Below are 144,179 nucleotides of genomic sequence, written 5' to 3'. Positions count from 1 at the left end.
GCCATATGCCATATGATTGTTAATTAAATCTTATTAATACTGCAAAACAATCCCATTTTTATTAGGTGACATGTTCACATGGAATATAAACCAGCCTGAAGGCTTCTTACTATTCAAATCTGGAATAATTTAAGCATAAAATAACCAATGATAGTAATGGATTTTAACTGCAGAATGAAAGAACCCAAGAGTACTTACCAATAAAAGTTAATAAAGGAGAGAAATGATTTTTTGTTTTATTGTTTTTTAAAATATATTTTATTGATTATGCCATTACAGTTGTCCCATTTTCCCCCCTTCATTTTCCTCCACCCTGCACACCCCCTCTCACCCACATTCCCTTCTTTAGTTCATGTCCATGTGTCATAAGTTCTTTAGCTTCTACATTTCCCACACTTGCCCCCTGCCCCCATGTGTTTTCTCCCCACCGTCTATGCTACTTATTCTCTGTACCTTCTCCCCACCCCTCCTCCTCCCATTCCCCTGTTGCTAATCCTCCATGGGATCTCCATTTCTGTGTCTTTACTCCTGCTCTAGCTGTTCACTTAGTTTGCTTTTGTTTTAGGTGTGGTTGTTAAGAACTGTGAGTTTGCTGTCCTTTTACTGTTCATATTTTTTATCTTCTTTTTATTAGATAAATCCTTTTAACATTTCATATAATAAGGGCTTGGTGATGATAAATTCCTTTAACTTTACCTTATCTGAGAAGCACTTTATCTGGCCTTCCATTCTAAATGAAAACTTCACTGGATAGAGCAATCTTGGATGTAGGTCTTTGGATTTCATGACTTGGAATACTTCTTTCCAGCCCTTTCTTCCCTGTAAGGTCTCTTTTGAGAAATCAGCTAGCTGACAGTCTGATGGGAACTCCTTTGTAGGTGACAGTCCCCTTATCTCTTGTTGCTTCTAGGATTCTCTGCTTCATTTTAATCTTGGCTAATGCAATTATGATGTACCTTGGTGTGTTCCTCCTTGGGTCCACCTTCTTTGGGACTCTCTGAGCTTCCTGGATTTCCTGGAAGTCTATTGCCTTTGCCAAATTGGGGAAGTTCTCCTTTATTATTTGTTCAAATAAGTTTTCCACTTGTTGCTCTTCCTCTTCCCCTTCTGGTACCCCTATAATTCAGATGTTGGAATGTTTAAAGATGTCTTGGAGGTTTCTAAGCCTCTCCTCATTTTTTTGAATTCTTATTTATTCATTCTTTTCTGTTTGGTTGTTTCTTTCTCCCTTCTGGTCCACTCCATTGATTTGAATCCCAGTTTCCTTTCCATCACTGTTGGTTCCCTGTGCATTTTCCTTCATTTCACCCAGTCTAGCCTTCATTTTTTCATCTAATTTGTGACCAAAATCAACCAGTTCTGTGAGCATCTTGATCACCAGTGCTTTGAACTGTGCATATGATAGGTTGGCTATCGCTTGGTTGCTTAGAAGTGTTGGCTCTGGGGCTTTGATCTGTTCTGTTTGAGCCATAATGTTTTGGTCTGGTTGCACATGTTAGGTATGAGGGGCAGAGCCTTAGATGTTCACTAGGGCAGGGCAACCCAGTTGCTAGGTTTTGATGCTGTATGTGGGGGCAGGGTCAAAGAGGGAGCAGTGGCACTTGTTCTGCTCTCTCTCGTATCTTGGTCCCCTCTGCTGCTTCCCAGAAGCAAATTGGGCCCTTATGGTGCTGGTTCCTGGGTGGATGGGCTTGTGTACATTCAAGGACCCTGTGGGTCTCTCCAACGAAGTCTCCTGTGAGGCTGGGAGTCTCTCCCAGCACCTCAACCCCCAGAAGTTTTTCCAGTTGGTACTTTTAGGCTTTATTTCCCATTGCTGGGGCCCTGGGTTGTGCGGACTGTCTCACTGCCCTTTTTTTGGCCTGATTTATCTGTGCAGGAATGTGTGTTCTGGGTCAGCCAACTGCCTTGTGCGCCTCATTTCCTCCTCACACCCGGTTCTGCTAACCACCGCCTCTCTCTGCTGGGACCCCTCTCCACCAGCGGCCCGACTCCACACCTCTTACTGGTGTGGATGAATGGTTCCTTGTTGTTGGACTTTGGTACAGTTCAATTTTCTGTCTGTTCTGGTTGTGTTTTTGTTTCCAAATCTTTGTTGTCCTTAAATTTGGTTGTGCAAGAAGGTACAGTATTTCCACCTATGCCTCCATCATGGCTGGAGAGAAAGTTTATTCTTAAAATAGAATTCCAACAAATAAAAATGATAGAAATTATAGAATTAGAAAAAAATATCTGTCATGAAATAAAAAGAAAGACTGAGGAATTATCCCAGACTGGAGGAGACTAATAGAGATTGACAACTAAATGCAATAGGAATCCTGGACCAAAGTAAGAACAGTAGGATATTTAACAAAATTTGGAACAACACTTTTTCTTTTGTTATAAAGGGCATTAGTGGAACAACTGGCACAATTTGAACATCTAGAACCTTACTGTATAACAAAACTTTCATGCAATGATAGGAATGGTCTATATATCTATGTTCTCCAATATAATAGCCACTGGACTGCTGAGTGCTTGAAATGTAACTAGTGTGACTGAGAAACTGAATTTCTAACTTATTTAATTTTAATTTAAATAGCCACATTTAGATTTGGCTAATCGCTATCATATTAGATAGGAGAGGTTTATAGATTAGACAACAGCACTATGTCAATGTTAATTTTCCAATTTTGAAAGTTGTATTAAGATTGTGAGACTCCTTATTTTTTAGGAAACACATAGTGAAGTTTTTAAAGGTTCTGGGGCATTTGCGTTTAACTTAAAGACTTTTAAAAGTTTCAGAAAAAAGAAAAGAGAGAGAATGGTGAAGCAAATATGGTGAAGTATTAATATTTGCAGCATCTGGGTGAAGGGCATATAGAACTATTTTTGCAACTCTTTTAAGTCTAATATTATTTCAAATTAAAAATTAAAAACAAGAAAGAATAAAAAGATACATAATGTTGTTTTCACTAGAATTTGTAAATATAAATTAATCAAGTTTCTACTCATTTCCATATTTTTCACTTAGTTTTTGAAGTGTGAGCATTCAACTATTAATTTGATTTTCATAACAAAACTTCTCCATCACTATAAACAAACATTCACTTTTTGACCAAAACTGTATATGTTAGGTTAGTCTAAACTTTTATAGTAAGCAGAGAAAAAAAGATAATAGAGCCCACATTTCAGCCTGACTACTAAATATTAAAAGCAGCAAAGGTTTATAAGTTAAGGTCATTCAGGAGAATACAAATAACATTTTAGGTCTCTCTGAAGATGTGGGACATATACAGTCATTCCCACAGAATAAAATGGAAAGCTCTATATATAGAGAGATTTAGTGGGTCCATCTCTTGGGAAAATAATTTTAAAATGCCTATATATTCCAGCTATATGTGAACAAGCAAATGTCAATAATAAATAATGCAAAAGTTGCTAGGTAGAAAATCTGGACAATAAAGAAGAAAAACTGTCTAAATTAATTTCAAATCAGATTTCTTTTTTTCTATACACTTATTAATCCAGTATAATCAGGTTTCTACTATCACTTCACTGAATCCATTTTTAGCAAGATCATATATGTGCTTTTCAATAAATCCTTTTTTGTCCTTAATGTCTACATTTGGTAATATAAGGTCTGTGCAGAAAAAGTCCAGCCATTGCTAACATGAGAACAGTTTGTGTGACATTAATGTAACCTTGGCAGCCAAAAAGAATGGACTTCGATGTGCGTGTATACACAATGACAACTTCACTGTACTAGTCACTGGGGGCAGTTGAGTGAGCATGTGTACTGTGTGGCCATCACATTCAAAATGAGTGAGTAGAGCCATGAATCTGCATCAAATGTCGCATTAAGCTTGAACATTCCTCTGCAAACTATTCAGATGATTCAGAAGGCCACAGCTCTAGGCAACTGGTAATTGTCAGCTTCATCAAGACAACATGTCATATACAGATGTTTTCAGCAAAACTCAAATCACCCAGGTAACTCAGCCCTGCTACTGCTCAGATTTGGTGCTCTGCAACTTCTAGTTTTTTCCAAAACTAAAATCACCTTTGTAAAGGAAGTGATTTCAGACCACTGATGAGATTCAGGAAAATATGATGGGGCAACTGATGGCAATTGGGAGCACTGAGTGAGATCCCAAGGTGCCTACTTTGAATGGGACTGAGGCATCATTGTCCTATGTGTAATGCTCTTATATTTTACATGTTCTTCAGTAAATGTCTTTATTTTTCATATTACATGGCTGGATATCTTCTTGACAGACCTCATATAGACTACACTTTCTTGAAACATTCTTTTCACCTGGCTTTAATGATGTGTATTTCCTGATTTTCCTACCTCTCTTTATCCTGCCTTCATATCCTTTGCATGCTCCCCTTCCTTTGCTCATTCTTAATTGTTAATATTTCTTAAGATTCTGTCCTAGATGCACAGCATCTCTTTTCATTACATGCTCTATCCTTGGGTGACTTCATCCCATACTCCTGCCTTCAAAAACTATGTGTTGCTCATATGGGAGTAATAAAAAAAATCCTGTCCTAAACCATTCCTGAACTCCATATCCACAAATTGACTCCTGGGCATATTAGTTAGATGTGAAAAACTAAACATATCATCTCTGATTCCTATGTCTCCCCCAAAACTGCTCCTACTTTATTGCCTCCTAAAAAATGGCACTTCCATTTGCTCAAGATAGAAGCTGGGAATCACCTCTAATTTTTCTCTTCTCCATTAACTCTATTAAAAGGATCATCAAGTTTTGCTCTGGCTGGGAGGCTCAGATGCTTGGAGCATTGTTCTGTATACCAAAGGGCTGCAGGTTTATTCTGGGTCAGGGCACGTATATAGGTTGCAGAGTAGACCCCCAGTCGGGGCATGTGCAGGGTGGGGGCAGCTAATCAATATTTCTCACATCAATGTCTCTTTCTCTCTCAACCCCCCTCTTCCTTTCTAGGATCAATGAATTTATCTTTGGTTGAGGATTAAAAAATAAAAATATAGGATCATCAAGTTTTGTATATTCTATCATTTAGAGTAGAATCTCATTATTTGTAGTAGAGATGCTCTACTAAAAGCATAAAGTTACTTTTAAAGTTACTGATTTGGGTTCTTTCTCCTTTTTTAATGTGGGCATTTATAGCTCCCAGCAATTTCTTAAACTTAAGAAAATGAAAACTAAAGCAGCAGAAAACATACTGTTTCAGGTGGCCTGAGGTTAGTTGAGGGAAGGAATGGGCAAAGCAGAGAGGACTGAAATAAAGGACTATGCCTATTGAGTTTTTTAGAAAAGATTTTAGTTATTCATTTCCAGAGAGAGGGGAAGGGATGGAGAAAGAGAGGGAAAGAAACATCAAAGTGTAGCTGCACCTCGAGTGCCCTCTACTGGGGACCTGGCCTTCAACCTAGGGATGTGCCCTGACTGGGAATTGAACCAGCAACCCCTTGGTTGCTCAATCCACTGAGACACACCACTCAGGACTCTACTGAGATTTTTGGCTATGGTTATCTACACATGAGACAAACTAGAATCGGCTAAACTGAAAGCCTAAGATTGGAAAGAATTTTCTTAATAAGTCACATACCTTACTTACAAACGTGTCTATTTAACCACTAAAGTAAATGATGGGCTCCAAAACACCAGTAGATAGTAGCTCCCAAAGTTTTACATCTCACAAGAAAAGCATACCTTTAATGTGCCCTTTAAATGTGGCTGTAGACAAGAACCTCACAGACAGAAAATGCAGCGATCACAGAATATAATAGAAAAGAAGGTTCCTTCCAACAAAAAGAACTGGGGTGAAAGGAGAAGGAGCTAGGCAAGGTTTTTCTGTATAGGCAGATATTTCAGCAGTCTGTTAATTATCTATTGTAGTATTATACGTTATCACAAACTTAGTAGTTTAAAATAATGCACCTATATTATCGCACAGTTTCTGGAGACTCAGAGTCTCAGAGTGCTTAATGGATCCTCTGCAAACCTATAATCAAGGTGTTCGCTAGGGTTAGGTTTTCTTCTAAATGCAGCACTCAGTTCCTTCAGATTGTATGGCTAGGCATTATATAATATCTGACCTACTCTAGTCAAACATCACAGAAAAAACTGCACTTATACCCTGACCCCCACCCCTGAGCCTGAATGGAGAGCCTGGATCTCACTCTGACCAGGTTGTAACAAGACACCCTCAACTCTGCAGAGGTGATCAACAGGGAGCCAGAACTTCTATTTCCCTGGCTGATAATGAGCCCCACCCATGGGGTATCAATGGAGGCCTTATGGGGAGTGTGGACTTTCACACCTACCCCATCATCTGGGAATCAATGTAGGACAATTGGGAAATGGAGAACTTCCATCCCCACCCTGCAGTAATGAGGCAAAGTGCTCCTTCTCCTGTTGGGCAGGTGTCAGAGGAAGCCAGCTAAGCAACAGGTTTAACTAATATTTAGTCTTCTACTATAATTCTGAACAGAAAAATGTCCCGGTTTCAACTGAAAGTAACTCATCACACCAAGAACCAGAAATATCTCAGAAGAATTGACAGAAATTCTGCACTCTTTTTCAGTAAACAAAAGATGAAATGTGTTGCAATTCATTTTATGATGTTAGAAATACCACAACACCAAAACCAAAGACAGCACACACATAAAACAACTACAGACCAATATATCACTCATTAATACAAATGGAATCCTTAACAAAGTATTAGCAAATACAATTCAGCAATATACAAAAAGATTTATTCACTATAACCAATTGAAGTTTATTCCAGGGATGCAAGGCTAGATTAATATTTGAAAATCAATGTGTTACTACATATTAACGAGATAAAGAAAAAAATCACATGATCACATAAATAGATAAATAAAAAACATTTGACCTATTTCATGATTTTAAAACAACAGAAAAATAGGAATAAAGGGACTTCTTCAACTTGATAGAGTATCTACAAAAACCTACAGCGAGTGTTACAATTAATGGCAAAACTGAATGATTCTTCCCTAAATAGGGAACAAGGAAAGGATGTAAACCACTACTCTTTAACAGTACTGGAAGTTACAGACAGGGCAAAACAGTAGAAAAAGTAAGTAAAATGCATAGAGACTGAAAAGAAAAAAAACTGTCTCTATTTGAAGATGACATGACTGTCAATAAAAAAAATCCCAAGTAATTCACAAAAAAATCTAGAATTAAAAAGTGAGTTCAGCAAGGGTGAAGGATACATGATACTGTTATACCCAGCTAGGAAAATCACAGCTAGGGCATTACCCAACCCTAAATCTGCAGTTCCTGGAACAGGGTAATGAACAAACATCCGGGAACAATTGGGTTTAAAATTCTAGCCAAATAAGGTAACTAATCCCGGCCGCCAGAAAGTGCCAACCAGCAGCAGCACCCACCAATCAGGGACCCTCGCCATTTTTAAATAAGCCAATAGCTAACCGCCACCTCTGCTTCTGTATGCCTTTGCTTGCTTGCTAGAAAATATAAATACCCAGTAGTCTGTAAGCCAGGGGCGACTTCCATTTTGTAGCTCTGAGTAGCTACGTGACTCCAGTCACAGTTGGGGAAGTTCGCCCCTGCGCAGGAAAAATCTTTGGACATTAAAATTTTATCAATTCGGTTCCGGACTCCGAGAGTGTGTATTTACCCGCCGATCGTCTACAACAATACATTGTACAAAAAAAATCAGTTGTACATCTTTTTTTAAAAGTATAGTTTATTGATTATGTTATTACAGTTGTCCCATTTTTTTCTCCCCCTTGTCTTTCTTCTCTCGGTATCCCCATTTCCTCCAGCATTACCTCCTGCCATGGTCCATGTCCATGGGTTGTACATACAAGTTCTTTGGCTTCCCCACTTCCCATACTGTTCTTAACCTACCCATTGTGTATTTTGTACCTACCAATCAGGCTTATTTCCTGTATATTTTCCACCATTCTCCCTACCCTCTGATAACCCTCCATGTGATCTCCAGATCTCCATTTCTGTGATTCTGTTCCTGTTCTAGTTGTTTGCTTAGCTTTTTGTTTTTGCTTTTTAGATTCAGTTGTCAATAGTTGTGAGTTTGTTGTCATTTTACCCTTCAGAATTTTCATCTTCTTCTTTTTCTTAGATAAGTCCCTTTAACACTTCATATAATAAGGGCTTGATGATTATGAACTCCTTTAACTTGACCTTATCTGGGAAGCACTTTATATGCCCTTCCATTATAAATGATAGCTTTGCTGGATAGAGTAATCTTGGATTTAGGTCCTTGCCTTCCATGACTTTGAATACTTCTTTCCAGCCTCTTCTTGCCTGCAAGGTTTCTTTTGAGAAATTGGCTGATAGCCTTATGAGAACTCCTTTGTAGGTAACTCTCTTATCTTGCTGCTTTAAGATTCTTTCATTATCTTTAATCTTTGTCAATTTAATTACAATGTCTCTTGGTGTGTTACTCTTTGGGTCCAACTTTTTTGGGAGTCTCTGAACTTCCCGGACTTCCTGGAAGTCTATTTCCTTTGCCAGATTGAGGAAGTTCTCCTTCATTATATTTTCACATAAGTTTTCAATTTCTTGCTGTTCTTCTTCTCCTTCTGGCACCCCTATGATTCAGAGGTTGGAATGTTTACAGTTGTTCCAGAGGTTCCTAAGACTCTCCTCATTTTTTTGAATTCTTCTTTCTTCATTCTGTTCCAGTTGAATATTTACTTCTTCCTTTTGTTCCAAATTATTGACTTGAGTCCTGTTTCCTTCCCTTCACTGTTTTCCCTATATATTTTCCTTTTTTCACTTTGTATAGCCTTTACTTCTTCCTTTACTTTGTGGCTGTACTCAATCATTCTGTGAATATCCTGATTTCCAGTGTTTTGAACTCTGCATTTCATAGATTGGCTATCTCCCTGTTGCTTATTTTTCTGGAGTTTTGTTCTGTTCTTTCATCTGGGCCATATTTCTTTGTCTCAGTGCACATGTTATGTTGTAAGGGGCATGGCACTGGGTATTCACTATGGCAGGGTAACCCACTTTGCTGCATTTGGCACTGTCTGTGGTGGAGGGGTCAGAGAGGGAACAATGCCACTTGCTTGGTTCACACACCACTTTCTATCACTTCCCCCACTTTCCACATGTAAATTGCACCCCTTCAGGTGCTGCCATGGTGGTGATTCTGTTGTATGGGCTTGTGTATATCCTAGGACTCCATAGGTCCCTCCAATAAACTCTCCTGTGAAACTAGAAATTTCTCCTGCTGTCACAACCTCCACAGGTTTGTATAGTCAGAGGTTTTGATGCTTTATGTTCCTGGCACTGGAACCCTGGGTTGTGCGATCTGTCTCACTATCCAGTTGTTACTTCTGGTTTATCTACATGCAAAGGTAGGGCTTCCTAGTCCACCAGCCGCTGCCTTGCTGAGCATCCTCTCAGCCCCAGGTGACAGTCTCTGCCTCCCTACCAGTCTAGATGAATGTTTCCTCTTTGACTCCTTGACTGTCAGACTTCCATACAGTTCAATTATCTGGCAGTTCTAGTTTTTTCTTTTTTTTTTTGTTTTTAAATTGGTTGTTATCCTTCTTTTGGTTGCACAAGGAAGAAAAGCATATCTACCTACAGCTCCATCTTGGCTGGAAGCCCAATTGTACATCTACACATTGACAATGATCATGTGAACACCAAAGCAAAAAAATACAATGCCTCTTATAATATTCAAGAGAAACAAAGTACTTAGGTATAAATCTAATAAAACATATAGTACCTAGATGCTAAAACTATAAAATACTGATGAAGAAAATAAAAATCCTAAGTAAATGGAGAAATGCTATGTTCATGAATTAGAAAACTCAATATAGTAAAAACTTCAATACTCTATGCCTCACACACTGGCATATAAGTTTAATTCAATTTCTATCAAAAGTCCAGCAAGAAGTTTTGTAGATATAGGCAAGATTATTCTAAAATTCATATGATGGATATAAGAGCTAGAATAGCTAAAACAATTTTGAAAAAATAGAGAGAAATCAGTATGCTCAATTTAAAGACATTACATAGCTATAGTAATCAAGGCTTTATTATATTGGTGGAGGGAAACACATGTAGACCAGAGGAAAATGAAAGGGAATTAAGAAAAATACCACACAAATGTCTCCAACTAATTTTCTGGTAAGGTGCAAAAGCAATTCAACGGAGCAGAGATAGTTGTTTCAACAAATAGTGCTGGGCCAATTTAGCATTCATTACCTACCCACCCCACCCCACAGCCCCAAAGTTTCTAAGTTTCACACATACAAAAATTAACTAAAAACTCAATCATGAAGTTAAGTGTTAAACCATAAAGCTTTAGTTCGGTGGAAGGGAGCAGAGTTTACTTTGCTTTGGAAACAACCCAGATGTCCTTCAAGGAGTAGAGTTATATAAACTGTAGTATATCCATACTATGGAATACAAATAAGCAATAGTAAAAAAGGACAAACTGTCATACATGTAATAGCCTGGATGAACCTCCAGAGAAATATACTAAGTGAAAGAAAGCCAATCCCAGAAGTTTACATACTGTATGACTGCATTTAAATAACATACTTGAAATGACAAAATTACAGAAGTGGAGAACAGATTAGTTGTCATGGTTAAGGGACTGTGGTGGAAAGGAAGTATGTATTTGTGAAAGATTAACTTGAGGGATCTTTGTGGTGATGGTAATGTTCTGTACCTTGACTATTCTAACATCAATGTGCTAGCAGGTATGTTGTGCTATACAATTTTGCAATATGCTACCACTGAGGAAGTTGGGTAAAAGGTACATGGGATCTCTGTATTATTATTTCCTAGAATTACATGCAAATCTACAATTACCTTTAAAAAAATCTTCATTTTTAAAGAGTCTTAAAAATGCAAAGGAAAAAGAAACTACCAAATAATTTTGCCTGAGAAATCTCTGTACTGCATGAAATAGTAATTTCTTTGTTCAGCTGACATTCTTTGTGTTGAGTAATTAGTCTTGATGAAGACACACAAAAAACTATTTGAACAAAACTGTAATGCTGAATGTAGGATAGTTGATTACATTCAGTAAAATATATAAAATATTTCTGATACCAAGAAATATGACATTTTATATTGTTGCATGCAAAAAGAGGTGTATATCCTTTTTGTGATATTTTAGACAGCTTTCCTGAAGAACATTTTGTCTCTCAATAATCATCTTATTCATCTTCTGCATTACTAAATTTCTTCATGCAATCCCTCATGACATTGCTGATTCTAGTTAAGCTTATAAACATTCTCGTTTCTGTCAAGAGAAACTACATTGAAGTAACCACCTGTTCAGGTGGCAATACTAAAACTCTCTACAAAAATAGCTGAATACTTTTAGATTTTTTTAAAAAATGAAATGGATACAAATATTACTTGCTAACTGTGATCTTGACCAATTTTTAAAATAATTTTGAGTCTCAGTTTCTTCATATATAAAATGGGATACTTCCTATAACAAATGTCAAAATAAACTAAGAGTACATAAGTAATTTAATAAAAGTAAGTTCCAATAATAGTTGATAGTGCTGGGTTTAGGCATAAATAAAATAATGTCAAGTAGGTAGTAGCAATTACATCATTCTGAACTTTAAAATCTCTTGAATCATAGAAGGATTTTTTTTGAGGGAAGAGGAAGAGGATGTTGGAGTTGTCTCTGCAAAGAAGCACAAATGGAGTGAAATCATAAAGGAGTATTTGAAGATCTTTTCTAGTATACACTGCTTCATGATACCTGTGTTATGGGACACTCATGATGATGATGAAGAGCACCAACACAGTCACTGTGTGGTGAGATACCAAGAGTTAGAACTCACCATATTCCATGCATATTTTAACTGAGTCTGCAAGAGGACTGAATGATCTAACCATCATTTTGAGATGCATATAGTGGCTTCAAAAACAAGGCATTGTCAAAGTTTACTTTGCACATGATTTCCCCTCTGTATGATTTTCTTCAAAAAATTTTTAAATTTATTGATTTGAGATAGAGAGAGAGAGATGAAGGGGAAGAAGAGAGGGAGGGAGGGGGAGAGGAAAGACGAGGAAGAGAGAAAGAGAGAAATTTGTTGCTCTCCCATTCATGCATTCATTGGTTGCTTCTTATATGTACTCTGACAGGGGACTGAACCCTTGAACCCACAACCCTGGAACATCAGGAGGCTGCTCCAACCAACTGAACTAACCTGCCACAGCCTAATGTTGATACTCATACTCCATGTAAAAGCAAGAAAAATGGAAAGTTGTTAACAACAAGAGGCCTGAGGGTGAAAATTCCTGGGTTTAATTAAAACCAGTCTCCACCACTTCCCAATTATAAGGCCAGTCAATTTACTTCATATCATTAAGGCTGAATTTTCTCATCTAAAAAGGTGGACAAGAATATTATAACACGTATACAATTCTTTGCACAGTATCTTTCATATATTAAGAGTGCAATAAATGTTAGCTATTAATCATAACAATCTTAGCTGTTGCAATTACTCTTCAAGCTTAAGTATAAAAGTTGTAATTACTGAGTTGGCATCTTCTTTGACAAGGTGAGATGTAAGGTTTAAATAAAACATAACGAAACTGCAAAAAGATACTAGATTTGAAGTAACTTGGAGGGTGTTTTGTCTGAATATGGTCATTATGGTAAGAAAGTGTTATGTACTCTGTTCCATAAATATTTGATAAAAATCATAATTTACTATTTAGCTCATTGATGGCACTCTTCAAGTATAAAAATAAAGAGAATTATTATATTTAATAATCATCATAATATTCATGTTATTTTTAAATCTTAAAAAATTGTTTATCCTACCTAGAATACTAATCAATTCATACAAAATATAGGAATTTTATAAACATATGAATTTGTATTATAATAGTCAAATAATTTATCTTTAGAAAGCAAATTACAATAAATTACATTATGAAACACTTTTAAGATTAGAAATGAGATCTCTAAATATTAAAACATTTGGGCCTGCAAAAGAGAAATTAACTAAGAAATTCTATAATTGTAAGTAACAGCTGCACAGTCAATATTTAATCACTATATTGTGAGACAGTTCAGTAGTGGAAGACAGGATTAACATATTGCTTTAAAACATTCCATTACTTTCTGCATCTGTTTACTGATAATAAAAGACACAGCTGTTCTAAACGAAACACACTAACAGGTGTAAAGTGCCAATTTGGCATTTTACATAAAAGTTACTCTCTTCATTTCCTTTTGGAATACTCTAAAATTATACCCTTAGCACAGCTACCAATAACTTTAAAAACTTTTTATACTAATTTGGATTATTCTAGTCATTGAGAAAAAGATATGCTTCTTTCTCCAAGAATTCAAGATTATTTTTAAACAGTATACATCCTGAACTAATTATAATTACCCCAGATGTTTTCCATAAAAATGGTCACACATTTAAAGAGGGTTTCTTTAGCAACTGTTCTATATCAAATTTACTGCAAAGAGCATCAAAATTATGAAGTAACACTATATCAGATTCACTGTTTAAACTACAAATGATAATGAAGCTTGAGCTTATAATTTATTTTGACAAGTACTCCAGCTACTCATAGCCATATGTATTTAATCCAAGGCCATGCAGAAAGTCAGTATTCTAATAATGAATTCTCAATCAATCATCTAAAGCCTGTCAAAGTAATCAAAATTTGTGAATGCCATAAACAAACTTTATAGTTTTGTTTTTAAAATGTAACATACCACAATCAACTTAAAATGTTCTGAATAAAAAAGCTGACCCTATTCTAGTAATTTAATAAACTGGATAACTAATTTTTAAATTTTATACATTATAACAGTGACATGCTAAGGCAATTTACAAAATAATTGTCTTCTTCAAGGACACAAGAACAAATCTATTAAAAAAACTTCTAATATATTTGACTACAGAAAACCCAAAAACATCTATGTGGCAAAATATATTGCCAAGATATAGATCCCAAGGTAAATACCATAATAAAACAGTATGTTTTTTTTTTACTATATGGAACAAAGTTTCACTCTCTTCAATATAGTTCTTACAAATAGTAAGACAACTGACAACTGAATAGAAAGAAAATAGTAAAGGACAGAACATGGCATTCGCAAGAGAAACAGAATGACCAATGAACACATGATAATATTTTCACATTCACTAGTAATCAATGAAATGTACATGAATATAATACTGAGGTATTTCACTTGCCTGATGAACAAAGATAGCTTGTGTTTGCAAAGGCGTGCTAAAATCTCCACTGGCAATTATTGCTGACGTGAGAGTTAATTATCATCTTCTTTGGGGGTAAATATGGTGTGGTGACATATAAAACATCTATTTAAAAAACATATTCTTAGATCCTAATATTTCACATATTATAAGTTTATTCTAATCAAATAAACATATAGTCATATATTTTTGTAACAATGTTTATGGGCTACATTGTTTATAATGAGGAAAAATAACTAGAAGCAAATTTGTAAACTGCAACCATTAATACTGTTTAAGTAAGTCCTAGCAAATCTATATGATATATTATACTAGAATTAAAGTCATGATTCAAATCTGTATTTATTGGTCTGGCCAGGTAGCTCAGTTGGTTAGAGTGTCATCCCAATACTCCAAGTTTGTGGGTTTAAAGGATCAATGTGCAAAGTTCTGTTTGTAGCCACTTACCCTGGGCTCCAATAGAGGGAGGGAAGAGTGGACTAGAGATGCTTGAAGAGATCTCTAGGGGTAAGTGGCTCTAGGGAGAGAAATGAAGGAATAGCCAGTTGCCTGGACTGCCGTGTGGAGTCCTCTCCATACTGCAGAAGCCATCTTTCTCAGGCAGAGCATTCTTCTCCAAGTGGCATCAGCCTGAGGGGAAGCAACAGTCCTACACACAGGAATTACTATGCCCCACCCTGTGGTGCTTAAGCCTGGCTGCTGATTACAGTTTAAGGCTATATCATTGATTAGTTTAACAACTAAGGTAGAAAATACAAAGAAGTAGTCAAAATGGGAAGACAAAGAAACAGACACCAAATGAAAGAACAAGAGAATTAAGCGGAAGATTAGGTTACATGGAAGCAAGCAATTTATCAGACAGATAATGATTATAAAAATACAAAAAGCATGAAAAAAAACATAGAAACCATAAAAAAAACAGTCAGAAAAAAAGGCAATACTGAAATAAATAATACACTAGAAGGAATAAACAGTAGGTTAGATAAAGCAAAGGATCAAATCAGTGATTTGGAAGACAAAGTAGAAAAAAAAAGACCCAGACAGAACAGCAAAAAGAACAAAAAAATTAGAAAAATAAAGCACCAGAATAGAGAGGAAGTAAAAAAATTATTAATTATCATCTGAAACTACTGGAACTGATAAATGAATTCAGGAAAGTACCAGGATACAAAATTAGTATCCAGAAATCAGTTGCATTTTATATGCCAATAATGAACAGAAAGGGAGATTAAGAAAGCAATCCTATTCACAATTACTTCAATAAAAATACCTAGGAATAAACCTAACTAAGGATGTAAAAGACCTGTATTTGGAAAATTGTAAGACACTGAAGAAAGAAATTGAAGAAGATACAAGTAAGTGGAAGTATATATTGTGTTCATGGATAGGAAGAATCAACATAATTAAAATGTTCATACTACCCAAAGCAATCTATAGATTCAACAAAATTCCTATCAAAATTCCAATGACATATTTCACAGAACTAGAACAAGTACTTGAAACATTTATATGGAATCAGAAAAGGCCTCACATAGCAATAGCAATCCTGAGAAAGAAGAATAAAGTTGGAGGAATCACACTACCTAATATCAAACTATATCATAAAGCCATAGTAATCAAAACAGCATGGTACTGGCATAAAAACAGACACATAAATCAGTGGAACATAATAAAGAATCAGAAATAAACTCACACCTTCATAGTCAATTAAAATTGCTTGCTTTCAACAGAGGAAGCAAGCACAAACAATGGGCTAAAGATAGTTTACTCAATAAATGGTGTTGGGAAAATAGGACAGATATGTGCAGGAAAATACAACTAGACCACCTTCCTACACAACACACAAGAATAAATTCAAAATGAATCAAAGACTTAATGTTAGACCTGAAACCATGAAAATTGTAGAAGAAACAGGCAGCAGAACCTCAGAAATTGCTTGCAGCAATATTTTATTGGACATATCTCCCCAGGCACAGGAAACAAAGAAAAAATAAACAAATGAGACTACATCAAGCTAAAAACTTTTTGCACACCAAAGGTAATCACCAACAAAATAAAAAGAAAACACAGAATGGGAGAACATATTTGCCGATACATCTAATAAGGGGTTAATATCCAAAATTTATAAAGAACTTACAAAACTCAACACCAAAACACCAAAAACCCAATTTAAAAATGGGCACAGGGTGTGAATAGACACTTCTTCAAGGAGGACATACGAATAGCCAACAGAAATATGAAAGAATGCTCGACATCACTAATCATCAGAGAAATGAAAATTAAAGCCACAATGAGGTGCCACCTCACATCTGTCAGAATGGCTATCATCAATAAATCAACAAACAAGTGCTGGCAAAGATGTGGAGAAAGGGAAACCCTTTTGCAGGGTTTCTCATTGGTGGGAATGCAGACTGGGGCAGCCATTGTGGAAAGCAGTATGGAGATACTTCAGAAAATTAAATATGGATCTCCCTTTTGAACCAGTGATCCCACTTCTGGGACTATATTTGAAGGAATCCAAAATACTAAATCAAAAGAACATAAGCACCCCTATAGTCATTGGAGCGTTATTTACAATTGCCAAGATATGGAAGCAGCCCAGGTGTCCATCAGTAGATGAGTGAATAAAACAACTATGAGACCTTTACAAAGTGAAATACTACTCAGCCATAAAAAGAAGAAAATTTTACCGTTTGCCACAGTATGGATGGATCTGGAGAACATTATTATGCTAAGTGAAATAAGGTAGTCAGAGGCAAATACCATATGATATCACTCATATGTGAAATCTAATGAACAAACTGAACTAACAGAAAAATGAAGCCAGACTCATAGATGGAGAGCAGGGTGACAGCAAATGTGGGGTTTGTGAGGGGAATGGAGAGATTGAGCAAAACGGAAAAAATACTCATGGACTTAAACAACAGTGTAATGATTGCTGGGGGGAGAGGGCTATAAGAAGACTAAATAGTAATGAAAAAATATAATAAAGATTAAACAAATATTAAATAAAAAGTAAATACAATTAAATAAGTGAAATAAAAAAAGCTGAGTAGTGCAATGTATCTGCATCAAATTTTGCATTAGGCTTGGACATTCCCCCATGGAAACTACTTGGATGACTGAGAAGGCTTTCATGGACAATGCTATGGGCAACTGGTGATTGTCAGCTTCATGGGATAATGTGTCCACTTATGCATCACATATCATGCAGAGTTTTTTTTGCAAAACATCCTATCAGCCAGGTGACTCAACCCCTCTACAGCCCAGATTTGGTGCCCTGCAACTTCTGGCTTCTCCCCAAACTAAAATTACCTTTGGAAGGGAAGAGATTTCAGACTGTTGATGAGATTCAGGAAAATATGATGGGGTAGCAGATGGTGACTGGGAGAACTGTGTGATATCCCAAGCTGCCTACTTTGAAAGGGACTGGGGAGTCATTGTCCTATTTACAATGTTTCTTGTATCTTGTGTCTTCAAGAGTAAATGTCTCTATTTTTCATATTACATGGCTGGGTATCTGCTAGACAGACTTCATATATGTTTCTGTTGAAGTTTTAAGTATCCTAAGAATTTTATTAAAATGCAGATTCAAATTCAATAGGATTGGGGATGGGAAAGTGCTGAAATTCTGCATTTCTAGTAAGTTTCCAGGCTATGCTAAAATTGCTGGGCCATGGACCACACTTTAGATGTTTGGATCTAAAGAAAATATGGGACTTCCAGCAAAGATGGAGGCATGGGTAGATACACTTTGCCTCCTTGAACAACTATAAAAAGGACAACATATTTAAAAACAAAAATAATCAGAACTGCCAGAAAAATGAACTGTATGGAATGCTGACAACCAAGGAGTTAAAGAAGAAACATTCATCCAGACTTGCAGGAGGGGTGGAGATGGGCAGCTGGGTGGAAAGGACTTGCAACAAGGTGGTGGCTGGCAGAGCGGGCAGTCCCACATTTATGTGAGAATAAATCGGGAGGAACAACTGGGAAATGAGACAGACCATGTAACCAAGGGTTCCAGTGTGGGGAAGTAAAGTCTCAAAACCTCTGACCGAAAAAGCTGTGGGGGTTGAGGCAGCAGGAGAAACTCCCAGCCTCACAGGAGAGTTCATTGGAGAGACTCACAGGGTCCTAGAGAATGTACACAAAACCACCCACCTGGGAATCAGCACCAGAATGGCCCAATTTGCTTGTGGGTAGCAGAGAAAGTGACTGAAAGCCCACTGAGAGCTGAGCAAGCAGCATTGTTCCCTCTTGGATCCCCCACATACAGCACCACAATGCACTGATGTGGGTTGCCCTAATCTGGTGAACACTTAAGACTCCACCCCTTCCTATATAACAGGTGCACCAAGACAAAGAAACATGGCCCTAATAAAAGAACAGGTCAAAGCTCCAGAAAAAAAAATACAACTAAGTGATGAAGAAATAGCCAACCTACCAGACATACAGTTCAAAACACTGGTGATCAGGAGATGCTCATAGATGGTTGAGTATGGTCACAAAATAGAGGAAGAAGTGAAGGCTATGCAAAGTGGAATAAAGGAAAATGTACAGGGAACCAACAGTGAAGGGAAGGAAACTGGTACTCAAATCAATAGTTAGGACCAGAAGGAAGAAATAAATATTCAACCAGAACAGAATGAAGAAATAAGAATTCAAAAAATGAGGAGAGGCTTAGGAACCTCCAGGACTTTAAACATTACAACATCTGAATCATAGGGGTGCTAGATGAGAAGAGGACAGCAATACTGAAAACTTATTTGAAAACCTAAAGAAGGAGAACTTCCCCAATCTGGCAAAGGAAATAGACTTCTAGAGGTCCAGGAAGCTCGGAGAGTCCCAAAAAAGTTGGACCCATGGAAGCACACACCATGGTACATCATAATTAAGTTACTCAAGATGAAAGATAAGGAGAGAATCTTAAAAGCATCAAGAGCAAAGGAGATAGTTACCTACAAAGGAGTTCCCATAAGACTCTCAGCTGACTTCTCAAAAGAAGGGGCTGGAAAGAAGAATTCACAGTCGTGGAAGGCAAGGACCTACATCCAATATTGCTCTATCCAACAAAGCTATTATTTATAATGGAAGGGCAGATACAGTGCTTCCCAGATAAGGTCAAATTCAAGGAGTTCATCATCACCAAGCCCTTATTATATGAAATGTTAAAGGGACTTATCTAAGAAAAAGAAGATCAAAGCTATGAAGAGTAAATTGACAACAAATTCACAACTATCAACAACCAAACCTAAAAATCAAAAACAAAAACTAAGCAATTAGAACAGGAACAGAATTACAGAAATGAAGATCACATGGAGGGTTAACAGGGGAGAGGGAGGAGGAGAATAGAGGAAAAGGTACAGGGAATAAGAAGCATAATTGGTAGACATAAACTAGACAGGGGAGGTTAAGAACAGTACAGGAAATGGAGAAGCCAAAGAACTATAGGTACAACCCATGGACATAAACTAAGGCGGGGGGTGGGTGCTGGAGAATGGGGGAGTGCAGGGTAGGAGAGGACAAAGGGGAGAAAAGAAATTGGGACAACTGTAATAGCAAAATCAATAAAATATACTTAACAAAAAAAGTTAACTGTAAATTTATGCTATCAAGTTATTGTCATTATCTAATCATTAAGACAATTAACTGATCCTTAATATACTGTCATAATGAGTAATTTACCAAAATGATGTACAGTACATTTGTTATACTTAGGTGCATTCACAAACTAAGCATTTTTAAAATGCTTTGTTTTTAAACCACACAATTTTCTTAAGCAACAGCTGAAAAGAGATAAAAGACATGAACTCATATGTGTTAAGTATCACTGTGTCCTCCAGGGATGTCAAACTCATTTTCACCAGGGGCCACATCAGCCTTGCTGTTGCCTTCAAAGAGCTGAATGTAATTTTAGGACTGTATAAATGTAATTACTCCTTAACAGTTAAATGAGAGCTTGGTGCTGTTTCTGGGTACAAACAAAGTGTCAAATGGAATAAAGAAAGGTGCAGGGCCAGATTCGGGCCAGGCCCCTTGGGTTTGCCACCTGTGTTCGAGGTATTGTACTAGTTACTTTACATTTCCTCTCACTTAGTCTTTCCAAATCTGGCAAAGTAAATATTATTTACAAACAACATAGAGAAGTACATGAAATTTAAATAGTCTATGCTAACAGCTAATAATGGATGGAACTAGAATTCAATACTGAGTCTAGCTCCAGGGCCCACAATCTTACATTACTCTATTATTGATTGTGTTTTTAAAGACTTTATTTACTTATTATTAGAGAGAGGGGAAGGGAAGGAGAAACACAGATAGAGAACCACTAATGTGAGAAAAACTGATTGGTTGCCTCTTGCACGTGCCCCAGTGGGGGACCAAAGCTGCAACCCAGGCATATGCCCTGACCAGGTATCGAACCAGTGATCTGTCACTTTGTGGGATGATGCCCAACCCACCAAGCCGTACCCATCAGGGCAAATGTATAGCTTGATTCTTAAATATAGACAATATATTACTTAAATTTGAATAAAAGCTTTAAGGTTAGAAGACATTTGTATATTTCACTGATACATCCTTTTTTGGGAACTACTATCTTTACTTACACCTTCTGTTTCTTCCTCCTTTGAGAAAAAGAAAAATGTAATATAAGAATCAGTCTTAACATTTATATGAGTACATATTTTTCCCTAAAATATTTATCCCTAAATGATCAGAAATTCACTTACAGATTAAGTCAATGCAAACTGATTCCCTAAATCCTTTAAAATCCAAATATCCCAGTCATTCACATATAGTTTTCCCCCTTTTATAATAGAATGCGAGGACTTCGGCCAAGATGGAGGCGTAGGTGGATATCCGTGCCATCTCACACAACCAAGTTTAGAGACAACTAAATATTAGCAACAGAAAACACAGCCAGAACACAGAAAATTGAACTTTTCGGAAGTCTCTTAACAACAAATTCTTCAGTCTGACCTGTAAGGGGCGAAACCAGCAGCTGGTGGAGCGGGGTTGCACAGGAAAACTCGGTCGGAGGGACTCAGGTGCTTGGAATCCAGGCGCTGGGTTGGACCTAGTGAGCGACCCAGCGAGCGACCAAGCGAGCCACCTCGGGGAGGCAACGAGGACTACGGGTTGGCATTTGTGCGCGGATAGACAGGCGGGGGAGTGGGCGATTGGACCTGGGTGGGGCAGGTCCCCGTGGCAAGCGGCAGTGGAGGGCGCCGTCATTTCCCTGCTCTGACCCCACCTCCACCTACAGCGTCATAACCCAGCGACTCTGAGTGGCCTGGCCCAGGTGAAACACCTAAGGCTCTGCTCCTACCCAGCGGTGCAAAACAGCAGAGGGTGCCGCCATTTCCCCGCTCTGACCACGCCCCCACATACAGCATCACAACCCAGTGACCTGGGAGTCCAAGGATCCGCTCCTCACACTTAAAAGGCGAGAACAGACGAAAAATGGCTCAAGAAGAGCTCAAAGCCCCGGAACCTATAAATCTAAGCGATGAAAAAATAGCAAAACTCTCAGACGCACAGTTTAAAACACTGGTAATCAGGATCCTCACAGAACTGGTTGATTATAGCCACAAATTAGACAAATATATGAAGGCAAAACTAATTGAAATGAATGGAATTGCACAGGAAACCAATAGCAATGAAAAGGAAACTGGGACTCAAATCAATGGAGTAGACCAGAAGAAAGCAAATAATGGTCAAACAGAAAAGAGTCAAGAAGCAAGAATTCAAAGAAATGAGGAGAGTCTTAGAAACCTCCAGGACATCTTTAAATGCTCCAACATCCGAATTATAGGAGTACCAGAAGGGGGAAAGGAACAGCCACCAGTGGAAAACTTATTTGAACAAATAATAAAGGAGAATTTCCCCAAGCTGGCAAAGAAAATAGACTTCCAGGAAATCCAGGAAGCTCAGAGAGTACCAAAGAAGTTGGACCCAAGGAGGAACACACCAAGGCACATCATAATTACATTAGCCAAAATTAAAATGAAGGAGAGAATCCTAGAAGCAACAAGAGCTAAGGGGACAGTCACCTACAAAGGAGTCCCCATCAGACTGTCAGCGGATTTCTCAAAAGAGACCTTACAGGCAAGAAGGGGCTGGAAAGAGGTATTCCAAGTCATGAAATCCAAAGACCTACAACTAAGATTGCTCTATCCAGCAAAGCTTTCATTTAGAATGGAAGGGCAGATAAAGTGCTTCTCAGATAAGATCAAATTCAAGGAGTTCATCATCACCAAGCCCTTATTATATGAAATGTTAAAGGGACTTATCGAAGAAAAAGAAGTTAAAGAAACATGAACAGTGAAAGGACAACAAACTCACAGTTATTAACAACCACACCTAAAACAAAAGCAAACTAAAAGGATAGCTAGATCAGGAGTGGAAACAGAAATGAAGATCTCAAGGAGGGTTAGCAACAGGGGAGTGGGAGGAGGAGAAGGGGGGGAGAATGTACAGAAAATAAGTAGCATAGACAGTAGATAGAAAATAGATGGGGGGCAAGAATAGCATGGGAAATATAGATCTAAAGAACTTGAGAAACATGGTCATAAACTAAAGGGGGGGCAATGGGGATGGGGAGGTAGGGTGGAGGGGGATGAAGGGGGGAATAGAACAACTGTAACAGCATAATCAATAAAAAATTTAAAAAAATAGAATGCATACTTATATCGTTAACAATGATAAATCCCTTTCAATCTAATTCTTTTTGCTTTAACACTTAGCCAAGATTAATTAAATTAAGGGAAAAAGAGGTATAATTGGTGGCTGGGAAAGAGAAAATAAAGAACAGATTATCTGGATATATTTAGGCCCATGTGGAATGTGAGAGAAAGTACAAGGAATCCACAAAGTCTACACTCAGTATCTGGCCCCTGGGCTAGTATGGCTGAATAACTGGGAGCCAACTAGTCAACATCTCTTTCCCCACATGGCCTCTTCACCTAGCCATTTTGTACTTTCCTATAGAATGGCAGACTTTGGGTAAACTGACTTCTTATGAGGTAATTGACTTACCCAGAGAAACCGTTTCAAGATAGAAAAGCTGCAAAGCTTCTATGACTGCCTTGGAAGGCACACAGGATCTCTTCTGTTATAATCTAACAGTCAAAGTAATCATAAACTAGCCCAGATTCAAGAGAGTGAAGGAACAGACTCCATCTCTTAATGAAGAAATGTGTGTGTTTAAGAAGGTAACAATTGATGGTGGCCATTGTGGAGCCAGCTACCTCAATAACATTTGAGACTATATATAACAAATTTCTTTCAAAAAAATGAGAAAACCCATAATAAAACCTAAATCTTACTTCCCAAAGGAGAGGGAGAAGAGCCACAGTCAGACTCATATTCTGATTATTTAATTTTTTGAATATGTTCAGGTTAAAAATGTATCTGTATTATATCTCATTTAGCCAAAGTGTTATGTGTGCTCTTGTTAACCTAAGTGTTCTTCCTAAACCAGTAGCATAAGCATCACCTGAGAACTTGTTAGAAATGCAAAATATTGGACCCTATCCCAGACCTGTTGAATTAGACACAGATTTTTACCAGATGACCAGGAGATTCATATGCTTATTAAAGTCTGAGAAGGGCTGACTTAGGCCATATTCATATACCAGTGTACACAGAATAACCTCAAAGTTGTCATCTAAAGAAACCTAGAAAACATGAAGTGCTCTTCTTCCAAACTCGGGAGCACAGAAGAATTGCACATTTTATTTTGAGTTATCATTTTTAAAAAATATTTATTTATTTTATATTGTTCAAGTACAGTTATCTCCATTCCCCCCATTACTTACCCCTGCCCCACCCCTCCCCACCTCCCACCCTCGATCCTATCCACTTTTGGCTTTTATTCTGGTTTTAAGTGTGAAAATAGCTAAAACTTGATTGCTCCTATAAAATCTTTGACAAGTTGGAAAATGCATGTGTGGAGGAGAAATCTTGTTTTTATCTGGAATATTAAGGATCATCACTATGTATGCAGGAAAATGTAGGGTCTATAACAGATTTTTTAATCTCTAGAGGAGAAAAGACCAAAAACACTGTAAACGTCCAAATAGATAATAAGTACCTTAATTACATTTAGCTAATTACATGTGAAGACACACACAAATTTTTTTCTGTTATTATTAGTGAGTTACTAATACACAGATGTTCCTCAACTTTCAGTGGGGTTACATTCTGATAAACCCACCATAAGGTGAAAATAGGATTCTTAGATCAAAAATGCATTTAATATACCTAACCTACCGAATATGACAGCTTAGCCTTGTCTACCTTAAATGTGCAGAACATATTTTCCAAAAAATGGTGGCAACACAGTGCACTGTCAAGTACCGGCTGTGTACCCTCATGATCTTGCGGCTGAGTGGGGGCTGCGGATTGCTGATGCTGCCCAACATCATGACAGAGTATCATACAGCACATCACATATCACTAGCTCAGGAAAAGATCAACATTTGAAATTTCGATGCACAGTTTCTCCTGAATTTGTATTGCTTTTGCACCATCATAAACTGGAAAAAATGTAAGTCGAACCATCAAAAGTTGGGGAGCTCCTGCATGTTTGGGCGGAATAGCATCATTGTTTTGCAAGTTAATTTTTTGTAATTTATCAGTCTTTAGATAAGATGAAGGCAAATTTAAAAATAAAACTGTCCTTTAAAATAAAATAATAGTAAGTTAGCTTTAGAAAACATACCATTTTCTTCCAAAAATATGTTCAATCCATTCATAATTTCTTGCCTGTTTCTTCTTGTCATTCATTTCTATGATCTAAATCACAGAACATAATTAAAATGCCTATGAGAAAGTTCTTAAAGTAAGTTCAACATTGAAGGTAATTCTAAATCTTTCAACCATTAGCTTGTCTTGTTAAGCATCTAAACCTAAATGCTACCTGGAAAACTATATTTGAATATGTAAGTGCTTTATAAATAAATATACAGGGTCTGGCACAAATAATGCCCTTTTTAATTACAAAATCTTTTATTACAAAATTATAAGCATGTAATCCTGTAACAATATTACACTCAAGCACACTATATGACATTTTAGGCAAAATGTTCAAATTAAAACTGTAAAGCATTGTACCCACATTATTACCCTACCAACCACACTCACAGAGGCCTTTACTTCTGTTGTACCCTATATTTAAGGAACAACTAGAAACTGTAGGTTGGTTTCCAAATGGCCCCAGATACAAGTTTAGGTTAAAATTTAAACACCAAATTTAATCATCTTTTTGAAAGATACTGATTTTTCTAGTCTGTAAGGAACACAGGACTGGCTGAAATCAAAGGAAAGGCAAATGACCCTCCATTCTTCCAGTAATCCATTACTACCATGAAATAGCAAAATGGGGAGAGATATTATTTCCACTTTAATTCTTTTATGGTGTTATCCCAGAGACTTAAAAGTGAAAACTCACACAAGGCTATGAGGACCTCAATATCAGTAGGCTTTGTTACCACAGAGCCTTTCTCTCTGGATCACTCATGTCTGAATTCTCAAGTAGACTACTTACTTGGCTAAAGCATTCTGAACTTGTTGTGTCCTTTCTTGCTTAAAAATTTTAATGGCTTCTATGTTCCTTAGGAGAATATTTCCCAAATCCTTAGAGGTTTATGAGAACCTTTATGATCAAGGTACTGCCTATCATTCTAACCCAATCTTCATTTACTCAAAATCCAGTGATGCACTGATAGAATTCCTTGCACTCACCAATGAACTGCCACATGCTGTCTTCTCTACCTGCAAGACCCTTCCTTTCTTTCTAGTTTCTTCCCTAGGTTTCTCCAAGGTGAAAGTGGGTACCCCTGTTTCCACAGTATATACCATATATCTACATAATACTTGTTACACTGGAAGTTTCTCTCCTCTAGAGGACAAGGGATGTCTTCTCTCTATATTGTGTTCAGCACTTAGTGTGACATTCAATAAATGTCATTGAATAAACAAAGGAATAAATATACCTGTACAACTACACTGGAGATGGAATTTGTTATAGTGATTTCAAGTTCAATTTGAATAGGATAGAAGAAATTGACTTTTTCCTTGATTTGTTTAAAAGATGTTATGGAAAAAGTGAGCTAGTCAGAGGCATTTAAATATGGTCAACAGTAATGTAGTGGTGATTAATGAAAAGAGGTTATTTCATTCCTGCTAATAAATATTCAAGAGAGAATATGAAAAAACAAAATTACAGAATCTTAGAAATGACTGTGTACCTGGGTGTCAAATTCAACATGTTCATTTCAAAGATAAATAAATAAATGTCTAGAAGAACAATCAGGGTGAGGGCTTCTAAGTTTTAGTTCCTCACCTCTGCATGGTTCGGCATCAACCCTGTCCTATAGCCTGGGCTACGACGCCAAGCAAAGCCTTGGGTCTTAAGAGCACTTTGATGTATCCACACCTTAAGTCTTTCCTCCTCCCAGCTAAGCCCCAACCTAATGAGGAAAACTGGCAGTTGGGAGGCCACCTTTCTCCTCCATATATTTGGGTCTCACCTTTATTTCTCAAAGCCATCTCTTCAGCCTACAGCAGCTATTACCTCCCCCTGGGGCTCAGTCGTCTTCACTACTGCCCACTCATTTTGTTCCATAGTGCAGGGGATACTGCAAGGGCTTGTGGGAGATGGGGAGGACCAGGAGGGTGGCTCATGGGGGCAGGGCTTTGGCCTTCACCACCTTGGGAACCAGGAAGCGGGGCGTCGACTGGACTGGCCCAGATCCCATACATCTCTGCTACCTGACTCCTGTTAGAAAAAAACTTCCCAACGGCCTAAAGTTGATCTAGCATTCCTAAATGGCATGAGGGAGTGTTTATACTTTTCGTATTTTCTCCCAAATACTTACGTTGTCCCTAATGACTCCTTAGGGTGTATACTTCATTGCAGTCAGCATAAAGGTAAAGAACATGAGTTCTGGGATGTCTCAATAGTACCTACAATCCTGTTGTGAAGATCAAATGAGATCACACAAGGTTAAGTGGTGTAACCAGCAAATAGATGGTAAATACCTGTTGTCATTACTACTGACTTGATTTGGCAGAATCCAGAACTGGAAAGAAGAGGGAACACGTTTATTCATCTAAGAGGCCATTTTAGGATCTCTTACTAAACAGCAACAATATCAGCTGGAAAATGACTCACAAATTTCGCTTAGGGCTGACACTAATATATGATGCAAATTTTGTCATCCTCTGTATTTCTGTGAGCTTCTTTCCTCAATTTACCCAGTAAATTAAAAAAGGATTACTCCCAGAAAGGTCTGAGAAGGGCCTCCAATTTTTAAAGGGGTTATCTAGGAAGAAATAGTATTTAGGTTATGGAAAATAGAGCAATGTTCATAGAAGAAAAGCCTGGCTACAGGAAAAACTTTCAGGTATCACAATTTGCACCCCCTATAAGAATCTTAAGAATTAAAAAATTCTCCTTGAGAAATATGGAAGGTGATGTGAGCATTGACACTGTATCCAGTATATTTTACTTTATACAACAAATACATTTATTGAAATCACGTTTCATTTTTTTTGTGTCTTGATGTACTGTGGGACCTGGTTTTTCAAAGGACACATGAAGACTAAATAATCTTAACCTAAATTTTCTGTTAAACATGTAGATTTTCCCAAGCTCTCTCATGAATTTTAACCCCAAAGCCCAGTAACTTCCATGAGACAGCAACTTCTAAACTGCTAGCACCCCCCAAATAGAGGTAAATGGCAGAATTCTCGAAGTTATGCTTTTTCCTCTTCATTTTCTTTCTCCCACTTCCTGTCTCACCATCCTACTCTGAACAAGGATTGGCAACTTCTGTCGGACATCAGCTGAGTCTATGATTTCTACCTGCACGAGACTGACCCAGTAGCTCATACTGCCACAAAAAATACTAGACTAGTACTTAAACTACATACATTTTTCTGAGTTCTAGAGGCTAAAAATCCATGATCAAGGCTGGCTCCTGAAGGCCATCTTCTCTCCATATCCTCACATGGGGCACAGGGAGAAAAGAAGAGCAAGTAAACTCTCTGGTGGCTCTTCCTACAAGGGCACTAATGCCACCATTAGGGCCCCATCCTTAGGACTTCAGCTAAAACTACTGACCTCCTAAGGTCATTAGCTTTACCATCTTCAAATACCAACACATTGGGGGTTAGGGCTTCAACATGAATTCTGGAGGGGGCGCAATTCAGTCCACAGTACCTAGGACATCAACCACCCAAAGATACTAGGTATTTTCCACTTTGGTGTTTACAACCAATTATAATAAAGGCTGGGTCTTCAAAATAAAATGAAGAGTCTATGTTAGTTTTTATTTCAGTTTAAAACATTTTTTTTCAATATACATACAAGCCAATGAAGCCTCACTTATAAAACAACCATTTAATACAGGGCAGACATGGTTTAAAAACTAATTCGTATTTATGACCAAATCAATTTCAACAGCAATTTTCTCAAACATGTTTAATCATGTATCTTCTGGAAGATGGGTTAAATGATGAAAAAATGGGCGACCATGAACACACCCTTTAATTTCATTTCCAAATTGCTGCTTCATTCTGCAGATGATGTCTTGGATGTCCTCCTTTGGTAAGTACATGGGTAACTGTCTAGACAGGCGCACTGCTTCTCCCTATGAAGAGAAAGCCATACATTTTACCATGATATATCCTGAAGAAGAAATATGTTATTCTTGGCAAGAAGGAAGACAAAAAATTGATTATATTCTTTTTATTATTCATTCATTCAATATTTATTAAGCACAAATTATGTGACAGAGACTGTTGTAGGTTCTAGAATACAGCAGAGAACAAGATAAATGAGATCTTGCTCTGGTAGAATTTACCTTTTAGTTCAAAGAAACAGAAAACACCAAAAGACAAAGAAAATTTCAGTGAGTAATACGTATAAAATCAAACGGAGCAACAAGATGGAAAGTAATTGTGTGATTAGGAAAAGCTTCCTGAAGGTGACATTTAAGCTTTAATTTAAACAAGGAACCAGGATGCAAAGATCATGGGTAAAGAAAAGCATTTAGGCAAAGAGAACAGAAAGAATCAAATGATCTGTGTAAGTGCAGCATAGTTATTACTAAAGGGAAGAATGGGACAAGAAAGGTAGTGAAGCAGGAAGCAGATCACCCTTTGAGGCAGGTGGCATATCACCCTTTAAGAGGGGGTAAACAATCTGGGTTTTAATCTAAATGCACAGAGTAGTAACCAGGGGATTTTTAAGCAAGAGCCTGACTTTGACTTTACAGTTTATATCTGGCTGCTGTATTAAGCGTGGTTTGAGACGATCACTGTAGTCCTAGTAAGTGGTTTTGACTAGCATGATAGTGGTGAAGATGGAGGGAGGTGTAAAGACTCCTGCCGTGGGTTGGAGATAGTCAAGACTTGCTGATAAACTGGTTATGAGGGATGCAGAATCATGGATCATATCTCCACTTTTGGTAAGGTAGTGTTCTTTTCTGAGATGAAACTAGTTTGAGGGTAAAAATAGTAAAGCTGGCTTCTTTTAAGATTTTTAAAAATTTGGGGGGCTTCAAAGATCTTGAATTCTAACATTCTCTCTCTACCATACATCCCCTCCTATTACATTCTCCACCATCCTACTCTTTGATTCCAACTAACCTATTCTCTTTCTTCAATTTGATCTTTAATCTCCACAATCCTTCCTTACTCTCCTGGCCCACTAGCACTCTTCTGTCATCTTTCCCTACCTAAGATATGAATAACGAGTAGGAAATAAAGGATACTATCTCTAACTTCCTGCATTCCTTTTAGACTCCTACTAAAACCTTTATATCCTTCTCACAACTGAAATAGTTCCTCGTATATATAATGTGTTCAAATTTCTCCACATATCCTTTTGTTCTTCCACCAGTCACGTTGCGATGCCCAACCTTTGGGTAAATCTACCAAACACTGTTAGGGAATGACAAAACTCCTGTCTGGATCCATCACCAATGTTAGCTCTTAGGAGCCCTCAATGTTAGCTTTTAGGAGCACCTGAAAATCTTATTCTTCTTTAATCAACTTCTCTTAGAGTGCCGACAGGTCTTATTTTCAAATATTTTCTACTACACCCAAATCCCCAATGTCTCTGCAGTCCCTTCACTCTCAGTAGATAATTCTCCTAGTCCTTTAGCACATGAATCACACATAACTTCTGTCAAGTTTACCTTAAAGTATTTTTACATTCACTTTCCCTCCGCTCTTTGTCCTTTGATTCAAAGAACAGTTTCTTCTTTCTAAAACTTACATCCCATCTTCCTTCCTGCCTCTTTGGAATATCTGCTCTCCAATCTTTTTATAGTTAATCTTTTCTACCAAATTCAATACACACATGCTAATATCTCTTTTCTTCCTTTCCCCATCATATGACTTGCTGCACCATCATATAACTTTTTTACCACTACCCCACTCCTTGACCATTGGCAAATAAATGTCTTTCATCTCTACTATTTTTCCATTATGTGTCTTCAAGGTTATTACAGCCACTTAGCGGTCATCCTATGGTCTTCTAGCAACTACTACCCTATAAAAAATGTGATACTACTTAATTATAGTTAAATTTATTTTTTCCCTTGACTTTTTATATCCACCCCTCTCTTGGTTCTCTTTTTAGTCTTTTATCTTTCTCAGTTTCATCTAATTCGACCTGACCTTAAATGAAGCATTCCTGTGGTTCTGATAGAAGTTCTCATTTTTCCTAGACTATCCTCTTTAAGAATTACATCTACTATTACCTTTACATAACGAGAGATATAATATTAGCAAAAATATTTATATCTAATCCCAACACTTTTTTGTTATTTCTGAAAACTTCTTCTCAAAGGGTTCTTCAGTACACAAACCACTAACTACAATTCCTTCAACCTTTATTTAAATTAATATTAACTCTTTCATAAAACAAACATTTCCTTCTCCAACTCTAGAAACTAGGTATGTTAAACTGCCTCAAATAAGCTGGGAAGTTCCACAAGACAAAGGTTTTTGAAGGATTCACAAAATGCTACTGAATACAATCTCCAGAAGTGGAAAAAAGTGGACTTCCCTGTTGAGGAAGTCTGACCCTCAGAATGCAATGGGCAGATGACGATTGTGATCTAAAATGAAAACAGCTCATTTTTTTAAATGGAGAAAACAAATTTTATTAAAGATCAGGTTTATTTTTAAAATAATACCTTGAGGGATAAAACCTTAATTATAGAGATAATTACCATTGTTTTCCCATCACTATCTTATATTTGGACATTTAAAAGTTTACGATCCTCTATTACCTTTGAACTTATTTTTTTAACCAACTTCTACATTCCTCATCTGTGGTAGACACAGCTAGAAAACTAAAATTTCCATTTATTTAATAATCTGTATCAGGGGTGTCAAAACTCAATTCTTAACAGGGGCCACATCAGCCTTGTAGTTGCCTTCAAAGGGCCGAATGTAATTTTATGACTGTCTAAATGTAACTACTCCCTAATAGTTAAGTTAGAGCTCGGTGCTGCTGCTGGGTAGAAACGAGGTGCCAGGCTGGGTAAAACAAGGTGGAGGGCCAGATTCGGCCCATGGGCCTTGTGTTTGCCACCCGTGATCTACATCTTTCATTTTCCCTCTTCTCTTCTGCTCTTGAAAAGATCATGGCTTAAAATCTCATTACAGTTCTTTTTAAACCAGTATTTGGTATAAAGGTGGAGCAAGTTTGAATCCCTTCCAAAATCAAAAACCAGACAACAGAAAGAACTTCACTACAAAATGCCTCATGTGTAAGGCTTTTTCCTCAATACGTACTCAAGGGATAATGTTATAGTAAGGATCCACGATAGAGTTTACTACAACCAGTCGGTCTTAAAGGAGTTTTCTTTTTTTAATAGTACTTGTTTTTTGTAAACAATAATAAACCTTTTAGGAAATTTACCATTTTGAAACCACTTATTATTTTATTAAGAAACAGGTAAGTACCTCAAAACCTATGCCAACCTACATAATGAAATAATGCATACCTCTAAATAACTTATCACTTTGCGAGGTCTACATTCAAAAACTTCTTTTGCATTTTTGTTGAATATAGCATTAAGAATTTCTTTTAAATCCATCACTCCATAGAATGGAAGACAATTAGCCATTCCTTCTATTTCCAAGTAATTTTCAGCAATGGAAACTCCTAAAAGAAAAAAAAAAACCCATATATATCATTAGTTTAGTTGTGTTTAAATTACATTCCAGAAAATACCTATTAAAAACAAAACTGTTTTATTTAGTGAACCTTCATTAGAATGTAAGGTAGTCAAGACAAAGTTTAGTTTCTTTTTTGGAGGACAAATAATAATTTCCCATAGGATTTCACATTCACATTAAGTCATAAGTGTTTGAGGATATCACATGAGCTTTATATCACTGAATCTCAGTGACTGCTGTTCTGTTCCCTACATTTGTTTAGAAGATTTCTTTCTTCGGTGAGAAAATGGAGTCCCATGATATTTATTAAAATAAAACTGCTCTAAGTGTTTTAACAACTATTGCTGTTCAAATTCCATCCTACTGGTTTAATATCTAACTTAAAGATGTGAATTACTTTACCTTACAAATCATTATAAAAATACTCATACAGGAACTTTTTTACAGCTTTACTGAGATATAACTAACATTGTGAGTTTAAGATGTACAATGTGGTGATTTGATAGACATATATTGTAAAATGATTACCACCACAGTGAGTTACTTATTAATATATTAGTAATTTGAGGAAACAAAATACTAATGTTTACTAAAAATATTTTACTGCAACAGTGTTTAAAACCGACATGTTATCTACTATTTAACCTACTCTGAATAAGTTAATGATGAAATAAAACCAAAAACTAGCTATATGACTGAATATATAATTAGGTAAAATATTTATAACAGCACACATTCCAAAGCATCAAATTGGGTGTTAGAATGCCTTCTGATTTTGGGAAATAGCAAAGACTTGTTTTCTTTGGCTATATATGTGTAACAGTGTTCTTAATATTGAAGTCTATACAATGTTACCTTGAAGTTAGGAAAATGAGATAGTCCACTGGAAAGTGGTGTAAGTTGTAGCTATAAATGGAAAAATTAAAAAAAAAAAGAGGAGTGATATACTCCTCTTTTGGAGAGTTTCCGATCCGGGTATTTCAATGATCCTATCCCTAATCTGTTTTCAGTTACACATTCATTCCTTGATGTGATGGTAGATGCAACAGCAGTAAATTAAACAGCACAGGCATCCAAATGTCTTTCCTAGGATGCAACTGGAGGCTAGTATAAGAAGATATATAATCATTAAGTGATAAAATATGGAGTTCAGTGAACAAAGACAAAATGAGAGTTTGAGCAAGCAGTGGAACTTGAACGGGACTTGAAACAAGGTTTAGATAGGCAAACAGGAGGTAGCAGAATATTCTAGTTCACATCTTTTTACATATGTATCTATATCTATATAGACATATGGAAATTTACAAAATACCAATCAAGAACTATTGCTGGTTCTATACCTTTTATAATATGATTTGATTGAAAAGCCTAAAACTGACTACATTTGCCTTGGAAAATTATAAACATTTCACAAAATTACTTGTGGACATGGGTAAAAAGTATTTGGCAACAGATGAGGAAACTGAGCAATATTTTAATCTCTGTCTTGCAAAATTCAGATATGGAAAATTTAAGAGACATTTGGAATCATGTAACCATAAACTTTCAAGAAGTTTCAAAAAATTCTGTGAAATGCTTCCCAATTTTCAGGGAAAATACTTCAACTTAATAAGTGGTTTGACAAGTTTTCATTTCCTAAACTACGAAACTCTTATTGATGCAGAACAAAAAGCTATGTGCATTAATAAACAAAGTTCTTAGAGGCATAGTCAGAATCTTTTGCCTCAAAGCCAGATGTCTTCTTCTTGTCTTTCATATGCCTTTATCTGTATCCAAAGATGTTTTGTGAAAACTGGCAAAATGTTGACCCAAAGTTAAATCCAATACAACAAAACTCTCACTAAAAGAGAAAGGGGCTTTTAAAAAAATGGCATAAAAATTAATAAAGGAAAAAATCCAAAAAAATTAAGAAAGAAAACATGAATGTTTTTAATTTGATCTGTTGTTGACAAGAGAAATAATGCTGATGATAATCTAAGTTAAATGCAAACAAATCAACTAAGTTTGCAGATGACTGTCTTACTCATTTTTGCATCTTTGGTACCATGCAAAGCACTGGCATTTAACAGGACTTTAAAAACACTCTCCATAAGCTAAGAGCTGAAAGCATCTGTCAGACTGATACTTACGAAAAAATAAACATGGTCTTGGAATAAATAGGATAGTTATCCTAACTTTAAAAAAATCACTGTGATGACCTCTTTTAAGAAAAAAATGGCATCAGACACCAACACCAAAGAGTTAAGTAGAAAAAAAAACATTTTGCTATACAACACACAACATGCACACCTTGTTTCACACTGCAAATAAATTTAAAAGATGCTAGGGATCCCAAAGAAGAAAACTTTCTATGAGAACTAAAAGAAATTATGACAAGTCAGTCTAAATCAGAAAAGAAGTACTGGAGGATGGGAAGAAGACTATCTGAATACCTAACATTTTTGAAGACCTGTCATTGCTACATACTGTGCTAACTGACTGATATAAGCATTTTTTTTGTCTAGTTGCCCACTACTTCATGAAATAAGTAACTCAATTTTAATAGGAAAGCAATATAACACATTTGTTAACAGCTAGGCTCTAAAGGCAGATTGTGTGGGTTCAAATCCTGGTTCTACCATTAACTGTGTCCCCTTAAGCAAACTTTCTGTGACTTGATTTTTCCACCTATAAAATGGGGATGGCAATAGAGCCTACTTCCTAGGGCTATTACAAAGATTAATGAATATATCAACATTAAGAATAGTGTCCTATATGTAATAATTATTGAACAATTACTAGTTGTTATTGCTGAGGAAATATTTAGACTAACTCACTTTCCCATAAACACAGTTCTTAAATGGCAGAGTTGGGATTTAGACACTGTTAATTCCAAGTCTAAATATCCAAGATTGAGAAGGAGGTAAAAAGTTCAGAGTAGGTACCCTTAAAACTGGAAAAGTCAAGTAAAATTAGTTAAAGTTTAGAATACCAAAGTATTTTTAGTATATATCTACATTTCATGGTTTTGTACATTATTACTATTTTTTAAAACTTATTTTCTTTTCTGGTCTCAGTAAAACGTTCCTTTAAAAATCTTTTGGTTGAACTTTGTTTTTATACACTTTGGTCATGACAAGTTTAGAAATGGGAAGGGGAATGGGAAATGGGAAGGGGGAAGAGCAGTATCAGTCTGCATGGGGCCTTTGTATCCCTTGATACCAATGGAGAAAGGTAAGGCAGAAGGCAGAGTGGAAACTATGAAAGAACAGAGAAAGAGCAACCCAGGAAAACAGGTCTCCTAACCAGGATTCTTTTTTCTCCCTACCCAGTGAATTTCCATAGCGAACATAGTGTTATCACATAGTCTTTTTAGCAAAGCCATAAAACCAAATCATCCACTCTCCAAACAGTAAAAGTACTGATGTTAAACATTTAATTGACAAAACAACTACGTGATTTAAAAAAAAGAAGTATGTGTCCTGACTGGTGTGGCTCAGTTGGTTGAGCATTGTTCCTGCAAAGAAAAAAATGCGGATTGGATTCCTGGTCAGGGCACAAGCCTGGGTTGTAGGTTTGATCCCTGGTTGGTGTACGTAGGAGAGGCAACTGATTGATGTTTCTCTCATATTGATGTTTCTCCCCCTAACTTCCGCTCTCTCTAAAAATAAATAAATAAATAAAAATTGAAGGAAAAAAAAAAAAAGATGTCCATTTTTGTCAGGTAATTTCAGTAAGCTGCATATTTACTTATGCTTCATCATCTAAAGGAGTATTAAATAACTTAGCTAAACAAAGGCAGTGTGAACACTGTGACAAAGGATGGCAAAAATTACAATGAAGCTACTTGATTAGTTATGAAAGTGAAAATGCAAGGCAATGATCTAAAAGAGATGCTAAACTTGCTTATTTCAGACAGATGTGACATGTCTGAAATATGACTATTTTTGCACCACTGACATACTTTTGAAAAGACAAAAATACACTATCTCTAAATTATGAAACCCAAATGTGTCTCCTGGAACATGATTTATTTTTCTAAGTCAGGAAATATTAAACCGTATCATCATACCTGGTATCAATTTTATCTTGAAACCATTTGCTGTAAGACGAGGATCAGACAGGTAAGTTGATCCACTGGATCTTTGGTCATCTGCTGTCATTTTACACAAAATCTCTAAATAATGAGATCCGTTAAAAAGACTGAAAAAGAAATAATGGCCCTTTAACTTATTAAATATGAGAAGAAAATAAAAATTTATTTAAAAAGTTAATCCAAGGTCCTTTAAAAAATTATTATTACTAACCAAAATACAAAGATATAAATAGCTGTGTAAGGAACTTAATTTTTTTACATTTTTGTTAATATGTTATAAACCTATTACATACAATTTACATAAGGAAGAAGAACTGATATGAGAAAGTTTTTATCTTCTAGAATGTTACAAATAAGATGTAAAGTAAAAGAATGTGCTCTAATACAAATGAACATTTTATTTATAGAATGCCATTTATACCTTTAAACAGACACAATAATACATTGTCAAGTTACTCAAGTGGTCCACCCTACATAATTTTCAATTGTTAGTCAAGGTTTCTTCAATAATAAAAAGATAAACGTATTACCTTTTTCTGCCAGAAATTTATAAATTTAGTAATTCAGAGTTTGGGAGAGCTTCCTTTAGTCTACTACACATATGGCATGTGTGCTAAAGGTGGTGGCATATGAAATGGTTCTGAGTAGTACAAGCTTTAAACAAAATTCTGAGATAGCCAAAGATAATCTAGGGCACCAATTAGCCTTTTATGTTAGTTTTAGGCTTGATCATAGTGCTCAAACATGTTTTTACAATAAAGTGTTTGTTGGGGTGACATGTGAGTAGTTACCCTTTTCCCATTTAGTCAATGAATATTTGAGTGTCTACCAAGTGATAGATACTGTCTTAGGTATACAAGGTACTGTTCTATGTTCCAGTACAAGATTATAAATTGCTAGCTATTTCTTCATTACAATCCTGTACCCCTGAAAAAGTAAATGCACAGATGTTTTTGCTTATCATCTTTGAAAGGTAGAGGACGCCATGGGCTGTGGAAACAGACTGTCATGGAGAGGAAAGCTTTGGCTCCAGATCAGGTGTGTTCTTGCTGGTCTAACCAATATTCAGAAAATTAAACTCAGATTCAGTGGTGATGATGATACAGTATAGCAACAAATGGTACAGTGTAGAGCCTGTCTAGATTGGATAACTGAATCCAACTATCCAATAGCTGTGTGAACCTAGGTAAGTTACTTAACAGTCTGTGTTTCAGTTTCCTCATCTACAAAATATGGGTAATGGTTGTATCTCTCATAAGGTATAAAGATCATGAAATCTTTACACCTTATAAGAGGTATAAAGGGCTTAGTAAAGTTCCTATCATAAAGCTCAATAAACATTAACCATTGTTATTGAGATCTTAGTTTGTATTTTATAGATATCTAAATTATGCTCTTCAGATATAAGCTATATAATCCTTAGAATTCTAGTGAGAAAAATGAGCCGAATCCATAATTATTGTCTATATAGCTCAGTTCCAAAAAAACTTAAAATAACTGTGATGGGGATGTCACATTTCAGAAAATTCCAGATACATCCTAGTTCTTTTTAAGGGAATAAGGGAAAAGCATCAGCTATTTGGACTGTTTTAATACAGCCTAAGGCTGCATTAATTCTTTTTCTGATTCATTCTTTGAAAGTGTCCTAAGCCAATCTACTATAAAAAAGATGCTGGATTTTAATGATTAATGTTGCCTTAATTATAAAGATAACTTCAACAAATGTTTTTCTGTGTTTTGGTCCCCCTTTTTCCCTTTCATGTGACAAGGTCTTTAACAGAAAGGTTTTAATATATTTTATAAATAATTTTTGATTTATTCTTAGAAGTCTGAAACATAATTATTTAGTGATGTGTCCTGGAGAACAAATTCTAATTATCTTTTTAATTTCAGGTTTTTATCTCTTTTTGTTGTTCATGATTCTCTTCTACCTGTGTCAGACTAAAAAATAAATAGTGAGTATAAAAAAGGGGAATATTAATGTTATCAGTTATTCATTTTTACAGATAATAATATCTGCATATAGGACATGAAAATGAAATTCCCTGTTTTATAATCTATTAATAAAATTAGTTCAGGCAATAATAATAAAGGATGAAACCACTGGAAAGGAAAGGAAACTTTAAAGTGGAGGGAGGCTCAGGCTATCAGCAGCAGAATCCAGTGATAAGTGCCTTTTGATGTGATGAAATATAAAGCACATAGCACCACCTATTAAGCAGTCTTACCAGAAAGTAGAACCTAAATCTATTCAATCCTCCTGAGCTAACTTTCATTTAAATACAGGAGAGGAAAAAACAAGTTGACTACTATCACGAGGAAGCAAAGAGACAAACTGTCTAAGATATTCCAATGAACAAATGTCAGAATCCACAAAAAATTGATGGTGTGGTATTAACAGAGATTTGTAAGCATTACAAAATGTAGTAATTGGCTTTTTTCAGATCCAAATTAAAAATTTAAAAGCTATAGAAAAGGCATTTCGAGATAACGAGGAACATTCCAAGGAATTATTATTGCATAATTATGACAAAGGCATTGAGATTAGGTAATAAAATAGCCATTTTTTGAGAGATGTACACTGAAAGATAGGAAGAAATTGTTCTAAAATACTTTAGCAAAGGAAAGAAAATAAGCACACACATACACAGGGCAGACACAGTGAATGTGGCAAAATTTCGAACATTGTTGATAAAGGTATTGTTTAATTCCATTTTGGTATATTTTTAAATGTTAAAGATTGCACTATGAAGAAGATTTATGACATCCTAACTTCAAAATTATCCTAGAGAAGTCACTAATGTACAGGAGGAGAACTGAACTTCATATTTATGAACTATAGAACTATGTAGAATATTTTCTAATTATTTATTTAGAAAAAAATTAATTCCACTAAAAATTAGAAATAAAGTTTTTTAAAGTTTTTTAAGTGAATTTCACTTTACTAAAAAACACCTTCAACTTTTCAAAAATTTTTATGTACTGATTTGAGAGAGAGAGAGACAGACAGACAGCTATCAATCAACTTTGTTGTTCTACTCATTCATGCATTCATCAGTTGATTGCTGTTATGTGCTCTGACTGGGGATCAAACTCACAACCTTGGTGAATCAGAACAATGTTCTAACCAACTGAGAAACCTAGCCAGCGCAACACTTTCAGCTTTCTACCTTCAATTTCTAATCTAGTATAGATTCATGTCTTTAGAGTTAAAAAGATTATATTACTTCACCATACCTCTCTGTTAATATAATTGGTTTTTCCAGTGGTTCTGCAGGAAGTTTATGATTCTCAAGAAGTCTTTTAAACAGCAGGGCTTCTTCCACTCTATATGGGTTTAATAACATTACCTCTGTTTTGGATGTAACCAGCCATGCATCAGGAAAGTTGAGATTGTGGATCAAGCAAAGTTTGTCCTTTTCTTCTAATTCAAAATTCTTGTGTTCCTCAAGTTTTTTTTTAAAGTTTTCCATAGAAAAGGGAATTTGAACTATTTTAATGTTTTGGTTCTTTTTTTTTTCAATTTGGGACTGGAAAAGCTCATCAAGTTTTGGCTGATTAGATAATGATGGTTTCAACTTGTATTTCTGTGCTAAATTCCACGAGCTGGAGGGTTTTATCTTTTTCCTGCTATCTTGTAATGATATTTGTGACTCCTGTTCAGTGGCTCTCTTGATTTGCCTATTGTATCGTTCCAAGTCTTTAGCAGCCCTCTCTTCATATCTACGAATAGAGATAAAATAATCAGAAATATATTAAACATATGAAATATATTTTATTAAAAATATAGTTGACATTCCAGGTGTGGTAATTATGAAAGCTTATATTGGACTATCCCTCCCACATATATCATATATATAAAACCCTCCCATATATGAACAAAATATAGATACTTTTTATCTATAAATATCAATATCTAAATAAATAAATTTATCTATTTATTTAAAAGGTTGGTACCTTTTAAAATAGGGAGAGAAGAGTACCCAAAAGCAGGCATAAATTGGAATTGGTTCAACTCTTAAAGAGAACCACATTTATACAGCCTTTATTCAGAGAGCAGTGCTCAGCATTAAGGGAGAATGGCAAGAATTCAATCCGAAAGCTGCACACTTATTCACTTGAGTCACAGAACACAAAGCTCTTTGCTTCTAAAACAACGGAAAATTGAAGGAGAAAATCCCATGTATGGAAACCAAGAGGAAAACAATTGCTAGAAAGCTAAGTGAGCTAAACTGAGATTTCAATGGCTACTCATTGCAAGGAAAGAAGAATTTGGAGTTCAAATTCCACAGAATTACATGGTGTAGTGAACACTTAGGGCTTTCGATTAAAACTGAAGGAGGACCACATCTTAAAGGTAAGAAAAAAACAGTACTGAAACTATGGAAGCTACCCTAGGACTAAAGGCAAAATTTACTCTCCCCAACAAAGTATAAAACAAAGCCTTCTCAAGCTCAAGGTGATCTCTCAATAATTGAAATGACTGTCAGAACAAAATACAACATGTTTCAGAAGAAAACAGAATCCAGAGTTTCCACAACATATCAGTCACAATGTCGATTATACAAAAAGCTATCACTCCAACAATAAAACAGGAAAACAAGAGTCATGGTCAAGAGAAAAAGTGGTCAGAAGAAACCAACCTCAAGATGACCTGATGTTGGAATTTGCAAAGAAAAAAATTAAAAATAGGTTTTTATAAATATTTAAGGACTTAAAGAAAAAGATGATTATAAAATGAGAGAATAGAAGGGGGCATCTCAACAAAGGAAAATTATTAAAAGGGTCAAATGAAAACTAAAATTTTAGAACTAGAAACACAATATCTGAAGTGAAGAATTCACTGGGCAGGCTTTACAGAAAATCAGAGATGGCAAAAGAAAGGGTCAGTGAAATAGAATATACATCAATAAAAATTATCCAATCTAAACAGAGGAAAGTGATTGAAGATGACTGAAAAAACACCTTAGTGACCTATGGCACAACCAGCAACTCAGCATATATGTAATTGAAGTTCCAGATAAACAATAAAAGTGAGGGGGAAAAAGATCCGAAGGAATTATGGCTGACACTTAACTAAATCTGGAGACATATATTTTACTCAGCCAAGGTCAGTAACCCCCCAAGCAGGATAAATGCAAAGAAATCCATAGCTAAGTATATTATAATCCAACTGCTGAAAAACAAAAATAAAGATAAAATTCTGAAATCTGTCAGAGAAAAAAAGAAATATTCCATGCTGCTGAAAACCAAAGGTAAAGATAATATCCTAAAAGCAGTCAGAGCAAAAAAAACACATTATAAAAAATAAAAATACCACCACAAAAATGAAATAGACATTTTCAGATAAAATAAAGCTGAGAATCTGTTTCTAGCATCATTGTGCATTTAAGAAATGACATCAAATGGATACTGAGAAATAATGAACACTAGAAATGGTAACTATATAGGTAAATAGAAAAAAAATGATCTTTAAAAAAATCTGCTTATTTTTGGAAGATACCTTTAAATAAAAAATAGTATTTTAAAGTGAGGTTTATAATGTATGTAGATATGATATTTGTGACTAACTGCAGAAAGAACAAGAGTGGTAGATGGAATTATATTTGCAAAGTTTTTATACAGGGTGGAGCAAAATTAGATCGACAGTTGTTCATATGAGAAATAAAATAATCCGTAAATAATAAGAATAAACTGTTTTGCACACTCAGAATTGTAAACTTACCTTTGCTCCACCCTTGTATGTATGTGAAATCATATCCTATTAACTCTAAGTAGATAATGATAAATTAAGGTGTATAAAGTATTCCCCAAAGCAAAAACTAATGCAAAGCCAATAAGGAAATTAACTTAAATTAAATTATATTCTTTTATTTTTTTAAGATAATAGGTTTATTTATTTATTTTAAAAGACTTCATTTATTCATTTTTAGTAAAAGGCGAAAGATTTATGTGATCTGAAGAAAAACCAGAGTATTCATTTATTCATTTTTAGACAGACAGAAAAAGAGGGAAAGAAATATCAGTGTGTGGTTGCCTCTTGAATGCCCTATACTGGGGACCTGGACCGCAACCCAGGCATGTGCCCTGACTGGGAATCGAACTGGTGATCGTTTGGTTTATAGCCTGTGCTCAATCCACTGAGCCACACGAGCCAGGGCTAAGTTATATTCTCTTAATTTGAAGAAGGATCCTTCCCACAAAAAGGAGGAAGAGAGGAACAAAACAGAGATGACATAAACAAAGTAAGAAAATGGTAGACTAGACCTAAACCCAACCATGCCAATCATTACATTACATGGACTAAATATTCCTATTAAAAGGCAGAGACTGTCAGACTGAATTTAAAAAGTAAAATCCAGCTATGTGTGTCTATAAGAATTACACTTTATAAAGGCACAGACACTTGGAAAGTAATAGAATGGAGAAGATACACCATGCAAATGGTAAACACAAAAGTAAGAGTAACTATAGTAATGTAAAATAAAGTAAATTTCAAAGCAAGAAATAATACCACAGATAAAGAGGAACATTTCGTAATGACAAAAAGGACAATCACAAATGTGTGTGCACCTAACAACAGAGCTTCAAATTATATAAAGTGAAACTCACAGATCTACAGGTAGAAATAAATCTAGAATTATATTTGGGAGATTTTAATACCTCTTCCCCAGCCCAGTTAACTGACATACTAAACCAAAGAATAAAAATCAGTAAATCTATAAAAGGTTTAGCAATACTATCAACTACCTTGACTTAACTGACATTTTGGAACACAACATGTAACAACTGCAGAATTCAGATTCCTTTTAGGCATACATGTAACCAACATTCATCAAGAAAGATCACACGGTGGGCTTAATTCTCAACAGATTTCAAAAAATTGAAATCTAACACTGCATCTACCCCATCCATGACAAAATTAATTAGAAATCAGTAACAACAATTGCCCTGGCTGGTGTAGCTCAGTGGATTGATCGTGGGCCTGTGAAGCAAAGGGTCGCTGGTTCAATTCCCAGCCAGGGCTCATGCCTGGGTTGCAGGCCAGGTCCCCAGTAGGGGACACATGAGAGGCAACCATACAATGTTTCTCTCCCACTCTTTCTCCTTCCCTTCCCCCCTCTCTAAAAATAAATAAATATTAAAAAAAAGAAATCAGTACAACAATGAATAACATTCAAATACAATTATAAAAACTCAAATATTTGGAAACTAAACACTGTAGCTTTATTTATAAGATCAAATTGGAAACAACCCAAAGGCCCATCAACTGAACACTGAATAAAATTGTGGTACAGCCAGCCGACACATAACGATGTTTTGGTTAACAAAAGACAGCATATACGACAGTTAAAATGGAGCTGAAAAATTCCTGTGCCTTGTGATGTAGCAGTCGTTGTCACGTCATAGTGGCAACGCACTACTCACATGCTTGTGGTGATGCAGTGTAAACAAACCTACTGTGCTGCCAGTCATATAAAGTACAGCACATACAAATATGTACAGTACATATAAGTATGTACAGTATATAATACTTGATAATGATAATAAATGACTGTTACTGATTCATGTATTTACTCTAGTATACTTTTTATCAGTATTTTAGAGTGTACTCTACTTCCAAAAATATGTTTGCTGTACAACAGTATGCCATATTATACTGTCAACAGCCTTATACATCTTGTATTTATCAAGTCTCCTGAATCATTTTCCTTTGTACTTGACTTCATCTTGTGTTTTATAAATTTAATGTAGCCTAAATGTACAGTGTTTATAAAGCTTGCAGTAGTGTCCAGTAAAGTCCTAGGCCTTCATATTCACTCATCACTCACCGACTCACCCAGAGCTCTATTCATGGTAAATGTCCTATATAGGTGTACCATCTTCAATCTTTTACACCATATTTTTACTGTACCGCCTTTATGTTTAGATATGTTTAGGTATACAAGTACTTACCACTGTGTTACAATTGCCTAGAGCACCCAGTATAGTGACATGCAGTACAGGTTTGTAGCCTAGGAACAATAGGCTATACTACATAGACTAGGTGTGTAGTTTGCTAGAGCAGCTAGGTTTGTGACACAACAAAATTACCTGACAAAGCATTTTTGAGACTATATTCCCATCATTAGTAGTGAATGACTGTATATTTATACAATTGAACATAACTAATTTATTTAAAAAATGAACTGTGTAGATAGATTCAACAAATATGATAATCACTAAGATATTTTGTTGAGGGGAAAATTCTAGGTATAAAAGTACATATGCTTTTATACATATGAAGTTCAAGTACTAGCAAAAGCAAGCTAGTATGATGGAAATCAAGAGAGTGTCTGCCTATGGAGATTGGTTGCTAAGCGGCATAAGGTAACTTTCTGAGGTGATGAAAATGTTCTGTATTTTGGGATGGTCGTCACATGGGTATACACATGTGAAAATTTATTAAACTGTATATGTGATTAAGATCTATGCATTTCACAGCAGCTATATTTTACTCAATTTTAAAAACCATTTAAGGAAGTACCAAAGGCACAGGCACTAGAAAAACAATATAATAGTCAATTCCAGATCTGAAAAGTTCTTTATATTTTTGCTATTAATCAGCATGGAATAAACAATTCTTTGAGCACTACAAAAGAAAATTTACATACATTAATACTCCATTTATTAATTAGATACTTGTAAAATTAAAGTTACTATAATAGCATGCAAAATAAAAATTATGATTAAATTTATAATGGTTTCAATTTCCAGCCAAGAGGTGTAGGTAAGTACACTTTGCCTCCTTGCACAACCAAAAGAAGGAAAACAAATTAAAAAATAAAAAGTATCCAGACCTGCCAGAAAATCAAACTGTATGCAAGTCCAACAACCAAGGAGTTAAAAACACATTCATCCAGATGGATAGCAGAGGTGGAGACATGCAGCTGGGATGGAGAAGACTCCTGGTAAGGCAGCAGCTGGAAGACCCTAGCAGGAGAGACAGTAGCTGGTGGAACAGGAGTTCCACATTTGCATGAGAATAACCTGGGAGTAACAACTGGGGAGGCAAGACAGATCATGCAACTCAGGGTTCCAGCACAGGAAAACAAAGCCCCAAAACCTCGGATTGTAAAAACCTGTGGGGGTTGAAGTAGCAGGAGAAACTCCTAGTCCCATAGGAGAGTATGTTGGAGAAACCCATAGGGTCCTAGAATGTATGCAAACCTACCCACCTGGGAATTAGCCCCAAAAAGGCCCAATTTGTTTGTGGATAGCAGGGGAAGTGACTGAGAGCCAGCTGAGAGCTGAGCAAGCAGCACTGTTCCATCTCAGATACTCCCTCACATACAAAACCACAATGCAGTGACCTGGGTTGCCCCACCCTGGCAAATACCTAAGGCTCCAGCCCTTACTTCGTAACAGGCGTGCCCAGACAAAAAAAAAAAAATAGTGCCCAAATGAAAGAATAGATGAAAACTCCAAAAATAGGATTAAGCGATGCAGAGATAGCCAATCTATCAGATGCATAGTTCAAAGCACTGGTAATCAGGATACTCAACCTTAAAAATGGTTGAGTATGGTCATAAAAGAGAGGAAAAAGTAAAGGCTATGCAAAGTGAAATATATTGGGAACCAACAGTGACAGGAAGGAATAAATATTCAACTAGAACAAAATGAAAAAACAAGAATTCAAAAAATTGAGGAGAGGCATAGGAACCTCTGGGACTTTAAACATTACAACATATAAATCATAGGGGTGCCGGAAGGAGAAGAGGAACAGCAAGATATTGAAAACTTGTTTGAAAACATAACAAAGGAAAATTTCCCCAATCTGGCAAAGGAAATACACTTCTAAGAGGTCCAGGAAATTCAGAGTCCCAAAAAAGTTGGACCCAAGGAAGCATATACGAAGGCACATCAAAATTAAGTCACCCAAGATGAAAGATAAAGAGCGAATCTCAAAAGCAGCAAGAGGAAAGGAGATAGTTACCTACAAAGAAGTCTCCATAAGACTATCAGCTGATTCTTAAAAGAAACCTTGCAAGCAAGAAAGGGCTGGAAAAAGTATTCAAAGTCATGAAAGGCAAGGACCTACATCCAAGATTACTCTATCCAGCAAAACTATCATTTAAAATGGAAGAGCACATAAAGCGCTTCCAGATAATGTCAAGTTAAAGGAGTTCATGATCACCCAGCCCTTATATGAAATGTTAAAGGGACTTATCTAAGAAAAAAGATCAAAACTATAAAGAGTAAAATGATAACCAACTCACAACTACCAACAACTGAATCTTAAAAACAAAAACGAACTAAGCAATCAACTAGAACAGGAACAGAATCACAGAAATGGAGATCACATGGAGGGTTAACAGAGGGAAGAGGGAGGAGGAGAATAGAGGAAAAGGTACAGGGAATAAGAAGCATAAATGGTAGGTAGAAAATAGACAGGGGGAAGTTAAGAATAGTATGGGAAATGGTGAAGTTGAAGAACTTAAATGTACGACCCATGGACATGAACTAAGGTGGGGGAATGCTCATGGAAGGGGTGGTACAGGGTGGAGGGGAATAAAGGGGAGAAAAAAATGGGACAACTGTAATAGTATAGTAAAAAATATATTTGAAAAATAAAAAAATAAATTTATAATGGTTTCATAGCTGATTGAAAAAAATCACTCAAATAAATTAAACAAACCCAAACCATGTAATTTAATTCAAAGGTACAAAATAATAAACATTTAAAAATTATACTAAGTTCTAGCACAATTGTTAGTTATCTCAACCCTTCTCTTAAAAATTGAGATGCCTAGGTCCAGCTCTGTTTCTAATGCTCAGGGCCTAGGTGGAAGTCGGGCAGTACTGCTTTTAGAGTTCCATGGTTAATTCTAATGCATATCCAGAACTGAAAACTACTATTACTGTGTTCAGCAAAGTGTAGTACCTAAGAGCACAAACTCGTGAGACAGACTCCCTGGCTTGGCTTTCCCTGCCACTTAGCAGCTCTACAAACTTTGGCAAATCATTTACTTTTCCTGTGCCTCGGTGTGGATAATCTATAGCTACTTTATAGTTTTGATGTGAGGAATAAAATGTGTTAAAATGTCTCAAGTACTTAGAATAGTACTTAGCACACAGTAAATGGTAACATTTGCTATCATTATTTTCTATCAAGAAACATATAACAAAAAGGGAACACAATCTAATGGTTAATAATTATTTAAGCAATCTTGTTAAATTTTTTAAAAAATTCAGTTCTAAATTTCAGACTTGAGATTGTTATCTGTTGTTTTAAGAAACTTAAGAAACTGGCTGAATTCTAATCATTTTTAAAAGAGAAATTTGAATAGATTTGTGTTAGAAATGATATTACTGGAAGAACTGTATTAAATGTTAAGTGAAACTAAGAGACAAAAGACCATATATCATGTTGTATACTTTGTACTTACTCAGTACACATTTGTTTAATAAAAAAAATGTTAGGGGATAAGAATGTAAAAAAAGACCTTGTTTCCGTAAAATAGATTAAATAATGCCTCTTTTGGTTACATACCATGTCATATTAATAATCTCTTGCATTACTTTCTCTCATTTCTACTTAGAATCTGAACTTCTGAATTAGCTATATAAAACATGTTATTAGTTTACTTTCAACAGTACTACAATTAAGTATTTTTAGCTCCTGGACATTCAAACTCAAGATTTCCTGTTCAGAGGAAAATGAGTTCAAGATGAAGCTCACCATTTGTAATTAATTATAAAGTGCAAATTTCCACATATGGTACTAATCTTTTGATTTACTCAAGAACTCATGTCATTAGTTCCTTGAAAAATATAAAGTTATGTCCAAAGGAACATTATGTGAATGTTAAGTAAAAACAGCTGCTACCTTTGACTTAATGTCATTAAGGGATTTAGTAACTTGAATGAAAAATACTAATTCTAATTTGACAAGTAATCAATTAAAATGATATTTTTTGTGACTAAAAATTACATGTAATTATAAAGTTTATTTACCATTTTTAATGTATAGCCCAATTAGAATTTATTCTTAGTTATTTTGAGTAGCAATATGTTCATACCCATTCCAAGTTAAAGTTCAAGTTTAAAGTGACTGATATCCCAGTGGCAGTGCACATGTCTCAATCTGGTTTCTAACCCACTACAGGAGAGAAAAACAAGGTGGGGAGAGGGGGAGACCCAGAAAGGAAGAAATGAAAAATGAAAATACCCTGCTCTACAGTCTGTCCTAAGTTCTCAGCAGAAATGATTCTAGTTTTTTTACCAATTTTTTGTTACGGTTTCAGAACCCTTCCATGACCTGGCCTGCCTTCCCCGTCTTCCTTTACCACACTCCCCTATATTCAGTTACTATCATGAAGGGCATTTTTCAGCTCCTGAATAACAACATTCTATTTCCAGTTTCTCGGCCTTCTTATACACTGTTCCTTCTACCTAGAAAATTCCCTACAGCCCTCTGACTGACTTCTATTCAGGAAAGCATTTTCTGTCCCATAGATGAGATTAACACCAAGTACTAGGTGTTTTCACGATTCCCTATAAACATTTTTTAACTTTAAAACTCATCACATTCTATGACTACTACTTTTTAATTGTCTTCCTACCTAGACTGAACCATTTATAAGTAGAAAATGTTTATTTACAACTGTATATGAAGTGACTAGCCAGAATATATAGGGCCCTGTAAAAGAATGCCCAAAATATATACTCCCCAATTTAAGGAAGGAAAGAGAGAAGAAAGGGAGGGAAAGGACTGGGAAAGCAGTAAAGGAAGAAAGAAAAAGGGGGGGGGGAGAAGGAAGGAAAAGAAACATTAAAAAATAACAGGGAAAAAGAAGAAAAGGATGAATAAAAAGACTGGTTATCTGTGGAACAAAGCACTACTCTAATATTCCTAACACTTCTGTAGAATTCAGAATCATGGAAAGAATTCCAAAATAAGGACTATAAGAGAAAGGTAGTGTTAGTGTGACATTTTTGTTTCACCATCTCACTAATAATGATTTTGGACACAGCTGATCACGGTCTCAACACCTTTGGCTCTGGAAGATTCTAACACAGTAATCTGTGATATAAAGGAAGCTCTCTGCTTTTAAGATACCTATATTTTCTTCATAAGCTTCTATTTCTGGTCTACAGATTAAATTTAACATTGACAAAGCAAATGAAAAATAATTTCAATCACAACAGAAATTTCTTTTTCACAGATTAAAAATCTGACTGACATCACTGACACCTGGCACATTCCTTATGTGCCAGTCATTTAACTTGTATCATAATACACAATATCTTATTTAAACCTCACAACCATGGGAAATACAGTCCATACATTTTTACAAAAAGCTAGCAGACAGAAAGAGGTTAGAATGTAAGTACAGTTTCAGAGGTCTGCTTTTGACCAATACTGGCTCTTTCTCTGCCTTATAGTAGTAAGATAGAGAAAATTTTGGATTCCAGAATATGGCCTGATGACAAATTTTCAGATGAAGCCTATTAACCATAACCCTTGTACCCTAACACCTTGGGACCTACAAGGAGAAATAATGCTGACATTCCTCCAAACTAGAACAATACTTGCTATTGTGAGTCTGTACAGTAATAGCTATCTTAGGCTGTTACACTGTCTCTAGTTCCAAGAAAACCAGAAATATCTATGCTTTCAGTTTCGTACAGTCAGGAAGCTATCAACTCATCACCTCCCTGGCCAATGCAATTAGATGTTTGTGGGTTTGCTGTACTACAGGTTAAGTGCACTAATCTTTGAAGATAATCACTTGTGACCCTTATTTGCCTCTTAATTCAAGTAGAGAAACTTTAAAAAAAAATTGACATTTAAGAAATAATTAGAAATTGAAACACTGAATACTTGATATTAAGGAATTCCTATTTTAAAAAGTTAGGACAATTGTATTATGGCTATATTTAAAAAGGAGTATCTTTATTTTTTACAGATACATGCTAAAACATTTATGAAATATGCATTATCTTAGAATTTCCTTCAAAATAATGATGGTAAAGAAGGGGAAGTGAAATGAGTAGAGGTATGGATGAAGCAGGACTGACTATGAGATCATGGGCTCACTATGTTGTTTTGCCTACTTTAGTGTATGTTTGAGAAAAAAACCATAACAACCATCCACTCCAAAAAAAGTATGAAAAGAGAAGTTAATTTACAGTAAGTTAACAGAATCCCAGCTGATAGGAAGGTTGTAAGTCAAAGTGTGCAGACAACGCTTAAAACAGGTGGTAAGATTTTGTAGGCCACTGGGAAGGTCCCTGGGCTGTGGGTCAGAGACAGCTGCTTCCCCGGGAGCATTGGAGGAGAGCAGGGATAGTGACAAACATCGAGTGGCTCCCTCCCCTCCCACAGCAAGAAAGTCTCAGACCTGCATCAGCAGAGACCTGGATGCGTAAAGTTGCTGTGGGGATAAAAAGGCAGTAAGTGACACAGAGCCTGTGGCATACCCAGCTAGGGTAGTGCTCACTGGCTGGCAACAGTACCACGGAAAATGGAGAGGTGGGTGCGAAAAGAGATGGGCTCTGACCCAAATAGCCTCTGGGCTGGTCAGAGAGATGGACTGTGTGGAAAGCCCAGTGCTTGTTAGGAGTGGCAGGTACCACCTCTCAAAAAAGAACTGAGCAGCTATGCAGTGCAGGGCCAGTGAGGAGGGAGGAGTGGGGGTATGATTTTCTCCCACTCAGGGTGCCTCCTGCACTGATAGAAGGGTTGAAAAACGATGTGGATTTTTTTTTTTTTTTTACGATGTGGATTATTGGCATCAGCCTGGTGCAAATACGCAGAGTGGACAGTGAGCCACACAGGGCATGGGCTGGAAACTGGGTACCTGTGATTATTTGCAGCCCAGACTAAGTCTCAGCCCTTTCAGAACCACAGGAAAGGAAAAATACTGAGCCTAGCACCCCTCTGTCTACAGGATCAGGGAAGGCTTGCAAAACTGGCTTGGCAGGTTTAAAATCAACAGGAGGGTCCCCCCCCCCCCCCGCCCTTCAATAAGACCTGGAGCTGTGAGAAAACCTGAGATGGATCTAGAAAGAAGTCACACCAACAGCTGAGACAAATTTCACCTTGCTATCTGTCAGAACTTGCATGTTTTTTTTCTCTTCTTTGTTTATTTAGCTTTTCTGTTTTGTTTCTTCGCCTCGGTTCTATACCAACTCTTATTAATTCTCCTCCCTCTTACCACAAAACAATATTTTCCCTTCTTCTAGTCATCTCATATTCCCTTTGTCATATAATATCCACAATCTCTCTTGGCCTTCATTAATTTTAGTTCAATTGTGGCTGAAATTGTTGATATGGTAGGGGGATTCTTCTTGCTGCCATAGGTTTGGCTGTCTGATAATACTGCTTTGTTAACCAATGCCTGTATAACAGCATACCAGACAAGGTGGGAGTTGTGAATACCAGTAAACCCACTGGAGGGGAGAACCCACTAACAAAGGAGACACCAATAGGTAAAGCCCAAGCACAAGAGAGTCCACACAAACGGAAGACACGGCAACCCTAGAGCATCCAGACAAGGAGATCAGAGACCACACCACGAAGTCCCACAGCTATCCTACTGCAGAAATTCATCCTACGAACATAGCTGGCAAAGAAGAACATTTGGAATTGCAGAAACAAACAAAAAGAGTCACCTAAAATGGGAAGACAAAGAAGGAATCCATAATCTAAAGGAATGAAAGATTCCTCAGTAAAAGAGTTACATGAAATGGAGGTGAACAAACTATTAGATACAGAATTCAAAAGAATGGTTACAGGGATGCTCAAGGAACTCACTGAAAACTAAGTGGAACTGTCTGGAACTATAACAGTATGAAAAAGAAAATAGAAACTATAAACAAGAACCAGGAAGAAATGAAGAATACAATATCTGAAATTTAAAAAATGCACTAGAAGGAATTACAAGAAGACTGGATGAAGCAAAGGACCGAATTAATGAGATGGAAGACAAGGCAGAAAGAAATACCCAAGCAGAGAAGCTTCATGAAAAAAGACTCAAAAAATGTGAAGACAGCTTAAGGCAACTGCAGGACAACACAAAATGCAGCAACAACCAAATCTTAGAAATGCCAGAAGGAGAAGAAAAGGAGCAAGGGATAGAAAACCTGTTTGAAAAAATAATGACAGAAAACTGCCGGGGTCCAGCCTCGGCAGGGTTCAGGGTCCCTGAAGGATGGACGGCGCAGGCGAATGAAGAGTCAGACACCGGATTGGATGCTGGAGAACAGCCAGCCTCTGTGGGACTGACTGAACTCGTAGTTTGATTTAGGCTTTATTCAACATTAAAGCAACAGGTGCATAGCATGATCAGTTAAGCAGAAAAAACAAATACAGAGGTAACTAGGAAAAGTACAAGAATTTCCATAGTTTCAGTTATGTTAAACAAAAGTTGTTTTCACCAGGAGAACCATCAGTCAGACAATTTGAACTAGTTCTATGAACAGAGTTTTAATGTTTTATTGTTTATTAAGGGTCTTAGAATTTGGCACAGGGCAAAAGGTATTCTAGACCGAGCAGAGGTTAGGAAATTTGTTATAAGGCCTTTGTGATGTCTAACTTAGCTATCTATCTTTCTGTCCAAAATGTTTCTCTATGTACTATGGACTCTAACTCCTTGGTAATTGCATCTGCGGGCTTAGTTTATAGTATCTAACAAGCTTCTCCTGTTTCTTTGCCTACTAAATTCTAATTAATATATATTCCTATTCAAGGTAAAGGAGGGGCTGTTACTCCAACAACTTTTAGACATTCAGGGGCTATTTCATTAGAGGGAACCTTGTTCTCTGGTCAAGAAATTACTCTGTACAACTTCATTGGAATTACGTGAATCAATGAACCTGAAATACAGGTGTCTAACAATCCCACCACCCCTTGATCACCAAAACAAACTTGTAAAGGAAAGATGGACAGGAAATCCAGCCACAGATGCCTCTGCCTTGCAGATGCATCTCAACCGTTCTGACCTTATCAAGGGACAGTTGCTGGCCAGCGCCCGACAGAAAACTTTCCTAACCCAGAGAGGGGAAAAGCCACATAAGTTCAGGGAGCACAGAGGGTCCAAATAAGGATGAACCCAAAGTCTACTCCAATACACATAACAATTAAAATTTCAAGTTTTAAAGACAAAGAGAGACTCTAAAAGGCAGCAAAGAGAAACAGGAAGTAACATACAAGGGAGCTCTGATAAGGCTAGCAGCTGATTTCTCAACAGAAACACTACAAGTCAAAAGGGAATGGTAAGAAATATTCTAAGTAATGAAAAACATAGGTTGGTTGCAGTCTTGGCCTGCAACCAAGACTACTCTACCCAGCAAGGCTCTCAAAATAAAATGGAAGATGAAACAAGAAGCTTCCCAGACAAAAGAAGGCTAAAAGAATACACCTCCACCAAACCAGCTCTGCAAGAGATGCTAAAGGGACTGCTTTAAGAAGTGGAAGAAAAAGACTAAGAGAGAGAGGAACACAGGTACAAAGGAGGAAAAATGAGTAAGTACCTATCATTAATAACCTTAAATATAAATGGATTAAATGCTCCAATCAAAAGACATAGAGTAGCTGAATGGTTAAGAAAACATGACCCTCACATATGCTGCCTATAAGAGACCCATCTCAGAACAAAAAACCTACACAGACTGGAAGTGAAGGGTTGGAAAAAATATTCCACAGAAAACGACAGGAAAAAAAAGCTGGGGTAGCAATACTTACATCTGACAAAATAGATTTCAAAACAAAGGCCATAAAAAAGGCACAGAAGGACACTTCATACTCAAGAGAAGAATCCATCAAGAAGACATAAACATTATAAACATATATGCACCCAACATAGGAGCACCCAAATACATAAGGAAAATGTCGGAGAACTTCAAGAAAGACAAACAACACACTTATAATAGGGGATTTTAACACCCCACTGTCAGCAATGAATGGATCTTCCAAACAAAATATCAACAAGGATACTGTTGCATTGAACAATGCCCTAGATCAAATGAACTTAACTGATATACAAAGAATCTTTCCTGCCAAAGAAGCAAAATACATTCTTTTCAAATGCACATTCTTTTCAAATGCACATGGAATATTTTCAAAGATACATACACCACATGATAGGACACAAAACAACATTCAACAAATTCAAGAAAACTGAAATTATATCAAGCATTTTCTTGGACCACAAGGGCCTGAAACTAGAAACCAACCTCAAGGAAAAAACTCGAAAACATTAATATTTATGAAAATTGAATAGCATGTTATTAAACAATGAATAGGTTAACGATGAGCTCAAGAAACAAATGACAAAGTTTTTGGAAACAAATGAAAATGAACACACAACAGTCCAAAACGTATGGGACACATCGAAGGCAGTCCTGAGAGGGAACTTCATAGGATACAGGCTTACCTAAAAAAGAAACATTTCAAATAAACAACGTAACCTGACATCTACAAGAACTGGAGGAGCAACAACAAACAAAGCCCAAAGGGAGTAGAAGAAAGGAAATAAGCAAGCTCAGAGCAGCATTAAAAGACAAAGAGACTAAAAGAATAATTCAAAGGATCAATAAATCCAGGAGCTGGTTCTTTGAATAAACAAAATAAACAGGCCTTTAACCAGACTAATTTAGAAAAAAAGAGAGATGGCCCAAACAAATAAAGTCAGAAATGAAAGAGGAGAGATTATAACTGATACCACAAAAATATAAAGAATTGAAGAAATTACTACAAACTATACAACAAGAAATTTGGAAGCCTGGATGAAATAGAAAAATTTCTAGGAAAATATATTCTTCCAAAATTGAATGAAGAGGCAGCAGAAAGCCTAAACAGACTGATGACGGGTGGTGAAACTGAAGCAAAAAACTCCTGGCACACAAAAGCCTTAGACTGGATGGTTTTATAGAAGAATTTTATAAAAGATTTCAGGAAGAGCTAACCCCTATCATTCTAGGACTATTACAGAAAATCCAAAAAGAGGGAAGACTCCTAAATTCTTTATGAGGCATCACCCTAATCCCCAAACCAGATAAAGATACAACAAAGAAAAAAACTACAGGCCAATATTGCAGATGAACATAGATGCTAAAATTCTCAACAAAATATTGGCAAACCACATCCAGCAATACATTTAAAAGATTATACACCATGATCAAGTGGGATTCATCCCACAGATGTGAGGATGATACAATATTCACAAATCAATAAATGTAATACATCACATAAATAAAAGGAAAGACAAAAATCACACAATCATATCAATAGATACGGGAAAAGCATTTGATAAGGTACAGCACTCATTTATGATATAAACACTGATGTCCACTCTCACCACTTTTATTCAACATAGTATTGGAAGTCCTAGCCACAGCAATCAGGCAAGATGAAGAAATAAAAGGTGTCCAAAGTGGAAAGGAGTAAATACTGTCATTGTCTGCAGATGATATGATAGTGTACATGGAAAACCCTACAGACTCCACCACAAAACTACTCGACCTAATAAGTGAATTTGGCAAAATAGCAGGAAACAAAGTCAATATTAGGAAAACAAAGGCATTTTTGTATACCAACAATAAAATAACAGAAAACAGAAATTGGGGAAAAAATCCCATTTGCTATAGCAACAACAAAAATAAAGTACCTAGGAATAAACCTAACCAAGTAGGTAAAAAACCTGTACTCAGAAAACTATGTAACAGTGAAGAAAGAAATGAAAGACGACACCATTAAGTGGAAGCATGTACTGTGTTCGTGGACTGGAAGAATTAACATCATCATCAACTTGATGATTTCCGGCCAACATGGAGAAATAGGTAGACACACTTTTGCCTCCTCGTACAACCAAAAGGACAAAAACAAATTTAAAAACAGAAAAGAACCAGAACTCCCAGAAGATTGACTGTTGAAGTCTAACAACTGAGGAATTAAAAAAGATACATTCATCCAGATCGGCAGGAGAGTAGGGCAGGTGGCCAGGGTGGAAAGGATTCGTGGCAAGGTGGAGGCTTATGGACAAGGCAAGGTGGTGGCGGGAGGAGGGGGTGGTCCCACATTTGCACGTGGATAAATAAAGAGGAGAAACTGCAAAGCGAGACAGACTACGCAACCCAGGATTCCAGCACAGGGAAATAAAGCCTCAAAACCTCTAACTGTAAAAACCTGCGAGGAGTGAGGCAGCAGGAGAAACTCCCAGCCTCACAGGAAAGTTCACTGGAGAGACCCACCGGATCCTAGAATGTACACAAAACCACTCACCCAGGAATCAGCATCAGAAGGGCCCAATTTGCTTATGGGTAGTGGAGGAAGGCTCTGAAAGCTGGTGGAGAGGTGAGCAAGTGGCACTGTTCCCTTCCAGACCCCTCCCCCACATACAGCGCCAAAATGCGGCAATGTGGGTTGTCTTGCCCGGGCGAATACCTAAGGCTCTGCCCCTTACTATGTTAACAGGTGCACCAAGACAAAAAATATGTCCCAAATGAAAAAACAGATCAAATACATAGAAAAAATACATAAGCAATGGAGAGACAGCCAACCTATCAGAAGCAGAGTTCAAAGCACTGGTAATCTGGATGCTCATAAAAATGGTTGAGTATGGTTACAAAACAGAGAAAGAAGTGAAGGCTATGCAAAGTGAAATAAAAGGAAATGTACAGGAAACCAACAGTGAGGGGAAGAAACTGGGACTCACATCAACAATTTGGAACAAACGGAAGAAACAAGCATCCAACTAATATAGAATGAAGAAATAAGAACACAAAGGAATGAGGTGAGGCTTAGGAACCTCCGGGACATCTTTAAGTATTGCAACATCTGAATCATAGGGATGCCAGAAAGAGAATAGGAAGAACAAGATATTGAAATCTTATTTGAAAATATAATGAAGGAGAAATTCCCCAATCTGGCAAAGGAAATAGACTTCCAGGGAGTCCAAGAAGCTCAGAGAGTCCCAAAGAAATTGTATGTAAGGAGGAATACACCAAGACACACCAAAATTAAAGGTAAGGAGAGAATCTTAAAAGCAGCAAGAGAAAAGGAGAGTAACCTATAAAGAAGTTCCTATAAGATTATCAGCTGATTTCTCAAAAGAAACTTTAGAGGCAAGAAGGGGCTAGAAAGAATTATTCAACTTATAAAAGGCAAGGACCTACATCCAAGATTACTCTATCCAGCAAAGCTATCATTTAGAATGGAAGTGCAGATACAGTGCTTCTCAGATAAGGTGAAGTTAAAGGAGTGCATCTTCACCAAGCCCTTATTATGTGAAAGGTTCAAGGGTCTTACCTAAAAAAAAAAAAGATAAAAAATATGAACGGTAAATGAGGGAAAAGGTATAGGGAATAAGAAGCATAAATGGTAGGTTCAAAATAGACAGGGGGAGGTTAAGAATAGTATGGGAAATGGAGAAGCCAAAGAACTTAAATGTATGACCCATGGACATGAATTATGGGGGGCAAATGATGGTGGGAGGGGGGTACAGGCAGGAGGGGAATAAAGGGGAGAAAAAAATGGGACAACTGTAATAGCATAAGCAATAAAATACATTAAAAACAAAGAATTAACATCATCAAAATGTCCATGCTACCCAAAGCAATTTAGAGATTCCACACAATCCCTATTAAAATACCAATGACATATTTCACAGATATAAAAAAAAATTTCAGAATTTTATATGGGACCCTAAAAGACCCTGGATATCTGCAGCAATTTTGAGAAAGAATAACAAAGTAGGAGGGAATCACAATAACTGATATCAAACTGCATCACAAGGCCACAGTAATCAAGAGAGTCTGGTACTGGAACAAGAACAGACACATAGATCAATGGGAACCGAATAGAGAACCCAGAAATAAGTCCATGTCTCAATGGTCAATTAATATTCAACAAAGGGGGCAGAAGCATAAAATGGAGTAAAAATAGCCTCTTCAACAAATGGTGTAGGGAGACCGAGAAAGCTACATGCAAACAAAATGAAACTTGACCACCAACTTACACTATACACAAATAAACTCAAGATGGATAAAGGACTTAAATATAAGTCACCATACCATAAAAGTCCTAGAGAAGAACATAGGCAGGAAAATCTCCGATATTCCACGCAGCAATATTTTTACCAATATGTCCCCTGGAAAAAGGAGAAGGATTTACAGGAACTAGTATAAAGGCCACATGGACAACAACCAAGGGGGGTGGAAATGGGAGAGGTGGGGACCACTGGGGGGGTGGGCTGGGATGGGAGTAAAAGACAGAAAATTGTACTTGAACAATAATTAAATAAAAAAATATGTCCCCTGGAGCTAAGGACATAAAGAAAAGAATAAACAAATGGGACTTCAAAATAAAAAGCTTCTGCATGGCTAAAGAAAATATCAGCAAAATGAAAAGGGAAGCAACTGTATGGGAAAATATATTTGTCAATGATACCTCGGACAAGGGTTTGATATCCAAAATATATAAAGAACTCACATGACTCCACTCCAGGAAGACAAAAACCCAATGAAAAAATGGGCGAAGGACCTGAACAGACACTTCTCTGAGGAGAGCATACAGAGGGCCCAGAGACATATGAAAGGGTGCTCATCATCACTAGCCATCAGAGAGATGCAAATTAAAATCACAACAGTCAGAATGACCATCATAAACAAATCAACAAGTGCTGGTTAGGTTACAGGGAAAAGGGAACCATAGTGCAGTTGGCGGGAATGCAGACTGGTGTAGCCACTGTAGAAAACGATATGGAATTTCATCAAAAAACTAAAAATGGAACTGCCTTTTAACCTGGCAATTCCACTGCTGGGATTATACTCTAAGAATCTGGAAACACTAATTCAAAAGAACCTATGCACCCCAATGTTCACAGCAGTGCAATTTACAATAGCCAAGGGCTAGAAGCAACCTCAGTGCCCATCAGTAAATGAATGGATCAAAAAACTATGGTACATTTACACAATGGAATACTACACAACAGAAAGAAAGAAGGAGCTCCACCCTTTGGGACAACTTGGATGGAACTGGAGAGCAATATGCTAAGTGAAATGAGCCAGGTGCTGAAAGACAAATAGCATATGATCTCACCTATAAGTAGAACCTAATCAACAAAAACAATCAAGCAAGCAAAATATAACCAGAGACAATGAAGTAAGTAACAAACTAACAGTAACCAGAGGGGAGAAGAGAGGGCGATAACGGGAAAAAGAAGGGGAATGGCTGTCAAGAAACATGAATAAAGAACCCATAGAAAAACCAAGGGGGATAGGATTTAGGGTGGGAGGTGGGGGTTGGTTTGGTTGGGGATAGTGGTGTGGGGGAAAATGGAGACAATTGTACTGAATAATAAAAAAGAAAGAAAGACTTTTAAAGGGAGCCTCGCTACTGAATAAAGGACAGCTTTAATAGCACTGAATTAAATCTGCAAAAATATTGAAAATTTTAAATAGTTAAGGCTTGTACCAAAGCAAAAAACAAAACTAAAAACCTCTAACCAAAAAAGTAATGCCAAAAAAGGTACTCTAGCCAAGTCAAATGGCATTTTCCATTCTGTTTTTCTGTAAATAAGAAGTTAAAAAACTTTTTGTTAACCCAGTAGATGGAAATATCTGAACATTCAAGTCACATGAAAACTCTGGAAACTTACTTCAGTCTTTCCTCTTCACTCAATGTCTTCCACAGTTCTTCAATTTGTAGTGTTGCAGCCTCCAAACTGGTCTTAGAATTTTCTGTGAGAAACTGAACACGATGATCTTGAACAAAAAGGGCACTTGCTGACATGGGTTTCTTGATTACATGACTGCTAATTAAATCATAAGCTGTAAGCTGTCCAGATTTGTCATCTACCACGTTTGATTTTTTGTTATAGGAAACTTCACTGAGATTCTTTTGTTTAGGGCTTGGATTATTATTTTTACTTTCTTTACATGCTGAGTTTTCTTGAGGCACTAAAAATTTCACAGGTTCAATGTTCTCTCCCATTGAATTTTTGAGTGTATTTCCCTTGCTCCAGTCATCTGCAGAAATTTCCAAAGACTTTGCAGGAACTGGTTCTTCCTCATTTTCCCCACTCTCATTTATATGGCCTTTATTACCAATTTCTGATTGGGCATGTTTAACAGAAGGTACAAAACAAGTTTCACTACAGTTCTTCTGGTTGTCGTCACATAACAAATTATTCATTGGGATTTCCTGAGATGTATTTTTAGTGTTCTTATCAATGTTAGAATTTCCACTAATAAAATGATCATCACAATGGTCACCAATGTATATATGATGATTTAAAGAATTAGTGTTTTCTACAGATTCATCATTATGAATATCATTTTGGAAAGAAATGCTTGAGGTATCAACATCTGAATAATTACTACCAGATGATTCCATCTTATTAAAAAGCACATCTGTTTCTGCTGTGTTACTAACGACCATGTCAGCTGAGGAAACATCTGTTTTCTTATTTTCATAAGAATTTGTACTAGGTAGTGATCCATAACAAGTCGTCATCAGATTTTCAAGAGCAATTAAAACAGATTCCTAAAGATACAGATGAAAATGTTAAGATAAATTATAAAAATAATAGACAAGATTTAAAATAATATGTAAAAATATGTATAAACAAGTAAATCTCCTTTGTCACACAAAAATGGTTATTACTGTTTAAGTTTATAAATAGCATAAATTCAAAAAATTATCTGAAAAAGATACCTTATTCTGTAATAATACTTGACTTTTATCTGGTGTTAAATTGACATCCACATCAGCTGTAGGAACATCAATTTTCAGAACGAAAATGGGATACAAACGAGTAGATTCCTTTAGGCACTTCAGATTGTAATAATGTCGAATTAACTAGAAATATATGTAATGAAAAAAAAAAGACAAAAAACTCACATAAATATATACTGCCATCCTTAAAATACTACCAGAAGGAGTATATTCAACTGAGTCGATGTAACTGCTTATTAGAAAAAGCGAGGCCCTGGTCCTCTATGAATGAAGTACCAGCATTCATCAAGAAGTACAAAGATCCAATGGAACTGCCTTCACAGTTAAAGGTCATAGTGTCAAAGTCCAGAGTTCAAATCCTAACTCTTAACCTCCTGGCTATGTGGTCAAAAAAGCCACTAACATTTTAGGTTTTCATAATAAATAAGGTAAGTACTCTATCACATAGTTGAGAAGAGTCAATCAGATACCGTAAGTAAGGTACCTAGAACAATGCTTAATAAATGTTACTGTATTTCTTCCTCCCCTTTTCCTTATTTTAGAGCAAATTCTTAGATGTAATACTTGTAATAAGTCAACAAACAACAGAACTAGTTTTTATTTTTGATACAAGTGATAACTTTCTTTTCTTAAATAGATTACCTTTAATATGTCTTTTTGGTGTATTGGTCGATTGTTTATAAAGATAAAACTCCTTTCTGGGGTTGAAAGACTTGTGAAAGAGTGGTCTGCATCATGCTTTGGAAGAAATCCACTTAGGTAAATCTGTAATTGTAATAATTACAGAATTAATATGCATTGACAATAATAAATGTATTTCCATGGGTCTGGTTATACACAATATGATAAAATTTATCAAAAATAAAAAAAATAGATTTTCATCTTACGGTCTGAAGAGCCATATACTCTCTGACAGCCATGTCTCGAGAATTAACCTTAAATAAAATATTGAAGTATGTTAAATTCATGCTGTCTGCCTCTAACTCTTTCTTTCTGCAATTCTACTTTAAGGAAAAACTGGCATTCATATAAGCTTCATGAATGGGCATACATACATCTTACTGCCACAAGACATAAATAACTGCCATAAGACATAAATACTGCTCTCTGCTCAACTTTAAATTGTCTTGTAAAATTTTCTTTCCTTATATTGTGACTTTTCCCTGGCTGTTTTTCTTTTCTTTTAGCCACCTTTTTCTGTAAAGAAGTAGCTGTTCCTATAGTTGTTCTGAGTATGCTATATGAAGCCAATCTTACTGGGTTTTCATTTCTGGGTTAAAAACCTCTTGCTCTTTGACACTGATTGTAGTGTTGTACTTTACCTTATTTTTTGTTTAGAGAACTTTTCTACAAACAAGCCAATTATTTTTATGCATTCTTTCTTTTTACAAATGTATGAAGAGAAGGAAAAAGTGAAAAAAAGATCCCAGAAACAAATACCAAAAGAGAGATATTGAAGAAACAGGAGACAAGGAAAATGCTCCTACTTTTACCTTTAAAGATAATGTATTCATTAAGAATACAGTTTAAAGCCAGGGCAACATAATTTAAATTCTGGCTCTATTACTAGCTATGTGATCTTGGTCAATTTATTTAAAGTACAGGCCCACAGCGGGCGAGGCCGGCTCAGAAAGACCAAGGAGAGGCTGTGGACCATGCACACCAGCAGCTCAGAAAAACTGAGGTGAGGCGGTGGGTGCAGGGCTGGCTGAAAGTGAAACTGAGACTCAGAGCTCATTGTGGACTATAGTGGGGGTTGCCAGGGTGGGAGAAACTCCCAGACTCACACCAGAGTTCGAGTTTGTTGGAAAGTGGGCTAGAGACAAGCAGACAAGCTGCATTGTTTCCTCTATGGCTCCTCCCCCACAGGCAGCGTGCAACACAGCAAAGAGGGTTGCCCCCTTACAACTTAACAGGTGCTCCAAGACAGAAATATGGCCCAAATGAAAGAACAGAGCAAAACTTCAGAAAGAGAACTAAGTGATGAAGAGGCAGCCAATGTATCTGATGGAAATTTAGAACCCTGGTAATCAAAATGCTCACAGAGCTGACTGAACTTTGTTGAAAAATGAAAAAAACAAATGAAAGATACTCAAAAGGAAATAAACCAAAATATTGAGTGAACCAACAGTGACAGGAAGGCAACCAGGACTCAAAGCAATAATTTAGGACAAAAGGGAAAAATAAACATCAACCAGAATAGAATGAAAAAACAAGAATTCAAAAAAGTGAAGAGAGACTTACAAACCTCTGGGACAACCTGAAACGTTCCAATATCCAAATTATAGGGGTACCAAAAGAAGAAGAGGAAGAGCAAGAAATTGAAAACATATTTGAATAAATAATGAAGGAAAACTTCCCCAATCTGATAAAGGAAATAGACTTCCAGGAAGTCCAGGAAACCCAGAGAGTCCCAAAGAGGAATACACCAAGGCACATCATAATTATATTAGTCAAGATTAAAGACATGGAGAGAATCTTAAAAGCAGCAAGAGAAAAGGAGACTAACCTACAAAGGAGTTCTCAAAGGGCTATAAGCTGATTTCTCAAAAGAAACCTTGCAGGCAAGAAGGGGAGCTACAAAGAAGTATTCAAAGTCATGAAAGTCAAGGCCCTGCATCCAGGATTATTCTATCCAGCAAAGCTTTCATTTAAAATGGAAGGGCAGATAAAGTGCTTCTCAGATAAGGTCAAGTTCAAGGAGTACATCATCACCAAGACATTATTATATAAAATGTTAAAGGGACTTATCTAAGAAAAAGAAGATAAAAATATGAACAATAAAATGACAACAAACTCACAACTATCAACAAATGAACCTAAAAGAAAAGAAAAACAATCAAAATAAAAACTAAGCAAACAAGTAGAACAGGAACAGAATCAGAGAAATGGATATCGCATGGAGGGATTTTAGTAGGGAGGGGGAAGGGAAGGATAGGAGGGAAAAGGTACAGGGATGAAGCATAATTGGTAAACATAAAATAGATGGGGAGAGGCAAAAAATGGTATAGGAAACAGAAGACTCAAAGAACTTATATGTACAACCCATGGACATGAACTAAGGGTGGGGAATGCTGGAGGGTTGGAGGGGCAGAGCAGAGGGAATTGGGAAAACTGTAATAGCATTATCGATTAAAAAATACTTAAAAAATAAAAGAAACCTTACAAGCAAGATGGGGGTGGGGAAAAAAGTAAAAGTAAATACAGGCCTCTAATTTCTTGACTGAAACAACTGGAACCAGATGTTATTAATCTGTAAAAAAACTAATAGTAAAGTTTTAGCAAAGTAGAGAATCAGTGGGGGTGTTATTTTTAGTTAAACAGAAACCATAAGGCTCCTTAACACAGCCTGTAGGCTGCCACCTATGTCTATGGCTATCACTGGGCTTGGAAATAAGTATTTAAGGAAGACGTATACCAATTTTAGAACGCTAAGTGCATTATTGTCACAGTGCCAAACTGTGTCAATCTTAAAAGGTAAATTAATAAAGCTGGATAATCCATTACAAAATGATACTACTTAATTAACTGTAAAACTTCACAGCACTTATAAATGGTTGTATAATTAACCAGGTAACATGAGACCCTTCTTAAAGCACCTGCTGAGCATCAGCAAAAGCCTATGTAGTCTCTAAAAAACTTACTGGGCTTGTAAATAAAAAAAAAAAAAGCCTGCTCCAAATAGGTAATTATGAAGAACAAAATACAGAAGTAATTGTTAATACTGCTAGTATTTTCCTTTCATACCACCTTGGTTGGCCACTGAATAATTAATATTACTTCCAAAATACTGAGCTTTTAAAAATGGGTTAGGATAATGTTAAGAACTAACAAACTATATTTTAGTTATATGAAAAAGTAAAATCAAACAGCACAATCTTATAAATGCTATAAAAAGTGAAAATAAGGCTTGTTCATGGAAAAGAATATCTATAAGAGACCAAATCAGTACAAAATAAAAAATTAGATAAAGAGCCTTGCTACTTACCAAATCAGTCAACCCCATTTCCTTTCTTCTACTCCGATTCTGTTGAAGTAACCCTGACTGGTCTGCTAACACTAGTTTTTCTCACATTTCAGTAAACCTCTAGAACACCATGGAGTTATCTTTCTACTGTAATAATTTAAATACTTTGGGGGCGGGGTGAGCTGGGATGGGAGTAATAGAAAACTGTACTTGAAAAATAATTAAATAAAAAAAACGTAAAAAAGAAAAAGAAAAAAATACTTTGGTCAGGATTATGGAGTAAGTCATGTAGAAATTCCATTCTCCCCATCCTAACTGCAAATAGATAGGACTGAGAGATAAAAAGGTTTTTACAATAATTTTGAAAGACCTAACCAGTTTTTTAAATGACAAACATAAAGATGTTAAATTTGCAAAATACAACAGGGCATGATGGGGAAATAAAAATGTAACAGGGCATGATGGCTGTGTGCTCTAGCATTTTAACAGGTGTGGAACAAGGTCCAGAACTTGGGGTGTCCAGGAATATAGGTTATTCCCCATAAACTTGGCTGAGGGATGGGAGACATGAAGCAGGGCCATTGAGAGTTACGGTGCATTATCAATAACAGCAGTCTAGCTTCACAATAATGCTGAATAGTTTGCCTGGGCCAGGGAGATGGGTGTGACTTTGACCCATGATGTAGCTGGGAGGCAGCTCCCCAGGTCACAGCAACTGATGAGAGCTTAGAAATGGTTTGCTCAACCCCAGGGGGCCATGCCTGCTGGGACTAACAATGGCAGCCCAGAGGGATGGAAAATGCAGGAGTGCTAGCAGGTATAGCTGATTGTGGCAAGAGATAGAAAGGGGTAAAGGAAAAGGATACAGGACGGGATTTAAACAAAAAGCTTGGCAGTCATGTATCACAGAACCTTGCTAAACTGCGTGGCTCAAAAGGGGATATAAAGACCCTCGCCAGATGGCCAGAAGAAATGCCACACGGTTTTGGATTAAGAACAGGAGATCATGGCAACAGGCTGGTGGTGCTGGTAGCTGTGGGAAGCCTGCCTATCCCAGCATGGCTTTCTTGGAGGAACAGGGAAAAGTGAGCTGTGAACTTCTGTTTTGTTTTGTTTTTTTTTTTTAAATTTCCTGAAAGGTGGTACCTTTGACTGGCATGCTCTGAGCTGGGCAGGGAGATGTGGGTAGGGTGGGGGCGGCAGGACTGTGTGTATTTGTGGGCATTCAAAGGGAGTGGGACTTAATGGAAAATTCCACCATTACTCTAAACCTGTATAACTTTAAATTAAGTAATTCCTTTACTGAAGAGCCACAGTTCTTATTGGTGGCAAGCAAAAGAATCCAGAGCAATAGACCCACAGGAGGTTTCTGTTAGAGCATCAGAAACTGGCTATATCAGCTGGAAATGAAATTCTGGTTATGGAAACAGATAGAAAACACCTCCATAAAAAGCAGGAAATTGAAACCAGTCTTTCCATTTGAAATGGGTGACTCAGACACCCTTTCTCCACTCCATCTTCCCAAAATGCTCAATAAACACTGTGATCACTGTTTGGAGCTGCTTGCACGAGTCGCAAGAAAGAACATACACAATTCCAAAACAAAGAGTAAGGCTAAGCCAAGTCAGCTAGGAAAATAGGTCCCTAAAATCTTGGCAGGATGAAAAGTACTGCCAAGTACATAAACTACTAATATAGAACACCTGATTTTGAACTGGGGCTGAGAGAGGGGTGGTTATCTGCCAAATTATGAGAAGGGGAAAGCAGAAAGGAGAAAAATCAAAATAAAAAAATGATAAACCTGCATTCAAGGTGATTTTGCAAATTAAAATTTCAAAGCACATAAAATAGCAGAGAATGAGAATATTTTCTCAGGAAAGTAGCAATGATAAAGCAACATGAAAAGAACTTTGAAATTAGTATGTGTACCATGATACACTTAAAAATAAGCCAGAAGATAAAGGAATAAAAACTAACAGCTATAAATCAAATTTAGAAGAGGAAAATGAATAAATTTTGAATACTAGAAATAAGAGATATAGTTATGGGAATAAAAATCAGGGAGTACTGAGGAATTTATCCAGATTTAGCATGGAGTATTGCAGAGAAAAAACTATCAAAGAGAAGACAGATGTCAAAAAAACCTCAAAACAAAACTGGAAGAGCTCCCTCAAGACAACAAAGCCATACTGGGAAATGCCTAACAAGTGCTACCACAGCAGTGGTATAGCTAAGGCCACCGTCCACAATTAGGAGATTCTTCTCAAGATAAGTTCCTGCAGAAAGAAAACTGACCTTTAACATTATAGATGGAGATATATCAAGATTCTCTATACCCAAAGTTTCCTATGGCCCATGTATATACCAGCCCAGTCCAGTGAAGGGGCCTTGGTGACTAAGTTTCACAACTAAATGCTGTGAGACAGGTAACCATTAGCAGCTGGCAAACAACTTAAGATTGCTTTTGGCCAGAAATGAGAAAAGTTAAAAGAAACTCTGATATAAAACAACTTTTCTAAGCCCAGAAAGCATAGAATGGTGATGGTTGGCTGGTAACAACATAAAATAACACCCATTTAGACACACAGTGCACAACAGAAGAAGATATTTGATTAGATAATTACTCTCCCCAGAGAGACACTCAAAAAATTTATCATTCTGATAGTCCATGGAATTGGAGCCACTCAGCAACACATGCTTTCCAAACTCTCCCATTCCTCCATACAAAAATAATCGCATGATGGTGCACCAAAACTTTTGGTATCTATCATATATTACCAACAGCCCTTATGCAATTCTAATTCAAGAAAAGATTTTTTCTAAGTCAATGGGCAAACATAGATCTGGCAACACATCTCAATCAATAAAGATCAGAGAAAAAATTTCCAACTGCAGGACTGGCTTATAAGATAATCCTGCCAGCACATGGAATCATAGTTGACCAAGGTCTAAATGAGTACTGTCCATACCTCAGTGTGCACCTGGAGGTACACTGAATTTTAATTCTTGTTAAAATTCAGATTCTGATTCAGTGTGTCTGGGATGAGGTCTGAGATTCTTCATTTCTATAACAATTAGCTTCCAGGTGATGCTAATGCTGCTGGTCTTCAGACCAAACTATGGCAGTCAGAATTTCTAGAGCATGGTACCATAGATGTCAAGTATGGCTCTCCTGTTACAAGCTTCTTGAGTTACCGGTGTAGGCAATAAAGTTCCATGAAGCCACAGGGAACCCATGGGAATTTAGGCAATACCCTTACCATCCCAAGTCAGCTATCATGACCAGTCTAAGGTGGCATTTGCTTGGATCAAAACTATGAAGCTACTAAGTAAGTTCTGGAGAAAAAACAGGATCCATGTCAGATTATCACCATGCTCCAGGTACTACAACTGACCACTAAGGCTGCCCTGAACTGTTCCTGGGGCAGAGAGAACTCTTAAGACATTAATTTAGCATAAGATCCCACCCAAGACTCTATTAAAATGATAATACTGCAAAGAGAATAAGAGGGGAACCAGTAGTAGAATACAGATTCAATAAACTAAGAAAAAAGAGAAGAGTACAACAGAGAGCTTTTAGGCTTAAAGTGAGCAGACACTCAAGAAGAACACACAAAAGGGTTCTTCTATACAGAAAATGAAAAGGGGCAATATTCCATAAACCAGTGATACTTTAATTTAGTGCTGGGAAGGGGAAGGGAAAAAAAAAGGGAAGGGAAAAAAAAGGGAAGGGAAAGGAGGGGAGACAGAGAGAGAGAGAGAAAAAATGAATTTCCCAGGGCACTTAGTATGGTTGCAGAGTAAACCTCAACCCCAAAATGGCACTTGTGATTCCCCCAGATTCCAGGAACAGGACCAGGATCTTGATTACTTACTATGTAAGTGGAGCATGACAGTAAGTCCAGTCACAACCACTGAGTTCCCAATTAGACTTGCTATTCAGAGGAAAAGAAGAGAAGAAGCTTGGAAGAAAGAGACCTGATAAGCAAAACAAAACTGACATCCCAAGAAAGACAGATTATTCAAGGGAACAATAATTAAAAAACAGAAACAAAGACTTTATATCCATAAAGCAAAAAAAGTTATGAAGAAGCAATCCAACCTTAAAATGCTCTTTGAAATTAAACATAAAACTTCCAGAATAAATTAAAAAATCAGTAGAAGGTATAAAAAAAATCAGAGATAGCTCCAAAAACTTACAGAAAAAAGAAGGAAAACTTTAAAAAAAAACAACCCAAGAGAAAAATAAGACGTCCTAATCAACAATAGGAAGGCTTTCAATAAAAAACAAAAAAAAAATTATGAATGATTATAAATCAAAGTATATAAACCAGAACTGAAAAAGAAATGAGTTCAGATTCAGAAGGTCTCACGCCAAGGGCTAAGCATAATAAGTAAATATATAATAAAAGGCATACACCTACACACATCCTTGTAAAATTAAAGAACAAGGATGAACAGGTGAAGTACTTTCAGGGAGAAAAAAAAACATCGCCTAGAAAGAAAGAACTGGAATTTATTAATCTTCCATTAGCAACAATGGATCGTCAAAGATACTTAATGTCTTCAAACTTCTTAAGAAAGATTATTTTTAATTCAGAATTGTATGTCTACCAGAGTATCAAGAACAGAAAATGCAAAATAAAGTCATTCAGACATGAAAGTTTATCTCTCATGTTCTCTTTCTGTCAAAGTTACACTGTGATTGAACAACAATGAAAAAAATGAGAATATCAAAAAAAAGGAAGGCATGGGGTACAGAAACAGTTGAAACAACCAGTACTTCTATGAAAAGAAAGCCCCAAATAAGAATTGTGCAGAGTGCCTTACACACAAACACTCTAAATGCAAAATGAGTGGGTTCTAGGAACAATGTGTTAAAAAAGAATGGACTGGAATGGATTACCAGTTAAAGCTAGAGTAACTAAAAGAGCTGAATTTTATTGCTGGCATGATGAAGACAGTTTCTTCACTTTAATGAAAGAAAGCCTTTTGGAAAGCCCAGAAAAAACAATGGTAGAAAAACAGAGATTCCATTTAATAGGGACAACAGAAACATTCTCATTTTTATGGCATAGAGACATGAAAATGGATCCTTACAGAAGAAATGTAACGTTAGCACATATTTGGGGTTACACTGAAGGTTATTAATAGTTGTTAGTAATGCATACTTCATATAAACTTCCAACTTTTAGAATAAATCTTCAAATAAAAGATGGGAGATTTTAAAATGATTATATAAGAAAATATAAGTTTGATAACATAGAAATAGAGCTGAAATGACTGAGAGGAAAACACAAGTAAAAATAAGAGTGGGGGGGTTTAATTACCACATCCAGTATTACAGGGACTCAAGAAAGACTGTGTGAAGGTGACAGATTTTTTTTTTAAAGTTGTAGTATATATTTAGAACAAAAAAGGGAAAACAAAGGTAAGAGCTCAAGTTTTTCCTTCATAGTGGAAAGTAAAGAGATAAGATCCTAGATTAAAAATCATTTAAAAAATTAATGTAAACACAATAGTTAAAATGAAAAATAACAAAGAGAATATACAGAAAGGAGAAATGAGGCAAAAAGTTTAATACAAAGCTTTGCATTGCCCTGGCTGATGTGGTTCAGTGGATAGAGCACCAGCCTTCGAACCAAAGGGTTGCTGGTTTGATTCCCAGTCAGAGCATGTGCCTGAGTAGCGAGCCAGGTTCCCAGTGGGAGGCACGTGGGAGGCAACCAAACATTAATGTTTCTCTTCCTCTCTTTCTATCCTAACACTTCCCCTCTCTAAAAGTAAATAAATAAACAAACAAACAAATAAATGAAATTAAAAAAAAAATTGAAGATTTACTTTAAAAAAAGTGCTCTGTATCTATCTTGTATTTTACCTTATATACCTATCTGATAAAAATGTTAAAAAACAAAACAAAAAACCCTCTTGACACTCCAAACCCCCAACAGGAAAATACGTTAACAGTTGCACTGGTAAATTTAATTTTTTAAAGAACATTTTTGTTGTATACCTGAGATTCTTCAGAGTGGTACTGAAAGGACTCCATGTTGCCCATAACAGCAGTGCCCAGAACAGACGTCAGAGCCATCTTATGATCTGATACTCTGGTTTTCTGCCAAATAACTGCCTTGGGACAAAAGACACAGATAACTTTTAAAACAGTTTAGATTTGCGATACTCAAGTATTTATACCATTTATTTCTATATTTAGCCTTCATCCTCCTTTATATTTTCCGTATCATTTAGAAGAGATATATACAAAGTCTGACAGTGCTGGTTCTGAACCTGTGTATGTTGCAGTGTACAATCTACTTTATTTCCCTTAGCTTCAGTTTTCTCCTCTCTACATCACCAAGAATATTTATCTCCCAGAGTTGCTGAAAGATGAAAATATACAATGCTGGCAGACACATAAGCCAGTGCCTGGCATAAAACAGTTTCACTAAATATTGACTTTCTTTCTCTTCTAAAATTCAGAGTATAAATTTTAGAGTATATGTAAATTAAATTGTTACTCCAAGGTATTACTTTATTAAGGATGGCGAGCTATACTATAAGATTTATGTAAATAGTCAAACTGCTACAAAAATCTGTGATAATGCATGCTCTTTAAAATTACCTTTGTAATTTTATATACAGAGAATTTACAAAAAGCTACCTGAACCTCATAAACTGAAAAGTTGAATAATGAGCTTGCATTTTTTTTCTTTCACTGCAAGTATGTAGTAGGGTAGTTTAAGAGAAGCATGGACCAAATTTTGGCAGTGAGGAGCATGATGAGGTATAATATATTGCAATTTCTTCAGCTAACAAGAAATTGCAGTTAAATCTCTTGAGAAACCATCAATTCGTTCATTCAACAAATACTCATTTAGCACCTTCTAAATCCAGAGGAAAATGTGTAAAGGGCCTAAGAGGAAACACCAACATCAACACTGGAGGGGCAGGCAGAGGAAGAAGACTGAAATGGAGTGTCCACAGAGGCAGGAAGAGCCGCAGGATAAGACAGTCCAAAAACAATGATGTTTTTAAGGAGAAAGAAATAGAGACCAAGGTTAGAACAGAGATGTGGCCACAGGATTTAGCAATCAGACTAAAGAATATGAAATCAACTTGATGTGACATAGTGACTGCATGTGAAGGTGAAGAAAAGAAGAATCAGGGGTGTGATTGAGTCCCTGGTACCAAGAACACTGTCAGATAACCAGCAGGGCCCAATAAACACTAATTTGCTGAAGGAATGAGGAAAATAATACATTTTCCTAGAGGAAAGTCAGTCAAGTGGAGTTGAGAACTAGTTTTTTGTTTTTAAAGATTCAGACTGCTAGTTGACATACTTTTATACACATTAGACATTATGTTTTTACTACTTTGCTTTAGAAAATTCAAAGCAACCTTTGCTTCTCTTTTTTAAAAAATATAAGTTTTATTGAAATATAATTCACACACTACTACAATTCACCCATTTTAAGTGTATGATTCAATGATTTTTAGTATATTTACAGATTTGTGCAATTACCACTAATTATAATCTATATAAATTATAATCTAATTTTAGAACAATTGTATTACTCCAAAAGAGACCCTGTATCCATTATCAGTAACTCTCATTTCCCTCACTTTCACCCCAAGTAATCACACTAAATTATGCTCTGCCTCTATAAATTTGCCTACTTTGGGTATTTCATATAAATGTAATCATACATTCAATAATCACAAATCTTTTTTGAGTGGCTTCTTTCACTTAGCACCATGTTTTCAAAGTTTATCCATGTTGTATCAGTATTTCATTCCTTTTTAATGGCTAAACGCAGTTTCATTGTATGGATATACAATGGATATAGAAATACCTTTCACTGGGTGATGGACATTTGCATTGTTTACATGTCTTGGCTACTATAAATGATGATGCTGCTAGAAATATTTATGTACAAGTTTTTGTGTAGACATGTTTTCATTTCTCTTGGGTATATACCAAGAAGTGGAACTATTAGGTAATGCAGTAACTGTTTATTTTTTGAGGAACTGCTGGACTGTAATCTTGTGCTTCCTGTGTGTTTGTTTGTATAAAAAAACAAGTAAGTGCTGGCTTCTGCTATTACAGCTGTTAATTTTAAGCTAGCCAGCAGATGGTGTATTAAGGGGCAATATTCAACATAACAGAATGTAGGTAAAGTTCTAAATAATCTGCAATTATATTGGAGAGAGACACCCCTGCTTCATGTTTTCCATTTGGAAGGTTACTTTTAAGTAAAAATAGTTGAGCAATAAATACTTATTCACAGGTCTGACAGGGTAGCTCAGTTGGCTGAAGTTCTGTCCTGTACACCAAAGGTTGTGGGTTCAATCCCTGGTCAGGGCACATACCTAGGTTGCAGTTACATTTCAGTACTGGGTTGGGATGCATATGGCAGGCACCCAACCAATCAATGTTTCTTTCTTACACTGATGTTTCCGTCTCTTTCTCTCTCCATCTCTTTTATTGATTTTAAAATCAATAAAATATATCCCTGTGTGAGGATTAAAAAATATTCACAGGAAATTTATCTCTTCAAAGCTATGCTAGCTGATGCTGACATACATATATATAAAATATACTTTAAAGTAAAGGAAATATTTCAAGAAAACTTATGTTTTAAAATTCCTACACACCAAATACATCTATAAGCCTGGAATACTTGTAATGTAAACATCATATTGTTTAAGTTATATTAGAGTGATGCCTCAGGTGGTGCCTATAATACAAATTTTTGTTATTTATTCAGGAAATGGGTTCTAAAAAGCTATGATACATGAGAACCACTGAATGTAAACAAAATTGTTTTAAGTCAACACTGCTGGAAGTTCTGGAACATTATTTCATATCGGGCAATTACTGCATCAAAGGGGCTAATTTAGAAGCATTTTTAAAACTAGTTATAGTTGTCCTAGCAATGAATGATAAAAAAGTCTACCAACAAATTCAATCTTCACAATTAGGCAATTAAGATTCATTTTCAAAACATTATTAAAGAACTGAACAAAAAATGTGATAATTAAAAGTGAAGGACCTAGAAGAAACTGAACTTTTAAATATATTTTCTTCAGCAAATGGTTTTTATTTTGCTTTATCATTTCATCAATCCTATATTATTTTCTAAAACAGAAATTTCTTGTCACTTCCTGAAGTTTTTCATATATTTTGCTGTTAGGCCGAAAGGTTAATGTGTGCTAAAAATACACACACATGCCCCCATATGTTTTCTATTTAGGTCACACAAAGTTGAAGCATCTGGATGTGCCAAGTAAGAATCTGACTCTAGTCAGTATGATGACAGTGCAAAAACACCTCGATCAAAAATATATTATTACATGCACACCATGTAGTTAACTGAAGATAATATGTAAACATATCTTGCCACTATTTCTACTTGACATATGCTATTTGATGGAAACAAAATTAGATGAGAATACTCAATATTTAATTAGCAAACCTCAATAGTGAAGGCAATTTGTGATAATGGTGAAAAAGAGGATGTACACAGATGATACATAATTAACTAAAAAAAGGCAATGCCAGTAAGACTGCCTGAGCAAAGGAGACTCCTTTACTAATACAAAATAAAAAGTATGCATATTGGCCTAGAGTGCAAACAAACTTTTAGTGCAAATTATGTGCAGAAATGTACTAAGAAGTTTTTTGAACTTAAAAAAAATATTTTATTTATTTATTTTTAGACAGGGAATGAGGGAAAAAGAGAGGGAAAGAAATACCAGTGTGTGGTTGCCTCTTGTGCCCCCCAATGAGGACCCAGCCAGCAACCCAGGCATGTGCTGTAACTGGGAATTGAACCAGTGATCCTTTGGTTTGCAGGCCGCACTTAAACCACCGAGGCACACTAGCCAGCGCCTAAGAAGTTTCAACTACTTCCAATGTCTTACAGGTTGATATAACTCATCTGCCACTACTGCTATTTACTCCAGGATACATATTTGTACTGAGTCTGGTCTGGAAAGGGCAGGGGCACAAAAATTATAGGAAACAGGAGTGTTTTTCCCCTCACTGACAATATGAAATGATATTACCTATAGAAGCTTATTGCTAACAGAGTACTAAACATTCTGAATTCAGTATAACATTATGTATCATTCCATCACAATATCAATACAATTGTTAAAGAATATCACATTCTATTAACATAATAAATTATGATTTTAATCTTGCTAAGAAGCCTCAGACTTTTGAGGAGAATTCTATTTTGGTAAAGTATATTCAGCACAATTCTGAATTTAAAATCTCTTATCACTACTTTTACTCTGCTTAAATGTTTCCTATTTTATATTCATTTTTGGAATAGAGTACGCATAGTTACTTCCCCTGAAAGTTATAAAGAAATTGGTAACTTTACCATTTTTGGGAGGGGAGAATGATGGTTGCTTTTAAGAACTAGGCAGATGAAAGACAAAAATGAAGTAATTTTTTTAGTCTACCTTTTCATACATTTTGGTTTTTGAATCATGTAAAGATATGATTTATTTTAAAAGTAAACACGAATGTGGTGTCATGAAAGGCGTAGACTGAACACTTTGCAGCCCTTGAATATGATGTCTTTGGTGTAGGAGCTGCACAATTAACAGTGTAAAAAAGAAGTAGACAAATATTTTAAAACATAATCTTAGCATAACATTCAAAAAGAGACGGTAGACACTCAATCTCTGTAGTCTTTAAAATAAGAAAGATTATTTCCAATTTCACATTAAATTTTATTCTATTGACATCAGAAATGTTTTTCTTGCTAGACGTTCTTCTTTATGCGATGCTCTGTGCAACTACCTTGACTACTAAACCAGTTTCTTCAGTTACACAACTATTAAACATAATTTGGCCTATCCTCCAAGTCCTGTGAGAATTATTTTATTAGTTTACTACTGAAACTCCTTATTTTATCCCCTTTTAGCCACCTAGCAAAAAATCCAAATTCCCATATAAGGTACACAAAGTCCTTTAGATTAGAATGTAGACTCAAACAACTTTTCCAGACTCATCTCCTATTTTTCTAATACCATGTAATTTAAGCAGGGTAAGGAGAGAACTGAGGACAATAGGGATAAGAAACAGTTAAAAGGCAGAAGATCAAGAATAACAGGTCCAACAGAGTCAAAGGACTTTTTTGTAGGGAGTAAGCTGGAGAGACAGGAGGTGCTAGTCAGTGACTAAAACAATTAACACTGAAATTATGGAGGAGGTACAATTTTTGGCAGTGACTAGGTCTACAGTTTGGCCACAAGAATTAATGGCTGAGGCAGGGTACAGAATAAAGTCACTGGAGGAGAGGGGTAAAAGATCTGAGAATCTATAAAAGACTACATATAGGGATACTAAATTCACTAGAGTGAGAGCAATCTAAAAAACTAAGAAGCAAAATCCAAAGCTGAGTGATATTTTTTTGACAGAGAGGAGAAAGAAGGGTCTGAAGTTGCAATGAGGCACCATGATGTGAGAAATCGGTGTGAGAACACTATTGGTGGGGATGCAGACTGGTGTAGCCACTGTGGAAAACTGTATGGAATTTCCTCAAAAAAATAAAGATGGAACTGCCTTTTGATCCAATGATTCCACAGCTGGGACTATGCCCTAAAAATCTCGAACCACCAATTCAAAAGAACCTATGTACCCCAGTATTCATAAAAGTGTTATTTACAATAGCCAAGTGCTGGGAACAGCCTAAATGCCCATCAGTAAATGAGTGGATCACAAAATTGTGGTCATTTACACAATGGAATACTATGCAGCAGAAAGAAAGAAGGAACTCCCATCCTTCAAAACAGTATGGATGGAATTGGAGAGTATTATGCTAAGTGAAATAAGCCAGGCGGTGAAAGACAAATACCATACGGTCTCACCTACAAGTGGAACCTAATCAACAAAACAAAGAAACAAGCCAAAAAGAACATGGAAATAAAGAAGAAAGTGACAGGGACTGGGGTGGAGGGGCATGATGGGGGAAAGAAGGGGAACATGTACAAAGGACCATGGACAAGGACAATGGGAAGGGGATTGTCTTTGGGAGCAGGAGTTGGACGGGGCAGGGGAGAGCAACAGGGAGAAAACCAGGGACAACTGTAACTAAACAACAATATAAAAATTAAAAAGATAAAAAAGACAAAAAAGAAATAGGTGTGTGAAATCAGTCATCATTTGAAAAAGCTGCAGGGGATATGATGCTCTCAGAGAGAGACAGATTTCAGTTAGAGTGAGAATGTAATTAAAAAAAAAAAAGGCTAAGGACACAGAAGATTTTTACTTGACTTACCATGAATGGGGCATGTTAGGAGATAGGGATGTGTGAGAGACAGAGTTAGAAAAAGTAATGCTTTGTATGAGAGTAAAAGTCCAGGGTGATAAGGAATTATTTGAGAGACCAAAGCTTCTTGTGTTGATTGACATAAATAGGAATAAACAACATGATGAGATTAGGAGTTAAAAAGCAGTTAACAGTTGTAAGATTCTGACTTTTAAGTTCTTGCCATAAGAGTTCTGGGAATCCCATTTACCACCTGCAGATGGAAGCATGGAAGAGACAGAAGCTTCTTTTTCCACATATCCGCAATGAAGCCTTCCCTGACTATTCTAGCCTGAAATGTTTCCTCCACTCAATTTCTATAGTATTATCAATACCATTAAACAAGTTTTCATCTGTTTAAATGTTCATACTTTTACATCTACTTTCTCACTTATACTGTAAGCTCTTTCAAAGTGTAGGCCATATCATAACTATTCCAGGGCACCTAACTCAAGCTGTGTCTAGATGCTGTGAAGAAGCCAAAGGAGAATGAACGTTGTATTAAAATTAACAGAAGTGAAATTTAGGTCATCCTCTACTGTATTCAACATTTAAGTTATTAGACAATCCACTCAAACTCTTGGGTGATCACATGAAGATAAAATGGGAAGAGACAGAAATAAAAATACTCTATTTGTTAAAAGATTTGGGCATGACAAAAATGGTTTTCAGTTGTCCTTCCCAGCTGTAAAGATCTAGAAATTCTTATACCTTCTACTATTTTATGACTTAATATATGAATCATCTCATTAAACCTCTAAATGAGGGGAATGTGGAATTGCCCAAGATATAATCATATATTCTTATGGCCTCAGAGATCAGTTTACCAACTTTTATTGGGCTAAGCTCAAAAAAGCTAGATTTGTGCAGAATTCTCTGGGTGATGCTGATCAGAAGAGAAGTCTACTGTGTTGGAGTAGAAGAATGTGTTAGGAGAACTGTAAATATATAAAATGTATTTAGTTAGAGGATCTGTGAAGGAATAATTATATGGTTATAGTTAACTAAGTCAGTAGAAATAACACATATTAAATTGATGGCTATTAGAGACTGTGCCACTGTTAAGTGTTTCCTCCCATTGTGCCAAAGTCTTTATATATTATATTTCCTGACTAAATGTAATAAAGACATTACTGGTGACTTAGATGTCAGAAAAAATAATAAACTAGAATAATATCTGTGGATACAAGTGAGAATATACTCTGTAAAAATCTAAGAGGTCACTAGGGAATCTGAAAGAACGAATCTTCAAAAAATATTCATTTTATGAATTAAAAATATGAGAAAGGTTTGAAAGAGGCCAGAGTATTCAAAACTGGTGCTATATAAATTTATGTATTTAATTTCAGCACTACCTAATTCATGTAGTATTCTACTCTGTACTATGCATTGAGTAAAGGAAATACAGACTAGATGCATCCCTCCCTTCCAGAAGAGGTTGTTGAGAAAAAAAGACAGAATGCAACTCATTGCCAACAAATTAAAAATGACAAAGTAGGTCTCCCTTGCCCGGGTGCTGAGTTGCCCCACTTATACAGGGAAGGAAATATACTTCAAGAAGAAGATGGATGCTCATTATTGAGGTGTTAAAGCTCTTGAGGAGCAGACTTGTGTAATGAAGGAAATTTCTTCAGTATACAATGCTCAAACTTTTACAGAGTAAAAAATAAGGCCATCCAACTTCCTACCAAGATGGAGGCATAGGTGGAAATTCTGTGCCTCCTCGCACAACTAAAATTAAGGACAACAAAGATTTAGAAACAAAAACACAACCAGAACAGATAGAAAGCTGAACTGCATGGAAGTCCGACAACCATTCAACCAGACAGGTAAGAGGGGCGGAATTGGCGGCCAGGGGAGAGAGGTTGTGACAGGAAAAGGTGGTGGCTGCCAGACCCGGGAGCACAGGTGGCGCGGGGCTAGCAGACTCCAGGCTTGGAGAGGAAACAAGAAAAGCGTGCAAGGCGGCTGGCTGACAGTGGTCACATATTCATGAGCAGATAAACTGGGCAAAAACGAGCAGCAAGACAGATCACGCAACCCAGGGCCCCAGCACCAGGAAATAAAGCCTAAAAGCACTGATTCGAAAACCTTTTGGGGGTTGAGATGCTGGGAGAGACTCCCAGCCTCACAGGAGAGTTTGTTGGAGAGACCCACAGGGTCCTTGAATGTACACAAGCCCACACACCCAGGAACCAGCACCAGAAGGGCCCAATCTGCTTGTGGGAAGCGACAGAAGGGACTGAAATCCTACAGAGTGGAGCAAGCACCATTGTTCCCTCTCTGACCCCGCCCCCACATACAGCCTCACAACCCTGCAACTGGGTTGCCCTGCCCTGGTGAACACCTAAGGCTCTGCCCCTCACTACCTGACCAAGGGGCAATCTGACCAAAAATGGCTGAAACAGAAGAACAAGTCAAAGCCCCAGAGCCAATACTTTTAAGTGACCAAGGGATAGCCAACCTATCAGATGCACAGTTCAAAGCACTGGTGATCAGAATGCTAACAGAACTGGTTGATTTTGGTTGCAAATTACATGAAAAAATGAAGGGTACACTAAGGGAAATGAAGGAAAATGCACAGGGAACCAATAGTGATGGAAAGGAAACTGGGACTCAAATCAATGGAGTGGACCAGAAGGAAGAAAGAAACAACCAAACAGAAAAGAATGAAGAAACAAGAATGCATAAAAATAAGGAGAGGCTTAGGAACCTCTAGGATATCTTTAAATGTTCCAACATCCGAATTATAGGGGTATCAGAAGGAGAAAAGGAAGAGCAACAAGTGGAAAACTTATTTGAACAAATAATAAAGGAGAACTTCCCCAATCTGCCAAAGGAAATAGACTTCCAGGAAGTCCAGGAAGCTCATAGAGTCCCAAGGAAGGTGGACCCAAAGGGGAACATACCATAGCACATCAGCATTACATTACCCAAGATTAAAATGAAGGAGAGAATCCTAGAAGCAGCAAGAGATAAGGGGACAGTCATCTACAAAGGAGTTCCCATCAGACTGTCAGTTGATTTCTCAAAAGAGACCTTACAGGCAAGAAGGGGCTGGAAAGAAATATTTCAAGTCATGAAAGGCAAGGACCTACATCCAAGATTGCTCTATCCAGCAAAGCTTTCTTTCATTTGGAATGGAAGGGCAGATAAAGTGCTTCTCAGATAAGGTCAAGTTCAAGAAATTCATCATCACCAATCCCTTATTATATGAAATGGTAAAGGGACTTATCTAATAAAAAGAAGATAAAAAATATGAACAGTAAAAGGACAGCAAACTCACAGTTATTAACAACCACACCTAAAACAAAGGCAAACTAAGTAGACAGCTAGACTGGGAGCAGAGCCACAGAATGGAGATCACATAGAGGGTTAGCAACAGGAGAGTGGGAGAGGAGGAAGTAGCATAGATGGTGGGGAGAAAACAGATGAGGGAAGGGCAAGAGTGGTGTGGGAAATGTAGAAGCTAAAAGAACTTATGACACATGGACATTAACTAAAGGGGAGGAATGTGGGTGGGAGGGGGTGTGCAGGGTAGAGGGGAATGAAGGGGGGAAATGGGACAACTGTAATGGTATAATCAATAAAATATATTTAAAAAATGACAAAATAGAAATATGCAGAAGATGCTATGGAAAAAGTCAAAAAGTATCTAAGTCTGGCTGGGAACAGAGGGAGACTCCAGGGGCTCCTTTAACAGTGTGTATAAACATCAAACGTAGAAATCAAATACACTAAAATCAGATTTATGTGTATCTCCCATCTCTACTATATCCAGCGTGGAGCAAAAGTAGGTTTACAGCTGTTCAGATGGAAAATACTACTTAATAAATAATAAAAGAATAAACTATTTTGTGCACTTACAACTGTAAACCTACTCTGACCCCCAAACAGAATAGAACATGAGAACCACTTTAAAAAATTTTAGTTTTCACTAATTTAAAAGTAGCAAAATAAAAAAAGGAAAAACCCCCAAAGCAAAAAACAAAAAAACCTACCAACCAACCAAACATGATTGATATAATCAGCCCCAAGCTAACTTTAAAATATATCTGAAGAGACATCTGCCTTCATTAAAAAAAAACCACCAAACTTTCAAAGTTGGAACTAAAAGAATACTTTCTACACAAGGAAGGAACATTTAAATGACAATTCATCTAAACTGGAGCTTCTCTTTGACTATACTGCTTCTACAACCCTGGCTGGGATGGGGGAAGAGGGTGCGCCCCTTTAATAATGGTCTAATTGTGGGGAAAAGACTTTTCCGTGATTCATCACAGCACAGCAGAAACAAAAGTGGGACATTCAAAAATAGTGGGATAAAAGCTAAAAGATGTAAAGAAGAGTAAAATAAAAAAGATGCAAAGAGAATACCATAAATGTAGGGGATACAGATTATAATAAGCAATCACTGATTTATCTTTAATTTATAATTCAATAAATGTGTCCCTTCTCAGTCTTGGCTACCACCCCCCTCCAAAATCTATGGCCACCACTACAAAAGAGTACCTTCCTAGACACTCAAAACCTATGTCAAGAGAGGGAGCCACTACACTCACTACCAAATTTCCATTGCCAGTTTTCTGAGTTTCTGCTACTGGGTAAGGCCCTGCCTCTTCCCAGACTGATGGAAATACAGCTCATTACAGATGTGTCACCATTCTTCCAAACCTCAAAGATATATGAAGTAATCCCAATAAGCCTTAGCACTGATGTCCATGGAGGTGAGAAATGTGGGAAGTCATTCCTTCAATTCTCTTTTGTACCAATTAAAACCTTCTTATATAAATTATAACCAATTTAGCTTTTGCAGTATCAGTGGGCTTCTACTTATTAAGACAAAAATTCAATTCAAAACAATTTTTAAAACTACAAACAGTATTTTTTGCAAAAGAAAATATTCACAAAAGTCCACAAGTATCTTTTATCCAAAATCATACATTTAACATTATGTTCTGAACTCGTGATCTATAGACTTTACTCATGCACCTATGAAACAGGTAAGGATACTAAGTTGGTTTCAGATATTATCAGACTGAAAAAAACTTCTAATTTTGGAAATAAGTACTTTATAAATGAAAATATATGCAACAGGACTTCACAGGATTTCAGTTATTACAACTAAAGCTGAAAACTGCAGTGCTCATCCGAAGGAATGGTTCTAGCATTTCTCCAAATAATATCTACTTTAAATAAAGCCACTGAATCCACTTGTAAATTATTTCCCCTTGGCTGTCACACTATTCAATATGCTTTCAAGGAACATGATGATGAAAGAAGAAAAACACCTCTTTCTAACATAACCATACTGGCAAGAACATCAACATTATCAGTATTCAAAGAATGTCTTGGCAGGTTAAACCTTCATAAAAAGAAGGAACACTATCTAATCCAAGATGTCAAAATAGCAATAGTACTTCTCATATTATGTGTAATACGATTGTTTGTTGCTAATGCAAAAGAAATTTCAAAAGAAAAAGAAAAAAATGCCAATATTATCATGTTTAAATTTTAAGCAAAAAAAATTCTTCAGAAAGCACATAAAATATGATAAAAGTTAGCATGTTTAAAAGAAAAAGACTAAGACCAGAACTGTACTCACTGTTCAAAAAGATTTAATAAAATATGGCAATGTAATTTTGGGAAGTTTAACAATATACTTTAAAATTTCAGGCACAACAGCACTATTAAAAAATAAAAAGGTAGAAAAGCAATTTGTACTGAGAAAAAAATGAAGATAAGACTGCTTGATGTATTTTAGTCTGTGACTTTGTTGTGTAGTAATAGCTAATACCTAACTTTACTGTAAGGCTTTTGATAATCTTACATTACTTTCATGGTATAATACTCTCCAGGACTTGAAATTACTGAAGGCCATTAACTTATGTTAGCTCAATACACTGTAAGTTCAGATACACTGGCCTCCAAAAATAATAAAATGCAGTATATTATAAAATCCTTCTTTCCATTACCCAAAGAAAACACCTATATTGATGATCTTATAATAGCTGGGAAAATAATAAAAACTTATCCAAATCTTTTGAGCTATATATATATATATATATACATATATATGTGTGTGTATATATGTATATATATATGTATGTATATAAATATATTGTAAACTTTATATATATGATATACATATTTGACTATTCATTTCCGTTACATGAAGCAATAATCTTGTTTTATTCTTAGATTGTTTTCTCTTACTGAACTTTTCTCTTTAGTTGTACTCACTTGTATAAATACATAGTTCCTATCTTAATATTTTACTTTTCCATATATTTTCTCTTCCTGATCATTGTTTCTTCTGTCTTGGAGCTTTTCTTAATAGGGTACACTGAACTTTTAGTTACTAACTGTCCTTTGGATCAAGAGGTCATAGGGTTATTTATATTAGCAGGATGAGCCTCCATCCATCAACATCTTGAGGAATCATAGCATGGTAGAGTTGGAAGGGACCTTAAGGTATCATTTGGTTGAGCTCTATGCCAGAAGGAACAGGTGGTTGACTATTCTTTATGCTTCTTTCTTTTTAATATTTTTATGACCAAAGATTTTATCATAATATTTCATAGGAGCCTGGTTCAATACAAAATCTTCTTAATAACACGTAAAAATATATGGAGTAGAGAGAAAACTGGATGAAAATGGTTCTAACCTAAGCACTATCTATCTATATTTACTTACTAGAAAATATAAAATGATTTCTTTGATTATTCTGGGAGAACAATTCCTTTCATTACTCTAACTTTAAGTTCCCACACAAATAGAAAAATGCTGTCTAATTCACAGTTATTTTAAGTGCTCTGAAACCTGGAAGAGAACTACATAAATAAATAAAGACCTGAAATTCTGTAAGCATGTTAGTTTAAAATCCCATTACAATAATTTACTAACTGTGCAACACAGAGAAAGTACTGAACCTCCCTGAGTGAATTTCAGAGGACAATTGCAAAATGGGTATGTCTACCATACCTTATTGTTCCTGTGGGTTATAGGTGTTTAATGCACCTACATAGGTCCTGGCATTATGCAGGTCCTTAATCAGTGTTAATTCCTTACTACCCATCAGACTTTCACACTTCTGCTATGGTTCTGATCTTCTGTTAATTATTTCAAGAACACATGTAGAATTTTATGAAAAACAATCAGAAATTATGTAAACCTTTCTTTCCTCTGAGATTCATTAATCAACAAGAGTTCCTCAACAGCCCTGCTTTGAAAAATAGGAAAAATAGGGTAGTGATTCCTTTAAAATACAAACTCTTTCAAACAAGAAACAGTATAGAATAGAGGATTAAAAATGTCCCTTAAGTGTGAACTCTTAGAGGAAAAGAACAAATCTTTGTTTTTATATTTATGAAGCACTCAAATATTTCTTGGATGGCCCTGGCTGGTGTAGCTCAGTGGATTGAACGCGGGCCTGCGTGGGACTGGGAATCAATCGCAGTTTGATTCCCAGTCAGGGCACATGTCTGGGTTGCAGGCCGGTTCCCTGCAGGCCAGTTCCCAGCAGAGGATGCACGAAAGGCAACCATACATTGATGTTTCTCTCCCTCTCTCCTTCCCTTCCCCTCTAAAGATAAATAAATAAAATCTTTAAAAAAAAACAACAAATATTTCCTGGATGGAAGAGTTTGTTGGTGGAATGCAGATCTTAGAAATCAAGAACTATAGATTCAGTCAGATTGTATATAAATATTAGGTAAAGAGTCTTTATTTACTAAGATTAAACTAAACAAATGCAGGAAAAATTTTGAAGATTATATATCTAACTGATTTAGATAAAAATACACTGTCCCTTTATTACATATACCCCCCAAAAATCTTATAGAAGAACAATAACACTTACCTTGTTATGAATAAAGAGAATCCTTAAGTCAGGTTTAAGTATTGCATAGCTTATGAGGAGATCTAAGACCTTTTTTATTTCATCTTTACATTTTTTAGCAGTTGAGTAAAATTGCCTTCTTACAGGTAGATTCTTAAACAATCTTAAAGCAGTTACAGTTGTACCTATTGACAAATAAGAGGAAAGCATATTTACATGTGGAGGGAACTCCAGATCTTCAAATCCATCCACAACCAGTAATTAACCCCTCTGTCACTGAAGGTCAGTCCTCTTCCAACTTTGGCAACCCAAGAAAGACTCAACTTTCCAAGCTATTCTGATCCTGGGCTAGACAGACTCAAGACAGTCTTCTCTTTATAACAGGACTGACCTACTAAGAATGATCTCTTGTATATGGTACAAACAAGAATAATCTTATTTCTACTACTGCAGAGAAACATGGGCTCAAGAGAATGTAGTATCTTAAAAATTCTGCTGGTATTCAAACTACCTGGGGATGCTTATTCTACACTTTAAAATATAACACATAGGCATCTATATAGCATACATAATAACCTTAATTATTTCACAAAAAATTTTTAAAAAAAAACATCAGTGTGTGATTGTGTCTCATGCGTCTCCTACAGGGGACCTGGCCCGCAATCCAGGCATGTGCCCTGACTGGGAATTGAACTGATGACCCTTTGGTTCACAGGCTGGTATTCCAGCCACTGAGCCACATCAGCCAGGGCTCACAAAAAATTATCTGAAATATCTAATTGCCTGGCTTAATTTATGACCATCATCTTCTGAACAAGTATTCAAAACGGAATTTTTTAAACTGAATTTATTTAACTAAAAGTTGAATAACTAAATGTTGAATAAAAGCTTAAACTAAAAGTTTTAAAAATTATACTACATAATTAGCAAGTTAATAATTAGCTGTTGTTAAAAAAAACTTGAAATCAGGACCATATTTTCCTCCAAATTGTTTATCATATAACAGTTGTTCTAAAAGTTATTATCTGCTAATTTCAAATATCTGGATGACCTGTGAGTTTGGTATGAGAACTATTTTTTCTCTTGACTATGAATCCCATTTTCCTTTCTTTCATGACTCTCAATATTCTTATTTTTGCCAGACATTGTATGTAAAAGAACATTAGATAATGAAGTTGATAACACTTTCCTCCAGAGAAGGCACTTCGACTGTCAAGCAGCTAGAATGAAGAGCTGATCTTTTCAATATAATCAGGAGTTTACTGTGTTGGAGCTAAGTTGCCTCTTCACTTACTTCCAGTTTACTTCCAGTTTCAAAATCTTGAAGATGTGAATATGGAAACAGGTCTAGTCCTCTAGAAGGGTTTGGGACCTCAGCACTGAAAGAATTTAAGAGCTTTCTTTCTGTCTTTAGCTCAGTCCCAACGTTCTTCATCACTTGCTTGCTCAGTAAAAGTCCTGAGATTTGGCATCTGGGGCGAACTAGCAGTGTTTGAGGATCCCATCTTCTAATCTGTCAAATCAACTCATGTGTGGCTATTAAAAGTTCAACTGGTTACTCCTAGGGCCATAAAAGATCCCTTGCCTATAGCAGGTCTGCTCTTTTACCCGCTATGCCTCCAGGTTCAGTTAATGTTTTCAGGGATGCCAAGTGGCCACCAGTCTCTAGTCATAGAAGAGGCCATCTTTCTTTTCAACTTAATTCACTTAAATTTCTTTCTGACATAATTCCCCAATGGGTTTTTTAAAATACAAATTTTAAAAATTGTGTTTTTCTTGCTACACAGAGAGCAAAGGTCTCTTGATATCTACATCTATCAGTCTTCTCTTGCTGAAAATGCATAATCCCATCTCTTCTGAACTATCATTTTCAAACTCAAATGTTCTTTTCTGCAAATTTTGCTAAGTTTCCTCTTGGCAACTAGTGGCTGCTTTTTACTATTATTACCTATTTACTCATCTGTGGCCTCTGCTAGTCAGTTCCTTCACTCATCTGAGTTCTCTACTAGCCTGTGACAAATATACTGGTGTACACTGTAGCTGTGAAAAGATGGTGTGCAGGAGGGCAGGGAGAAATCAGCAGCACAAAATAAAATGTGTTCATGAAAGAAGAAATATATGTTGATTTTTAAAGTATGTTATATATCAAAGACCACACTATACATAATCCATATATTAACTGATAATTGCTTTTAGCAGCTAAAAATATCCTCAGAGACCAATAAGCCAAGAATTGTATGTTGAAATAAAACTTAATGATGGAAAATTTTGCTGATTCCAAATAAAATATTCAGCCTTAAAAAAAAGTACCAAGTGATACTGACCTATAGGGAAGAAGCTCTGGTATACTATCATATTTTACAAGAGAACTGCTCAGCTCTCTAACTTTAGCACATTCTAAAAACATCAGAATTAAACAGCAGTTCTGTGATATGCTTCCTATTATATTTTTACACGATGCCTATGATACGCCATTAACATAGGCAGCTATTTATATTCCTAATGTAAAGACTTATAATTACTTGAATATATCAGTTTCCTTAAACTATTTAATAAAGTTCCATTCTCAAGATTAAAAAAATCTTTCAATACATGCACAATCACACAAAGCAGGGATTTACAAAGAACATGATGCTCTATTCTAATAACAGGGTAGGGAAAGGAAATAGCCTCATCGGAGTACTTTAAATATACTACTTTTGACATCCAAGAAATTCCTAAGGCAGAAGAACTAGGAGGTGTTAAAAGAATTTTTCCAGGATGGTAAATCAATTTAGAAAGCTTAATACTGATTATCTAGGGTAAAGGGAATAGAAATGATGACAAGAAATAAATGACTAAAACAAATATTAGGGTACTTGGTAAAGGAAGTTAAAAGCTGAAGACTTATTTTTATATTTCTTATTTTTTAAATGTGTTAAAATAAAAGTGATCTCACTTACTAAATGACATACTATTAAACACATAAATCATTCTAAATGGCCAAATTAACCCATAAAACAAATACCTATACCAGAATTGGAATCTCCGGTAAACTATTTTTAGACATTTAAAAAAAATTTTTTAAAGGAGTAATAAACTTTCCAATGCTTAAAAAAGATTCTCTTGCAAGTTGTCCCTGCATCTACAGTTAGGCTATCTACAGGTGTCATGTTATCAGATGATACGAGGAGTAACTGCTAAGTAAGGATATTTACACGACAGCAGAACTTAATCTACAAGAACTCTAAATGCACAGGTATTAATTAAGATGGCTGAACTGTAGTTTTAGCTTACACAGAAAATATTTAAATGGAAGCTAAATGACAGCTGGTGGTGAAATGTGAGTCCGTGATTCAATCACTCAAAAACTATCAGCAGTAAGGCAACATAAATGTAAAATGCTTTTGAAAGTGTTTGTGGATTTCTATAATATGTCCGCCTTGAGCAATCTGAAACTAAGAGCTTAATTTTTTGTTGTTGTTGTTTTCCCAGCCAATTAACTATAATTAGGAAAAAAAAGTGAGCTATGAAAGGCAATTACTACTAGTTTAGCGACTACCGGATTTCCAAGTATGCTGTTTCTTAAGGTGAAAGAAATACTGCTAAAGAAAGTATGGTTCATTTATCGACTATGGAAATCCCTTAATATGCAAACCTGATCTCACTTACTAAGAATAGAAGACTTAAGTTAAAAGAAAAATCAATCAGAAAACAGGCAAAGATCGGGATTCCATATTTAAGAATTGTTATTTCATAGTTCTCATGGAGAGGAATACAAGAAAGCATGAGAAGTGTAAGTGATGCAAAGCCACTCACTGGCCATCCAGATTAGACTGGCTACTACTAAGATAAAAATAAATACATTTAAGTTTTATAAGGTGACTAGATTACCTCAAAGTACTCTACTTGATAGCCACTCAAATATCTCCTAATGGTTTCCTAATTTGAACTCCTAAGAACTGGGGTCAGAGCATTTCTGGAGAGGAATCTTATTTTAAAATGCCTCTCTTTGTCCCAATCTTCCGTATATAAAAAGAAAAAGAATCACAACATTATTCTTAAATAAAATATGTACATTATTATACATCAAATTAATCAGTAATTAGATGAGCTCATTTCTTTGAATTGAATTAGAAAAAATTTTATTGTGTTTTCTTAGGAGTTTTATTTACTCTTTCCCCCATGAGGATACAAAAATGTTATTTCTTAAAGGAAATAACTAATCAATAACTAATTGGAGGTATATAAAAAAAGAATGAGAATTTGATATCAGTGTTAAGATACAAGAAAATAAATTTCAATGAAGACAGGTCGTTTGAGAAATAAATCCAATAATTTAACATTAAAACTGCAGGGAAGAAACCATAAAAATATATAGTACTTCTTTGATAAATTACAGGGAGGCACCACAAAACTAAAAATGAATTTACAATACAAACTGGAGAAGGGCAAACAAGAACAAAAACACAAGTCCCTTTTCAGATCTACTAATTCTTTTGGATGGAACTCCAGAGAGGTCAGACCTTTAATATTCTTTTTTTTTAAAGATTTTATTTATTTATCTTTAAAGGGGAAGGGAAGGAGAGAGGAAGAGAAATATCAATGTATGGTTGCCTCTCATGTGTCCCCTGCTGGGAACTGGCCTGCAACCCAGGCATGTGTCCTGACTGGGAATTGAACCTCGATCCTTTGATTTGCAGGCCTGAACTCAGTCCACTGAGCTACACCAGCCAGGGCACTATTCTTTCAGCTTTAAACACCCTATTACCACAAGTTAGCAGTGTAAAGAAGATTAAAGGAGATATGTGAAATGCAAGCCTGAAGAGATTTCCCGCCCCATTAGAGGTACTTAGAAACATAAAATGTCAATTAAAATACAACAAAATTACTTAAACATATAAAACACTAAAAAACTAAATGACCAATAGCAATAATTAATATATTTATTTGCTTTAAATAATACGGCAAGGGAGAAAGTAGATGAGGGTATTACATGAAATATTAACAATGGGTTAATGATTGTTTAAACTGAGCGATGGGTACACTATCCAATCGACTTACACACATTTGAAGTTTTCTGTAAATATATATTTTAAATTATTTAATCACAGTATCTTGAAGGTATGGATTTATTACCATAATTACCAAATCAATAATGTTCTAGGCATTTCAATAAAGTATTATCCCTTCATACATAAAGAAGACATACTAGTCCAGCAAGAGTAAAATAACTGCTCTCACAGTTTTTACAGAAGAGTAAAAATCCACGTTGTTGTCCAAAGTCTTTCCACAGTTCCTCTTGAGACGAACTCTAAGTATTTAGGAGACTGGTGGCTAAAGTACAGGCTGGATGTTCACTTGGAAGTTAGCTAGCTATTATCAAGCCCGAAGCAATACATCTGAATATCAGGAGTGAGAATTTTAAAAAATAAACCAGTAGAACAGAAAAGGCAAAGAATGCTATAAAGCTACTCTCTTACCTTGACCAAGATGTGAAGGTTTTTGAGAAACTATGTGGCCACAGCCATCTAAAACATACTGGGTGCTAAAATTATCAGCAGCTGTCCTTGTTGTAATTAAAACCTGGAATTTAAAAAAAAAAACCTCTAATAAAAGTATAATTTTTGCAGAGATCTCATTATCAAACCAGATTTAAAATAGTTACCATATATTTACTTAATATTGAAGAGTTTCAGTTAATAAATTCTTATGACCACTTTTTTGTAATATTGCTTCAAGTTACAGTAAGAAGCAATATATTTTTAGGTTAAATTACTGATTTTTAAATACTTTACTCTAATTAAAATACTCATCTATAAACCAGTACACCTGAAATGGCTATTTTTATTATATATACTGTGTGACTCATTTGTAAAAGCAAATACCTCAAATGCATTAATTTGCTTTTTAACAGACTATTTGCATAAACTTATTAGTAAAGTAAATAATCCCTTTTCAAAGTGATCATTCCCTCCTTTTATAATTTGTATAAAACTACATCTCTGTATTTCAAGTTAGTGGCTCAAAGGAATAAAAACATACAAATCAACACATACATATGCACGCTCATATTTTTCTTAAACCCAACCTTTCAATTAATTGTTTAAATGTAAAATTTTTATTAATTAAAAAACTTTAGCATTGAAACATATAAGAATTTTATTCACAACAAAGCATTTCCTAAGATTTTTAGAGTCACAGAAATATAAACTTATGAAGATCTGCATTCTCCCCCAGCTTTCTGCTTACATGTATCCTGAGATTTGTAGGAGAGTATAACAACAGTAAACCATAACCTCGCCAGAAAATACCATAGGCAGGGAGGGAGTGGGGATGCTGGCAAGGAGAGCAGGGTGGATTCAGAAAAGAGTAGCCTCCTCACACTGCTGGTGAACAATGATGACCTCAAATTGGAAGCAATCTTTCTTAGTCATCCTTAGTCTGAGTACGGCTGATTATCTTATATCTTAAATCTATACGGCCCTGAACGGTGTGACTTAGGTGGTTGAGCATCATCCTGCAAAATGAAAGGTTGACAGTTCAAGTCCCAGTCAGGTCTCAAGCCTGGATTGCAAGTTAGGTATGAAAGGCAACTAATCAATGTTTCTCTTCCTTTCTTTCTCCCTCCCTTCCCCTCTCTCTAAAAACAAGTAAATAAAATCTTTTAAAAATATCTATATAATTTAGAAAGAAGCTGCAAAGATCCTGCTCCACTGCTAGAACTTAACTGGGTCCAGTTGAGTCTACATCTGATGGTTCTGTCACCCTGTCCTAACCATGGTTCTGTCACCCTGTCCTAACCATGCACCGATTTACTGTAAGCCATATGGCTCTGTGGAACATGTTGGTACCATGCAGGCAACTGCAAAGTTACCAGGAAAACATATGGCTTCTCTAGAGGACAGTACTAATATAGTTTATTAGATTTTCTCTGAGGGTGATATCCACAAAATCCATACTAGGGGCACTACTTCAAGCTGCTATTTTTGCAATAACTGTTCTCTAATAATTGTAAGTAATTATTTTACTTCTTCCAAAAATATAATCCATGTTTCGAAACTGTATAATTCAATTTTTTTCCTGGTAATTAATCTTCTCTGCTACATCACAACTCCACTGTGTCTAAAGTGATTTCTTCTAGTAAAGTCTGTCAAAATAAAGAAAACAGATTGCTAGAAATTTTCTTAGTCTCTAATCACTTTATGATTATCCCTTTAAAAACAATTCTACATTTAACCAACCACTTCTCCAAAATGCCAACGTCAACTGAATTCTATTTCTATTCTCTAAAGAGCTAGCCACCTGACCTAAAGTTGGTGTCACTGAGCAAAGGCAGCCCTGGAACTCTGAGTTCTAGCACTAACTCTGCCAGTGGCTTGCTAGATGGTTCTGAATAAATTACACTATCATCGTTAAGGGGAGGGTGATGATAAGATAAAGATGATGCTAATACTCTATAGGATTACACGGGTTTTGCTTTAACTACATCAAAACACTTTACATATATTAACTTGTTCATACTTTAAAAATATTAGTGAGCAGGAAATATACTCAGGCCTAGATGAATAAATTGAATTACTAAAAAGCAAAACAGAACTTATAAGTCATAATGTAACATTTATGTTAAATAAAAATATAACACAATATTATTTTCTAACATTAAACTTTTTAAAATTAGAATGTGTAGAGTACTATGAAAATTTATTTAGACAGGAAATGCTTTGCAATTCACTACTAAAGTCAGTGAAGCATACAACACATAAGCATGTTTCATAAATTCATGAAATACAGTGTGTTCCTCAGAGGAAGGAATTGTATTTCAAGAGTCTATTTCATCATATGACCCTGTGTCCAAGGCAGGAAACCTTTTTTTGGACCAGGCACAGGTTCAGAATCTGTAAGCAGTCCAGCAGCTAGCACATGAACTTGCAGTAACTCCACCTCAGAAGTATCTCTAATATTACATATTATTACCGATGCCTCTTAATGGAGACATTGAGGAATTGTGGCAGTGAATGAATCTAGTGGTGTTAATAAAAGAAATAAGAAAATTTATTTAAAGAATTTTGAAAGAGGTTTATTTTAAAAGAAGTTTTAGAATTTCTCAGAGGACCTTAGAGTCCTCAGTCATTAGCTCTCACTTACTAAAAATGGTTCAGTTACTGAGTTTCAAGAAATTATACTACTATTACAAAACAAGTTACACAAAAGCATTTGAAGTTGAGATAAGCACATTTTTCTAAATGTTTTAGATAAAAAGTAAATTATAAACTTAGGATATATCCTGGTAATTCATACAAAAAGTCCTCCCTTGACAAAAATTCATTTTAGATAATTATGTTACAGTTTTGTTTTTGTTTGTTTTTACTGACTTTTGGAAGAATGGCTCAAACAAACATGAGTCTGAAAACTAAAGTAAATAAATGGTTCTCCTGATTCAAGTGAAATATGGAATTTGCCTGGATGACTGAAATATCTTTTTCTTACTGTGTGTAAGTATGCCTGCCTGCCTGTGCGTAGCTGTACACTAATATAAGCACTGTGACATCAGAACCTTCTCCCTGATACTCCACTGGGGGAAACCAGCAACACAGAGATCTTGGCTCTTTTTCCCTCTTCAACAGAGTTCTCTTGCTAGTGAGGAGGTTGTATTTAGGAAGCAGAATCTTCCAAAGTTCCTGTGCTTATTCTAACTGAAGCTCTACTCTCGTGGCTCTAAAAGACATAGAAAGTACTCTACACTGTGCGGCAAGAGGCAGGAGCCATCAGAATTATACTAGGGGCTTCCTCCAACCCTTTTACAGCTAAGTGGGACCACTAAGAAGGGAAAGGGAGTCTCAACTTCACCTTCAAAACAGAATGACTCAGCTTTTCATTCTACCCCCTTGAAGCCAAGGAGGTATAATGTAATGTAAAACAATAACAAACATACAGATCCCTTATTAGCTCATCACACAATTAAGTACTGGGTATTCTGACAGATCAGAATACCCAGTGCACTGTAACCACTGCTAGAAATGTTAGATGAATAAATCAATAAACAGGAGTATTACACAGAGGATGGCTGGAAATTCTAATTCTTCTAAAGGAAAACCAAAAAAACCACAGTCTTATGAAACACAATAAAGACCTTTGGTGAAAATTAGAAGAAATTTACCTAAAAATGGCTGTAAAAATTTAAAAGGATTTCCCCCAAATATTGAAGAGCTTGTATAAACTTTGACAATTGAGGTGAACTACTGCTTGCCAACAAGGTGATGACCAAGGCTGATGATATCACCACCTATATGATACAACTGCATACAACTTTCCATCTTCAACCCCAAAGTAAAAATAGCTTTCACTGTATGGCACATGACAATATTCAAGACACTCGAATATGTGTTATTTTCTTTGACCTTAAAATCATTATCCTCACTTTATAAATTAAAAAAGAAAAAACTCTCATAAAAGTTAACCTGTTCTATGCCTTTGGTCAAGTCTCTTATACAAACACTTGGGAATGAGAATTAGGTTTCTGACTCCCAGTTCAGAATTTGTTCTGATTTTCAGAAAACAAAACAAAAAGGTTCTGCATTCCTCCTAAAACTGAGGTATAAATTAGCCTCCATTTAAAATCCAGTTCAAAAAACTTGTATGAGCTTTTTAAACATTTCTTTGGAGGAAAAATATTTTTACTATAATGTATATAAATTATCTACTTATAAAGAAGTAAAACATATTACTGTTTCATGTGACAAGAACAATATATGCATTATTCATAAAAAATTTAATGAATAGATTAAAACAGAATTTTCACTCGAGTTCATTCTACTTAGTATGCTTAATAATTAGTACTATAAATTTATCACCAAAGAAAGATGACAAACATAGCAAAATTATTACTTTACAAAAAACAATAAATTTCAAGAGAAGTTACACTTGATGATATCATTTAAGAAACCTCATCAGTGAACTTCTGCTAGTCACTGTATATTCATCATCAATTATGAAATCAGTAATTCCATTTTAAAATACCAATTGGATACCCTGTAGATATAAAGAGTGTTTTTATACTTTTGGACTGTTTGATTCTATGATTGAAAGTCATTTTATTATTGACAAACTAGAAAACTGCCCATTCTTTTAAAGTGTATAAAGAGTAAAGAATTAGATGTGTTTTAAATTCCTTTGGCCAGTTCTGCTGAAAGTCTACATTTTCCTTTTTATAACTAAAATTATTAACATCTTTAAAATGATCTAACAAAAAGTAATTTCAACAATTGGAGTTTTGGGGGAATAGCTGGTTAATATTGTGACAAAAGAGAACCCCAATTACATAAACATTGGGGCAAAAATATGTTTACTGCTGTTTGTATGGACAATGATAACAATTATTAATAGATGATAATACAAGAATAATCTGTTTCCAGCTCACAACCATAAACCCACTTTTGCCTCACCTTGTCTTATCAACCTGATAAGCCTGAGATGATTTACATCCATATAACTTTAATACTATCAGCATCAGTTAGTTTGGCAGATAAAATAACCAAATCATTAATTTTTATTATGTAATTGCAATCTCTATCCGACAATTCAAAATAAATTGGAGCCTTAAAATAAATATGCAACTTCTATAAATGAGACTTCACTTGAGTGATGAAGAATGTTCATTAAGTTTAAAAAGTGAATTTTCCCAAAAAAGCATTCATTAAGTCTTCCTGAGTAACAACAGTATTTATTTTTTAATGTAATTGATCTTAACTAGCATATATTACTTTCTGAAATACTATTCAGAATCCTCCCTACATAAGTTCCAACTTGACTTCTCCTAATAACTTATCTATTGAGCTTACCATTGCAGGCCTGGGATATTTATTATTTAAATAGGAGGCACTTTAAATTTATCAATACCTTTCTAACACTAATAAGAAACCAGCGTGGCCCACTGTGGAAAACTCAGCACTGGGAAGCATGAAATTGGAACTGAATTCTCGGTTTTACCATCAATACACTATTTATCCCAAAATAAGTCGCAATTTCTTCCTTTCCTTTCCCTTCCCCCCTCCTCTACTTTTTCCCTCCCCTCCCCTCCCCTCCCCTCCCCTCCCCTCCCCTCCCCTCCCTCCCCCCCCTCCCCTTCCCTTCCTTTCTCTCCCTCCTTCTCTCTCTCCCTCCCTCCCTCCCTCCCTCCCTCCCTTCTTTCTCTCTCTCTCTTTTTTGAATCTTTATAGGCGCTTTATTCAGGTGGTCAGCAATCTGAGAAGACAGCAAATTTGTACCCAAACACACCGTCTACAATTTTCATATTCCATTTTTACTTCACTGTATACAGTTCCTCTGAGGTAAACTTAGCATAGCACCCTACATACAATGAAATATTAGCCAACTGATTATGAGACTGTTTTGAAGCTGGTGTGAAAAGAATTGGCATTTGGTCTTCAAAAGACTTCAGTTTCCTTATCAATATTATGAAACCAAACCATAAAACCTCATTGCAGAATGGCTTACACATGAAGTAGACTGAGATGGAGACTAGTGTGGGCAGTTACTCAGGAGTGTTCCTAGGATGATCTTCCATGGGGACACAGGAGAAAGAGAAGCGAGGCTGTGCCACAGTAAAAGACCTTGATTGACCCCAGGGGGACACTTGAGCACAGATAGTATGGCAGAGTTGTGAATTGGAATGAGCCTTTACAACCCATTTTCAACCAGTCATTGGATGTGGGTGCCCTCTATGCTATGAGTAAGGTAACTCTCTTTAGCTGAGGGAAGGGCAAACTCCAGAGGGAGACTCAGCTGTGAGCAACCCTCCTCATGAGGGTCGAGGAGACTCAGCCTCACCTGAACCCTCGCTGTTTCTGGGCAACTGCCAAGACTCTTAGTGGCTGGGAAAATGAGTGCTCACTCCTGAAATGGGGTTCTGGGTAGTGACTAGGGTCCATCACTACTACCACCAAAGTTCTGTATTTCCTTTGGCTTTCAAACCTAAATCATCGAAAAATTTTGTCTGTGACAAAAATAATACATATAGTAAAATACCATTTAGATCCAGTTAAAAAAAACAGGTAGACCTAATCTATGTTGATTAGGCTAGAGAATCTATATAGAATCTACAAGAATCTATATATGCCAGAATAGCAACTACTTTGAGGGCTACTGACTATGAGGGGGCATGAGAGAACCCTCAGGGGTGCTGACAAGAGTCTGTATCTGGAACCAGAGTATACATTTATAAAAACTCACAACACATGTATCTGTGTATGGTTCCACCAAGGATTTAAAGCACAGAGATTCCACAAAATGTTAATTATTTTCTATAAACATTTGACATTGCAATGTAAAAACTGAACATAATTTTTTAAATTTATAGTCTTCTATTACTGTGATACTTTGACAATTCTTTTACTCTCTTTGTAATTTTGATGAGCAAATTATTTTAAGTATTTATATTCAAGGCATTCAAATGCCTCAAAAATGAAACAAAAGACAAAATGATAAAAATAGGTATCGAGTGGGTTCAAGTAATCAAGTAAAGAAACAAAATAGAGAGTACCACTGCATAAGGACTTGCAAGACAGCCATCTAAAACCAGAACTACAGTGTAGATTTGGATAAATCATATGGCCTATGTGCAGTATACTTTAAAAGACTAAGTATAGTGCTGCCACCTAGCAGACAAAGCCAATAATGACTATTTTCAGTAGAAAGGGTCTTAGAAAATATAGAAATGCTAAATTACATATGCCAAAATAAAGCTTCAAGACAACCTACCAAAGATGGAAAACAGCCAAAAAAATCAAATATTATGTTACCAAACAAATTGTATGATTTCTAAAATAGTCACCAAGAGCTTAAACAATAGTAGTACTGGGAGCTACTAGTACTGGTACAAATCCCATCCCACTTTTAAAACAGGCTCTTTCTCCAAGATCCCAGGGCTATAGCTTCCCATATACAGTCTCTGGGGAGAATGATAGGCAATATCCAACTGTATCCTCTACTCACTCTTCCCTAAAATCTCATTGGAGGCTCGGTGAAGTTTAAATAAATCAAGCGCTAAGAAAAATAACAGAAACACAGGGTATGCTAGTTTGGGGATAAAAGTTTTAAGAAGAGTGCACTTAAGGAAAAACCAAGTCTTCCCTCCTTTAGCAATGTCTGAACATCTTGCTTCTAAGCAAGGGCCTACCATCCTCTGTGCTAGAACAGCAAAATTGGCTACTTTAAACTCCACCTCATCTCCCACCCAAAATTTTTCTTTCTTATTTAGGCGCCACCTTACTGAACCCCACCATCAAAGAGTAAATGAATACCTAGCTAGGACCCTATCTACAAAAAATGGAGAAAACTTACCCTATGGCAACACTCTACAGGCAGAAGGGCAGAGGGAGGATCACAATAAGCTCAGAGAATATATCATTGCTGGGGAGACTAGGCTACCAAATAGATGTCCAGACCAGATAAGGAGACAGAAACAATGTCTCGTGTCCATGACACTTTTCACAGACAACAGGCATAAAATCCTATCATTTTATTGCATCTGAAAATTCTCACCTAAATAGGGTATGCCAGCCTAAGCACAAATGAAGGTTTACACAACCTCTGGATAAACTCAGGCACTTAAAAAGACCCTCACAATTACCATGTCTCTACTAGCACACATACAGTACCACTCTAAAAAACAGGCAAATAGTACAGCACAAAGAGTAATGTGACAAAACAGCGGAAGTACATGCAAATGAAGAAAATAAGGTTCTAGATGAGCTTTGCCACAAACTAGTTGAACCATCTATTGCAGGGGCAGGCACTGTACAATTGGTACTCGGCAATCAAGTGGGTCAGGCACTGAACTCAGGGTTTTGTAAACACTGAAATAACCTAACCATCAGCCAGGAGAGCAAAATTCTAGGATCCAATCTGACTCTAACTAGGGGGTTAAGCCAACCCAATCACATATCTAGGACATAATCTAGTTATCTGTACTGAGTAGATTCATACTTCCAGAGTGTATTCCACAGAACAACACCAGAAATAGTGACATACTTCTCAATGAAAGAGTTTCATAGTCAAGTAGGTGGCATGGAAATGCACTTACTGTAAACCACCAACCTTAGACATCCACAATATGCTTTAATATAGTTAAGGCTCTGAAAAGTGCTTACTGTTAAGATATCTGTTTAATTTTATCAAATACATTTTTAAGCCAAAGTGGAAACACTTCTTTCTCTTCTAAATAAAAGCACTGCAACACATACTTTGTCATTCCCCAAAAATTAAACAGAAAGACCACATGACCCAGCAATTCTACTTTTGGGTATATGAGGTCTGTCTGGAAAAAGCCCAGCCATTGTTAATATAAGAATGTTTTTTGAGGAACAAGTATGAAAGACACAGAGATGAGGACTGGGGGGGGGGGAAATGGGAGGGAGGGGGGAGACCAGGCGGGGGGGTGGGGTGGGATGGGAGAAATAGATTAAAAAAAATGTACTTGAAAAGTAACTAAATAAAATAATATTAAAAAAAAAAAAAAGAATGTTTTGCACATCGATGCAACCTGCCAGCCAAGAAGAGTGGACTAGAATGTGCATGTATGAAAAATGATGACTTTACTGTACTAGTCAGTAGGGGCAGTAGATGTCATTGAGTGGTGCATGTGTACTATGTGGCTGCTGCATTCAAAATGACTGAGTTCAGCAACAAATCTGCATCAAATTTAGCATTAAGCTTGAATAGTCATCCATGGAAACTATTCAAATGATTCAAAAGGCTGCAGCTATGGACAACTGGTGATTGGCAGCTTCATCACAACAATGTACCTACTCGTGCATCCCGTCTCATACAGAGTTTTTTTGGTAAAACATCAAATCACTTAGGTGACTCAGCCTCCCTACAGCCCAGATTTGGTGTCCCATGACTTCTGGCTTTTCCCAAAACTAAATTCACCTTTGAGAGGAAAAAGATCTGACTGTCGCTGAGACTCAGGAAAATATAACAGGGCAGCTGATGGCAATGGGGAGCACTGTGTGAGGTCCCAAGGTACCTACTGTGAAGGGGACTGAGGCATCATTGTCCAATGTACAGTGTTTCTTGTATCTTGTTATTGTTTTCAGTAAATGTCTCTATTTTTTATGTTACATGGCCGGATACCTTCTGGACATACTTCATATACTCAAAAAAAGTGAAAGCAGGAATTCAAACAGACCTTACTTAATACACCAACATACACAGTAGTATTATTCATAATAGTAGCTGAAAGGTGGAAACAACCCAAATGTCCATCAACAGATGAATGGATAAACAAAACGTGATTCAAGCATACAATGAAATATTATCAGCTTTAAGAAAAGATGAAACTCTGATATATGCTATATGTACAAACTTTGAAGATATTAAACTAAGTGATATAGGCCAGACATAAAAGGACAAATATTGCATGATTCCACTTATGTGAAGTACCTAGAATGGTCAAATTCAGAGAGAGAAATATAGTTGTTATCAGAGGATAGGAGGAAAGGAGAATGGAGGCAGAGTTTAGTTGGAAATGATGAAAAAGTTCTGGATTTGGATGGTGGTGACAGCTATAAGCAATGTAAATGTATGTACTTATCACCACTCAATTGTATACTATAAAATGGTTAAAATGGTGAAATGATGGAAGAAGACTAGAATTCAGGTGGAAAGCACATAATAGAATACACAGATGTTCTAAAATTGAACACCTGAAATGTTTATGTTACTGACCAGTTATCCCAATAAATTTAAAAAATGGTAAGTTTTATGTTATGTGTATTCACCACATTAAAAAATTCTTTGCAAAATACTGGTTTAGTTTTTCTTAATTCTAATATTCTGTGATTATAATAAAATCATTAAGAGTCAATATAAATTACCTTACCTCAGCTACGCAGCATATTGATCCCAAGGCTTCGCCACGAAAACCGTAAGTTGTCAAATTTTCAAGATCTTCATGACTATTTATTTTTGAGGTATAGTACTTCACTGCCATTACAGGTGCATCAGTGGCCTTGATACCTTCACCATTGTCTCGCACTTCAATTTTATCAAATCCATAATTCTCCTATACCAAGTTAAAAAAACACTTTTAGTATACAGACATTAAACTGTTAATATTTAGAAACAGAAGTGCAAGTAGAATAACTTTGTCATTTGTTTTTCTTTTATGAAAACATAGTTTTAAGGCAGTAAGAGTTTAATTTCTTAGTTATGGTACTATGGGCAAGTTCCTCATTTTCCTAGGACTCAGGTTTAACTATAAAATTTAAAAAAATCAGTCCGATCTTTAAAGTTCCCTTGAATTGTCTCAGTATCATAGGTATCATGTTTAAATTCATGTTGAAACTTGAAAAAAATTCCTCTAAATTATAAATACCTCTGTATACAAATCTCTCAAATAAAACAACACTATAACCAACAAAAATAACACCCACAGAGTCTAGCACTTACCATTCTTCAACCTGGGTTTTTAATACTTTCTCCCTTAAACTACTTACTGTTTTCATAAGAAATTTAAATACTTACATTAAAATTTAATTCTTTCTGCATAGTGGCCTAACAGGAAACTGCTGAGAAAATATATTTAATTTGGCAATTTCAGTTGAGTTTTTAATTTAAAAAATCAAGGAAAAACACTTAATTCATAGCTTAGTATTTGTTTTCTAATACTAAAAATATGCATACACAGCATAAACAAAATCTAAATTCCTATAGTGATCACACTTTCTATAAATACTATATTCTAAATTTGATACTAAATTTCTGTCATAAACTTGATTTCACAAAGTTTTATGTGTATGACCATAGATGCAAATTTTAAAGGTAATAAAATCTTCCCACAATTACAATGACTCTGCTTATTCAATAACCTATAATTATTTAATACTACTTATGTCATTACTTTTTAGATAAAATAGATATACAAGGTGTTGAAGGAAAGCACCCAAGATTTAGTTCCTCATCTCTCTTCAATCTAAAATTATTAACTATAGAAATGCAAATCTTTTAATACAAGTAACTTCAGTCACCTGAGAAACACAAAGATCTGTATCAAATGTTTTAAAAAATGTCAACCTGATTAACTAATTAGGAAAACATTACTAACCAAGATAGTTATTACTGTATAAAACCATAATAAAACAGGACTTATTTTGTATAGCAACACAACTGTTTATTTTAAAATTTTACAAAGTGGAGAAAGAGAAACTGATAAATGTCAAGGGAATAAAATTAGCCAGATAAAAATTTGTACTTCCATTTACTTTTTAAAGAGAACCTGTTTGTTGGTTTTCTATCATAATTTTTAAAAACTGATTTTCTTCCAGAGAACTTTAAGAACAAGGTATGTTTGTCTGCCTAAGATTATTAAATGAAATGTCAGATATAATTATCTAGTCTTTTTTAATTACTATCAAGTGTATTAGAATCAGACTAGAGTGCATGCAGGAAATTTCAAAAAAAAAAAAGGTTGTCTTTCTCTGGGTTTAAGAAATTTTTTACTAAAATAAATTTTGTTATTAAAAATTATTGTTAATAAAGCTTATACTTAAAACAAAATACAGGTTTAATGTGGTATAGTATAGCAGTTCTCAGCAACCACTAGAAATCTGTTAGAAATGCAAATTTGTGGGCCCCAGCTAGAATCTGAAATTCTGGGGCCCAGTTAACATACTTCTCTAAATTAGTATGATGCACCCAAACACTGTGAGAACCACTGGCACACAGGAAAGACCTTGAATGGGTTTTAGAGTCAGAAAGATCTGAATTCCAAATAGCTCCCCTACTTACAAATTGACTTTGAGCAAGTTCTCAGAACCTCAATTATCTGTAAGGTAGGTATAGTAGTAACTAATTCAGAGTTTTTATAAGGATTTTATAAGACATAAATCTATATATGAAAAGGGTAGTTTCTTCCTACAAAGATTTATATCAGTATTATTTCTAATACTATAATACTAGAAATAATGTAAATAAATATTTGATAATTAGATTATAAAAATGTATTCTTACATTCCCTCAAATTTATTTACCACCTATGCACTATTTATATACCATTTACATAGCAGATACTGGCCAGATACAGTAGACACAAAAATGAAAAATATATGGACCTTGCCTCTGTAAGCTTGTAATTTATAATAGGAGCGGTAAACATGCCAAACAACTATAATAAATCATGAATGTCATGTCATATTAACTCAAACTATTTAATATGTAGCACTTAAATTGGATTTAAGTGCTATGAAGCAACAAAGAAACCAGTTTTGAAATAAGATTAGCCAGAAAAAAATTAAGTGCAAATAAGAATATATAAATAAGTATACGCTAGTAACCTAGGATAAATATTGGTAGAAAATATGGACACATTAAATTCATGTAATGGAGTACTAAATATGAAGTTTTCTTTTATAATTTAGTGTTACTAATGTTGATTTAAGTTAAAATTTACTTTTAAGAATTTACTAATAAGTAAGAGAAAAGGTACGATGTCCTCCAAATAATTTACTGGTACATGTAAAAAAAAGAAAGGTAATAGATGTAAGGAAAAAAATATCTGTCCAGCTTTTTTTTGTTTCAAAGATATTTGGCTTCTCAGAGACACTCACCAGTTTAACATCTATGCTTGTGGCTCCTGCATCCAAGGAGTTTTCAATGAGCTCCTTTACAACACTGACCACTGAAGTGATTGTCTGGGAACTTGAAAGGAGGCGAACTGTTGCTGCAGGTAACTGTTTCATTCTAGCTTTTAGCAGAGTAGCTAAAAGATAAATGTAAGTTGTAACAATAAAAACTATTAAATATTCCTAAAAGAAGTAACAACACCAATAATAATAACAGCAGCTCACGTTTATAGACTCACTGTATGCCTAGCTCTACTGTAAGCACATACAGTATTAAATCATTTCTTAAAAATATTCTTTTAAATAGATGTCATTATTATCTCCATTTTGTAAGACTAAGGAACAGAGAAGTTAGTTGGTAAATCATGTTATGGTAATAACTGAAGAAGGATAAGCACGACTGTGCTATAATGAGTGTGCTATGTGATCTGCCTGGCTAGGAATGACCAATGGTACTGTCACTTCGGGATGCAGATGTCAGTCATGTGCTTTCCTAGGAGTCTTGCTGAAACATCAATTAGTCATCCATATGTTTTAATGAGTTACAATGTCTTGTTCAACTATGGAGCTCTTTGGGAGGTAGGATATCTAGACCCTAGAATTACTATTAATCTGAATTAGTCATATATCAGACATACCAGGTAACTCTACATTACTCTGCCTAAAACATTCTAATCATGTGGCTCCCCAAAGCCAAATAATGATAAAGCTCAAATCTCTGTGTTGGTATTCAAGTTCCTTTACATGCCAATCCAACCCATACATCCAAAGTCTCTCTGCCAGTAATTGTTTTAGCTACGAAACCCTTTCAAAGAAAAACAAAAAAATCTCATATGAAAATCCCACATGTAAAATATGCAGGGTGCCCTGGCTGGTATGGCTCAGTGGACTGAGTGCCAGCCTGTGAATCAAAGGGTCACCAGTTTGATCCCCAGGCTAGGGCACATGCCTGGGTTGTGGGCCAGGTCCTGAGTAGGGGGCACATGAGAGGCAACCACACATTGATGATACTTCCTTCTTTTCCTTCCCTTCCCCTCTCTAAAACGAAATACATAAAATCTTTTTAAAAAATATGTGGGGAGTTGGGTTTGCATCCATCTTAATGCCTAACTTTTCAGAAAATATTTCAGGAAAATACAAAACACCAGCTTGACAACATGCAGTTCTGCTAGGGTCAAGGGTTTCTTTGACAAAAAATGTGAGGCAGAAACTAGGTACATCCTTAATTTACCATGACTATTTGCATGCTCACATGATAAGATTATCTTATGGAATCTAGGTCCAAACGAAACAGCAATGCCCAAAACAAACATAACCAAAAGGTGTCCTTTTAGGATTCTCTCTCAGGCCAACTTAAAAACCAGCAGAGTCACAAAAAAGAAGAGTCAGTAACTAGCAAGAAATGTAACACAGTCCACATGACAATTACACAGGATTTTAAGGGATACATTTCTGGGTGGCCAACATACTGAATTCTAAGTGGTTCCATAATTAATAAATATAAGGATATTTTGTTCTGTATAAGGCAAAGATGATTAGCACAGTAGAAAAATATACCAGACCAGAGTATAAAAATACAGGTTTTGGGGTTCATCTTTAGTACACATAAACTGAAGCAAATCACTTAAATCCCTCTATAAAATCAATTTATCACCTGTATAAGTGGAGATAATGCCTTACTGGTCTGTTATGAGGATCAAATAAAAAAGCATATATAACATGCTCTGTAAATGATAAGGCCATATAAAATGTACATTATTATGATGGTGACAGTTGATTATCTACACACATACTGGGAATTCTTTTTTAATCATAACAATTACCTTCTCATTATATATTTGACTTAGTTTGATGGATACCCAGTTTTAAGGAAACTGTGAACAACTAACTCCCAAAGGTTTTCAAGGGTTGAGAGGGTTTCCCAATAACTCAGGAAAACAATGGATAGTCAGGTTACTTCATTACCTTAACATTCATACAAAGTAAGGCTATCATAAGCAAAAGGCATCCTCTGCACTCTCCCCAAGCTTCAGACTGGCCTCAGGTCTGAGACCTCAGGTCTCAGGTCTAAGCTGCATTGTCCAATACGGTAGCCACTAGGCATATGAGCCCTTGAAATGTGACTACTCCAAATTGAGACATGTGAACACAGTCTGGATTTCAAAATCAGTATAAAAAGTAATTTACTATTTTTTACATTGATTATAGGATCAAATAATACTCTGGATATACTGAGTTACAATAAACATTAAAAATAATTTTACTTTATTTTTAAAACTTTTTAATGTGCCTACTAGAAAATTTAAAATTATGTGTGTGGCTTACAGTACAGGCTTACTTATTGGACAGTGCTGGGTAAGGTACTTAAGAGAGCAGGTTCTGAAATTATATTGCTTTTGATTCTATCCTAGCCCTTACTAGACCTTAATAGCTATATAATGCTAAGGGAATTAAAATCTAAAATTCATCTAATCCACAAAATGGAGGTAATGATGATTATCATATGGTTGAGGTAAGAAGTAAATAAAATACTTATTATAGTGTTGGGCATATATATATGTTAAAAGACCCAGTATACCCGAACTAAATTGAGTTCCTCATAACTTCTAAATGAATTTCTTCTCCCTTCCCTGAAAGGGGCCAGCATTAGGTTAAGCTTATGTTCAAAAAGATATCTATCTTAGTTTGTGAATCCCAAGGACCTAAGAAAAATACTGATCAATCAAGCTTTGGGATATAAACCTAGCCTCACCTCAACCTCAACCCTTGCTGTTTCTGGGCAATCTCTTCATTAATCTCACCATCATTGTCTCATTCTCTACAATCCCTCCTCAAAGTCTTCTATCACCCTCCTGTCCCTCTTACCCAGTTTCTAATTTGATCCCAATCTTCCCAATTCTTCTAGTTTACTGAGATCAAGGTAGCATGAACTCTATCTTCACATACACCTTCTTTCTTCCACACCACTGTGTCTTCTGGTTTCTTAAAATGCCTGCACCTGTATCCATACTCTTCTTCCCTCAGCCTGAGGTCAATGTCTCTTCCTCCTAAGCTAACACTTACAACCTACCTTCTTTATTCAGCCCTCCCACAGACATCTTGGTTTTGATAGCAAAAACAGAGGACTTCCAATCAAGATGGAGGTGTAGGTAAACACAGTTCACCACCTCAAATAACCACATTAAAATTACAAGTAAAAGAGACTTTCGCCAAGATGGAGGCATAGGTGGATATCCGTGCCTTCTCACACAACCAAGTTTAGAGACAACTAAATATTAGCAACAGAAAACACAGCCAGAACACAGAAAATTGAACTTTTCGGAAGTCTGTTAACAACAAATTCTTCAGCCTGACCGGTAAGGGGCGAAACCAGCAGCTGGTGGAGCGGGGTTGCACAGGAAAACTTGGTCGACGGACTCAGGCACGCGGAATCCAGGCGCAGGGTTGGACCTAGTGAGTGACTGAGCAAGCGACCAAGCGAGCAATCCCAGGGAAACAGCGAAAGAGCAGGGCTGCGGGTTAACTGTGGTCGCGCATTGGTGCGCGGATAGACAAGCCAGGGAGTGGGCGATTGGACTGGGACCCAGCCGTTCCCGCGGCTAGTGGCAGGGAGGGCGCGGCCATTTCCTGGCTCTGACCCCACCTCCACATACAGCGTCAGAACCCATCGACTCTGAGTGGCCCGGCCCAGGTGAAACACCTAAGCCTCTGCTCCTCATCCAGCAGCACGTAACAGCTGAGGGGGTTGCCATTTCCCCGCTCTGACCACGCCCCCACATACAGCATCACAACCCAGCGACCTGGGAGTCCAAGGCTCCGCTCCTCACACTTAAAGGGTGAGAACAGACCAAAAATGGCTCAAGAAGATCTTAAAGCCCCAGAGCCTATAAATCTAAGCGATGAAGAAATAGCAAAACTCTCAGACGCACAGTTTAAAACACTGGTGATCAGGATCCTCACAGAACTGGTTGATTATAGCCACAAATTAGACAAATATATGAAGGCGAAACTAACTGAAATGAATGGAATTGCACAGGAAACCAATAGCAATGAAAAGGAAACTGGGACTCAAATCAATGGAGTAGACCAAAAGAAAGCAAATAATGGCCAAATGGAAAAGAGTCAAGAAGCGAGAATTCAAAGAAATGAGGAGAGGCTTAGGAACCTCCAGGACATCTTTAAACGCTCCAACATCCAAATTATAGGGGTACCAGAAGGGGGAAAGGCACAGCCACCAGTGGAAAACTTATTTGAACAAATAATAAAAGAGAATTTCCCCAATCTGCCAAAGGAAATAGACTTCCAGGAAATCCAGGAAGCTCAGAGAGTCCCAAAGAAGTTGGACCCAAGAAGAAACACACCAAGGCACATCATCATTACATTAGCCAAGATTAAAATGAAGGAGAGAATCCTAGAAGCAGCAAGAGATTAGGGGACAGTCACCTACAAAGGAGTCCCCATCAGACTGTCAGCAGATTTCTCAAAAGAGACCTTACAGGCAAGAAGGGGCTGGAAAGAGGTATTCCAAGTCATGAAATCCAAAGACCTACAACCAAGATTGCTCTATCCAGCAAAGCTTTCATTTAGAATGGAAGGGCAGATAAAGTGCTTCTCAGATAAGATCAAATTCAAGGAGTTCATCATCACCAAGCCCTTATTATATGAAATGTTAAAGGGACTTATCGAAGAAAAAGAAGTTAAAGAAACATGAACAGTGAAAGGACAACAAACTCACAGTTATTAACAACCACACCTAAAACAAAAGCAAACTAAAAGGACAGCTAGATCAGGAGTGAAAACATAGAAATGAAGATCTCAAGGAGGGTTAGCAACAGGGGAGTGGGAGGAGGAGAAGGGGGGAGAATGTACAGAAAATAAGTAGCATAGACAGTAGATAGAAAATAGATGCGGAGGCAAGAATAGCATGGGAAATATAGAATCTAAAGAACTTGAGACACATGGACATAAACTAAAGGGGGGGTAATGGTGGGGACGGGTGGGTAGGGTGGAGGGGAATGAAGGGGGGGAATAGAACAACTGTAACAGCATAATCAATAAAAAATTCAAAAAAATAAAAATAAAAATAAATGTCCTTAGTTAAGCAAAAAAAAATTACAAGTAAAATATAGAACAACCATCACTCAGAACCATCAGAAACAGAGTTTAATGGAAGTCTGACAACTATAGAATTCAAAAAACCACATCCATTCAGACTGGTAGAAGGAGTGGAGAAGCTGAATTGGCTGGTCCCACATCCACATTTGGTGGATAACAATTTGGGAGGGATATCTTAGGAGTGAGGAGTCCCAGCCCTGGAAGGTAAGTCTTCACAACTTCCCTCATCGAAACCCAGCAGGGGTTGAGTCAATGAAGTAACTTCTGGAGTCCCAAGCAGTTCCCCTTAAAGAACCCAAACTGGACTTACTCAGACTCACTCTCTCTGAGCTCTAGTACTGGAATAGCAGCTTGAAAGGCACCAATGACACACAGGGAGGAACTGAGGTATCTGGCATCAAGGTGGGAGCTTGGGGGACAGCTTTTTCTCAGACAGAAAGGTGGACAGAGGCCACTGTCCTATCCCTCCCCCCAGAGAGCCAAAGCCAGCACACTAGGGCCATATCTGAGACTCCATCAATCTGGCTAACACTCTTTGCCCTGCCCTGGAGATCCCCAGAGACTCTGTCACACCCAACTTATAGTCCCACTCAAGCTGTTAACCATGACTTTTCCATTTGAATGGCTGGCCTTGACTCATCCTTCACAACTTCCTAAATTCTATCAAGTAACAGACAGATTAAATAAGCAACAGCCAGACTGTACCTCTTGCTAAGCTGCCCCAGACCCGGCAGTAGGAGCAATCAGCCTAGATTCACAGCTTGGCTTCGCCTGGGAATCTTCAAGCCAGGCACAACTAGTAGCCATCTCAGACTGCTTTATAGCTGAGGCAAGGTGGCCCCAGGCAAAACACAGGTGGGGGTTGACCTTGGCCTGCACCATCTGGGAAACCCCAGAGCATCTGCACCCAGTGGCCAGCTTCAGGTCATGTCAGAACACCACCACCTGCCCCTGCACAACTGATCCTCCACAGAGGGTAGAGGTTGGTGGTCAGTGGTCACAGCCAGTCCTTGCAGCTAACTAGTAAATCTCTCCCATTGACAGGCCAACAGCAATCAAGGCTCAACTACAAGAGCACAGTGTACTCAGCCCACACGAAGGCCACACCTTGAGTACCCAGCTTGGGTGATAGGGAAGGTTGTGCCACTGAACCCTACAGGACACCTACTAAATTAGGCCAAGCTACCAAGACAGGAAGTCATAGCAGCTCTACCTAATACATAGAAACAAACTCAGGGAGCCTACCAAAATGAGGAGACAGAGAAACATGTCCCAAATGAAAGAACAGATCAAAACTCCAGAAAAACTAAACAAAATAGAGATAAGCAATCCATCAGATGCAGATTATAAGGTTATAATGATGCTCAAGGAACTTAATGAGGACCTCAACAGCATAAAACAGATCCAGTCAGAGATGAATAATACACACATTGAAATAAAGAACAATTTGCAGGGAAACAACAGGAGAGTGTAGGAAGCTGAGACTCAAATCAATAATTTGGAACATAAAGAAGCAAAAACAATGAAGAAAAGAGAAAGAAGAAGGAAGAAGAAAGAAGAAAAGGGAGGAAGGAGGAAGGAAGAGGAGGAAGAGAAGAAAGAATCCCCCAAAATGAGGATAGTGTAAGCAGTCTCTGGGACAACTTCAAGAGGTCCAACATTCACATTACAGGGATGCCAAAAGGAGAAAAGAAAGAACGAGAAACTGGAAATCTGTTTGAAAAAATAATGAAAGAAGACTTCCCTAATTTGGTGAAGGAAAACAGACATGCAAGTCCAGGAAGCACAGAGAGTCCCAAACATGATGGATGCAAAGAGCCCACTCCAAGACACATCATAATTAAAATGCCAAAGGTTAAAGGTAAAGAGAATCTTAAAAGCAGCAAGAGATAAGAAGTTAGTTAACTACAGAAGAGTTTTCATAAGACTGCCAGCTAGTTTCTTATAAGAAATTTAGCATTCTAGAAGGGACTGGGAAGAAACATTTCAAGTCATGAAAAGCAGGGACCTACAGCCAAAACTGCTATACCCAGCAAAGATATCATTTAGAATTGAAGGGGCAAATAAACAGCTTCCCAGACAAGGAAAAAACGAAAGGACTTCATCATCAACAGACCATTATTATATGAAATGTTAAAGGGACCTAGTCAAGAAAAAGATCAAAAGTATGAACAATAAAATGGCAATAAATACATATCTTCACCAACTGAATCTAAAAAACTAAGCAAACAAGAGGAAGAGGGACAGAATCATGGATACAGAGAGCGTTTTGATGGTTGTCAGATGGGAGGAGGTATGAAAGGGGAAGAGGCGAGGGGATTAGGAAGTATAAATAGGTAATTACAAAATAGCCATGGGGATATGAAGTACTCTATAGGAAATGGAGTAGCCAAAGAATCTATACAATGAACCGTGGACATGAACAATAGTGTGCAGATTGCCTTAGGGAGTGGGGGGTGCTGGGTGGAGGGAGGACAAAAGGGGGAAAACTGAAACTGTAATAGTATAATCAATAAAATATAAAAAACAAAAATGCTTTCCTCCACACTTTTATTCCAATAATTGCCACCCTCGCTTCCTTTCTGAAGCCAAAACTTGAATAAATAACCTATATTCCCTGTCACCAATTCCCTATCACCAAGTCCCTTCTAAAACTCTTGCAAAATGGCTTATATTACAACCATTGTCAGGATTCTCTTCAAGTTTCCAATGACTTTCCAAATCACAACATTGATGATGCTCCCAAATTCTCAAGGATCTTTCCATCTATACCTCTTTGATCTCTTCATGTTTTCTTCACTATCCTCCCAGAAATATGGACATACCCCAATCCCTCTCTTCTCTTCTTAGACATCCTAAAACCCAGTCTCAATTATAGATACCTAAATCTATATCACTAAGAGAAATCTCTCCTCCCAAGTAAAGACAGGCATTTCTAACAATCAGTGTCACTGCCACTTCGAAATAAATAGTTCTACAACAGAACTTATCTTCCTGCTCCCCTCCCCATGCTTTGCACTAAATTTTTTATTTCTCTTAATAATACACTGATCTTAGTGACCAAGGTCAAAAATCTCATTCTTTCTTTGTCAGCAGCCCCACCCTTTATACACCTCCATTTCCTCCTAATGTAATCCTGTTATTATAGAACCAGTTCCAGGAACATCTATAACATGGTCCTTTTGATCACCTGACCAGTAAGTAATGACCATTCCCTTCCACTAAATTCCTCAAAAACTTGGCTTCCATCACTCACTGGATGTTCCTCATACCCTTGTCCTAATCTATACAACTTCTGAATGCAAAGCTCTGGATGCAATACAGAATAATCAGAGTACGTCACTCATAGCAAACACTTCCTTAATACTAATGAAGGGTCATAAAAAGAATTTTATCAGCACCTTCCTGATGCCAGTGTAAACATTAGGAAGCCTGTCCTTCTTCCCAGTAAGTCACCACTGTCTTAACTCCTTCCCTTTACATATTCTATTTTAACTGGCCTCTAGTATCACCTAACCAGGCTTTTTTTCTAAACTCCAGGACAGGGCCTGATTAGCAAGTACCTTAAAAATACCATTATTTAGATGACTTGGAGGCTTGGAGGTTCCTAAGCCTCTCATTTTTTTTGAATTCTTGATTCTTCATGTTTTTCTGTTTGGTCATTTTTTCCTTCCTTCTTGTCCCAAACTTGTCTCTGAATCTTTTTCTAATTAACCCGCTTCCTATATTTCTTTTTGATAAAATTTGTAGCTAACATAAGCAACTTTATGAGGAGGGAACCAGAAAAGAACCAAAATTATCTTCTAGAGGGAAGTACAGGCTTTCCTCACTAAATGAGTGTTCCAGGAACCCATCTGTATCAGTATACCAACTGGCCTTGTTGTGAGAGGCTACATTAGGCTTCACTAAATTTTTTTTGAAGACTCTTCCAACATGCTTGCCCATTGCATGGTGGGTGATTTATAAGCATTCCTGCCACACACAAAGTGTTCAGCAGTTTTTGATAAAAAAAAAATGGCATGAGCACTTCCACCCTGGGGTCCCATCCTCCCTATGTGCCCTATCTTACCCTGAGAGACTATTTTTTGTTTTCCTGGATGAAAAAAGTCTTCAAAGGGACCTGTCTTGCCAATCAAAGCAAAAATTGGCAGAAGCATACTAAAAGGCATTGAAATTGACAAGTTCAAAAACTGTTTTGAGCAGTGGAAAAAACATCTCAATAGGTATACTGCATCAAATGGACAGTACTTTGAAGGTGACTAAAGTTTAAATATGACAAAATACACAATTCTTTTTTTTTGATACCTCATGAAAGTCTATTATTTATTAAAATTTTTTTTACCATTTTTTTATTGATTATGCCATTGCATTTGTTCTATTTCCCCCTCCATTCCCCTCCACTCTGCACACTCCTCCACCATTCCCCCTTTAGTTCATGAACACGTGTCTCAAGTTCTTTAGATTCTATATTTCCCCTACTATTCTTACCCTCCCCCCTATCTATTTTCTATCTACTGTCTATGCTACTTATTTTCTGTACCTTCTCCCTCCTTCTCCTTCTCTTTCTCCCACTCCCCTGTTGCTAACCCTCCACGTGATCTTTATTTCTATGGTTCACTCCTGATCTAGCTGTCCTTTTAATTTGCTTTTGTTTTAGGTATGGTTGTTGATAACTGTGAGTTTGCTGTCCTTTCACTGTTCATCTTTTTTATCTTCTTTTTCTTACGTTAAGTCCCTTTAACATTTCATATAACAAGGGCTTGGTGATGATGGACTCCTTGAATTTGGTCTCATCTGAGAAGTACTTTATCTGCCCTTCCATTCTAAATGAAAACTTTACTGAATAGAGCAATCTTGGTTGTAGGTCTTTGGATTTCATGACTTGGAATACCTCTTTCCAGCCCCTTCTTGCCTGTAAGGTCTCTTTTGAGAAATCTGCTGACAGTCTGATGGGAACTCCTTTGTAGGTGACAGTCCCCTTATCTCTTGCTGCTTCTAGGATTCTCTCCTTCATTTTAATCTTGGCTAATATAATTATGATGTGCTTTGGTGTGTTCCTTCTTGGGTCCAACTTCTTTGGGACTCTCTGAGCTTCCTGGATTTCCTGGAAGTCTATTTTCTTTGCCAGAATGGGGAAGTTCTCTTTTATTATTTGTTCAAATAAGTTTTCCACTCATGGCTGTTCCTCTTCCCCTTCTGGTACCCTATAATTCTGATGTTGGAACGTTTAAAGATGTCCTGGGGGTTCCTAAGCCTCTCATTTTTTTTGAATTATTGATTCTTCATATTTTTCTGTTTGGTCATTTTTTCCTTCCTTCTGGTCTACTCCATTGATTTGAGTCCCAGTTTCCTTTCCATCACTATTGGTTTCCTATGCATTACCATTCATTTCAATTAGTTTAGCCTTCATATGTTCCTGTAATTTGTGACTAAAATCAACCAGTTCTGTGAGCATCCTGATCACCAGTGTTTTGAACTGTGCATCTTAAAGTTTGGCTATTTCTTCATCATTTAGATTTATTGGCTCTGGGGCTCCAAGTTGTTCTTGAGGCATGTTTTTATCTGTTTGTGCCTGTTACAACCAGGAGGGGAGCCTTAGTTGTTTACCAGGGCGGGGCCACTCAGGTCACTGGTTTGTGACACTGTATGTAGGAGCAGGGTCAGAGAGGGAGCAATGGGGGTCCTCTCCACTCGCCCCCACCTGTTTATCTGAGTGCAAATGTAAGACCAACAGCAGCCAGCCAGCCACGCCTCTTCCCTGTGTCCGCTCGTAGCTAGCCTGCACCTGGGATCCGAGCCCTAGGCTGCCAGCCCACCGCCCCACCCCAGTTGGGGATCTTTTTTGCCAATCCACTCTGCTGCTGGCTTCGCCCCTCTCACCAGTTTAGCTGAGCGGTTTGTTGTTTTCGGACTCCGTACTGTCAATTTTCTGTGTGGTTTGGTTATGTTTATTGTTGTTAAAACTTTGTTAATTTTAGATTTGGTTGTGCGAGGACGCAAAGTGTTTCCACTTACGCCTCCATCTTGGCGGAAGTCCCTAAATACACAATTCTTTATAAATAAATTCTGGTTTTGGGGGTCCCTCCTCCTATATATAATCCTATTTAGTCCTCACAACACCCCTACATATATTACCATTCCTCCATTACAAATGGAATTTTGAAGCTTAATAACTTGTTTCAGATCACACAACTAGTAAGCGACAGATGTACAACCGCACACTATAATATGTTTGACTCCAAACACCATGCTCATCCAGTCTCACAAGGCAAAATTAGAAACCTTGAAGTCAATCTACAAATTCTCCTTACTCTCTACATCCTGCCACCAAAATTGAACTATCTTTACTACCTAAGTATTTCTATTTCTCAAACTAGTCCTCTCTTTTCTATACCTATAGCTACTGCCTCTGTTCAGCTCCTCAACATTTCCCCCTATACTTTGCAATAACCTGATATTTTGCTTCAAATCTCAACCACCCATAGGGTTCTGTCTATAAATTTTATCATGTTGCTATACTACTTAAAATTTTATAAAGATTTTCAACTACTATTAAGACAAAGTCCAAAGTCCTTAACAAATAGAGCTCTACCTTTCTAATCTTAACCCGCTATTCTCCAAATGTGCAGTAGGAAAGTCATACCATACAATGTCTCTCTCTTAATGTGGTTGTACTCATTCTCCTTAGGTCACAAGGTTCCCTTCCTTCTCAAGGAAGACTCTCATGGCCCTCCACCTCTACCCCCAACAGATTAAGCATCTTTTCCTCTGTACTCCTACAGCACCTTTTCCTTATTTCTAACCCAAAACTCACCACAGGTTATTCTAACTGTTGTTCTTCTGTCCCTTCCGACTGGTTCAGAGTTCTTTGAGGACAGAGATTTTATATTAATCTTATATCCTTAGCATAACTTCTGGAACACAGCCAGCCTTCTACTATAACAAACTGCATATTTGGAAAAGGTGAAGGGTTGGTTTCAGGCTTAAAAGTTACAGCATGCAGGGGTGTCCAACCTGCAGCCCTGCACACTGCATGCAGCCTAGGATAGCTATGAATGTGGCCCAACACCAAATTGTAAATTTACCTAAAACATTATGAGATTATTTTTGTGATTACGTGTTGCAATGTATTTAATGTGTGGCCCAAGACAACTGTTTTCCCAGTGTGACTCAGACACATCGAGTTTAGACACCCCTGGATTTCAAGAATTAGTGTTCCATATGTGCTAAGATGGAAATTAAAACACTACTGAAAAAGTGCTAATACCAGGAAAAGTGATTAAGGATAATACTGCACCTTAAAAAGCAGCAGAAGTCACAGAGCAGAATGAAATTCAAATAACTGTTTCACAGGTCCAACAGAAGTGCAAGATATACACATATAGTCAACATTCTCTTACGCCAATTTTGAAATGTTGTTGAAAGGTATTTTAAGAATACAAATGACAAGCTTTGTGCACTTCCAAAGTAATGTCATTCGATTTCACACATGACTCCAAATAATATGATTTTTCCTCTCCGTCCTCAAATAAAATTAATTTTTGGTACCCACATTTCCTCAGCACGTACCGTAATACAGATGCCTGACTTCAGCGTGTGGAGAAACCCAGAAAGACACCAATAAAAATTATTAAATGAAAAGAGCTTGCTTGCACCGTTTGTATGATGCCACAACATAACAGTATTTTAAAACACCACACACAAGACAAGTTATAGCTGTCAGGGGTTGGAGTTTACGCCTGGCAAACAACGTTAAGTCTTGCACCCACAAGGATCTGAGTAATTGGCTGCAACAGAAGCTTAAACACTATTTAGTCAGTGAAGACCAAGGCTGACGGGCTCAGAGACCCCTCTCCAAGAGTGCGTGCCCGCCGGTCCAGCTTCGCCCGCTTCCCGCCCCGAGGTGGGGGGGAGGGGCGCCCGCAGAGGCCAGCGGCGCTCTGACTAGGCTTCTGGACTAGGAGGAGTTCCTGGCAGGGGGGCCCCAAGCCTGGGAGAACAAAAGAATGAATGCCCCTTAGCCATACTACACTACCTTCTTGCTTGCGCGAGGTGGATAATTACCATCCACTAGCTGACCAGCCTCCGTCCGCCCACAGCCCCAGCACGGCTCCGACGCCGGAGTGCCGACACTGCGCGCGCGCAGGAGAGCGGGCACTGGCGCGTGGCATTTAGTCCCGCCCCGCTCGGGGAACGTGGGATTGGCACTGCAAGCAGCCAATCCACTGACAGCGCGTTCAGCTCCGTGGGCTTCCGCAAACTAAACTACGCTGCGAAGGAGCCCACCACTGGCATTCGGTCTAGAGCAGGCGCCGTAGTTGCAGAGCTGGTCTTCCTCCGAGTCGGCAGCCGGGAGTGGGGGAGGTGGGTGAGTGGGCACGAACGGCTGCGGGGATGTGCTGCTGCCAGCAGCGGGAGCGATCTGCTGGCTGACTGGAGTTGGCCTGAGGGGGAAGAATGGGCTCTGGCTGCGTCCGCGCGCTCTGTCTGGCAGTGCTGGCCAAGTGGCCCCTGAGGCTTGCACCCAAAATGTTTGTCGTTGTACCTCGGCACTGACTGCGGTGCGACACCCGGGAAGGAAGGAGCGGTCGGGGAGGTGCTGCAGGGGTAGCAGCAGGGGCTTTTGCTAAATTCCATTATCTGAGGAACTCTGACAGTCGGAGAAGGCTGCTGGTGGCTGGCTGGCAGGCAATGGACCCCTCCTTGTCATCCGCGAGGAACCGTTAGGGTCTGAGCCAGGAGGCTTTTCTCTGTCTGAAATCATTGTTTAAGGGTGTCACGAGAGACTCCTCGGAAAGGTTTTCTGAACTGGGGGTAGGGTCAGTACCACACCATCTTTGCCTTCCAGCTCTTCGGAGCATTCCCCACCCCCCATATGGAAAGTGGGAAAAATAATCTCGAGCGATTGTATGTTCTGAGTATAATTTACCGTATAAAAATAGTGTATGCTACATAGTGGGTGTTTAGATAAAAAAAAAGTACGCCTATAGATTGGAAATTTTAGCTTCGTTTTAATGTAGCCAACTGCCGTCCCTGTGAGCTTTGATGCCTTCAGTTCTATAGATATTTTTTGGAAAGGGAAGGGGACATTGTACGCCGAAAACACCTGTTGGATGGGGTTATGAGAAATTTCTCTCTCAATGCCAACTCTGTAATTGAAAGGGTTTATATATTTTAAAATCAGATCTGTTCTAAATATAATCTCACTCTCCCTCCCCCCCCCCTTAAATCTCACTGGTCAGTGTTTTGCCGGGATGATGGGTATTCTTCAGGACAGTGTTATTTTGCTTAAGGTACTCTTAGACCCAAGCATGCATGATTATTAAGATAACTGAGAACTATTACCAGTTCTTCCTTTGTTGTTCATCTTGAACGCGAAAGGGGAAAAGGAGAACCTAAAAAAAGAGGAAAAAACTTGAGTTGATTAGAATTAAAATATTCAGAAGAAAGACTACTGTTTTGACTTAATTTGATCGGGAGACTGAGAAACAAACCTTATCCCTTGACCATGTAAATTTTCCAGCACCTTGTGTTCCTCCCAGTTTCAATATTCAAAAAGAGTGATTTGAACTCGGACTACTCCTTGTGGATACATTACATGAGCTATGAATCTGGCTACTCGAAACAGACAGACTGGGTCAGCTCTGCTTTCTTTATATTAATTCTGTTGATAGATTTAGCTCTTGAGTTTTCTCTTTGCTCTCCGTATATAAGAAAATGTAGATTTTTCTCTTTCAGTTTGAGCATTCCTGTCCATTATTTCATTTAGTAAAACCAATATGCTAGAAGACAAGTTTTAGGAAAGGGATTTTTACTATTTTTTCATCGAGAACCATAAAATAAGTCTTGTTTGACTTACCATAAAATCAGATGTTAAGAATTCTTTACTGCCTTTGTCAGCATCTACAAGTGGCATATTTTGGAGGGTGTTCAGAACTATTAAAAATAATCCTAGTTAACACACTTATTTCATCAGGCAGAATTAGGGGTATATAAGTTTCTAGTTATGCCAGGGTTGATACATTTCATTGCTTTCCTACAGAGTAAACATGAATGTTGGAGTTGCCCACAGCGAGGTGAATCCAAATACCCGGGTAATGAACAGCCGGGGTATGTGGCTGACATATGCGCTGGGAGTTGGCTTACTTCATATTGTCTTACTCAGTATTCCCTTCTTCAGTGTTCCTGTTGCGTGGACCTTAACAAATGTTATACATAATCTGGTAAGAATTTCACCTTATACAAAACACTTGAAAGCTCAAGGTTTAATTGCTAGGGACTGGGGGAGGAATGGATGGGGTGTTATTGTTTAATGGGTACAGTTTCAGTTTTGTGAGATGCAAAGAGTTCTGGAAATGGATGATGGTGATGGTTGCATAACGATGCTAATGTAGGCTACTCAACTGTACATATACAAATGGTTAATATGGTACATTTAAGCGTATTTAAACAGAACTTTTTAAAAAGCTTTAAAGTTTTATAAAGAAAAACATGGGACTTTTTAAACAGTTTTATGAGATAATTTACATAATATAACATTCACCCATTGAAAGTGTGCAGTTCAGTGATTTTTAATAAATATGACAATTTTGAAGAATTTAAGTCTGGAATGGGATTGTATTTTTCTGTGACACTTTAAACATTGGGCCCTTTTTCTAAGTAAGACATTTTTCCTTCTGGTTTTATAGAATCTAGAAAATAGTAGGTCATTTTAGCAAATATGTTGACACTAATTAACCAACTACATTATATTGATAAACCAGAATATTTCAGAAGAAGTAGTTACTTTTTTTGGTTAATAAATTACTTTCCTACTTCTGTATAGAAATTTTGAGCTTAATCATATTTTATATGATTCAGCATCTTATGGTACCTTAGCCTCTTCCTGATGGTTATCACTCTTTTGTATTATATGATAACTTTACGAAGTATCAGAAGTTTGAGCAACTCTACTGACCATATTATGCAGCCTTGGGAATTGTATGTTGAAAAAATAAACCTGATAGTGACTTTTCTTGTCTTTAACAGCTTATTAAATTGGAATGAAAGAAGAGAAATCCAGTTAATTGAGACTTTTAATTGAATCCAGATTAACTACATATTTGTTTAAAGATATCCAAAAAGTTAAGAACTTAGAATTAAGACAGAAAAATGTAAGAGAAATCAATTTTTTAATTAATACTATTTATTTTATTTCTTCCGGAGAGTATTTAAAGTTGCCTGGAGAAAGACAAGGATGATGTGGTAGAAATTTGTGAATGTGCACTTAGTCCATTTTCAGTAATAGACTTTGATAGGGCAAACACTGTTTTTAAATGATAATCTCTCTGAAATATTTGTCATTAATCAGATCCTTTTATTGGAATTCTTTTCCTTTGGTTTTCATGTTATTGCTTTGTTCTATATATATTTCTGATCTTTTCTGTTTCCTCTTGCACTTCCTGCCTTCTCTTTTCCTAAGGTTCTTTTTTCATCTCTTCTTCTATATATTCTGTTATTCCATATTTTTAGTTTCTACCTGTAGAAGAATGATGCCCATATTAATATTACTAGATCACCTTGCACATTAAACCAAACAAGTGTAAATTGAACCCATTCCTTATCTTTCTTTCTACCCACAATTTGTTCCTCTGACTTTGTTCCTAATCTAATTTAAAGCCACCACTTTGTGTCCATAAGCCAAGCAGGATAGCTGAATGTCAAAGGAAAAGTCATTAATACAGTGTATCATCCAAACTGAGACTGTATTAAAGTAAGAGGGATCTTTAGTAATAACTACTCCAACAGAATATGTGTAAATCAGGGTTGTCCATGCAAACTAGCAGATATGGTCAGCTTAGTCTTAGGGTAACTCCTTTTTCTATATTTTATTATTCACTTCGGCAAATCCTAGTATGTTCTGCTTTACTATTTCTGAATTTGATCCCCACTGGCGTTGCTAGAATTCATTTATTTTTCTGTCAGTTCCTTCAGTAGTTCGGCAATTTTCAACCAGTGTGCTGCAAGAATTATTAAAACATGTTATATCTGACTATTTAGTCAGGGGCATTGACCTCTTTTCCCTTAGATTATCAAATTAAAAAAAGGACAACAGCCAACACAACAATAGCTATGATGTGAATCAAAATTGTACCTATTTTTGTCAGATCAAAAAATACAATATATTATATATTTTAATATATAATATTATAAATTTAATTTATAATATAATTTTTTTGGTGGGTTGAAGAATTTTAGTAATTTATATGTGACATGAGATGAAAATGTTTGAAAATTGCTGCAAGAGATACATGGTCTCCTTGGTGCTTTTCTACTCTCTTCCATACAAGCTTGGTAGAGTGATAGTTTTAAAATGCGTGTCTGCTCAAGTCACACTGTTTAAATTCTTCAGTGATTCCCTGTTACATTCTAGTAAAATGCTAAGTTCCTTGTGTGGCATATAAGACCAGTTGGTAACTGTAAGAGATAAGAAAGGGACTTAATGTTATCTCAGCCTACCTCCAATACAAGCTATGTTCTAACAATACTGAAAATTGTCTTGCCCTCATCTCTTTCTTTTGCTTAGGCTCTTCTATTTTAATACCTTCCCTTCTTCTTGCTCTGCCTAATTACTATTTGTTCAGGAAAACTTTATTCAAGTATCACCTTATTCAAGATGCCAGAAAACTCACACGCTGTATTCTTATATCATGTATTTATGATAGTCTTATATTAGGTAGTTTATCTCTTTTGTTTTTAATTGTTATATCTCCAAGTACCCATTTAAATTTTTGTTGAATAAATTAGTCCTTCAATGACATATTTATTAAATATACTTTAGAACTCATTTCACCTCTTCATGTTTTCAGTTTGGTTGACTGGAATTGAGGCACAGTATATAGTAATGGACAAAGGGTAGGAAATAGACAATACGTAGGGAAGCAAACTGCTGACTTCAGGACACTAAAAAGCTAACTAACCAGACATAGCTGTAGCAATTATGTGGCTCCAAATTTAAATTTCTTTTGAAGACAGCCTACATTAAACCAATTAAAAATGTGAAATACATGCCAAATGCTTTTTAAATATGGGAAAGTAGACCTAATTGTTATTTCTGGTTAGAAAAAAAATACAGTCTCTGACTTTCTAAAACCATACAGTAAGTAGAAACCTGTAGCGAATGTTTTTCTTTGGTGCTACAATTCACCTTAGAGGCATTAATACTTTGCTGAATGTTTTACCTACCTTTTAAAATGAATGATAATTCCTTTCATTTTGAGTCAGTAAATATTTGTCAAGGGCTAACTATGAGCTACATACTTTTTTCTTAATTCTTTTGATGTGGATATAAATCATTATCACTAAAATTTCATAGAAAAACTATTAAAAATAATGGAGTAGAATATATGTGGACAGATAAGTTTTTATTCTTTTTCATTGAGAAGAATATATAAAATAAACAGAATATTACATATATTCTGAATACTGTGAGTCCATGTGGTTTGAAAGAAATAATGAGAGGATTGTTCTCTTCGATAATTCTAACACATTACATGGTCTAGAGTATAGGCTCTTGGGAATTTGAAAGCATACAGTTTCTGTTTATAGTTTCCTTTGAAGCCTATGTGAAAATGTTTTCCTTGTGCTTACGGAATAGACATTCCTTTGCTTATGTTATCTTGGCTTAATATCTAATACTTGCTGTATACCAGCCCTTGTTCCTAAGGTATTTAGCCTAATGGAAAAACAAACAAACTATTCCAACACAATGTATGTATTGTGCTATGGTAAAAGTATTACCAATAAAATTCATCCATGCAGTTAGGAGGTTATCACTAGCAAGGAAGGCTTCACTAAACAATTGTCATTTGAGCTGAACCTTCAGGAATGAGATAGTTGACGAGGTAGCATCAAGCTTTTGCCTCAGCAGCAAGGAACTTATTGCTCCTCTGCATTTCCTGAGTACCTTGACTGTAATATTCATAGCAATGCTGCCCTACATTCTAGCTGTTTATGCATCTTTTTTTCCCTTTGCCAGAGGATTGAACATTTTTAAGGCTATGTGTTTTTGTTCAATTTCATATATGCATGCATGTCATGTCCCGTACATTTGAACAACTTATTAAATGTATGTTGAGTTAAATCCAGTTGAATGTTAGTCCATTTCTGTGTAGCTTAGCTGTTATTGCAGTTAAACAGTTTTTGAATTGCCTTATGAAATAATGTAGTAGACTAAGCTTTGAAAATAAGACTTCTCTTACCTATAGGAATAATGTAAAATTTCAAATCACTAATTTTTCTCCTTTTTCCCCATATATTTATTAAAAGTGGTAGTAGAAAAAAGGACATCATGTCATTATTTCTAGTGGGAAAATCTATTTCCTCATAATATGTAGGCATTACTGTTCTTACCAGTTCCTCAGGCAGTGATCCTGTGATGAAGCACTACCTGTCCATTTGAATAGGTATCTAATCTCAAGGAAACCAAATCTATTATACATTGTTTTTTTCCTAGTTAACCACAAAACAAGATATTTAAAGATACCACTGAACAGATTGACTTTTAGTAAACTTTTTTTTAATTTTTAAAAACTACAATGGAAACACCGTTGAGGCACAGTAGTGACTGTAAAAGCAAATTGAGTTGACATTATGCCTATTACATCAAACCATCTTTGTTGCTTTGGAAGAAAAGTATTGAGACAAAGACAGTCCCAATATTAAATATTTTCAAAACCATTTTCCTGATAGAGATTTTATTTGCTTATTTACCAATTTGTATATTTATAATCATTTTATAAATATCAGATTTACTAATATGACATTCTAAACTATCCTACACATTGGGGTCAAGGTAACCCTATATCCTAATAGGAAAGGCGCTAGAAAATCTAACTGTGGTAATATAAAGTTACTCTGATGTTACTTTTTCTTTATTCTTGATTTAATAAAGGGTGAAAGCAGGTTACTTCTAGTTGACCTTTTACTGGTTTTCAACAAATAACGTTTATATACCCCTGGAAATTTTATTTTACTATGAAGAAACTGCCTACAGATTTTCAAAAGAATATGAAAGCTTAAAATGACCTGTAAGTTAAATCATATACCTTGTCACAAATAGTCTGGAACTATCTTCATGCTTACTGATAGATACCAGTTTTGTATTTGATGTTAATTATATATTCCCTTGTTTGTTTTCCAGGGAATGTATGTGTTTTTGCATGCTGTAAAGGGAACACCTTTTGAGACTCCTGACCAGGGAAAAGCAAGGCTCCTAACTCATTGGGAACAACTGGACTATGGAGTGCAGTTTACATCTTCACGGAAGTTTTTCACAATTTCTCCAATAATTTTGTAAGTGGTGGAAATTTGTAGGTATGAGAAGGATTGGATGAGAGGAAGCTAGTGTTTATTAAATTGAATTTGAATTAGAAATAATAGTTTCTTAAAAACCTCTGTCAAAAATAGCTACAGATAGAGTACAGACTACAGGCAAAATCTTTAACAAGCTGGTAATAAATGGGTTTTCACTCTAGCCAATGACATATGGAGACAACATTACATGTTCATCAGTGTGCGGAGACAGATCTAGGATACACAGATCAAATACATTCGGGTTCATCACTGGAATTACAAGACAACTAAACAAGGATATATTCCACTATCAGATTAATCTCTAAACAAGGATTTGGATGTAGTCAGACAAATTTCATTGACCACGTGCCCCATTTGGATGTTCAAACTACTTTGGAGAGAAAGAATAGTTTAGAGCAGCAATTTTCAACCTTTTTCATCTCCTGGCACATGTAATCTAATTACTCAAATTCCGTGGCACACCAAAAAAGTTTTTTTGCTGATTTAACCAAAAAAAAGGTATAATTTTGATTCATTTGCATCAAGCAGCTATTATTGTTTTGGCTGGTGTCGTTTTTTTATTTGACATTCTAAGAGAAAAGAGGTCAGTACCCCTGACTACATAGTCAGGTATTACATGTTTTAAAAATTCTTCTTGCTAGTTTAAAGAAAAGGTAGCCTTTTTATTGTTTATAGGTCAGATCTGGCTTGAATCCTCTACCACTTAGCCAGTTTGATATGCTTACAAATAAAAATCTAGCCCCTGACACCTACCTCATTCTGATGCTATAAGAAATAAATGATACAACATTTATATGTAAAGCATTTAATCTTGTATCTGACATCTAATTTTCTATTACCTGATATTCAGGGCCCTCCAAAAATGGGTCCTACCTTATTTTTTAATGTTCGTATTTTAGCCCCACCAAACTCCCACTGTGTCAAGCTCTTCTAAGCAACATTTCTTGAATACTTTATGTGTAGTTTTTATTTCTGTGCCTTCATTCAAATCATTTCTCTTACCTGAAATGCCTCCTTCTTTCTTAATTTATGTCTTACTGTTCTTTCAAGATTTGAGTTCTAGATCTTCAGTGAGGTCTTTTCCTAAGCACCCAACCTTTAGCCATAATGCTCTGCTTTGAATTTCCATAGCAGTTGTTATAGATCTCTTGTTTATGGACTTTATATTTTTTATTATTATGTTTTATTTCTGCAAAGAATTTGTCAGTACATAGATTGCTTTCAATTCCACACTTAGTACATTTGCTTACACGTAATAATACATGTTTCACATATCTTTTAATCAAACTGTCTATACCACATAGCTTATAGGTAATGGATAGAATCAATGCAGTGTACAGTAGCTGGAAAGACTTCTTGGAGGTGTTAGAATTCCTTAAACTGAAAAAATTTTTAAATACTTTATTTATTTATCTTTATAGGGGAAGGGAAGGAGAGAGGGAGAGAAACATCAATGTGTGGTTGCCTTTCGTGCGTCCCCTGCGGGGAATTGGCCTGCAGGGACCTGGTCTGCAACCCAGGCATGTGCCCTGACTGGGAATCGAACTGCAATTGTCTGGTTCGCAGGCCCGCGCTCAATCCACTGAGCTACACCAGCCAGGGCCCTTAAACTGAAATTTAATGGAGGTTAGGTTTTGGATAGATGTTCAAGTAAGGGAAGGCATTTTCAAATGAAAAGAATAAACTGATCAAAAAGTGGTAGGTTTGTTTTTTGTATATTTATAGCACTTTGAGGAAGCTTTTAAATTTTTAATTGTTTTATACAATTAAAACAACTGTCAAAAGAAAAATGATTTGTACAGTCTAACAAAGTGAAATACAATAACAAGAATAATGGTTATTCAAATAGCTTTAATTTTGAATATTAGCTGTACTGCTTTCTAGCTATATCACTTGACCATTTTCTTGAAAGCCTCAGTTTCCTCATGTCTAAAATGTTGAGGGTTTAATGATAATATATGTATAAAAGCCTGACATGATGAATTTTCAATAAGTGCTATCACAAAAGTGGTCAACTGAGATGTACCTGTGTACAGCATTGATATTTCTATTCTTTCTTTTTTTTAATTGAATTTATTGGGGTGACATTGGTTAATAAAATTATTTAGGTTTCAGATATACAGTTCTAGAAAACATCATCTGTATATTGTATTGTGTGTTCACCACCTAAAGTCAAGTCTCTTTCCATCACCATTTATCCCCCCTACACATTGTTGTACTTCCCCCAGCCCCTGTCCCCTCTGGTTATAACTGTGTTGTTGCCTGCAACCACGAAGGGTTTTTTGTTGTTGTTTTTGTTTATTTTTTACTTATCCATTTACCTTTTTTCTTTTTTTGCATAAACCGGGGAGCAAGATCTCAAATACAAACTAAAAATCTGTGTCATTAGCCAATCTTTTTTCTTTCTTCCTTCCTTCCCTCCCTTCCTTCCTTTCCTTCCCTTTTGTTCCTTCCTTTCTTTCCTTTTTCTTTCTTTCCTTCTTTCTCTCTCCCTCCCTCCCTTCCTTCCTTTATTATTGTTCTGTTCAGTTACAGTTGTCCCACTTTTTTCCCCATTGCTCTCCCTTTACCTTTTTTACCCAGCCCCACTATGCCTCTCCCCTCTGGCAGCTGTCAGCCTGTTCTCTATCTTTGAATTTATTTTGTTTGTTAGTTTACTTTGCCCATTAGATTCCACATATGAGTGAAATCATATGGTACTTGTGTTTCTCTCACTGGCTTATTTCACTTAGCATAACACTCTCTAGGTCCACATGTGCTGTCACAAAGGGTAAAATTTCCCTTTTTTATGACTGAGTAGTAGTCTGTTGTTTACGTGTACCATAGTTTTTTAATCCACTCATCTGCTAATGGGCATTTGGACTACTTCCAAATCCTGGCTATTGTAAATAATGGTACAAAGAACATAGCGGGTACATATATTTTTTGGAATTAGTGTTTCAGGTTTCTTCAGATATATTCCCTGAAGTGGAATCACTAGATCATAAAGCAGATCCATTTTTAATTTTTTGAGGTAATTTCATACTGCTTTCCAGAGAGGCTTCACCAATCTGCATTCCTACCAACGATGTGTTCCCTTTTCCCCACACCCTCGCCAACACTTGTTTGTTGATTTATTCATGATAGCCATTCTGACAGGTGAGGTATTACCTCATTGTGGTTTTAATTTGCATTTCTCTGTTGATTTCGGACTTTGAGTATTTTTTCATATGTCTGTTGACCATTCATGTGTCCTCTTTGGAGAAATGTCTATTTAGGTTCTTTGCCGACTTTTTAATTGGATTGTTTGTTTTCTGGTATTGAGTTTTTTAATAAGTTCTTTATAAAATTTTTATATTAACCCTTTATGAGATACATCACTGGAAAATATGTTGTCCCATTTAGTGAGTTGTCTTTTTATTTTGTTGATTGTTTTCTGTGCAAAAACATTTTAGTTCAATGTAGCCCCAATTGTTTATTTTTCCTTTTGTTTCCCTTGCCCGAGGAGATATACCAGAAAGAATATTGCTACGAGAAATGTCTGAGGTTTTACTGCCGGTAGTTTCTTCTAAGATTTTTATGGTTTTGAATCTAACATTTAATTCTTTAATCCATATTTCTAAAAATATTTTTTGACCCATAGGCATGATTTCAAGTATTCTTTGATTAAATTTCTTACATAACTGAAGAAACAGCATTAAAACCATATAGTATTGGTACTTTTCAGAGTGCTTTCACATTTTCCTATTTGATCATTATTTGTCAGGTAGATGGATGTGCAATGTTACCCAAATTTTTAGATAAAGAAACAGTCTCAGGTACATTTTTTGCTCCAGACCTTGCAGCTCTTTGGAGTCAATAGCCCTGACGAATCTGTAAACTTCTAGCTTCTACTACAGTCTCTTTCCAGTATAGCCTTTGGCAGATGAACACTATTATACTGATTCCCACTTAGTTTTTCATCTTCTTAGAAGCTTGTCTGGTGTTTTTAAGAGTCAAGTAGTTTTCATATAATCTACACACACAGTTTTTATTAGAAGGTATAAAGGGAATATATGCTACTGTATGATAAGGAGAAGTCATTCTGAGAATATTTATTGTTTTCAACATATCAAATTATAGAGTAAAAGCATAATAGTGATGGGAAATTAAATAAGCTTACTAAATGCAAGTGGTATCTAATTTTTGCTCATTCAAGTATATGAAAGCAGGAAGAAAGGGTTTAGAGTAAAGATTAAGGAATGTGGATTATTCTCAAGAAAGAATTTTCTGACTATATAATTTGTGAAGTGGAAGATAGAATATTTCAATTTAGGTGGTTTTGTATACAGCTCTCCGTTTTTTAATTTTTTTATTTTTAAAGATTTTATGTATTTACTTTTAGAGAGGGGGGAAGGGAGGGAGAAAGAGAGGTAGAGAAATATCAATGTGTGGTTACCTGGACCTGGCCTGCAACCCAGGCATGTACCCTGACTGGGAATTGAACTGGCAACCTTTTGGTTCTCAGCCCACTCTCAGTCCATTGAGCTGCACCAGCCAGGGCTGATATTTTTTGTGAGGTTTGAAAATAGTTTTCCTTTTTTAACTATATCTAAACACTTACTTCCCCTTATGAGAACCTAATGATGGTTCTTAGCAGAGAAGCTGTAAGTATACTTTCCTGTGTACTCTAAAAATACAAATTAGACAAACAATCATATACAAACTTAACTTCTTAGTTATAATGTTTTATTTTTTTTAAACCTGTCTATATTAGGGGCCAGATGATGTGTCTGTACTTTGATGTACGCCTTGGGTAAAACTAAACATTCTGACTCAATTATTTATGGTCTTACAGATGGTTCAGGCTTGTTAAAACAAATTCTTTAGATGTTGAGTGTCTTTGAGTATGTATGTGTGTTCAATTACAGCAAAACAACTGGAATTTTACAAGTGTCTTTTAAGTTTCCAGTTAAACTGGTCATAGACCTGTTTATCAACAGAATGGAAATGAGACCATTAAAATGGCAATTAAGTATTGTTTTCCTTCAAAGACATTAATTGTACTAATGCACTAACCCCATTTTCCACAGCTTTACAGTTCTTAATCCTTTGGTGGATCACAAAACCCTCAAGAGAATATGATATATCCTTTTGATCTGTATCTTCCCTTCAGAAACATACACATAAATACAAAATGCCTGAAATTTAAGGGAGCATATGAATCCTAGTTTGAAAGCTTGCTCTAAAGGACGCTAAGTAGCAAACGTATTCTATTAAATGCATTTAACATAATTGCAGATGTACAAAATGTGCATATATGGCTCCATTAAAAAATTAAATTCTAAGTAAAGTTAATTTAGGTCCTCAAACTGTTTCCTTTTGTTTTAGTGTTCAAAAACAGTTCTGCCTTGAGGTATTTACATTTCAGTGGCCTTTTTTTCTACTTTTAAATTTTAAAAAAATTCTAGTTTTGTGTTTAGATGTTACATATACTCTTAACTTCTATTTCTACAGATATTTTCTGGCAAGTTTCTATACGAAGTATGATCCAACTCACTTCATCCTAAACACAGCTTCTCTCCTGAGTGTGCTAATCCCCAAAATGCCACAGCTACATGGTGTTCGGATCTTTGGAATTAACAAGTATTGAAAGGTTTTGAAACTGAAGAAAAACTTTTACAGCTACTGAGTTGCCTGTAATGAAGGAGTGGTTAGTAAACTGCACTGTTTCTGTGATGGTTTGAAATGAGAGGTATTTACATTGGAGAGCCTTTTTGCTGGTTCTTCATAAGCTGTTTTGAAGTGCAGGTTTTTACTAGAGGTTACTTGTGTTTAATGCACCTGGTATAATTCTGATGAGAGTCTTTACAGGCAGACTGGGAAGGCCCAGCATATAAATTGAATGGCTATAAAATGAGGGTGAAGTAAATAAATACAAGGAAATAGGAGATTTATAAGAAATTAAGACCAGCTTAGCTTATAACGAATGGGCATTATGTTAGGAGAAGAAACTTTCCAATCACTCAGTCATGTTAGTTTAAGCTGACTTATATGTAAATTGAAATCATCTCTTTACAAGTTTATTGTAGATCCTTTTATTACATATATATTCCTCTTGTGTTACATAAGAGGATATAGGTACCCTCTTGTTTTATACAAACCAATTTCTACCTTATGAGTGTACTTTTTTCGTTATGTTGATTCAACATTGTGTGTTGATGGATAAGATCACTTTTACATTTATAAAGTTACTAAGTTTATGAAGGTCCACTTTCATGACTGCTTGGTGATAGAAGATAACTAGGCATCTTATAAACAGCCTCTGAGTCAGCCTTCTAATTTTGAAACAAAGTGGGTTTTGCTGCCTTTGCAGATACAAGGCTGCTAACCATTTCAGAAAATAATTTATTTCATGCAGTTAAAGTATATGGTAATTTAAAAGTCTCTGCTTCTTTGATTGAGCAATCTAATTGTTAAAGCCTGCCATTCTTTAGAAAAGTAAATATAAAATGGACAACTATATAGTCAACCTGTGGTCTGGCAGCAACTACTTTTCTAGCAATAGTACCAAAGTAAATAATGGAGGCTTTTTTTTAGCAGATCTGCAGTAACAGATAACAGCATCTTTTCTTTGTCTTCCTGCTCTCAATCTTCATACTTTATCCAATAGCATTTTGACTTTAAATACATGAGTCTTTGTGTAGATAACCCAACTATTTCCAAAGCAGTAACCATAGTGAATTCTTGTGATTTAGAGAAACTTCCTGTAATTGCTGCAATTACAAGAAATAAATATATATACAACTTTGAGAAGTAAATACATCCAAAAACCAAAATTCTGATCTTTGTGGTGAAATTGAAAAAACCCAGTAACATTTATAAACCAAATTGAGTGAAAAGAGTTATAGACCAGTTTATTAAAACAATAAACTGACTTTTTGGTAGTGATCATTGTTTTGTATTTCAAGAGTTTTGACTTTAGAAATCAGTTGTATGATAATTTCTGTGTATTTTTGTCTTTTCCCATGTATTTTTAAGTAACTAGTAATCTATACTTCAATAAAATTTCTTTTGGTGTAGGATTATTGCAGAGTGTTTCTAAATTGGTCATCAGCATTGCACTTTTATTATTCAAGGTTTTTTTTTCAGCAACAGAATTTATGAAAAATAAAGGTAGTTAAAAGTACTCATTTGTTTTCACTTTTAAAGTTATCTCAGAAGGCTTACATTTTTTACACATACTTCAGAGATAGAACTCTGGCTCCAACCTAGACCCTCTGCTACTTTTCTTACTTTTGCCCTTCCACATTTTAAAAACATTATTCAGTAGATATTTGAGAGCCCACTTTGGTTTAAGTATAATGGGTACAGTTTGTAAACAAGACAAAACAATCTCTTTCCCTTATTTACCTTCAGGTTGGAGAATAGGTAATAAATGAGTAAATAAATACACATCATTTAAGTAGTAATAAATGCCATGGGTGTGGGGTAGGATTAAGTCAGTGAAAGGCAGGGGAGTCTGCTTCAGAAAGGATTTCCTTATAGATCCTAACCAAGGTGACCTTACTGATGGACATAGATCTGGGAAAAGAGGCTCCTAGTGTAATGAAGGTAGTGTGCTTGATAATAAACAAGACCATCATTGGAGCTAGAAAGGAGTAATAAGGAGGATGAGAATGGTAGTAAATGACATCAGAGAATTAGGTAGGAGTCAGATCATATAGGGCTTTATAGACCAAGGTAATGAGCAAATTTTATGCTAAGCTTGACAAAGCCATTGGAGAGTTTTATACAGATTATAGGGATCTGATTTTTTTAAGGTTAGGGCTAATATTGAGAATAAACTGTAAGGAATAAGAAGTAGGAAGAATAGTTGGGTCACTACTACAGGCAGAAAGTACAATAGCTCAGACTAGGGAAATAGCTGACAAAGTGGTGAATAGTAGATTTGGGCTGTGTTTTGCAAATACAGCTCAAAAGACCCTTATGTATTGAATTCATGGTGCAGGGAGGAAACTACATCACCCCTAGTTTTTTGGTCTTAACACCTAGGTGATTAATTGTGTTAAATATGGAAACTGGTTTCAATTTCATAAGTTGGTACAGTTTAATGTAAAAAAAAACCCTTTAACAATCTATAATAACTATTATTTGTAACAAAATCATTGTCCCAAATAATTGTTATGCTATAATTGCTCCTAATTTAAAGTCAGGAGATGCAATGACAATTTCTATACAGGTATGAGCTCAGAAATGCCACCAATTTTAGCATTCATTGGTGAATCATTCCTGCAGCAATTGTTAATGTGACATTCCAGCTTCCTATTTTCCTTATTCCATCTACATTTATTTATTGGAATTCTTCTATAAGAAGATTTTTCCCTTTTATTTATTTAATTTATTATGTTATTATAGATTCTTGGATATTTTATTCTTTGGTTTATAACCTGTTATTATCATTATTAATTTGTTGCCTCAAATTGTCTTCCAGCTTTGGCCTTGGGAGCCAAAGTTCCCAAAGAACTTTCCAAGTTGGCTCCTGTGTCCTTTTGACCTGCCCATTCTTTTTTATTTTTTTTAACATCGAACTATATTTTTTAGGTTTATGGCACTATTATCTATTATACTGTGAAGATTCGAAGGGGCATAACAATATCTCCTTAACTAATATCTGTGTTAATTAGCCTTATAGAGCTGTATGCTGCTATGAGTTTAAAAAGAGGTTAGAGCTGTGTAATTCAACCCCCTACCATGCCATCATTCAGTTCTGGGTTAGTAGGACTTAACAACTTACAAGGCTGTATTTTTGTAATGGAATATATAACTTCTTTTACACTGAGCAATAATCTAATCCTTATTTTATATGTAACTATATATTCTATGAACTCAACTGTTTAACTTTTAAATGGTTAACAATAACACTGAATAAACATTAGCCGAGCCTTCACCATTTTTCATATGACATGGTTTCAAATTTCTCCCACCATCCTGGTAGTTCTGCTGTAAGTTCATTACTAAGCACTAGAGGTAACTAAAAGAAGTGATAAGATGTGATGTCTCTACAATAGTACCACTGCCCTTGTTTTTTAAAAAGCATTTATTGTTTTTTTATTACCAGTTAGTCTCCTTATACTCTCCTTCCCCCAGCAATTGCCACACTGAGTCCATGTGTCCCTTTTCCTTTTTGCTTAATGCCTCCACCCCCCTAACCTCCCCTTAATTGTCATCCTGTTCTTTGTAAGTCTGTCTCTATTTTGCTTGTTAGTTCAGTTTGTTCATTACATTTCACATACGAGTGAAATCATATGCCATTTCCCTTTCTCTGACAGGTTTATATCACTTAGCATAGTGTTCTACAGGTCCATCCATACTTCTTAAAAGTGCAGTCTAATATCATTTTAGCTATTTTGAAAGCCACTTTCACTGACTCACTTTCATGAATCAATGACTAAAACCTCAAGTCTTCTACATGTAGTGCTGTTAAATGATGGCTTTCCTTCATGTACTTATTTAATGGAGTTATTAAACCAAAGTCTAAGGTTTTTTAACTATAGAACCTCGTCTTGTTAGATTTTAGTCCATTGATTCATCTTGTCTAGGTCTGATTGTCATGCAATATATTTCTCCTACATTATGTCCCCTATGTTAATATATGTCATCAGTAAATTATGACCCCAAATACTGTCATGCTAATTTGACGATGACAAATGCAGCGATCCTATATACACCAGTGCAATTTAGTAATCTTTCTAACAGAACAGATAGATGAGTAATTCCTGAAACAATTACATGGGTATTACAGATTGATGTGATAAATGTAAACATGTTCAGTGCTGAGAAGACTGGTCTAGGTAAAATACTCTAAAAGGAAGTTTGAAGTAGCATTGGGCAGGGAAAGGAGGTAGGCAAGCCTATAGCAAAGATTAATTCCCTTTCATTTTGTTGTCAAAAGCAAAGTAGTGAGATGTATCTGATTTTTATTTTACTCTCTAATCTCAGTTTCAGTTAAAAAATGACTCAACAGATAGTTTGCTACATGGCATTTAAATTTTTCTCATTTAGTACAAATGAACACATGAGAATATAAACATCAAATTTAGAATGCTGAATATCTTGGGTATACAGCATATAATTCAACTGTATTTGGTTATAAGTTTTAGCTCTTGTTGGATTCACAGTTGATTATTTTATTCTTAATACTTATTCATATTCTAGAATAGTTCATAATTTAAAAATAGTTTAGTAAAATGTTTGAATTTTATGTTTAGCATAACTGTAATTTATTCAATTTATTGATTCATTGAAGCTCATGATAAGCAGGTAATAGTTGTGGAAATGACTCAACCTGTAATTCTGAAGATTTATATAATTTTAAATTCAGCAGATAAGCAGAGTTTATCACTTGTCCTTTCAATCTAACTGCATAATTATGTTGTGAAAGATACATTCTTCTCAAATACAAGAATGAGTGTAAAGAAATATCATTAACACTGTGGAATGAACTCTTTTTAAAATACAAAATAATAGGAATTTTATAGTTATATACATTTCCTGACTTTCCAATTATATAGCTATACATTTTTATTGACAGCACATTTTGAAAAGCCTCCAGCTTTTGCAAAAATTATGTATTTATGTTGACTATATTATAAAAATAAGCATACATTACTTTCTTCATTTTATAATTTTTTAAAATGGGAACAGAGAAGCCAGATGGTTTATTAGCTATTGCCCAAGAAGATACCAGTATACCACCACTGCGTGAAAACCTCATACAGTAATCCTGCTTTGAAATATTTGGCCTGTCAATGAATTATCAAACCATGTACTTCTATCCTGGCACCTAAGAGCCATAGGAAGTATATGAGAGTAACAGAGATTCACCCTTTCCCTCCTGTGCCAAAGACACGTGAACCCTACACACTAGAAAAATAAGATCATCTGAGTATGTCAATTCCTCAAAAAATTGAACAGAATCACCCCATGATCCAGCAATTCCACTTCTGGGTATATACCCACAACAAGTGAAAGCAGGGATTTGAAAAGATACTTGTACAACCCATGTTTATAGCATTATTCACAGTAGTTAGAAGGTGGAAGCAACCCAGGTGTCCATGGAAGGATGAATGGATAAACAAATGAGGTATATAAACACAATAGAATATTGTTCACCTTTAAAAGGAAATTCTGACACACACTACAGCATTGGATGTCAATGCTAAGTGAGAAACAAGCCAGTCACAAAAGAATACATATTGTGTGATCCTGCTTACATGAAATACCTACAGTGGTCTAAGTCATAAAGATAGACAGAATGGTGGTTGCCTCAGGCGGGGCAGGGGAGGGAAATGGGGAATTAGCGTTTAATGGATACAGAGTTAGAGAAGATGAAAAAGTTTTGGAGATGGATGGTAACATGGTAGTGATGGTTGCACAATAGAAATGTACTTAATACCATTGAACTGTACACCTAAAAATGGTTAAAATCATCTAAGGATAAATTTGTAAAGTAAGCATAATGACATGTTTCATATCAAAAGAGATATTTGTTAACAAAGAAACTTACAGAGGAGAAAGGGAAATGATGGTATATTTTTAGCACAATCCAACCTATGATGAAAGTAAGAGCAGTATGTGACTCAAGTGGGAAGGGGTGCCTCAGGCTGAAAGCATTAGCCATTAAAAGCACCAAGCTCATTTATTTCTATTGCTTCCATTGAAATTTGGTCAATACAGAGAAGGTGTGAGGACTAGCAAGTTAAACTATTGTTAACTCCATCGTTACATTTCTCATAAATTAATACATCAGTATAATGGTTCTTACATAGTTTATTAGCAAATTGAATGTGTGACTAAGTATTCCACAGTCTATACACTTCTGGTAAACAAATTTCAAGCCTAGAAAAGAATCATATTGAAACCCAGCAATCACACAGGCAAGCTGTACCACCTTCCCCAAGCAACTTTCTCAATGCACACACTTTCCATAATGCTGTATTGCAATGACCTGTTACTAGACTTGGTTAATTGAAGATAGAGAATGGATATTTTATCTCTAACAACTAATAAAGTTCCTACCCAAAGGGAAGAATCCAATACATATATGATGAAATCCAAGTTAGTGAGACATAATTAGAGAACAAGTATTGTAAAGATTCTTCAGTAAATAACTTTCCTCTAAAATTTACAAGTGGAAAGTTAGACAATAACAGAGGCAAAATAAGCATATTTAGATTTATTTGGGATTCTCAACTCAAGCTGAAGTTACAGTGGTGAGGCCATATTTCATGAGAATGCCTATGAGTGCCATTCAAACCACATGATCTGGTCTATTGAAAGCCAAGACTTGTCTCAGAGAATACCCTTTCCTCCAATAACTTCTCTAGTGCAGTAAAGAAGATGGAAGATGTATACCTTCACTTCCCAAATATGTGGGACTGGTAAAGTGCCATTTGTACTAACATGCAATCAAAGGAAGAATAAAATTCCTTCCTAATGTGTCCTAGAGCTCTGCTGTTTCACATAATGTTACACTCAGACTCAACATCAGCCAAAGATGCCCAGATGAGGAATCTACCAACGATACTAGCATACACAACAAGGATAACTCTTGACAACACAGAGAGCATTAGGCCACACCTGCTCAACATAATTCAAATTGCAAGAAAAATGATGCCAGATATGAAAGGTTCTGTGTTCAGGCTAGATTCCAGTGCATAATAGAAAACAACTTCTAGCCTATTACACCAAATCAAATAGGATGACTAATTTTTTAGGTCTTAATTTTTTTTCCTCTTTGGGGTCAACAATACAGCATAGGGAAAATAGGAGTTATTTTATCTTCTACCAATTAAGAAAACAGACTCCAGAGGCAGATGGCCTGACTTCTAACTCTGCACTTACTAGCTGTATGACCTGAATGTCACCCAAATTTTATGAACCAGTTGCCTTGTGTCTAAAATGAAGACAGTAACTACCTCATGGGAGGGTGAAATAAATTAATCTGCAAGAGTGCCTGGCACATAGTGACACTTTATTGTTAATTGTGGTTGTCACAGATAAATGAAAATATTGGAAAACATGAGTTACACATAAATAACTTTCCAAACAATCTGGTAATGTATCTACCACTAGACTATATCTGTGACTTTCCGATTGTGATTTATTCATTTTTTTTTTTTACCAAGAACTTCACACTGCAAGGCACAAGTATATGTACCAGCTGTATCAACCTTGCGTTTATAAGGTCCCTGTTTAGTAAAATCTTAAAGCTTAGCAGAGAAGAAAGCCTCAAATCTATTTGAACAAATGTAATAAGCTTACATACCAATCAAAAATGGAGGTGCAAGAATCTGAAGACATACTATGCTGAAGTTGTGTACACAGGCAAAGACCACATAATGTATTGCAAAGATAGGATATTAAATTTTTTATAAGTGAATATTCACCACAACTCCCCTCTTATTCTTCATCACACACAAAAAAAACCAGCCCCAGATCTTTTACTTCAAGTGAAGTGGGAGTAACATTTTACTACTTTCTGACCAGAAACGCTTCGGTTCTCTGGGGACCCCATACAAGTCCTTGCGGGCGCCCTGAGTTTCCAGTCTCTTAAAATATTAAATATCTCAAGCCACACCATGCAGTTTGGTGAGAGTTCTTCCAACATAGAATGACGAACAATCTACCAATCATTTTCTCACAGGGGCGTCCGAATTCCAGCCAAATAATTTTTTTTTCTTCTAATGTAGCATAGTGTTAATGGTACGCTGTTAGACAAATCTGTGTTCTCCCTCCGCTAGCTCACTCACTAGCACTCTGACCTTATAGAGAAGTCTTGTTACCTAGAAACCTAGGAGAAAAGGCAGGAGCTCAGGCACAGGGTCTTGGGCAAGATAAGGTTTACGCGTATATTTACGCTGAGTTAAGAGTGACGGACGCCCTCCACTGTAATCGCAGCTGGCCGGACAACAGGACGGGACACCGTACTGATGACATCATTTCCGGAGCGCCTACGTCGGGCGTTACGGCGTCAGACAACCGGCACTCGAGCGGTCCTTACACGGGAAGGGGAGGAAAACTAGCTACTGTTGTTCACCAGAGGTGGGTGAATGCTCACCCCTGCCCGGTTTTGCACACTTGGGAAAGCGGTTCCAGACCGAGTCCCTCGCCTTCTTACAGCAGATAACGCGGGCGAAATCCCCAGGTTCACTTGGGAGCCTTCTTGACCAAAAGAAAAGTACTGTACTTGGCACTAGCTGCCCTGCGTGGATTTAGTGATTGCACATCCAATTTCTCACTGTCTGAGAAGCACTGCCCTAGCTGTTGTCTGTGGTCGATATCCAGCCCCTGGATGCCCTCTGCCCCAGTGGAACAATAAAAGTTCCAATATTTATTCACTGTTTTTTCCATGTTGTCAGTAGTGTAGTAGGTAGGGAGAGGCCTGCTTAGTAAACACCCAGAGAGTTTTAGAACAAGTAATTTGGGAGCATGAAACCAGATACATGGCAGTGTGGAAATACCAGGGGCCTTTGGTGATGGACTACTGTTATTTTGGAAAAAATAGGGTTTGAGAAGATCTCTGTTGTGATCAAGCTGTGGTGAAAAGGTAAATTTATTTAGAAAAATTGTAATTAATGGATAAAATAGGTAGGAAGTTGCAGTCTCTAGTGGAGATGTGGTTCATTTAAGATAAGCTGTATGAAAACACTTGTTTCTAAACTAGACGACTAAATTTTATTTTGAGTGTGTTTTGTGTGTACTCCGTTTTCTAATGAAATGACTATATTTTATTTTGAAGAATGTTTCCTGAAAATGGATTGCATTTATTCTTACTGTTCCATTTTGCCATAATTTCCGCTGTCAAAAAATAAATAGCACTTCCCAAAGGACTATTCTGTGCTGCCATTGTACCGTAATATCAGCTTTTTAATAAAGAATAATGAGTTGTTTAGTAAGAAGAGCATGAAAATAATAGTAATGAAAAAGTATATCTCACTGTCCTGTTTTCCCCCTTGAAGACCATTGAATTCATACTGTTCTTTATATTATATAAATTATATAATTATATAACAAGTTGCTACAGCCTTTAAAGATTTTTGCTTTTACAAATCTTTCCTATAATTTTATAAAACTCTATATTAAAATATAAACCAACCTTTCAGAATTTTACTTAACTAAATGTGCTAATGGCTCATGTCATTTCCAAATAATATTTAGTTGGTTTCTTTCATTCTTTTCCAGGAATTATCTATAGAGTAAGTATGCTAATATTGAATAAGACAGCAGGAGTTTTTTGTAAACCATCAAAAAGGAAAATTTATGAATATTTAAGAAGTTTTAATTTTCATCCTGGAAAAGTATTTCTTCATAAACTAGTGTTGGGAATTGAAACCAGTTGTGATGATACAGCAGCTGCTGTGGTGGATGAAACTGGAAATATTTTGGGAGAAGCAATACATTCTCAAACTGAAGTTCATTTGAAGTAAGTAGACATTATCTTGTTGGTACTTACTTTTTTGGAAAAAAGTAAAATAATTCTTTTGTATTTATCATATATAAAAGTTAAATTTTAGGAGCTAATTTCGTCTTTAACTTTTTAAAACCTCTCAGTCCTGGCTTTTAAGGCTCTCCACAATAAAGTTTAAATCTTAGTTAATCCTGTTGACAAAAAGAAACTAAGGTCATTCCCAACTCCAGTATTTATCCGTGACTTCCCCTCAGTAATGCCCTTCCTCTTTTGTTCACCTGTGTGTATCATGTTGCCAGCTGCAGTCTTAGGAAAGCCTGACTTCTAGCCTGTGTTAATCACTGAAAACAAAAAATCCTATTCACATTTATATATATAACTCATGTTGGTACTGTAAGAATAATATATTATTGTATTGAAGCACAGAATGGTGCAAGTTTTATAAACTAAGATGTTTCCAGAGGACCACCAGGTAAGTTACATAAATAAGTAGGCTGGATACGAAGTGGAAAATACTAAGCAAGTTAGTACTTAGCTCCAGCCAATTATTGCCATGCAGGTATATAAACCCTATATTATTTGATCATCAAAATTTTCAAAAAATGGAAATCCAGAATGTTACTGTAATATCTCCAGATTTTTTAAATTAGTAGCTAATTCAAAATATGTTGAAGCACTGTACAAATTAAAAATGCCTTGAAGCGCTTAATTTAAAATGGGTGAATAGTGAAAAAGGTTGGTATTTTGAGATCACAGACCTGTATTTTAATTATGAATTAGGCATTTGGTATTGGCTGCCTTAAGACAAGTTCTTCATCTTGTCTGATTCTGTTTTACACCCATAAAGTGGGAAGGATGCCTACCATATACGGTTGTGGGAAATATAATAGAAATAATATAGAATATTATAATTAGAAATAATATAGGTGAAGAGGCAGAATAGGCCTCGAATGGTTACATAATATGTGAAAGTGACTGGCAGGTGTTAGTAAGGCCTAGTGAAGTACTAGAAAGTCTTTGCCTTCAAGAAGCAAACCTGATCTCTAAGATATGACATACAGTTGACCCTTGAACAACACAGGTTTGAACTGTGCAGGTCCATTTATGCATAGATTTTTTTTCAGTAAATATATTGGAAAATATTTTTGGATATCTGACAATTTGGAAAAATTTGCAAATGAACCACATAGCTTAGGAATATTGAAAAAACAAGAAAAACTTACGTCATGAATGTATAAAATATATGTAGATACTAGTCTACTTTATCATTCACTACCATAAAATCTATTTTACTACACAAATCTATTATTAAAAAGTTAAAATATATAAAAACTTATTAATATATTTATAGACCATACACAGTGCCATTTGCAACTAGGAGAAATATAAACCAACAAAGATGAAATAATAAATCATAACTGCATAAAATTAACTGTAGTACATACTGCACTACTGTAATAGTTTTGTAGCTGCCACCTGCTGCTATTGCAGTAAGCTCAAGTGTTGTATCAGCTTGAAGTGCTGTTTGTCTCTGATACCTCTACGTAGCAGTTCATCTCTTCGGTAAATTGGGTATCATGGTAGAAAGTGATCTACTTGGGATTCTTGTGTAGTTTTCACTGTGTTTTGTGCAGTATCATAAACCTTGAATAACACCAGGGGACCCATATGAAGTGCCACTTGTGATGCTGGAGGTGCTCCAAGCAGAGAAGAGTTATGACATTACAGGAAAAAGTTGGATTGCTTGATATATGTCTGGATATGCCTGCCATTTTAAGATAAATGAATCCAGTATAAGGGTCATTGTTTAAAAAAAATCATGAAGCTGTTGCTGCAGCTATGTCAGTAGTTGTAAATATTTTGCACTTCTTAGGAAGTACCTTTTTATCTCATATTGAAAATACAGCTTTTATGTGGGTGCAGGACTGCTATTAAGAAAGGCATACCTATAGAAAAAGTGAAGTCATTACATGACAAAGTAAAATGCAGGTGAAGGATCTAAAGCTGGAGAATTTAATGCCAGCATTGGATGATTTGATAATTTTAGAAAGAGTTTTGGCTTAAAAAATGTCTAGATGGCCTGTGAAGCAGCTTCTGTTGACCAAGAGGCAGCAGATGAGTTCCCAGATGTTAAGAAAATCATTTGAGGAGAAAGGATATCCACCTGAACAGGTTTTTAATGCAGACAGAAGTACCCTATTCTGGAAAAACAAAATGCCACAAAGGACATTTATTAGTAAGGAAGAGAGTAAGGAAGAGAAGTGAGCACTAGGATTTAAAGCAGGAGGGGATAGGCTTAACTCTACTGTTTTGTGCAAATACAGTTGGATTTACGACCAGGACTAACCTTATCTATAAAGCTGCTAACACCTAAGCCTTGAAGGAAAAAGATAACCACCAGCTGCCAGTCTTTTGGTAGTATGACAACAAGAAGGCCTGGATAATGAGGACCCTTTTTCTGGATTGGTTCCATCCATGTGTTGTCCCTGAAGTCAGGAAGTACTCAGCCAATAAGGGACTGTCTCTTCAAGTTCTTTTGATGCCACCCAGAAAGCTGTGAGTTTAACACTAAAGGCATCAGAATGATCTGTTTGTCTCCCAACACAACATCTCTAATTCAACCTCTAATCCAGGGTGCAGGGGTAAGGGGAGGGTGGATCGTTAGGGCCTTTAAGACTCATTACACATGGGACCCTGTGGAAAGGATTGTCAACGCTGTAAAAGAGAACCCAGATGGAGAGAATGTCATGAAAGTCTGAGGGATTGCACCATTAAAAATGCCATTGTTATAGAAAAAGCTGTGACAGCCATCAAGCCCCAAAACATAAATTTCTGCTGGAGAAAACTGTCCAGATGTTGTACATGGCCTCGTAGGACTTACGGCAGCCAATCAAGAAAGTCATGAAAGAGGTTTCAGATATAGCAAAAAAGGTGGGGGTGAAGAGTTTCAAAATATGGATCTTGGAGAAAATCAAGAGCTAATAGATACCACACCACAGGAATTAACAAATGACAACTTGATGGAGATGAGTGCTTCCAAACCAGTACCAGATAATGAAGAAGATGTAGAAGAAGCAGTGATAGAAAACACATTGACATTAGATAATCTGGCAGAAGGGTTCCAGTAATTCAGGACTGCTTTTTACTTCTTTTATGGCATGGACTCTTCTATAATATGGGACTGAAATTAAAGCAAACAGTGGAAGAAGGATTGGTGTTTACAGAAATATTTTTTAAACAATGAAAAAGGAAAAAGTGAGACAGAAGTGATGATGTATTTCTATAATTGCATCAAATGTGCCTGCCTCTCCGACCTCCCCTTCCACTTCTTCAACCTCATCTGCCTCCGTCACCTCTGAGAGAGCAAGACCACCTCTGAGAGAGCAAGGTTGCTCTCTCAGCCTCCTCTTCCTCCTTCTCAGCCTACTCTTTGTGAAGATGATGAGGTTAAAGACCTCATCCTTTGGATCCTTTACAGTGATCCACTTCACTTAATGAATAGTAAATAATCACGCTGCACAGTTAATAAACTTACCTGTCATGTGTGTGTGTTTTCATGTGAATCTAATAACTGTACACCAAGAATGTATGAGACTTCTCTGTATGGTCATCACTTAAGTATTGTTCATGTAGAACATCATATGCGAGACCTGTATTGAAGTGGATAGCCTATCCATACTTAAGCGTAAGGTGAGTGTTATTTAACATAAACTTAATAATGTGTTAGTTTTCTTACTGGTGTATAACTTAGCTTTCAGAGAATTACTGTACAGCACGCCCCTCTCCTGTCATTGGAGAAATTGCATTTCAGCCAATCATCAGAGGCAAATGTCTTTTTCTAAATGTAACAATGTTTTTAAAACAGTATAATGAATATGGTTATTGTACTGCATGCCATAAAAATTTTATAGCCATTCATTATTGTATAGACTAGGCTATCGTGATGCAATTGTGTCCATTACATGAGACTACTATAAAGCAATCCCATTGCTGCTTCTTTGTAATCAGTGCATGAATCATTGTGCCCTATAAACAAATGAAATTTTCTCATAGTATCTTTTCATTTTTAATGTCTAGTATTAGTAATATGTATAAACCTGCAATGTTTTGTATCTCATAAGACAATATTGATGTAGGTAGTGATAGATGATTCATATCTTGTAAACAGACATAAACTCATGGTACCAATAAATACAACACAGTACTGTAGTTTCTACTACAGCACAAATGTAGTTTCCCTTGTTATTTTAAATAACATTTTCTTCTCTCTAGCTTACTTTAAGTATTTAATACATATACAAAATATGTGTTAATT

The 144,179-nt window shown here is 36.2% G+C and overlaps 3 protein-coding genes across 7 annotated transcripts in view; 2 read left to right on the top strand and 1 right to left on the bottom strand.

Annotated features, from left to right (window-relative positions):
- Nucleotides 1-28,538: 28,538 nt before the first annotated feature.
- PMS1 (PMS1 homolog 1, mismatch repair system component) lies at nucleotides 28,539-117,205 on the bottom strand. 2 transcript variants are annotated; one of them, XM_053665165.1, is made up of 13 exons: nucleotides 117,116-117,205; nucleotides 103,951-104,102; nucleotides 101,226-101,408; nucleotides 90,826-90,928; nucleotides 85,385-85,548; nucleotides 71,211-71,327; nucleotides 61,873-61,995; nucleotides 61,210-61,353; nucleotides 60,152-61,038; nucleotides 39,744-40,229; nucleotides 36,483-36,613; nucleotides 32,257-32,417; nucleotides 28,539-28,884 (listed from the first exon to the last, which is right to left on the bottom strand). In XM_053665165.1, exons 2-13 carry the CDS (start codon nucleotides 104,080-104,082, stop codon nucleotides 28,720-28,722), a joined length of 2,796 nt encoding a protein of 931 aa, XP_053521140.1. In that variant the 5' UTR covers nucleotides 104,083-104,102; nucleotides 117,116-117,205; the 3' UTR covers nucleotides 28,539-28,719. The 2 variants fall into 2 exon arrangements, with proteins under 2 accessions (XP_053521140.1, XP_037018865.2); XM_037162970.2 differs by having other exon boundaries at nucleotides 117,145-117,191.
- Nucleotides 117,206-117,326: 121 nt separating this feature from the next.
- Nucleotides 117,327-130,769, top strand: ORMDL1 (ORMDL sphingolipid biosynthesis regulator 1). Of its 4 annotated transcripts, none has more exons than XM_037162996.2 (4): nucleotides 117,327-117,444; nucleotides 119,123-119,303; nucleotides 124,262-124,413; nucleotides 129,910-130,769. In XM_037162996.2, the coding sequence occupies exons 2-4, from the start codon at nucleotides 119,130-119,132 to the stop codon at nucleotides 130,043-130,045; spliced, it is 462 nt and encodes a 153-aa protein (XP_037018891.1). In that variant the 5' UTR covers nucleotides 117,327-117,444; nucleotides 119,123-119,129; the 3' UTR covers nucleotides 130,046-130,769. The 4 variants fall into 4 exon arrangements, with proteins under 4 accessions (XP_037018891.1, XP_037018892.1, XP_053521211.1 ...); XM_037162997.2 differs by having other exon boundaries at nucleotides 117,327-117,448; XM_053665236.1 differs by lacking the exon at nucleotides 129,910-130,769 and adding an exon at nucleotides 129,486-129,575.
- Nucleotides 130,770-138,412: 7,643 nt separating this feature from the next.
- OSGEPL1 (O-sialoglycoprotein endopeptidase like 1) overlaps nucleotides 138,413-144,179 on the top strand; it is a 14,309-nt gene continuing 8,542 nt past the window's right edge. The window contains exons 1-2 of the mRNA XM_037162985.2: nucleotides 138,413-138,498; nucleotides 139,639-139,879. Of these exons, the coding sequence (XP_037018880.2) occupies nucleotides 139,659-139,879 (221 nt within the window). The 5' untranslated portion in view covers nucleotides 138,413-138,498; nucleotides 139,639-139,658. The remainder of the gene's footprint in view (nucleotides 138,499-139,638; nucleotides 139,880-144,179) is intronic.

This window comes from Artibeus jamaicensis, unplaced genomic scaffold, assembly GCF_021234435.1.
Source record: "Artibeus jamaicensis isolate MK-2021 breed Jamaican fruit bat unplaced genomic scaffold, CSHL_Jam_final contig_391, whole genome shotgun sequence".
Lineage (NCBI taxonomy): Eukaryota > Metazoa > Chordata > Mammalia > Chiroptera > Phyllostomidae > Artibeus > Artibeus jamaicensis.
Note: the sequence above shows the minus strand (reverse complement) of the source record. Positions and strands in the feature narration are given on the sequence as shown.

What these genes read in the sequence shown, in the direction of transcription:
- PMS1 (XM_053665165.1), bottom strand. Translation starts at nt 104,082, where the DNA reads ATGAAACAGTTACCTGCAGCAACAGTTCGCCTCCTTTCAAGTTCCCAG. An exon ending in AAGTATTATTACAGAATAAG is followed by an intron (nt 61,039 to 61,209) that starts GTATCTTTTTCA and finishes CTGTATCTTTAG; the next exon opens with GAATCTGTTTTAATTGCTCT. An exon ending in CCAATTATATTAACAGAGAG is followed by an intron (nt 36,614 to 39,743) that starts GTATGGTGAAGT and finishes TTTCTTTTTCAG; the next exon opens with TCTTTTTAACGGATCTCATT.
- ORMDL1 (XM_037162996.2), top strand. Translation starts at nt 119,130, where the DNA reads ATGAATGTTGGAGTTGCCCACAGCGAGGTGAATCCAAATACCCGGGTA. An exon ending in CAAATGTTATACATAATCTG is followed by an intron (nt 119,304 to 124,261) that starts GTAAGAATTTCA and finishes TTTGTTTTCCAG; the next exon opens with GGAATGTATGTGTTTTTGCA. An exon ending in ACAATTTCTCCAATAATTTT is followed by an intron (nt 124,414 to 129,909) that starts GTAAGTGGTGGA and finishes CTATTTCTACAG; the next exon opens with ATATTTTCTGGCAAGTTTCT.